Genomic DNA, 144,179 nt, shown 5'->3' with positions numbered 1-144,179 from the left:
TGAAGTTTCTTTCAAGGATTTGCGCCCATCGTTAGATTGGTCTCCAAACTTTGGTTGGATTGTGCCTACATCCCAGGTTCTTCCCTTTGTTCTTTTCATATGTTTTTCTTTTATTATGTTTCTCTCTCCCGACAAATGATATAATATGGTAAAACATAATCTTTAAAATTTCGTCCCCCAAGGTTTTGGGGGCAATTCTGCGAATTGCCCTTCTTTTGGGGTGGTCTTTAAATTTTGCCCCTCATATTTGTGGTATTTAAATTTTGCCCCTCATATTTGTGGTCTTTAAGTTTTGCCCTTCGCTTGGATACCTGAGGTTCTGGGTCCGAACCCCCGCTCAGGCATAAAATAAAAAAATAATTTCGCAAGGTAGGGCTGGGGGAAGTGTATGCCGGATCTGGCATAAAGTCCTTAAGGAAAAACTAAAGTTATGCCGGATCCGGCATAAAGTCCTTAAGGAAAAACTAAAGTTATGCCGGAGGGGGCATAACTTTTCCTCAAGGCATAGTTTAGTTATGCCTTATGGGGCAAAACTTTTCCTTAAGGAACTATGCCTTATGGGCAAACTTTTAACTAAGGCATAACCAAAAGTATGCCCCATGAGGCAGAACTTTTAGTTATGTCTTATGGGGCACACTTTTAGTTAAGGCATAACTAAAAGTATGCCCCATAAGGCGGAACTTTTCCTTAAGGCATAACTAAAAGTTTACCTTGAAAAGTAAAAAAAATAAAATATATGCCTCAAGGCAAAGTCTGCCCCCTCCGGCATAACTTTAGTTTTTCCTTAAGGATTGTATGCCGGATCCGGCATACACTCCCCCCAGCCCTGCCTTGCGAAATTATTTTTTATTTTATGCTTAAGCCGGGGTTCGAACCCAGAACCTCAGGTATCCAAGCGAAGGGCAAAACTTAAAGACCACAAATATGAGGGACAAAATTTAAAGACCACCCCAAAAGAAGGGCAATCCGTGCAAAAAAATGAGGTTTTGGTCTAGTGGTAAGAGCGTGGTGCATGATGTAGGTTAGGCTCATGTCATGGGTTCGAACTCTGCCACATGCAAAAGTCTCGTATTTTAGTGGAGACGGATGGAGAGATGACGCATTTAAAAAATAATTTTTAAATCTTCTAAATATTTTAAAACGTTTTTCGAAGCCGGTCCCTCGGGGATTTCTCGGCTATTTAAAAAATAATTAGTAAACTTTCAGTAGGATATAATTTTCCTTTATGGATAGCATTGCAGATTGAGATTTCAATTCCAGTGGTTTAGTTAATTACTATGAGGAAAAGCCCCAAAAGAATGAAACCAAAAAGAGAAGATGCTGGTCGCTGTATTGCAATTTTTGATAATGCATCTTTTTCCTCGAGGAGTTCTCCTCTGAATAGCGTCAATGCATCTTAACCATCAGGCCTATTGTTGGAAATAATGCTATTTCTATTGTATTCTGGTGTAGCTCCGTTTTTATGATGCTTCTTTCTGCCTATAATTGTTTCATGAAAATTGCAGGATGGTGATAGTGTCCGTCGATGTGCTCAACTAATTCAACCTGTCAACCAAGGTAACTATAATATGAAACTAACTCCTTCCGTTGGCTGTTCACAAAACTTTTTAGTCTAAGACATAAAAACAACTTTTAAATATATCATGTGGTTGCTCTGATAGAACGTAATTGAGATGCTCTGAGGGAGTATCAATTGCTGTGCATAGTTAAAGACAGTTGTTCTAGTGCCTTATTTTTTGGTGGAATCAAAGGGGGAATGAAATGGCAAAAAAAAAAGCCTTTATGAACTTCTTTAGCTTCCCAGAGGTGTAAAATGATGAGCGCAAAACTGGTGTATAAAAATTAATGCTCTAGGTTGAACCCCGTGAGTATTAGAATATTTCTATTTTATTTATCAATGTGTAATCACTATTTGAGAAAACGATAATTAAAGGTGATTTTGAAAATTATTAGTTTGAATAAAGAAATAGCCTATATTTCTCGGACTCATCAAAACTCCTGCTAGATGCATGTTGAATCCTTGAAAAATAGTGCAGTTTTGGTGGATCCGACACGAGTGCAGCAACATTTTTGGAGAGCGGGCAACATAGGAAATAACCAACACATTTAGGCCAAACGATTAATAATTCAGAGAGACAAATTAGTTGAGTCAAGAATCCATTATCGCGTTGATTCCTTTCACCAACCCCATGTGGTTTTGGCCTTGCAAGTGGTGCTCCAGAATTTACATCGTAATCTTCAACTAATTCTCATGCGTATAGCTGTTTTATTCGTTAAACAAGATTTATTTCTATAAAAGAATATCCCGCATCATAGTTTTTGATATGCTTGTGATGATCATCTCAGTCCTTGGTCGGTTTCCAGTTTTGGAAATACATTCTATGGGTGAAGGGAGAAAGGACAGCCAAGCAACAGCTGGATCTTCAACAAGTCCCTCTTTCTCTCCTCATTCATCTGCAAACTTGTCACCAGCCTCTGATGAAAAGGGGGATTTTAAAACTTCCGAGTTAGCAGAACACCGGATCGTTGATCCTCAAAAAGAGGCTACGAACACATCGAAGAAAGTCAGACGGTCATATATTAGCTCTTGTTCTCATACAGGAGACGAGTCAGCAGAGAAATCCAGTTTGTTAGATAAAGGTTCTAATAGTTCCTGTATCGGAGTTGATTCGGAGAAAACCACTGGGCCAACTGAAAAAGTAAACTATTCGAGTTGTCCTTTGAAGAAGTTCAGAACGAGTGATGGGGTTCAGTTACATTCAATGGGTTCTGACTCGACGGAGGCAGCGATTTTGGATTTGGAGGAACTCGCGAACAAAATTAAATGGTTGAAAGGACTGCTCGAGTTCGGAGGACCCGTGTCTAATGCTGCTGCAAGGCCTTCATGGAAGTTCGTGGAACGTCATACATCTTCTGTAAATAAATGATGGTATGGTTTCGAAATGTCTTCCGTGGCTCTCGAGAAATGAAGTTTGAAGCTTCTATGCTTCTTGCGAGTACAAAAATCTGTGCTGATTTGAAACTCAAAACGCATCCAAATAAACGGGTTTCAAGCCAAGCTGCATAGCTCAACTCGATTTTCTGGCTTCATTTGGAGATGATTTAGAGATGCATTGAAGCGCGCTTATTATCTGCTTGATGAGTCGATGATATGTACTGACGAGCAATTTGTGCAGTCGTAAAATGTATACAAGTTCGATCGAATCACAGGTTATTGTGACCATGCTTGCTGCTGTGGCCAACTGTTTTTTTTTGGCGACATTGTCTTCACTACTGTTTAGTTCCATGAAAGAAGAATTGTATAGAGATGTCAAAAGTGGAGATGATAATACTATAGATCTCTCTTTGATTTGTCAAGGCCTGTGGTTGAGAGCTGTTTTTCTTTTTTACAAATTTTTACTTGGTCTGTAAGACTCATTTGGGTAATTCCACTTTTGTAACTTTGACTTTGCCTGAAATGTCTGCTAGTTGTCTTGGGATGTACTCCTTTTGTCCAATAATAGGTGACACTTTAATAAAAAACACGCATATTAAGAAATTAATATTGTTATGTGAAGTTTATCAAATTACTTCTATATAATAGAAATAAATTACTTTTCCTCTCGATTAGAGCATGCACAAGTAGTTTGGGAGTTTAAACAATACCAAGTTAATATGTGCTTTTTTAATCACGATTTAGATGTTATTTTAACTTGTCTTTTTGTTTAAGGGTAAAATTAGAAAAAATTAGTTAATTTATGTCTTGATTTTTTAAGGTGGCATTTATTATGAGATTCTCTCTTTTTTTCTCTCTTCCATTTCTCTCCTTACCTCCACCAATTAAGATGATCCTCACTTATTATAAGACGGAGGAAAAATAGGATGGAGGAAAAAGAAACTTGTTTAATAAATGACTTCTTTAATTTTTGGATTTTTTAGATTATGGTCTAAAGATTTGTTTTTGGAGCAGGTTAAAATTTTTATGATAAAACATAGACTATGGTCTAAAATTAGCAAGTAATTGTAAATGTCAGCCGATAGTCTAATATCCTTCATATAGAGTGAGCGTCCGTGATCATTAAATAAGTGTTGTACCATAACTCAACCATCGCAGTCAAATGGGAAAATCTGAACATTTAATTTGCATGTTGATGGTGTAATTTTCATCCCTATCAACATCAAAACTTTATTGCTGGCATTTTGATGTTGATTTGTCAACATCACAATGTTTGTGGATCAAAATTTTGTTTTAGAAGTGCTTACAGAATTGTACATTCAGTGTTTTTGTTAACTAATTTATTTTTATTTTTTGTTCTCTGTGTTAAATCCAATAGGGCAATTTGCAGAATTGGCCTTCGCTGGAGGGGTCTTTAATTTTTGTCCCTTAAAATGGCAGTCTTTAACTTTTATCTTCTCGAAGCACTTCACAAGGAAATTTGCCTTTTCGCAATAATGAGTAAAATTTGAAAATTTTACTTGCGATTTTTTTTAATCGGGTTGGAGTTCGACAACCCATGCGATTAAAGGGTATTAGACAAAAACTTAAAAATCACCAATTTGAAGGGAAACAATTAAAGACCACCCCAAATGAAGGGCAATCCACACCAAAAAAAAAAAAAAGAATTCAATACTCCCTCCGTCTCAATTTAAGTGTTTTATTTTATTTTTTGGTGTGTCTCAAAATGAATGCACCTTTCTATATTTAATAAGTTGACAATTCAAACATTCTACATGACAAGTTTGAAATCATAAGATTCAAATGACATTTTAGTACATTACACACATTTTTAATTTAGGATCAAGATTCAAAAGTCTTATTCTATTTCTTAAATTTTGTGTCAAATCGTTAAAGACTTGATAGAGTATTATCATTAAAGGAATGTGGAAGTAATGAGAATTATATTGACAAAAATGAATAATTATGAGCATAGAAAATGTAATTTCATGGAACTCGTGAAAAATTAATAGTTTAATTTTTTATTTTTATTTTTATAATTGACTCATTTTTATTACTATCTCTAGGTGTTTCTATTCCAGTTACTCACCACTTTATTAGAAATGAAGATAAGGACAAGAAAATAGAACTATGTTTCACTTGGCTAAAAATGAAGTAGTTATGAGCTTTGCTTCACCACATCAATTGAACTTCTAGAACTTTGCTCCTAGATTTATCTGAGTCGAAAGTTAGCACATATCACATTGATAATTGCGAACTCAATTTAAATTTGGAGTTATCTCAACATATTTTTTTACTAGTATAATATAATATGTAATCTGACGTTAGTGGATTTTGTCATCACAGTCCTCCAATTTTAGATGACATACTTGTTTACACGTTTCAAAAAAATTGATATATTATGAGTTATGATATGTTTGAGATGACTATGGTATATTTAAAGCCGCAAGTATATATATATATATATATATATATACTGAATAGAAAATAGCAATGGTGAAGTTGGACAGTCGGTGACCTTTTTAGTGGTTTAAAGAAAAAATTGTACGCACTTCATGCCCACAAAGGAGGTGAATTACATTCATTGTGACATGTCAGCAGCTTGTGTCTGATTGACACATTTTTAACTTCAAGTGTTCAATAAGAAATAAGGTGTAGTTTAGGTGTCTAAATGGAAAAATGAGACAAGTTTAAGGGGCTGTATATGTGTTCAGCCTCTAAAAAATTTCTACTATCTTTTTTTAGTTTCGATTCAAGCATGTAAGTTGAAACAGGAGTAACTTACTTGACGTGTAATATTTTCGCATAGTGAGATCTTTATGCGTCGGTAAAGAAAACATGTTTTTACGAAATGATTGCCATCTCATCAATCTGAGTCATGAGTAGGGGTGTACATGGACCGGAATGGTTTGAATTTTTTAAATACCAGATCAAACCATTTGTGTCGGGTTTTTAAATCTATAAACCAAACCAAACCAATAAAAGTCAGGTTTTTCAATATCGGTTTTTCTCGGATTTTTTGAATTTTTTCATGTTTCTCAGGTTTTTCATTGTATTTAATGAAAAACACCATACAACATCTGCTTGATAATTTGCAAACTTCTCCCTCAAAACTACTTTCTTTAGATACAGAATATTCATATCAGAACAAATCATCCAGGTCATTTGGATTAATATAATATCATGCTATATAATAAACTTGAAGCAAAAAACTTGACCAGTAGCCTTGCTCAACATTTGACCAAAACACCTTCTCAAAGTGCAGAATAATCTTGTTCTCAATATCTACACCTAGTTCATTGATGGCAGCCTCCTTCCATTCAGATAATCTGGGTTCAAATTTGATCTGATTCGATTTTAAAACACCAAGAGGAACAACAATAACTGGAGCCTTGCAGGGTTGCTGATTTGAGAGGAAAGAGAAGAGGGAAAAAAAAATGTAAAATGAGAAAGGAAAGAGGGGTATCTGATTTTAGGAGAAAATGTATTGTAGTGAGTAGTTTCTTTTTGTTACATTACATATGTTTTCATTTTCATTTAGTTTCTTATTGAAGTTTCTGTTATTATTCTTTGTATGGGCTTCAAAATGACCATTTCACAAATTAAGTTCAAATCAATGTAAAAATATAAAAATTATGAAAAAATTTAAGAAAATATTAATAAATTACATTCTATAATATTTTTATGTATAAAATAATTTAAAAGTACTATACATATAATCGGGTCGGTTTGACTTTTTTTAGTTAAAATCAAACCAATCCTATAATGATCGGGTTTTTTTTCCAACACCAAACCAAATCAAACCAAACCACTAATCAATTTTTTTTTTTTCTATTTGGTTCGATTTGTTGGTTTGGTGCGATTTATTGATTTGGTTTGTACAGCCGGAGTCATGAGTATTTAACAAATTCATACTTAACCATTTTTTAGAAAGCGGGGATGAAACGAGTACCAATCTTTTCACCATCTGATTGATTGGATCCAATGGTTCTTAAAGCTATTTACTCAAACACAAATATTTTTAAAACACTTCTAACAAAAAGACAAATCAATTTTGAGAAAAATTATTATCACTTTCACTAATCGTCACTTTCATACAGCGCACTCAAAGGTGGACTGATATAAACGTAATGTTTTCTTCTACTTCTATCGCCTAGTGTCACTTTCTTTGTTACGTAAAGGAACTTTTCCTCTCTAAATTGAATAAAAAACAAAAAGAGAGCAGGAATATCAAACAAATAGAAATTTTCTTCTTAAAGAAAATTAAACCGAGTCTGGTGTTTATTAATGAAAGCATAAAAGAATATTGAAGGAGGGATTAAACCAAAATCTCCACAAAAGAATATAAGTAATTACAAATTAAAAAAGAGAACGGACACACTCAAATTTTTTATATCTGTGTAGATCATGGTGAAAATTAAAGGTTAAACTTGTTAAGACTCCTTGCCCAATTTATTTAATAATGACGATTCAAATTTCGAAGTCAACAGGCTTAATTTTGATCGTGAATTCGGACATAAAATCTTTTAAGTTTTCTGAAATAAAATTTACATATTTGAAAATTATGTAAAAGTACTATAAGTCAAAATTATTGAGAATTTAAAATATTTAAAAGATATATGAAAACATTACGGTAAAAAAAAGACTTGTTTGAATCTCGAAATCTGAAATATGCCATATAATAAATTGAGACAGAGTGAGTATAAATTTTTAATTTCACCTCTTCGTAATAATTTACTCATCTTCCTGAAACTCTGGATAATGTGTGTCATCAATTGAAAATGTTTTTCGTGCTTCTCAAATTCAATATGTAGATATTCAAAGGGATCATATGATCTAGCTGTCTAATTTCCCTTTTGAACATTATTGTTGTAAAATACATTGGAGAGTGATTAAGCTTAAGTTTACAATAAACAATCATCGAGTAATGTGGTAAGAAGAATATGAGTTTTTCATACTTAATTAGAAATTTCGAATTCGAATCTAAAAATAAAAAAGAATTATCAGATCAATTCTTTTAAATGAGTCTTATACAACGTAAATTTAAATAAATAGTAAATCTTAAACACATGATTATAAAAAAATATATATAAATATTGTGGGCAGGAACAGTCAATGAACTTTGGGTGCCAAAAGACTCCACGTATCCACATTAGTGCCTACAAAAAAAGGATATCCATTCCCTTTACCCTTTTTCAATTAATAGCCAATCATTACAAGGCAAGTCACATACTATTATATAGTTGGAATTACATAGCATGAATTTATTCAACGGAAAAGGATTAAAATTATCTTCGAACTATTCGAAATAGAACACATATAGCATCCGGTTGGTTTTGATAACAAAAGTGATCTTGCGGTCTAAGGATCACAAATACCCTTATTTTTAACGGCTTGCCATGAGATCTGACTAGGCATTTGACGTGTAAAAAAATAATTCATTAACCCACTGACACATAAATGTAACCCGTGTAATCCGCTCGATCCAATGTCTAATTAAAGGGGTAAAATGATTTACTCCTCATTTCACACTTGACACTTGAAAAATTACGAAAAGGGGAAATTTCTTCAGCTAGGTTCGATTGGGTTAGGATTTTGAAGATTCTTGAAGTTTAGTTACGAAATTCTGTCTTAGGTAAAAACTAGAAAGCTAATGGGAGCGTCCAACTATAGTCTCTTGGTTGGTATAAGTTGTGGAAGGTACTAAGTTAGGTGCCAAAATTTTATTTCCAACATCTAAATAGGGTCAGTTTTTGAGTGATTTGGTTTTTGAAAATTTGATTGTTGGTTTTAGTTATTTAATATGTTCTGGCAACTGCAAACAATGGCATGTCTATATTTATTTTATTGATATGTTTGTGGCCACAAAAATAGTGAATGTGTATACGGTAAAAACCGGGTCAATGTATGGCTGGTGAGATCGGGGGCCGAGGGCAAGTCCAAGTAAGCACGAGTATGTTCGGTCTTTTCTTCAGATCGGGAGATGGCATCGAATGCGGCCGACCCAAGATAAGAGAAGTGTGTCCGTTAATCCGGTGTCTCCGAACCAAACCCATCGTGACCGTTAGTCCGGTTTCTCCGAATCAAACTCATATGGCCATTAGTTCGGATTACTCCATGTCCGAACTGAACGTGGCCGTTGGTCCGATTAACCGGGTTGCGGTGCCAAAGCCACGCTGACTCGTCATTTTGTATTAACCAACAAACGTACGGGTGTCGACCGCATTTGCCTACCTTATCCTTTTAGGTTTCTTTATCCTAAAGGGCTTTAGTATTGTATTCGACGCCATGAGGAACCTATAAATAAGTGACATTTTCCTACTTTTAGGGTTGGCTTTTTTTAGATACTGTAACATTGTAATAAAAAATATATTGAAGCGCTCTCTCTCTCTCTCGATTTTAGTCCGAATCTGCAATACTCTTTGGCTTTGTTCATCCATTCAATACAATACATTGCCATACATACATATACATATATATATATATATATATATATACATACATATATATATATATATATATATATATATATATATATATATATATATATATATATATATATATATATATATATATAATCACCAATATCAACATACTTATTCAAGGCATTAGCATATATATATATTATAACTAACAAATCCATACGTATTTCATATCTACCAAAAAAATAGATTAAAATTCATCCACATATCCTATACCTCACTTACAAATTCAATTGTTATCAAAATTCGGGGTAAAAAGAATGTATACGTTTATTTTGGCTTGAAGTTGGTATTAAGTTATAATTATGAAATTTAGTGAAGCATTAATATTCAAATTTTGTCCAGCTTTGATGCCCCCATTTTTCTCGTTGTTTTACCTAGTTTCTGCGACTTACTTTGGATCTTGGACATTTTTACACCATTCTACAACATTGGGATCAGTCCAAGCTATCACATTTAGAGCATTGAGTCCACAATGACATTTTCTCGCATATCGAATTTCAAGTGAATTGGTAGAACCTTCCGACATTTCTTCAAAATTCAGCAGGGAAAAAAAACTTTTTTAAGAAGTGGTAAACAAGAAATCTGAAATTAGGGTAAGTGGGAGAAAAAATACCGATTTAAAAGGGAGCGGTTTTTAGCCACGTTGGACTGTCTAGGTGGACAATTGTATCAGCATTCTTTACCCAGTCAGGTTGCCTACTTAAATGTTGTGGCTAGCCGTTAAAAGTGAGGGTATTTGTGTGGTCCTTGTGTTAGACGGAAAGGCCTCTTTTAGTACCAAAACCAAACGCAGGGTATATTTGCTCTATTTCGAATAGTTCGAGGGTAATTCTGTCCTTTTCCATTTATTCAATTATAGATGTCCATTTAGTATTCTTACATGATCATGGTGATGTTTTTAGGCTAATATATTGATAACCCCTTAAATTTGTCGGAGATTTTAGGGATAAGGCACCATTACCCCCCTGAACTATACCCGACTTTGCTACGACACACCTTTACCTTTCTCTTCCTTTCCCTATTACCCCCCTAAACTTATTTAAAACGGAATAATTACCCCCTAAATGCCGATGTGGCAAAGAGAGTGTTTCATATTTAAAAAAAGGAAAACTTAATTTTTTTTTCTTAAAAATCTACATTTTCTTAAAAATTTGAAAATAAATCTAGTCTTCCACATTTAGTTTTAAAAAAACGGGTTTTCCACATGTTAATAAAATAATTAATTTTTTTCAAAATTTTATAAAAATTCAGTTTTTTTCACATTTTGGCAAGAAAAACACTTTTCCGGATTTTATTTGAAAAATAAAAGTGTCCTAAGAAAATGAAATCATGAAAATCAAGATTTTTAAAGACATTTTAAAAAAATAATCAAGTTTTCCATATTTTTAACAAATCCATTTTTCCATATTTAAAAAAAAAATCATTTTTCAGTTTTTTTTCTTTTTCAAAAACGGGTTTTAATTTTTCAAAAAATCATTTTCCAAATTTTCAATTTTTTTTTAAATCCTTTTTTTAAAAGAAAATTCAGTTTTTTAATCCATGTTTTTAGTTTTTTTTTTTTTTTTAAATGGGTTTAAAAAAAATCAAATTTTCAAATTAAAAAAAAGACGTTTTAAAACTCATTTTTTTTAATGCAAATTCGCTTTTTATTTTTATTTTTAAAAAAATTGACACGTAAGTTTAAAAAAGAAGAAAAAACAAATAAATACACATGTATGGCGAAAGGTGTATGTCATAGAGTGGCATCGGCGTGAAATAAGTAATTAAGAATAGGGTAACGGTGCCTTATCCCTAGATTTTATTTAGACATTCGAACTATAACATGTTCCGATTGAGTATTAGATTTTAATTAAATTTCTTAGGACAGATGCAATTATTGATAAAGAAAAAAAAAGAGTTTAACTGAATTTTTAAGAAAAAATTAAAAATTAGTCAATGAACCAAAAGATATCTTAATAAATTTTAATCCGTGAATGATAGAATTAATTTTAAAATGGCTGCAAAAGAGAAAATGAGAAAAAAGAGGAAAGAGGAGAGAGAACCGAAGAAGAAGAAGAAGAAAACGGAAAAGAAATAAGGAGTAGAGTGAGGAGCATAAAGTGGTGAGTCCCTATTTTATTTTCAATTAAATACTCTCTCACACATCATATCATATTTATGCCTCTAAGCAATGATCACCTGTCCCCTGATATTCAAAGCTGTATATTGCACACTAGGGGTGTTAATGGTTTTGTAAAAACCGAATTAACCGATCGAATCAAATCGTACCGAACTGATTATTAGGATTTTTTAATAAAACCGACAGTTTTTATATAAATTTCTAACCGTACCGAAAAATTGGGTTGGTTTTTTATTTCATAAAAATAAACTGAAAAAATACCAAACCGTACCAAATACATTATGTGTAAAATATATTTTATATATTAAGTTTAAAATTAATAAAACATTAAATTTTTCGTCTTGTGCCTTAGGTGATGAAAATGACTACAAGTTGACAACAAGTAATTAACACTAAAGTCCCAACTCCATAACTTGTTTGTTACCCCTATTGAAACTAATTAGTTCTAGCAACTCGAGCTGTAACCACTAAGTTACAACGTATTCTAACGATCTTGAGGAACAAGCTACAAGGTAATAGATATCTTTCCTCTCGTATGATTTAAATTCTTTTATTGGATATCAAATCTTATTAGACTTAGTTCTTATGTCTCATCTTAATTGATTACTTCCAGCTCGTGTGATATAATTTTTTGTCTTTATTTAATATTATCTTACACTACTATAAAATAGTGGGATGGATCTCTATTCTTATTGTGATTCATATTTTCTTGATTCTTTACTTTTTAAACAATAAAATGTCTAGAGAATTTTTGCCAAAGTCTTATGCAGGTATGCATGGTATCGTGTACAACTTCTACTTGTGACTTTTATATGACATTTTCTTTATAAAATACCGAATAATTAACTGAACCGTACCGATACCGAAGAAAAACCGAGATGATGGGACGGTTTTGAAAAGTCTAATTTTGGTTATACAAAATAAAATAACCGAAAAATTGATATTGTATAAATCTTATAAAATAACCGCCCGAACCGTACCATTGACACCCCCACTGCACACAACCAAACAAATTTATAGGAATATTGAGAAGATTTGTTTGGTAATGACAATTTTACACTTTGTATTAGGGGTCCACGACTTCAAATTTATGTTCTTCTCTTGCAGTTTATTCTAAGACTTAATTATAGATTGTTCATAAAATTCAAAGTAAGCAGGAAGTGTTGTGTAATCGAAGAACCATTTGGTGGTAGACGTAAAACTTCTTTGCAGTCCCTCATGAAGATGTCAACTTCAGCAATGATTAACAAAGAAAGTGGTACTTTACTCATTATTTAATTATTCGTTATTTATGATTTTTGAAAATTTGTTTCTACAAATGTTAAGTTAGATGTTACCCATGAAAATGACACTTGAAACCAACATTACTAATCCATGCAAGATATAGTCCATTCTTTAACAATATCCAAACCAGCATTAAGGGGTTGTTTGGTACGAAGACAAGTAATGCTGGGATTATTTTTTATCAAGTGTTTAGTTCATTGTATTAAAAATTAGAGTATAATGTATAATCTAAGTTTGTGTTTGGTTTAAAACTGTACAAAATCTTCTTTACAATTATATCCTTAAATATTTGTGGGATTTTCTATTTCATGTAATTGGGAAAAGGGTTTGAGGGGTAGATTAGTCATTTTAGGGGTCTTATCCAGGTATAGTTAAACCTGATATAAGTAATCCCTTGATTTCCTCGATATTAGATAAGCCTCCATATGATGTATAAGTAATACATATATTAGGTATGATTTCATTGAATTAACCAAACATTGTTTTGGATGGACTAAATTTTAATATAAGGACTATTTTGATTAGTACAGCCTACCAAACTACCCTTAATTGTCATAAATCACATCAACTATCACCTTACAATAGTAGCAACACTTGCAACCACAAAAATAACAATCAGTTCTATGATGTCAACACAACAAATCATGTTGATATATATATATATATATATATATATATATATAAAGTTCCATCCATGTGATATGATTCCATTTTTCTAACAAATAAAACAAACTTTCAATCTCCCTATAAAAGACCTTCTTCTTCAACAAAAAACAGTGTAAAAAGTCAAACAAAAATGGAAACTCTACCTCTAAAAAAGTGCAGTGTCCACAAATTATCAGCCATAATACACAGAACTCACACTTTTCTCCACATATTACAGACTCATAATCTTACAGACTCACTCAATTCAATGCATCTCTCATTTTTACCTTATTAATCCTCTCTTTGCGATAAAGATCAAATATGCCACTGAACTTTGCGAGAAGGATCGAATATACTCATGAACTTTGCAAAATGATCAAATATCCCCTATATAGCTTTTATTTTAATAAAAAAAAAAATTAAAATCTATTTTTTTACTTCCGTCAGCAGAAAATGATATATCTTATCCGTTTGTATATCGACAAGGATATAAATAAGCCGCTTTTTTAAGAAATGGTATATTTGCTCTAAATATTCGGACATTTTTCCAATTAGTTACTTAAAACCCCAATAAGTTACGTTGCCTAAAATTCAGAATCCATAAACTCAAAATCCTAGTTTCGTTTCCATATATTAAAGTTACGACCATGTGATATGATTCCATTTATCTAACAAATAAAACAAACTTATATATTTTAAGCTCCTTATAAAAACCTTCTTCTTCTTCTTCATTTACACCATCTTCTTCAACAGAAAATCATACAAAAAATGGAAACTCTACCTCTACAAAAGTGCAAAATCCACAAATTATCAGCCACAATAAACAGAACTCATACTTTTATTCATTCAATAGCAATACTCTTCATGCTATATTACAGACTCATAATCAATCTCACCACAATTCAAATCTCATTTTTACCTTATTGGTCCCTAATTTTCGCTTCCGAGTTAATTCTCTCCTTCCTCTTTCTCCTAAACTCAGCACATATATGGAAACCGATTTCTCGCTCCATTTCCCCGGAACGATAAACTTTGCGAGAGAGATTAAATATACCTCTGAACTTTGCCAGAAGGATCAAATATATCCATGAACTTTGCTCAAATGATCAAATATACCTCTATGTAGCTTTTATTCTAATAAAAAGTACAAAAATTAATTTAAAATCGATTTTTTCACTTCTGTCGGCTAAAAATGATAGGTCTTAGCCATTTGTGTAATGACAAGAGTATAAATGAGCCACTTTTATAACGGAGGGCATATTTACTCCAGAATTCATAAACTCAAAATTTAGCTCCGTATCTTACTATTATAGTGATGTTTTGTTTTACTTTACTACTATTATAGAAGCCAGAGTCAGAGGAGCTTCCCGTCCAGAGGCTAATTCTAGCATTCACTTAGTAGGAGTTTGGCCATAGAAATTAAAAAAAAAAAAAATCACTTTTTTTTTGGAATTTTGGAGTTGGAGTTGTGTTTGACCATAATTTTTGAAATTGTATTTTTTGTTAAAATGTAGTAATTATTTTGGTTGTGAAAAAAAATAAAAATAATTTTTTCTTGTTTTTGGTATTCCGGAATACAACTTCAAATTGTATTTGAAATTTTTATGGCCAAACGCTGATTTCGAAAAAAGTAAAAAAAAAAAAAATCAAAATAAAGTAAATAATTCATGTGGCCAATCGGGTTCTTAAATTATGTTTAATATTTGCCTAAAAAGTGTTGTATGGGATTTAGGCCTCATTTGTTTTCATTAAGATTAAGACGTCTTAATCTAAATGCGAACATATAAATGATTAAGGCTACAGATTATGTATAATTTATCTATCTTTAAACATAACAATATAAATTTGTAATAATTATACTATTAACTTAATCTAGTACTAACAATAAAAATATTAGAAAAATCTAATTGAAACAAAACAAAATCTTAATTTGTTCCCAAACTGCTCCGCCGTTTCCATCTTCTTCAAAGTCCCCTCTAGCTTTCAATGTCGCAATTCAAAGAGATTTTCTATTTTACAAATCAGGCCCTTCTCGTCTTAATACAAAGAAAATTATGAATCTTTTGTCACATCAAAAAGGTATTTTACTATGTAAAAAGCAAGTCGGTCGAACTCGAAGCAAAAACCAACAATTTTCTTTATGGAGATTTTACAGTCCTTGGTCTTTGGTTATTTTCAATTATAATCAATTCATCGACTCCATTATGCTATTATCCACGTTTGGGTGGTTGTAATTGAATATTAATGGATGGTTCATCCACTGATTCTTCCCTTTTTGAGTCTGGAAGGGATGAATGGTTCAAGCTCTTATGAAAAGGATTATTGGGGAGGAATAGAAAATCTGCACTGCTGTTTACATAACAATCAAGAGTAATCAGGAGAAGAGTTGAAGAAAGAGTTTTGAAAGAAACAGAGAGGCGTGGTCTTTTGCAGAAAAAAAGAACCATTGTGGAAAAGAGAAAAAAAGTTACCTTGTTTTAAGTCTGAACATTTTTCAGACTTTGTCCCAGATCTAAATTATTCAGACCCATTCAGATGTATTAAGACGTTTTAAAAGTAAAAAAGACAAATGCACTTAGGGGTCGTTTGGTAGAAGGGATAAGTTATCCCATATAGATGGGATTAGGTGAGATTAGATGGGATTACTAATCCCACCTTTTATCCCATATAGATGGGATTGGGTGGAATAACAAAGGAGTTATCCCACTAACCAAACATGAGATAATTTGTCTCATGACTAATAATCCAATCCCATCCTATTCCTCCTACCAAAAGATCCCTTAATGGGCTAAAATCTGAATGATTCAGATTCAGACCCCCATTAAGTGCAAACAAATGAGGCGTTCGTAAACCTTGGACTCTTTTGCTGAATTGACTGAAACACCAATGTCTTAATTGCCCAACAAAGGCCATGATGTCAGGGACGCATGTGGATAACCCAGAGTACCATTAAAGTGACACTTTAACCACTGACCTTACATGTGGATGTTAAGGACTCACAACATGAAGTATATGACTCACAGTGAATTTTTTGTTCGAGTTACTATTTAGAGGTAATATAAAATTGTTGAGACTAAATATAATACTAAATTAAATTTGAGAGTTCAATAACGCATAACTGTGATTCATAATATCCATATTTAGATACAGGATTATATTTGAGTTGAAAGTAGATTTGTTTCATATTAATTTTACTTATAGAGCTGCTAAAAAAAATAAAAGTGGGTACCGTTTACTTTGTTGTAGTCAGTTATCTAACAATGTATAACAATCAAATATATTTGTTGTCATTAATTTAAACACCAAATAATTATGTGGAACGAAATGATCACAATCGATAATCTCCAAAAGCAATTCTAACTCAAAGATCAGCCCACCATAATTAAAAATAAAATAGAAGAAAATTTAAAAAATCAATGCATGATATTTAAAAAAATTTAAAAAGCAATGCATGATATTAAAAGCAAATTTAAAAAATAATCAATGCATGATATTAAAATAATATCTGAATAAATTCAAAACAAAGATTAGGCCTTAAAGCAAACCTCAGCCTTAAGGTCTAACTTTTGCCCAAATAGACCTAATTTTGGGCAAATGTTAGGCCTCAAGGTAGAGTTTTCACGAAAGTCTTGCCTTGCGATTTTTTTTTTACTGAGCGGGGGTTCGAATCCAGAACCCGGGATATTTTCGATCATTTTTTTAAGCGAAAGGCAAAAATTAAAGACCAACAATTTGAGGGGCAAAAATTAAAGACCAGTGCGTTTGAAGGGAAATCCGAACAAAACAATGTAAGATAATATAAAATTGGGCCGTGCTTACAAGACGGCTAACCCCACTAATATATACACACACACACACACACATTTTCCCTCTGTTTCAATTTATGTGAACTTATTACTATTTGGGGAGTCTACGAGCTGGCTCTTTGACAACTTTTTCCTTATATTTGAATCATAAAGTATCATGACTTTTAGTATTTTTATGTAGTTTCTAAATATATAAATTTTATTTTTACAAACTTGAAAAATCTATATCAAAATTCATGGTCAAAGTTATAAAGTTTGACCCTCGTACTCCAAAAAGATTCACATTCGAAACGGAGGGAGTATTAAAGTTCCATACATGTGATATGATATAGTGATGTGTACAAATGCATATGCGGCCCCTTAAACTTGTCCTATTTTTTCATTTAGATACTTAAAGTAAATCTTGTTCCTTATGAACCACTGAACTCAAGTCTGAGTGCACCAATTAAACACGAGCTGCTGACACGGCAACTTGCATGTAACTCACTTCAAAGGAGAGCGTGAAGGACCAAGATTGTGTAATTTTTTTCTTTTCCTTCTTCGTCTTCTCTTCCCTTGACAGCCATTTTCATCACAATAACCATCAAATCTTAGTGTTCTGCAGGTGGAATTTGACCACCATAACCTGTAGATGTGTTTCTAATCCTTTTTAATGGAGGTAGAGGGGGACAATCCCTAAAGAGTTCTGGTTAGTGAAGTTATATATGTTAGTATATAGGTCACCCAACGAAGATGGAGTACTTTGTATAGAGCCATGGCAGATCTTCAAATTACATTCCCCATCTACATAAATAAACAAGTATTGGTGTCTTCTTAAATAGATTCTTTGCTTTCAGAAACCATATGGATTGATTTAGAGAAATTCAAAAACTTCCAACTATAAGTAATAAAATGTGCACTGGGTTAAAACATTTTATTTTTATTTCTTTATATACAGGTCTGATACAACTTACACATTAAGGTAAGAGATATGCCCACTATCCTAATGTAAAGGTATCATGAATCTTTTTTAATTTCTCTATCTGAAATCACATTAATATACCAACCAACCAAACAATGCAAAAACAAAATAATCAACAAATTAAAAATGGTTGTATGGCGAGGAGATGAACAAAGGTTGGTTTAGTTTCAATGGTGAAAGGATACGGGGAAGATGAAAATGACGGGAAAACAACTTTTTAAATCAGATTCTTAATTATACGAATTACCACGTGTCATTGTCTCATTGCTGTTATTGTTATGTCAGCCGAGTGTGACACACACGTGTTTTAGTTTTTTACTACCTCAATAACATGTGTCTAATTGGTACATTTTTAACGGAGTTTAGGTCCTCCATAAGCATAAGATATAGTTTAAATGTCTAAATGGAAAAATATGACAAGTTTAAGGGTCACACATGTATTTGGCCTATATATTGAAGTTCCATACATGTGATATGATTTCATTTTTCTAACAAATAAAATAAACTCTCAATCTCCCCATAAAAGACCTTCAGAAAAAAAAACAAAAAAACAAAAAAAAAGAGCAAAACCAAAACAAAAATGGAAACTCTCCTCTACAAAAGTGCAGAGTCCACAAAATTTCAGCCACAATAAACAGAACTCAATACTTTTATTCACTCTAGCAATACTCTTCATGCTATATTGCAGACTCATAATCAATCTCAACGTAATTCAAATCTCATATTTACCTTATTAGTTCCTAATTTTCACTTCCGACTTAATTCTCTCCTTTCTCTTTCTCCTAAACTCAGCACATATATGGAGACCGATTTCTTGTTCAGTTTTTTCGGAAAGTTTGCCGCCGGACAATGAACTTTGCGAGAAGGATCAAATATACTTCTGAATTTTGCGAGAAGGATCAAATGCACTCCTGAACTTTGGGAGAAGGATTGAATATACCCTTCAACTTTGCAAGAATGATCAAATAAACTCATATGGGGCTTTTATTTTAATAAAATAATATAATTTAAAACCGATTTTTTCACTTCCGTCAGTCAAAATGATATATGTGAGTCATTTGTATAACAACAGGAGTACAAATAAGTCAACTTTTTTTTTTAGTAAGAAGCGGAGTTAAGATTTTGAGTTTATGAATGCTAAATTCTAGAGGACTTAACTTATTGGAAAAAAGTTTAAATATACCCAGAATTATACGATTTAGAGCAAATATCCCATCCCAATAAGTTACTTTTTTTTTTCTCTAAAACTGAAATTAATAAACTCAAAATCTTAATTTCTTACTATTGTAGAGAGAGTAAAAGTTCCATTCATGTGATATGATTCCATTTTTCTAACAAACAAAATAAACTTTTAAATTTTAATCCCCCTATAAAAAGACCTTCTTCATCTTCATTTTCACCACCTTCTTCAACAAAAATGGAAACTCTACCTCTACAAAAGTGCACAGAGCACAAATTTTCAGCCACAATAAACAGAACTCACACTTTTATTCACTCAATAGCAATACTCTTCATGCTATATTACAGACTCATAATCAACCTCACCACAATTCACATCTCATTTTTACCTTACTGGTCCCTAATTTTCACTTCCGAGTTAATTCTGTCCTTCCTCTGGTTACTTGACTCAGCAAATATATGGAGACCGGTTTCTCGTTCCGTCTTCCCGGAAAACTTACCGCCGGACGATGAACTTCCGGCGATCGACGTGTTTATTTGTACGGCTGATCCTAAAAAGGAACCAGCGTTAGGTGTTGTTAACACTGTTTTATCGGCCATGGCTATTGATTATCCACCGGAAAAGGTGACTTGTTAATTATCTCTTCAACCCGTCCCAATTCATATGACACCATTTGATTTGACATGGAGTTTAAGAAAGGAGCAATTTACAGGATTGTCCTTCGGTGGGGGTGGTCTATAATTTTTGCCCCTCAAAATGGTGGTTTTTAACTTTTGCCCATCGCTGAAATTCTGCCTGAAGGCAGAAGTTACACGTGGACAAAATTTGTAAATTTCTGGCATATGTAAATTCTGCCTTACAATTTTTTTTTATTGAGTTGGGGTTTGAACCTACAATCTCGGGCATTAGGTGAAGGGCAAAATTCAAAAATTAAAGACCACTCCAAATGAAGGTCAATGCACGCAAAGATAAGTTAAGAAAGAAAGGAAGAGTTTTGAAATGTATAGTTTAAAATAAGTCTTATATAAATGTGTGGCTGTAATTATTTCTAAATATATAAATATAACATTTTTTTTTTGGAATAGATTAAAAAGGAAATGATGCCACATAAATTGCAAACAGAGGGAGTACTATTCTTAACCACATCTGAACTTCTGTGTGTATGGCATAATAGAAAACCATTATTTTCCTATTGAAAATGTTTAGCGGCTATTTTCACAAATATTTTATTTGAATTGTAGGGATAGTGTTTAATTTTCACACGGTAAAATTAGGAAGTTTCTAACCTTTTTTTAATGGGAACATGTTTCTCCCCATTCGTTTTTTCAGTAAGGTGATTCAAAGAGGAATGAAGTGAAAAAATCACGTAACAATAAATTTTCAACTGATTTGCGGTGGAAAAAGTCTCTTATTTCTATTAGTGTGTGACACGTTTTGCTTTTCGAGATTCAAACTGAATGAACTTCTATCAATATTTTAAGATGTATTTTTTTACTAAATTGATATGAGAAAAGTTGCAACTTATATTCTCTCCTTCCTCTTTCTCCTAAACTCGGATATATAAATTTTAATCTTAAAATATTGAGTTAATTTAATCCAATTTAGTTTCAAAAAGTTAGTTTAAAAAATATTGAGTTAATTTAATCCAATTTAGTTTCAAAAAGTTAATATAAAATATTGACTATTGAAAAGCAAAAAATTTCACATAAGTTGAGATGAAGAGAGTAATTCAAGCGTATTTTTGACCATTAACTTTATAAAGTATGCACATGAAATACAAATCGATTTTTCTTCTTCTTAAATTGTTGAGGTGCGTTTCAATACCGATAGTCGTATGAAACTCGCGAAAAAGTAATACCAGTGGTTCTGACTTTACTTTTCTCGTTTTCTTTGACTGTTAAGTTTGTCTCAGTAGTAAGTGATACTAATATTTAACAAGTTTGGATTTAATTTAGTTTTCAAATATATAAATTTTAATCTTAATAGGTGACGGTGTATCTATCCGATGACGGCAGTTCGGTTTTAACGTTGTGTGCGATACATGAAGCGTGGAAATTTGGGGAACTGTGGATCCCATTTTGTAAGGAATTTGGTGTGAAGAGGATTTGCCCTGACGTATTTTTTCAAGCAATTGATGAAATTAATGGCAGCAAAGAGTACTTGCAGGAAATAGAAAAAGTTCAGGTCAGTGGCGCAATGAAAAAAAATTACTCCCTCTGTTTCAATTTATACGTGAATTCATTATCGATTTGAAAATAATTTATCTTTATGATGTTTTATAGCAATGCTAGTGGCGCTTGCCCGTGCTAAGCACGTGCCCAATGTTCTAACAGTAAAACAAAATTATTATGGATCATATACTTTCTTAATTTTTAATTTATGCACATTTATTTCTAAAAAAAAATAAATTAACTTAAACTATTTTTGTTGCCTATAATGAGAAACTTTTATATCCGAACAAGTTATAAAGTATTAAACATTACACGTTTCAAAAGTTATATGAATGTTATTGATTTGATTCCTCTTCATTATATTTTTCTCTGTTTTCTCAAGTGCATGCTTGGATGACACTGATGTTTTAAATTTTAAAGGCTTATATTAAATTGACTTAAACAGACATTCTAACCACAATTAAGAACTTATCTTAAGAAATTACTCTTCAGGATAATCTTAACTTCCAAAAATTTAGCCACATATTAATATCATTATTTTCAATGGTAATTTTTGACATCTAGTATAAAATTTCTTAATGAAATGAGATCTTGTACGTTAATAATAATTATACATTTTTTTGCTTGTTAATCGGAAAAAAAAATATCATCTCCCGAATTTCTTTTGGCAACTTACCTCTGTAAATTAAAATCAAAATATAGTATTTGTTATTTGAGGGTTTCTGACTAATTTTATAAGCTTAATTTATGGAAAAATCCCTCTGGTTTATGAGCAAAAGAAACAAAAGGATGGTTTCAAATATCAATAAAGAATTCATTTTATAAACCGTTTTATAATCGGGTAAATCATCTGCCCATTCAACCAAAGTGTGATGATGCTCCTTACATGTTACATGCTTGCACGATATAAGTATATGGCCGCCTAAGTATATTAATCAGAAGGTTAGTAAAAAAGAGGCAGAGAATGTGATAAAGCCATTGCAATATATAAAAAGGGATGCAATATGATTTTATTTACGAAACTATACAGAGGGATCTGAAGTAATAAAAGGGACAACCAAGGGCAAAATCTAACCTGCAAAAATAGGAGTGTACGTGGGAGCCACTGCAATAATAGACATCACAAAATTATAAAAAGTAGAAATCAGCAGAGAAAATAAGATCTCTTGGCCTTTTACAATTTGAATAGAAGAAAATGTCTTTTTTAGTTCTCTTATGTGTTTTTTTTTTCAAATCTCTTGTGTGAAAAAAATGAAGATCTTTTGTAAAAAGATCATAAAACTAAAAAAGATTTATAATGGGCCAAAAATCCATTTCTCCCCAGCTGAGCTGCCTGGTTATTCCCACTTATATATTAGTAGTAGATAGTAAATAGTCAGGGGCTGACCCATGTGTTAAGTTTTGTTTTGGTGCTCGGGCACCAATTAACGGTGGCGGATATTGTACGTAGACATATAGAAAATATTGAAGTTTTGATATAAAATAATAAATAGTATCGACGAGGCAATAAAAGATCTTGGTGTTCTAGTTAAAGGGGTGTAAGCTTTAGGTTAAGCCATGGAGTTGATTGAATCCTGGGTCCGTCACTGATGTATAGCCACACAAAATATATATGACTCTACACCATAAGCTTAAAAGTTTTCTTTTGTTTCTTAAACTCCGTGTTCAGTCAAATAGGTTCACATAAATTGATACGGAAGGAGGATAAAAATATTCAAAATTTAATATATTAGTTTGTCCCAATTTATGTGGTACAATTTTTTGTTTGTATAAAAAAGAATGCACCTTTCAATATTTAGAAATAATTTAACTTATGAGATGATTTACATTCATACAAATTTTTAAGGCTTATTTTGTACCACAAATTTCAAATGTTTTCATTTATTTCTTAAACTCCGTGTGTAGACAATTAGTCACATAAATTGGTGGAGAATGTATATATAGTAACTTTACCTTAATACATAATGTAAATATATTATATATAATCAGGATAATTTTCGGATCAAAAGTATCTGACTACTCTTCAATCCTTGTTGTATATGCTTTATTTTCAAGATCATAAATTCACATTTAATAGAACGTTTTCAGAATGACCTATAGTATAAAAGATTTTTACACTATCTTAAACTAAAAAATTATTAACATTATCAGGGCACAAACAAGTCTCTCTTTAATAATATTGATTGTTACTCAAGAATAAATAGTAACTTTGAAATAACATGTTAAATTATACCGATAATACAAAAATTCATTACATGACAATGCATATAACTTAAATCTTTTGAAATATATGCATTGACAATATAAATATTTTAATGAAGTTTAACATATATATTCGTCGGGTTGCCTTTACATGTTATATCAAAACATCTAGCTTATGTTCAAAATTATAAATTTTACTCTTTATGAAGGTTACATGAAGATAAAAAAATTGTGACTTGATAATATAAATTTATTTATATATTAACGTATAAAAATACTACTCATTTTTGTGATATGAGTGTATTGACACTTGTTTTAGCAGGTTACTATTTTATTTACAAATTACTAATTTTTTATATGACTTCTCAAAAAAAAAAAATGAGTTGACAAACCAGAGGTGGAGCCAGAATTTGAAACTTGTGGATTCGAAGTTCTAATTCTTTAAAGTTACTGGATTCTACCTTAATAATTTGTACATAGTTGATAAATTTTTTTAATACAAATACATGAAACGTAACTAAAGCTACTGAGTTTGACCAAACCCACGCCCGAAGGACTAGATTCCTATTTTATAATTAATTTAATTATATTATCTCTTCAACTTTTAAAAAATATATTCTTCACCACATCTTAACTTTCGTGTGTATGGAAAACACTGTATCTGCAGAAAGTGTAAAAAAAGAGCAGCCCGGTGCACTAAGCTCCCGCTATGCGTGGGGTTCGGAGAAGGGTCGGACCACAAGAGTCTATTGTACGCAGCCTTACCTTGCATTTTGCGTACAATACCTCCGCATTTTGCGTACAATAGACCCCGTCTTTTTTACACTTTCGGCCCTTTTCCATACACCGCGAAAGTTAAGATGTGGTGAAGAATATATTTTTTAAAAGTTGAAGAGATAATATAATTAAATTAATTATAAAATAGGAATCTAGTCCTTCGGTCGTGGGGTTCGATCGAACTCAGTAGCTTTAGTGTATGTACTAAAATATCTGACACTAATCTAATAAAGTAGTACTAGTACTTTTAACTTTACTTTTTTCATTTTTTATAGTTAGTTTGTCTCAGTGCTAAGTGATAATATTAATTAAATAAGTACAGATTTAATTTGCTTTATTATTATTATTATTATTATTATTATTATTGTTATTATTGTTATTATTATCATCACACATTATCATTATCATCATATCCTTTAGAGAATCTTTTAGAAATAATAAGTTTGTGCAGAAAGCAAGCAGTAAAAAACTTTAACATTGTAGATGTAGAGTTTTGTCAGTTATTGATTAAACAAGTAGGGATTTTATTTGGTTTGTCATTATTTTTCAGAGAATCTTTTAGAAATGATAAGTTTGTGCCGAAAGTAATGCAGTAAAAAACTTAATTTAACCTTGTAGAGTTTACTAAAGTTGGAGCTTTATAATGCACTTCGTAACATTTGTTTCTCCGTTTTTAAAAAAATGATATTATTTCTTTATTAGTCCGCTAAAAAATTCACTAGCTCTTTATTTGCTTTGGTTAGTACATTACTTTTAGTGTTGATTTCTCTTTATTATGGAAACCCAATGTTTTTTACACGACGTTTAAATACATAGGTAGAAAATCATAAATTTTCAATAAATATTAAATTTGAACTCATTATTTTTTAAAGTATAACGAATTGATACTAAAATTCCTAAAGGTCGAATTCATTTGATAGTTAGCATCTGTGTACGCAGAAAGAGTACGAGAAGTTCAAGGAGCAGTTGAAGAAAGCTCAAGAAAATGGAGGGACAGAGGAAAGACACTTTGGTCCAAATATTGAGGTACATTTTCACCTTAGTAATTAAAATTAAAGTGAATATAAATGTATGTATAGAATATATATCTCGTGCATTCATTAATTTGATATAAATATCGGCTACGAATAAATTTTTATGCTTATCCTTGGCAACAGTTCATATTTACAGAGCAAAAACACCTCCAAATGGAGGATAGTTGCCTCACTAAAGCTCTCAATGGAAGTACATTTTCTTTATATCACATGCTATATTAGCTTGTCATAATCAAATAATAATAAAAAGTTGATATACATACTCGTGACTCATGATCAAGTGATTTAAAAAAAAAAAAAAAAAAACATATGTGGTGTTTTATTTGGTCACGTGCAGCGTATCTGAACAAAAAGTTTCCTTAAATTCTTACGGATGACTGATTAGAATCAAATCACAAGATTGCATATATAATTACAGACAAACAAAACATCAGTCTCATCAAACTATTTAAGGTTTGTTTGGATTGTGAACAAGCTAAATAATGAAATTATAACACGGGGATTAAATAATGACATAATTATTTATTAGATTATATTTTAGTGATAGATGTTTGGTTCATCAGAAATTTCACGTTTTTTTTTTTTTTCATTGTCTTAAATTTTTATTAACATTATTGCCTATATGTTCTTGTCTTGCAGATAATAGGGCAGAGAGGCAAAAATAATGGCAAAGCTAAAATACCATCTCTTGTTTATGTTTCAAGGGAGAAAAATCCTTCTCATCCTCACCATTTCAAAGCCGGAGCTCTCAATGTTCTTGTACAACTCTGTTTACATTTTTCATGAATAGCTACTACCTCGTTTCAATTTATGTATCTTACTTTACTTTTTAATTGGTTAAAAAAATTACTTCTTACACTATAGTATATCTTTTATTATAAGATTCCTAGCCCGCTTTACCCTTTATAACGCTCTCTTACATGAATTACATGACATGCATATTTAAGATTACAAGTTTTAAAAGCCTTCTTTAAATTTATATTCTTAAACTTCGTATCCGGCCAACGACCATGCATAAAATGAAATGGAGAGAGTATTTTATTTTTTTTGGTTTATGAAGACCTCTGTTATGTTGCTACTAGCAAATGCCACTACTTTTGGTTTTGGATTTCCCAAATCATTCCCTATAGAATCACGAGTTGGAGCAGTCACTCATGCTTGTGTCAGTGTAGGTCATGCCTACATTACACCCGCTTGGGTGTGGGCTTTGGCCCTTCCCCCAACCCCATGTGAGGGCTAGATGTTTCGTGCATCATTCTTTCCACAAGAGATTTTGACCATTTCTTTTTCATGATCCTTTGATAAAGACTCTTTATTATAAACAGGAGGCAAAACTAATAAACATTTCTCCAGTATTAACTTGTTTTATTTTTCTTATTTATTTTTATTAATTTTTTGGAAATGTGACTCTGTAATTAATGGTTCTTTTTTGTGCAGCTTAGAGTATCTGGGATAATAAGTAACTCCCCTTACATATTAATGTTGGATTGTGATATGCACTCCAATGATCCTTCTTCAGCTAGACAAGCAATGTGCTTTCACCTTGATCCCAAAATCTCTCCCTCACTTGCTTTTGTTCAGTTTCCTCAAAGATTTCACAACATTAGCAAGAAAGATATTTATGATTCTGCCTTAAGAGCTGTTTTTGTGGTAAGTAATTCATATCTCTACATTATTTATGCACGGATGGTGTAAAAAAATATTCACATAATCAGGTAATAAACCTACAAAAGATAAAAGTTCAATGAGTTAAGGTTATATATATAGTTAGTATAACAAATTTTCTGCTAGAAACACGCATCTTTTTCACAAAATATTGACAGAATTTGCAGAAAATATGCTCGTCAGAAACATTTCCGACGGATATCCATTAGAAATCTCAAATTCCCGACAACGTTTTGACGGGAACATCCGTGGAAACTCTGTAAATGTCTAGTAAATATATATGAAACACTTGATGTATAACTAAGATTTTGATTTGTTACTATGTATATATATTAGCTCAAGTGGCCAGGGATGGATGGGCTCATAGGACCTATATTGTCTGGTTCATGCCTTTATATGAAGAGGAAGGCTCTGTATGGGAATGCTACACACAATGGTATTCCTCAAATTACAAAAATGTTCCCTAATAAATTGTTGGGCATTAATTTGTCCCTTGAAAAAGTTCTCCTATAAACTCTGTAGTAATCACAATTCTTTAACTTGTTTAATCAGACATGGATCTTAGTGAGATGAAGAAGTGTTTTGGTCCCTCAAATGAGTTCCTAAATACTCTTAAAAGCACTAATCATAAGGAATTTGCTGACAATAAGATTCAAGAAGCAAAAATTTTAGCCTCTTGCACCTATGAACAGGATTCACAATGGGGAGAGCAGGCAAGTCCATCATCAATTCTATCAACTCTATCCTTTCCAATTTATGTGGCATAATTTGATTGGATACGAAACACAAAAAATAAAGAAAGGCTTTTGAAGTTTATGATTGTAAACATGTATATGCTACTTCCTTTTTTCCAATTTATGTTCTGCACTTTCTATCTAGTTTGTTCTATTCTATCCTAAAAAGAATGATTTTGTTTAGTCTGTCATATTCTCAATATTTAGAAATACTTTTTTTTATAATTGTGGTTCCGGGCCAGCCTGCACGCATTTCATAATTATAAGGTTATCTACTACCTCCCATCAAAGACAAGTACTGGGTAAAATCTGTCCACCAAGGCTTTGACAGATAAGAAGACACCACCTAGTATTTTCGCCTCGCTGGATTTGAACATGAGAACCCATAGTTCTCAACCCACTTCCTTAACCATTAAGTCACACACTCACACCCTTGGGTGCATATTTAGAAACAATTTAACTTTAAACTTCTCATTTCATCCTTGATGAGATGATCTACCCACATATATATATCTATGGCTTGTTTTAGACCACAAATTTCAAAAGTCTTTTCTTAAATTCCATGTTCAGTGCAAAGTGCATCACATAAAATGGGACAGAGGGAGTATGGGACCTTATGCTATACAAGCATGTCATTGGGGATAAAAAAAAAGGTGTCATTTTCGAAAAGGACTAAAAAAGATAGTGCCACTTAAAATGGAACGGAGGGAGTAATTAACTTCTCTTATTCTATCATATTTGTGCTAACTTTGATCGATTGGCTTCATTATACATGTAGATAGGATTCATGTACCATTCAGTGGTGGAAGACTACCTCACAAGTTTCATTTTGCATTGCAAAGGCTGGAAATCTGTCTTTTACAACCCCACAAGGCCAGCATTTTTAGGCAGTGCAACAACAAATTTGAATGACACATTAGTTCAAGGCACAAGATGGAGTTCTGGTCTAACTGAAGTTTTGTTCTCAAGATTTTGTCCACTCATCTATGGCTTGAAATCAAGAATGCCTCTTCTTGAATGCATGTGTTATTCTTACCTTGCTGCTCAGCCTCTCTATTGCTTCCCAGTTTGGTTTTTGGCTATCATTCCTCAGCTTTGTCTCCTGAATGGCATTCCCATTTACCCTAAGGTAAGAAAAAATATGATCATTATCAAGATTTAACTTATTATATACGCTGATAGCGCAAAAATATTTAAACGATCGGTTTATTTTAATGTGTCGTAGCAGGTAACCACCTCTTTATTTTCTGAGTTCTGAATCCCCCACTTTTTACAGATGGGTGCCAATGGTTATCTTCTAATATGTATGATCTAATAGTGTCTAAGTTTCGTTGGACTGTTAGCATATAGAAGTTAAATTCAAATCTTAATAGATTTAACTTATATACACCAAGAGTCTATGTTGTTCAGACTCTTAAATATGCCACCGGATCCTCCAAAAGTAGTGTATTTATGGACGATCCAACACGATTCTGGTAACAATTTTGGAGAGTTCGAGCAACATAGTTGACAATATAATTTTTTTGCACTATCACTATATTTCAATATGTTGTGACAGGTAACCTGCCTTATTTTCTTGGTTACTAATCCCACTTCCGTTGAACGACTACCTGCAATTACCGTTTAGGTTACTTGATAGTGATAAATTTTCATTTTAGTGTATAGAAGTTAAACTCTTAACTTTTGATTACCCAAAGACAATTAATTCTTAGAAGATAGACTTCATAGAAACTACTATTATTTTCACAGGTCTCAAGTCCATGGTTCATTGTATATTCTTTTCTTTTCGTGTCAACACTTTCCAAATACTTATGGGATGTTGTCCACTCTGGAGGAACAATGAGAGCATGGTGGAATGAATGGAGGGTATGGATGATAAAGTCAATAACAGCTTATTTCTATGGAACTTTGGATGCAATCTTGAAGTTAATTGGCTTTAGAAAAGCAAGTTTTTTGCCGACAAATAAGGTTGTTGATGATGAAAGATTGAAGAGATACCAAATGGGAATTTATGATTTTCAAGCATCTAAAATGCTAATAGTCCCTTTGGTTACATTAGTCATATTGAATATGATTTCCTTCATTTGGGGAACTGGAAAAGTGATTTTTGAAGGGAGATTTCGAGATTTTTTTGGTCAAGTGTTCCTCTCATTTTTCATCTTGATGGTGAATTATCCTATAATTGAAGGGATGATATTGAGGAAAGACAAAGGAAGCATTCCACTCTTTGTGACTTTTTTGTCTATTTTGCTGTCTTTTCCTCTCTTGTTCCTTGGTTCTATTTTTCTAATGTAAGATGATATATTTAGCTTAAGATAGACAATATATTTATTGATCTCTATTTTTCACTTCAGGCTTATCTCATTTAAGTAGTACTGCATGCTCATTTTAACTGTATGTATATACTATAAGATCACTTCAGGAGCACATACAAGGCGAGAAAAAAGGTTCATATAGCTCATGCTGGATTAATCATATTCTGAGTCTAAACATTAATGAATCTATTTGAAGTGGCCCATTCGAATTAGAGAAGCCCATGTATGAACAATGTCGCATTCACGATCTCTTTTCACCACGATATAATATGTATTAGTGTGTCATTTCTAACTCTTTTGGTGATAGACATTTATGTATACATAAACTGTAGGGTCCGCCTCTGGCTCCACCAATTATCAAATGGATTGTAATAGAATTCCGAATTTGAACCCATAATGTTCGAACCTTGGATTCGCCTCTGACTCCATCAATAACATTTTACAACATAAAGACACCACACATAACAACTGCAAGTGTATATTATTTGTGATAACAAAATAAACTACACCAAAACATCACTAGAATGTTTAGAGGAGCTAGATCATCAACATCAATCTTTCAAGAAGTAACTTCAAGATTGCTAGTGCTCTTCAATATTGCGCAAAATCTTTAGTTTCATTCAAATGCACAATACACTTTATATTCAATGTGGCCTTAAACATGTATCGTAATATCTATGTGACCATAAAAATTTCTCATCAAGGATAAATGACAAGTGTACGTATGACGTTGATTGTTTCCAAATTCAAAAGTGTGTCAATATTTTTAGAACTTATTAATAATAAAGTAGTGTCACATAAATTAAAACAGAGAAAGTAATCATTAATGTAAACCTACCCTACTCTCTCTAGTCCTAGTTGTCTCCCATAGAGCCTTCACAATATCTGATACGATCAGAAAATGGATTATTCCTTCCGTTTCATTTTATGTGATGTTATGTAATTGGCATGAAGTTTCAGGAGATAACCAAAAAAAAAAAAAAAAAAATTAAATTCTTACCTAACCTATAAGGGATAAAGTGTATTGTGTCTGTACACTCTTTAGTTTCATTTGAATAATCCTTCATAGAGTTGGCTATAGCTCCTTATTAATTGTGGCAGAGCTCAACGGTTTGGTTCACCTATAAGAATAGATATGGGAAGAAATATAGCTTAATTAATTAGATGTCATTAAATCTTGACCTAAATTAATTAAACCTTCTTATATTAATATACAAAGACAGGATACCATTAAAAAATATCTTACATTTTTTTTTTTTTTTGCTTTGCAAGATGCCATCAACAGCAAATTTAACAGAGATGCAATGGTCAAGTGGTCTTTGTGATTGTTTTGATGATCCCATCAACTGTATGTTTTTTTGTGTGTGTTTCATCATTGCAAATTTCATTTTTCTTAAATAAATTAAAACATCTTTCTTTTTAATTTGCTAAATATTCTTGATTCTTTGAAGGTGTGGCTACTTGTTTTTTCCCTTGCCTCACCATGGGGGAGAATGCTGAGATTATATCAAAAGGAGAAACATGTAAGTTTGCTCTTCTTTCCTTGTCATTTTTTTGGGTTAGTGACGCTTATGACTTAAGTGGTGGGGTGGTAAGTCGTATTTGGCAGGGAGCACTTTACTGTCAAAGTGAGATTTTTCGATAGGTGAAATACATAAACAAGCCCTCAAACTTGGCCTCAGTTGACAAGTATGCCCTCCTATTTTGGGTGTGCACAAGTAGGCACTTCAAGTTGTATAAAGTTGAACAGGTAAACACAAATACTGACGTGACACATAAATTTTGACGGTGTCTAGATGATCATTTTGTAAGTTATCAACTGACAAAGTGGAGACAAGTTGACGTGCCTACTTGTGCACATACGAAGTTGGAGGACACACTTGCCATCTGAGGCCAAGTTTGAGGGTCTGTTTATGTATTATGCCGTTTCGATACGAGTCCGAATTAGTCGAATTCCAAAGAAATATAGGACATCGGGTGGGAAGAAAGAGGTGTAGGCCATGGAAACTTAACATACTAGGAATACACTGCATTGATCTCATTGTAGGACCATGTTCAAGATTTTCATGTTGTTTTACTCCCTCTGTTCTAATTTATGTGAAATACATTTCTTTTTAATATATCTAAAAATTGTCATCGTTTTCGGAATCTTGTTAATCTATTTATTTTTAGAAATAACGTCCATTGGGCACTTTTCGTCACCATATTGGGAAAACAGCGGTTATCCTAAAGTTTCAAAGTTTGCAGTGAAACTCTAGGATATTGAATTTTTACTTGTGAATTTTGTAACTCAATAAGACAATAGCTGTTTTTCTATTACATGGGTGGAAGTGCTCTCGGTCATAGTCTAGCGACCTATTTTTAGTAGGAGTCTTTAGTATTTTGATTAGAGTATGGGTCACAAGGGCGTAGAGCGTACCGCCCTGGTAAACAATCTGGAGTCTGTTTATGGTCGCGATAGTTATCATAATCAACAAGATTGAAATTTTGAGAAAAAAAACTTCGAATTGGAAGACGATCCTCCCAATCATTCTATTTGTGAATTTTACCCCTTTATTTTCTCTCATTTAATTTTTCATTTGCAGCTTGTATAGCAGCGACCACAATTTACTTCTTGCTGTGTTCAATAGGGTGCCAAGCTGGTTATGGATTTCTTTACAGATCAAAACTGAGAAAATTATTAGGTTTGCCAAAGGAAGCATGCAAAGATAACATAGTGCATAGTTGTTGCTGTTTTTGTGCAATTTGCCAAGAGCATAGAGAACTTAAACTGCATGGAGCTGATCCCACCATTGGTAATGATTTAACTTTTCACGTAGTGAAGAGCAGAGTTTAATTTATATGCGTTTACACTGTCATATTGCTCAAATTCTTTAAGATTGTTGTTATATTCGTGCGGAATTCTTTAAAGTATAACTATTTTTGGAAGATCCGGTACACACCCCATAGTAGCATTTGTAAAGGGTTCGAGCACCATAGTTTATAACTAAACTTTCATAAAGTGAAGATCAGAGTTTAAGTTATATATGTGTCGACAATTGTATTGTTCGAACTCTTTGAAAATGTTATCGTACTCGTGTCAAATCTTTCAAAACACAGTATTTTTGAAGGATCTGATACACACCCGACAACATTTTAAAGAGTCTGAGCAACATAGATCAAAAGTATTGATTTTCTTGTTAGATTTTAAAATTGAATTGTTCAAGTGATTTTTTTCTACTCACAAGACATCAACTCTATTTTAGCGAAATGCCAAATACATTTTCAAATTTTCAATACTGTTTTTCAATTCAATTTAAATCAAAAAAATTTAATCATAATTATGTCCAGACTCCTAGGAACTTGTTTGATTGTTTGGTAATCGTACAAGGTTGGAAAGCAAATGTAGACAATTGGAGAAGCCAAGCGGTAATCGTGCCTCCCTTCTTTGAACCACGAATGATGCGTTAGGCCGACTGTTACAGATGGCAGCGGGCCGGGCCAGGTTCAGGCTTTATTGGACCGACTCTATTGTGTGTCCGTAATGCATTGTATGTCCCATAATAGGTCCCATTCTTCTACTTTTTTTCGAAAGTGTATGACTATTCATAGCTATTACCTTGACACCAGAATGTCGCCAGCAATCTCCAGTAGTTAGAAGCTCTCTAGGACTTCCTATATCTATTAGTTGGTAGTTGAGTTTATGTTAGTACGCACTCTTTGTACTCTATAAATTGATGTATTAGTGTATGTAAATCGATCCATGAAGAATACAAGCCTTTCTATTCTCTAAAGTGCAGCTTAATATGGTATCAGACACCGGCTCTGATTCTTCCGCTACTTTATCCTTTCCTCTAACGTTGCGATCTCCAACAACCTCAGCCGTAATGCTTGATTTATTGTTGTGGCGAAACATGATAATTAAGGGTGTCACACCCCTTTTTCGCGCCCGAAGGACACGAGTTTTATTATTAAAGGGTTTTTCCAATTGAAGTGACGGTTTTGAAAAGGGATTATTTATTTACAGAGTCGCCACTTGAATTGAGTTTTGGTGTTCCAAGTCAGCTTATGAATTCCTAATCAAAAGGAAATGACTCTTTTATTATTGGTTCGCGAAAACAAAAGTCCGGGTAAGGAATTCTGTTGACCGGAGAGAAGGTGTTAGGCATTTCCCGAGTCCCGTGGTTCTAGCACGGTCGCTTTTATTGACAAATATTCAGCTTAATCATATTTTTGGATAACATCCGTATGAGCCTTGAAATACTTATGGCCCGCCCTTTTAATCGCTTTTAAATTTGTTTTATTTTATTAATGTATGGTGTACTGGTAGCAGCGCTTTTCAGCCTTACCACGAATTTTAGATTTGTATATCACGCCTTTTGAGGCATTTATGGACGTTCCCACTTCCCGCGCCTAAATAAGCATCTAGCGTACTTTTAAAGTCTATCCATCCCAATTAATACGGCTTCGAATATGGTAAGTAAATTTTATTTAAAACAATTCATCGGTAGCAGCGCTTTCCGAATTATCGTCAATTATCACTTAAATTAATTAATTAACTTCTAAATTCTTTTGATTCGGGTTGTAGCCCAACAAACTCTCTTTCGAGTATCTCTATTGACAACGGGTTTTGAAGCCATTCGCAACCCATCTCGCTCCCTTACAAATGTTTTTACCGCTCTTTTCTTTTATACTTGACAACGAGATTTGAAATAATTCGCATCTCGTCTCGCTCATCTCGCCACTTAATTAACTAAAGAGGCCTTAAACATTTATCTAGGCCTAAGTGTTATGCGGTCCAAATTATTTTAGACTTACCCCGCAGCATTGGCAATTAGCACTTTAAGATATATCCGATCAATAAGCGTCCATCGATTACAATATGAAATACAAAAACAGAACACTAAAGAGGAAAAGATCATAATACTATGCTTGTCAATTATGCTTCAAGACTTCCACGTCAATTTACAAATTAGCTTCCAAGCCTTTAAACTCTAAACCACTATTTTACCATTGTAATACTTACTTAATTCTAGAGAAGCTTAAACTATACATGTTGGCTCATTAACACATTTGACCAGCCTAGATTGATAAACAAAAAGAAGAATAAAAAACGTCATTAAGACATTAGTAGTATAAATCTAAAAGCTTACCTAATTGAAACTTTTCCCACAACAGTGATGCTCAAGCTAGCCTCACTGGAAACCTCGACGAACTAGAACACTTGAACCCAGCTCAGAAACGTCCTTTTAACACCATTGAAAAGACATTGTCTTGGCTCTTTTCAGTGGGTGTTTACATGGTGAAGAATCTAGAATATGGTGTTGTTTTGGCTGTTGTAAATGATTTTGAAGCTCTTTTTTTTTTTGTTAATGATTGAGGGAGTAAAGTTGATGTTAATGGAAATAGAGCTCCTAGGTTCGTACTGGGGAGAAAGCGGGTGGATTTCACATGATTTATCTGGTGATGTTAGGTGTAGTGGATGATTGTGTTGCATGGAAAAGTGCTAAGAGTGAATCACAGTAGGCGTTTGGACATGCGATTTCATCTCATAAAATGAAGCGTTTGGACATGCGATTTCATCTTTGATTTCATCTCATGAGATGAAATTCCAAATCATCCAAAAATGCATGATTTGGATTTGAAATCATGATTTCAAAAAATATAAATATAAAATTTGACCCACACGTTTATATTTTGTAAAAAAAAAAGACCCATGGAATCCGGTAGATATATTTACCAATCATGTTTACCAATCATTTGTATTAAATATTAATCTTCAAGTTGGTAAAATATATTTACCAATCATGTTTACCATGTGGGAGGATTATATTAAAAAGTAGTTACATTGCTATTCATGTTAAATTTTCCTTTTTATTGAACTAAAGTTTGATCAATTGATGTTGTATTTTTTAGAAAGGCCTTCTAGTAGCGTATTTATTTTATTATGAACTATGATTTACTCATTTGGTAAGATTGTATAAGAATTGGAAAAATTTGATGGTTTTCACAACTTGTGGGATTTTTATGTTTATAAAAAAAAAGCAACTTAAGAAATCAAATTGATTTCAAAAAATATTTCATCTCATTAGATGAAATCATGTCCAAAAAAAAGACCTCCATAATTTTTAGGGATCATTTGTATTAAATATTAATGTGGGTAAGATATATTTACCATCATGTTTACCATGTTGGCTTATAAAAGAGTAGTTACATTGCTATTCATTTAAATGTTTTTTTATTTAACTAAAAGTTTAAAGTCATTTTGTTTTTTAAAATAAGCCTTCAAAAAATAATTAGACCCATTTAACTTAGTTTATCTAAATATTTGATGGTTATAACTTGTGGGAATGTTTATAAAAAAAGCCAAAAAAAATAAGTTGGACTACCCCAACTTATTTTTCATTATATCATGTCCAAAAGTAAGTATAAGCCAATCCAAACGGGCTCTAAGTCCCTAGCCTAGATTTAGGTCATAGTCTTTATATATATTGTGCATAGGTACATGAAAAAGGCTTTGGATAATGGGCCTTGAAAAGTAGGTGCAGATGGGTTTTCTCTTCTTTCTTTTTTTAAATGGAAAAAGGCATTTTTGTTTTTTTATTGTTTTGTTGTTATTTTAAGAAAAAATACATAAAAGGGTGCATGTAATATGTGTGTGTAGATGCGGTATTAAAATTGAGTGGTGAAATGACATATAATTAACAAGTGAGAATATAAAATATACTACTACTAAATTAAAATAGCAAGATTAAAATATGTACTTACTCTATATTTATTTATTAAAACTTTTAACTTGGAAATTAAACTAAAAATAGATAACATATTTTCGGACATTTTCTTTCTTTTTGTACTAATTAAAAAAAAAAAAAAACTAAACATATATCCTAAAATGTGACTCTATTTTTGTGATTTTCGAATATTCAAATAAGACCTACTAAACAAAATAAAACCAAATAAAATGTCCAGACTATATTTAAAGGAAAATTTAGATACTAGAAGGTGAAACACCTCGGGGAGGGTCAAAAATCACGTGTCTACAAAGGGTAAAGTTTGTCAAATACCCCTCCTAATTAATATTTCTTAAGGGACGTGTGAAACAAAAAAACGACAAATAATATTAGATGGAGGGAGTAGCACTTAGTAGACAATTTCTAGTGCTTGCCTTCAATTCAGAGAGCCTGTTTGATTTAGCTAATTGAAGAGCATCAAGCGTTAAAGTCAATTTTACAATAAATAATTCCATGATTGAGTAGAAGTATCAAGTTGAAAATGACTATTTTTTTCACCAAAATTTGAAAGGTTTTAAAGTTGTTTCCTCTAAAACTAAGTTGATTATTGGAAACTTTTAATTCTAAATCAGAAAAGGGCCAGATCTGCCCTTTAACTATACAAAATTGCACGGATACGCCCGTTGTTTAAACGTTGGCTCACACATGCCCCTACCATTACAATCTGGGCTACTCATGCCCTTACACTAACATAACCCATTTTAAACCCAGATTCCCACTTATTTTAACCCAAACCCACTAACCCGCCCCAAAAAACCCGAATAAAATAATAGAACCCCATCCTTATTTCCCCTTTCTTCTTCACCACTTAACTTCTTCAATGGAGATTTTTCGATTTCCGAATTAGGGTTGTAAATTCCCCTTTGATTGAGTGATATTTTAAGTTGTTTAGTTCTATTGTTTGATTTTCCTCTATTTTTGCTAATGAAATGTCGAAAAATTCGAACTCTTCAAATAACCATGGTAGGGTTTGTGGATGTGGAGTTGCTGCACTCCATCTGACTTCGTGGACTCCAAATAATTCTGGGAGATGCTTTTTCAGGTGTCATAAGCCCAATGTAAGTTATCTCTTCTCCTTTTCATTGTGTAATTTCTTTTGCCGCAGATTTGTAATCAAATCTTTTTGTGTTTAATTTTTATGTTTGGCTACAGGCATTATGGTGTGGATATTGGCTCTGGGAAGATCAAAAAGTTTCAACAAGAGCTATCCAAGTGATCAACAAATTGAAATGTGAAAAGAATGCTCTCATTAGTGAAAACAATATTTTGAGGAGGGAAATAATGCTCTTATTAATGAAAATAAGCTTTTGAAGGATAAAGTTAACTCTCTTCAACTTGAAGCTTTGAAGGAAATTGTAGATGAACTTGAGGCCAACTCTTCAACAATTCATAATGAGGATTTTAAGGAAATTGTAGATGAACTTGAGGTCAATTCTTCAACTATTCATAATGAGGATTTTAAGGAAATTGTAGATGAATTGAGGTGAACTCTTCTACTATTGGTAATGAGACTTTTAAGGAAGTAGTGAATGAGCTTGAGGCTTCCTCTTCTATTGATAATGAAAATTTTAAAGAAGTAGTGGATGTGGTTGATGCTTCTTCTATTGATGGAAGAGTTGGGAATTTGTGGGGAAAAGTTTATCTTGTGTTATTAGGTTGCTTTTGTTGGTTTGTGTTTAGTTACATGTTGCGAGGGAAGATTTGAAAAAATGATGTAATGTAAGGCAATGGCTGGAACATTTGGTTTGTGGATTTTGTAGTTATGTTATTTAGATGCAATGTAATGTAATGGTTTAGTTGCAAATGTTTTGATGTTTGAAATGCAATGAAAGTTAGTTTGGTCCTTAATGTTTTTGTGCCTTCATGTTCTACTTCCTTAATGTTTTTGTGCCATATTGTTAGTTGTATAACTGAATCAGTGGCTTACAAAAACTGTTGATGCCCAAAAAACAGAGAAATGCAATCCAAGAAACTACAGTTGAGGCATTTTACAGGATCATATATGCCCCTACACAATGCGTATCTCAACATATCTGCCCTTAACTACGTGAAATTTCACAACGGCAGCAGCCTAAACATGAAAATCCATACACCTACTAAATCAAAGCACCAGAGTTTATACACATTCACATCAGATTTCATAATCAGAGCACATTCACATTAAAACACTTCCAAAGACAAATTTTGTACACATACTAAACAAAGATTGCATTCAAAGGATGACAACAATAGTTTTGTACAAAAGGTGATGCTTAACAAAACACTTCCACCTGAAATTCATATTCACATTCACATGTAAACAATCGACATGACAAATGTGACAGAGAATTCACCAAAACCAAGTGTTCTCCACATCCATCATCCACAAAAACTAAGTTAAACTAAGCTAAAATAAGTCATCCATCAACCATCATTACATATTTGTCCAAAAAATGTACCCAATACCAACAGTTTGGTACACAACATCCATCACAAAAAGTAGCAACACATCTTGTTAGACAACAGAATCTAGTACAACAACTCCTTTCTTGTCGATGTCAATCACAAAGCAGCCTTTCTTTCCCTTTGATCCAATCTTCATCCTCTTTCTTCTTGCTTGAGTTTCAAGCTGGTTGGGTGTAAGTGCTAGATTGCCTCTCCAAGTTGTTTTAGTTGGTGAATAAAGCAAGTTTATGGCCATTGACACCCCATCTGCACCTTCAGTAAACTGAATTCTTCTTGTACCAGTTGGTGGCCTCACTTGCAGCTTTCTTGCCTTCAATCTGGTCTGTGACTCAGAGATAATTTTGGGCCTCAATTCTGGATCTTCCTCACGGATAATATCTGAACCATAGGTTTGCGATTGTTGTGTTGTGGCTTGAGAAGAGTCAACTTTTGCTGTGATTCTTGTGTCATAGCTTCAATTGCAAAGATCAAAGTTGAAGTATTCTTCCAACTAGTCATTATTTGCAACAGTTGAAGATGATGCATTCTTCGAGCCACCCTTTTGCTTTCTTTTACTTGAACTCTCTCCACTATCCTTTTGTTGTTATCAAAGGATAAATAGGTAAGAATTTGTCAAGAATAAATTCTGAATAGAGAAATTAAAAGACTGTTTTACCTTGAAACAACCTCCAAAGATTGTGCTTCTCTCCATCACATTTGCTACATGTCATAACAAGACCTCTCCTTGAGAGACTCCACTCCCCCTTCCTCTTTCTTGCTTCATCAGCTTCTCTATTTCTTTTGACTTTAGGCACCGTACGTACTTGGCAATGTCAGGTGGATCCATGGCTTGAGCTTTCGTAATTTTCCAGAATTTTATGCCTCTAACAGTTTGGAACTTGTGATTGTAAGTCAAGGAATATGTTTCCATGTTGTAGAACCAATGTATTTCATCCTTAGTTTCACCCTTCAAAACCAATAAATAACACTAATTAGTTAAGTTGAAAATTAATACAACATAGTTGACAACTTGAAATACACTAATTTGATACCTTGTTATACAAGATAACCTTGATAGCATGGGGGCCAGGGATTTTCTGATAGTGGCCAAACTTAGCATGTGCATTTTTTTTGTGGAAGATCAACAATATGCCTATCTTCACCTTCAGATGTTTCATAGTCAAAGTCATCATTAAACTCAACCTTGCAATAATGAGCAATTGCCCTGTAGTCATTATACAACATTAAAGCTTCTGGACTAAAGTCACCATTCCATTTCCTATTAAAATACAGTCAAATAATAGATTAAGGTAAACAGAAAATTAGAAAAATATGAAGTTTTAACTGAACAGTAAGGAATTCACCTGATTTCATCTTCATTTGTAACCAACAAATTCATAATCTCTATCCTAATTTCCTCAAGCATCTTGATGATTGGCATGCTTCTAGCTTGAAGAATCCTTGCATTAAATGACTCGGTGAAATTATTGTCAACCATCATATTTTTACACTGAGTGTCCAAATATGCTCTACACCAAGCTTGAGGAGGAAAGTGTAAGAGATCCTTGGCAGCAACATGATCATCCTCCTTAGATAATTCACCCAACTTTTTTAGTTGGTGTTTGAACTCTTCTTCATAAGTGCTCCAAGCAGACCACCACAACAGCTTCTTCATCTGTCCACTTCTCCATTTTTTCTGCCAATTGGCCTCAATATGTCTCACACAAAACCTATGGTGAGACTTAGGAAATGTATTCTTCACAGCATCAATCAATCCCTATGAGAAAATAGGAACAAATAGTGAATAAGTTAATACTAAAAAGAAAATTAAAAACTGCAATTGTTACCTTTGTGTATCTGAGATGAAAGTCACCCCTAGTCCATCTTTTAGTTCCAAAGAATGCTTCAAACACTCAAAAAAACCAAGTCCAAGTCCTGGCTGTTTCTTGTCTACCACAATCCAAGCAAGTGGATAAAATTGGTCCTTGGAGTCTTGAGCATGGGCCAGAAGGCAAACCTCGCGCCGTCGTCATCGCTCGCTCGGTTTTGGCTTCGGTCAATTGATTATTCTTATTGGACCAAAATTTCTTCAAATTTAATTAATTAGTTAATTCCAAATCATGACCCGGATCCACGCGCGCCTGACCCGTTTCTTTCCCAAATTTTATTTAAAATTTTCCGCTCAGTTTTTTCCATGGCTTTTTCTGAAAGGTTGCAGTGCCTCAAATGGCTATAAGTATTTTTTTATCCTCAGATTTTTTTTCTAACAAAATTTCTGAACTTCTAAAATTCTCCTTCTTCTGCACAACAAAATTCCAATGTGATTTACTACCTTCGAGTGGTTCGCTGTTCACCGGCGTTTTAGGTACCGATACTCCGGTGAGTAAAATTGTTCTATCCTGGGAGGATATATTTCACAACCTCGGGTACTTGAGGAGAATAATTTCCTTAAGGACACACTGTGCATTCAGTGGGCTCGATTTCATTCCTATACTGTTTTCTGATTTTCTAGTTTCCGCTTAGTTTTTTTTTCTATGTTGCAAAAAAAAAAAAAAAGAGTTTCCGTTTCAGGAAATTTTTTCCAAGTTACTCTTTCAAAGTATTTCTGCAATACAGATTTATAACATGACTTGAATGTCGGTTGGAGGGAGAACAAGAATTGGCCTGATTTCAAAAAGAACACATATAAGTGTTGGCAAAAAAAAAAAAAAGAGTAGGATATAGAAAATTTAAAGGAAGAAAAATAGGGTAAGCACCTTCCTTCTTTGTCCTTAGTATCCTTTGTTCTCCTCTACATGAGTGGCCTCAAAATGGCCTTGATCAATTTTAGAGCTCTCTGATCACCATTTTCATAAGGTCGTTGTATAACTTGTTCCACCTAAATTAGGGACAAACAGGAAAATGGAACTAGGTCAGTCATGTTACACAAACTTTTTAACACAAACAGAAAAAGGGCCACAGTTGGCACTTGAACACTTTTTAGTTCCATCAACATATATATATAAGTAACAAACAAAATAAGTAGAATCAATTCACCTAAACATACCATGCCCAGTTGCACCATGGCTCGACGTGCAAGAAACATAATAGGCTGTAAAGGTCCTCCAAATTGTTCTGCAGCATTTAGTAATTGTTACATCAATACATCCTTATGTAGCTTTTATTTTACATCAATATACTCCTGAACTTGATAACACAAATGATCAAATATATCCTTATGTAGCTTTTATTTTAATAAGAACCAGTTAAAAAAAAAATTGATAACACACTAACGTGTAACTTTTTTTATACTTTATTATAAAATATTGGTATTACAACAACAACAACAAAAAAACAAAACAAAAAAATTAAATCGATTTTTTCACTTCTGTCAACTGAAAATGGTATATATCTGAGCCATTTGTGTAACGATAGGGTTATAAATAAGCTACTTTGGATGGTATATTTGCTCTAAATCGTATAATTCAAGGGTATATTTGGACCTTTTTCCAATTAGTTATTAAAGACTCAATAAGTTACGTTCTCTAGATTTTACAAAATTCATAAACTCAAAATCTTAATTCCACTTCTTACTATCATAGAGATGTCGGATATATATATATATATATATATATATATATATATATATATATATATATATATATATATATATATATTAAAGTTCCATCCATGTGATATGATTCCATTTTCTCTAACGAATAAAACAAACTTAATCTCCCTATAAAGGACCTCCTTCAACAAACAAACACAAAAGAGCAAAACGAACAAAAATGGAAATTCGTCCTCTGCAAAAGTGCACAGTGCACAAATTATTATCAGCCATAATACACAGAACTCACACTTATATTCACTCAATAGCAATACTCTTCATGCTATATTACAGACTCATAATCAATCTCAACACAATCCCTTCTTGGTTCCTAATTTTCGCTTCCGAGTTAATTCTTTCTTTACTCTTTCTCCTAAACTCAGCATATATATGGAGACCGATTTCTCGTTCCGTTTTTCTGGAAAATTTGCCACCAGACGATGAACTTTGCGAGAAGGATCAAATATACCCATGAACTTTGAGAAATGTTCAAATATACCCCTATGCAGCTTTTATTTTAATAAAAAATAGTAAAAAGCTTTGCGAGAAGGATCAAAACTTTGCGAAATGATTAAATATATCCCTATCTAGCTTTTATCTTAATGAAAAAATAAAACAATATATTTAAAATTGATTATTTCACTTCCGTTAGCCGAAAATGATATATATAAGTCATTTCTGTAACGGCATGAGTATAAATGAGCCACTTTTTTTAACGAAAGGTATATTTGCTTCAGAATTTATAAACTCAAAATTTTTGCTCCATCTCTTACTAGAGACGTGTGTGTGTGTATATATATATATTAAATTTCCATCCATGTGGATATGATTCCATTTTACTAACAAATATAACAAACTTTTAAAATTTAATCTCTCTATAAAAGACCTCCTCTTTCTTCTTCTTTTTCATTTTCACCACCTTCTTCAACAAAAATGGAAACTCTTTGCGAGAAGGATCAAATATACCATAAACTTTGCGAACTGATCAAATATACCCCTATGTTGTTTTTATATTAATAAAAAATAGTAAAAATAAATAAATTTAAAATTGATTTTTTCACTTCCATCAAGCCAAAATGGTATATCTGAGCCATTTGTGTAACGATAGGGATATAAATGCGCCACTTTTTTAACGGAGGGTATATTTGCTCCTGAATCCACCAATTCAAAATGTTAGCTCCGTCTCTTTATATATACTATATTAAAGTTCCATACATGTGATATGATCCATTTTCCTAACAAATAAAACAAACTTATAAATTTTAATCTCCCTATAAAAGACCTTCTTCTTCTTCTTCATTTTCACCATCTTCTTCAACAAAATGGAAACCCTACCTCTACAAAGGTACAAAGTCCACAAATTATCAGCCATAATAAATAGAACTCACACTTTTATTCACTCAATAGCAATACTCTTCATGCTATATTACAGACTTATAATCAATCTCACCACAATTCACACCTCATTTTTACCTTATTGGTTCCTAATTTTCGCTTCTGAGTTAATTCTCTCCTTCCTCTGGCTATTTAACTCAGCACATATATGGAGACCGATTTCTCGTTCCGTTTTCCCCGAAAACTTACCGATGGACGATGAACTTCCGGCGATCGACGTTTTTATTTGTACGGCGGATCCAAAAAAGGTGCAGTATTTTAATTTTGCTGATTCTTGTATCCTCTAATTAATTAGAAGTAGATTTGTTTAATCCTGAGAAACATTTCACATTACTGAAATAGTTTGTTAGAACAGTAACCAAAGATGACTCAAGTATATCTACTAAAGATATTATCGTAGTAGTATTATTTAATTTTTCAGTGCTATTATTTGCTAATAAATAATACTTTTGTTTTCCCAACAAAAGGAACCGGCGTTAGGAGTTGTGAACACTGTTTTATCGGCGATGGCAATTGATTATCCGCCGGAAAAGGTAACGGTTTATTATCTCTTCAAGTTTTGAAAAATATATTTTTAAACATATTGTAACTTTTGTGTGTATGGCAAACACTGTATCTGCAGAAAGCCAGAACATGTTTTCATTTTTCCCAGAAATTTCTTTCATTTTATTTGAAAAACATGTTTGGTCATGAAAATTCCACGTACAATTTGAAGTTGTGTTTGAAATTTGAAAATACCTAAAAATTATTTTCACTTTCAGTACATACAAATAACCAATTAGTTTTTGCAAAACTTATAACAAACCCAATTCCATCTTCAACTTCAACTTCAAAAATTTCAAATAAAGTGAAAAAATATTTGGTTTCTATGGCCAAATGCCTATTTTAATATCTGACACTAATCCAATAAAGTAGTACTCACCCTATCCTAATTTATGTGACATTTTTCGCTTCTCGAGATTCATATTGCATATGAGCTTTGACCAGTATTTTTTTTCCCACCAAATTGATATGAAAAATCACTATTTTCCATTTGAAAAATGTTCATAGGCTATTTTCACAAATATTTTACTTGAATTAGTGAGAAGAAAAACTCTAGTATTTCCACATGGGAAAAATAGAAAATTTCCCAGCATTTCAAATGGGAACTTAATCTCCATCTTCATTGAGCTGATTCGATAAAAATGAGGTGAAAAAATCATGTTTAAATAATAAATTACTGATTCGCGGTAAAAAAGCCTCTATTTCTAGTAGTGATTTAGAATAAAAAATTTAATCTAATTGACTTTCGTAAAGCGAAAACTATCACTTAATCTCATTTTTTCTTTCTTTTTGCAATTAGTTTGTCTCAGTATTAAGTGATCCTAATATTCAACAAGTATGAATCTAATTTAATTTTTAAATATATAAATTTTAATCTTAACAGGTGACGGTGTATCTATCCGATGATGGCTGTTCGGTTACGACATTATGTGCGATACGTGAAGCGTGGAGATTTGGGCAAGTGTGGATCCCATTTTGTAACGAATTTGGTGTGAAGAGTATTTGCCCTGAGTCATTTTTTCGAACAGTTGATGATCATGAAATTAATAGGGGCAAAGAGTACTTGGAAGAAAGAGAAAATATTCAGGTATTAGTATAATCCATCATTATATTTGCTGAATTAAAATGAGCCTAGTAGAATATTTGGTCAAGTTCTTAGTAAGCTAAATTAGGTACTATTAGTTTAATCCACCATTATTTTGCTGAATTAAAATGAACTTAATTAGTAGAATATTTGGTCAAGTTCTTATTAAGCTAAAATTAATTATTCTTTCTACAGTAAGCTAAAATTAGTTGTTCTCTCTATGTCTCAATTTATGTGGCGCTAGGATTGCGAGAGTTTATTTTTTTATTTTTTTATTTTGACCGCAAATTCAGACATAGAATTTTTGAGCAGGTTTTTTAAATAAAATTTACGTATTTAGAAACTACATATAAGAACTATTATAAGTTACAATAATTAACAATTTAAAATATTTAAAAGGTATATGAAAAGAATTCTGTCAAAGCAAACCTCGTTTGATTCTCGAAATCCTAAAGGTTCCACGTAAATTGGGACGGAGGAAGTATTCTCTTTTTTCAAAAATTTTTATCTTAGAGTGATGAGGCGTTTGATCGAGAGCTTTTTGGAAAAAAAAAATAAGTACCTTTGAGTTGTACTATAAGCTTCAAAAGTTGAAAAATTATTTCACCAAAAACAATTTTGGAACATCGGTCAAGTACATGTATCATGTATGCTTTAATATTAAGTACCTTCGAGTTGTACTGACGTCGGTAATGTTTTTGACCCATTATTTTCCAACCTACTCTTGAGGTCGGTTTTGAGGTCGATTTTTGCCCAAAACCGACCTCATGAGGTCGGAATAGCCATTTTTTGAGGTGGGGAAATCCTATTTTTTTAGTAGTGAATGTTGATAAAGTGTTTTTCAAATGGATTGGTCAAACACAAACTGCTATCCTTAAAAAAAAACTACTCCTATAAAAGTATTTTTCAAAATAAGTAAATCTTGGAAGCTTAACCAAATATGTTATAAGTTCTATGCACTTAACAATATTTTGGAAGTTCTACCATAGCTATAACTTCCAATCAGGTCTAACATTATGATAATCAAGTAAAAATAGATAACTTGTTATAATAACATGTTAACTACACCATAGTGTGCAAGAAATTCATTACACGCCAATTTATATATAACTTGAAGTTTTTACAATATTTATACTGACAGTACATATATTCTAACGGAGTTTAACTTTTATACTCCGTCATACCTTTACGTATTATATGAAGTGATATGTCTGATTTTCACAATTATAAATTTTAATTTTAATTTTAATTTATGGAAAGTTACACAAAGATATATATTTTAGTAATTTGATAATGCAGTTTTTTAACCGTATTAACGTATAAAAGTTAAGCTCATTTTATTTACAGATTACCAATTTTTTGAATAACTTCTCCAAAAATTATTTCACACTGGTAGTAGTGTAAAAAAGTTGAACACCTTTTCTACATGAGCCTCGGTATACAGCCATTTAATTATCTTTTCAAATCTGCCATTATACTAGATTCCTATTTTTAATTTATATTATCTCTTCAACTTTTGAAAAACATATTACTTCATCACCACATCTTAACTTTTGTGTGTATGGCAAACATTGCATCTGCAGAAAATGTATTATAATCTAATAAAGTAGTACTACTAGTACTTTTAGCTTTACTTTTTTCGTTTTTTTTATAGGTAGTTTGTCAAATTTTATGGTGGGTGAGGCATAAATATGACTTGGCATGTGAGGGTGATTATTTTTCTTTTTAAAAAGTGTATGGGTCCCACTTCTATTTACCCTCTCATTCTTGGTGCTATTTCTTTCTCCAAAAGCTGCAACTCCATTTCTTTAATTCAAATAATTCTTCTATCATTCTAATAATTCTTCTATCGTCTGGTCTTTTAGATCAATTTTTTTCTTACTTTTTTCAACAATTCTTTTTGTATTTTTTTCAACCAACTCTTTTTGTGTTCATTTATATATTTATCTTCTTCATTTGATACTTGGTACGTGTAGATAGGTTTGATGGTTTTGGGTTTTGTATTTCTTAAATTTATCAATTCTATAAAAAAAAAATTAAATCAATAAGATTCTCGACTTTTTTTTTTCAAAATTTTCGGGTTCTTCTTGGTCGAATGTGTTTATAACGAAATTAATTTGCTTTTTGTGAAGTACAATGTAAATGCCACACAATTTCATACAATCATACCCAATTCAGTTCATTGTAATCTTACGCACAAAAATATCAATCACAACTTCATAAAAGGCGAAAAAGTCATATCATACATGAGAGCCTCAACTTTTACAAGATGAGCTCTTTCTAACTTTATAAACCGTATATACTTGAAATTTCTTGATTAAAAGAGATGGATAGCTGTCAGGACAACGAAAACATCAGGAGCGTAATGGATTCATTGAAGTTAATATATATGGACATTGAGATAAAATTGCGAGAACAGACACGGTGTTAAATTGTTAAGAAACAAAAACTATGACAAAGTTAAAAAATATTTACAAAGTAGATTTTAATAAATTTTTTATATAAAAATAATATTTAAAATAAATATATATAATGTCGAGTTGATTTGGTCTTGATTTGACTTTTTTTAGTTAAAACCAAATCAAATCAATTATGATCGAATTTTTCCTTCAGTATCAACCCCTTAGATAATTATGTTTTTCAAATTTAACTCAAGTTAACGGTTTGGTGTGATTTATCATTTTTATGTATATACCTCTACTTGGTACTATGGTAATTCTATGCACATTGTTGGTGGAATGATTAGAAAGTTATTCTAATAGATGTTTATTATTGCACAGATATAACTTAAAAGTAAAATGCAAGATTTTTATATTTTTCAATATCTTCTTCACAGCGAAGGACTTTAATTAATCAATCACGGAAATGCTAATTTCAAAACATTACTATGAGCCTGTTTGGATGGGCTTAAAAAAAGCAGCTTATAAGCTGAAAACAACTTATAAGCCCAAAAAAAATAAGTTGGGGGTAGCCCAACTTTTTTTTTTTTTTGGCTTATAAACTGTTTTCAGCTTATAAGCTGCTTTGGATAAGCTAAGCTAAACGGGCCCAATTAATTTTTTGGGCTTATTTTAAGCATAAAATGGCTTTAAGCTGGCCAGCCAAATACTCAAAAAAGCTGAAAACAGCTTATAGGCAACTTATAAGCCAATCCAAACGGACTCTAACTCTTTTCACTGTGTCTTGTTGTGTTTTTTGTAATTAGTGCAATCAGATGGCTTGGGTGAACAAATTACATAAAAGATAAAAAAGTATTTTTGTCAAGCACTGATCAAGCTTAGTGGCGGTCTATGTTACTCGGACTCTTCACTTTCGGTGTCGCACCCATGTCTACACGACATAGGTGTGGGTGTGGGTGTGGGATCGGGATCCGTACCCGATCTGGTCAACCGATTTGGATACTTTGACCAAAATCGACGTAGAAATTCTAGATAGATTCAATGATTTCTTTAATCAAAACTAAAGATAAGGTGAAATTGAAGAAAATGGAATGCCTTGTATATAAAAATTTCTATGTCACTCTGTTTTCTTTTTATCTCCTTTGGGGATTCTCTTCTTGATCAATATTTTTTTCCTCAAGTTTTCCACATAATATTCCATAATTTAGGTTTTATAACTTTATTTTTAGATATTTGAATTTTTTTAGCCGAATCCCCACACCCGTAGCCATAACTGGATCTGTATCCCCGAATCTTAAAATCTAGATCATGAAGGATCCGACATATAGATCCGCACCCATATCGGACACCCGCACCCGAGTAACTTAGGTGGCGGTTGGTCTAACTAATGTGTGGGAGTGGGGTTTTTTTTGGAGGGGGAGGGGGGGGGGCGGGGATTTAGGGTATCCAAGGGTGAAGGAAAGAAACAAGGAGTGGACCCTCACACTTAATTAGTAGTGAAGAGAGGGAGAAGTTAAAATAAAGTAGGACCCATATTGTATACTTGTCAACTAATAAAGACCCTCACACAAATATGATATGGCATATCTCACTCATCATAAAGTTTTTCGTTTGTCTCAGTGCTAAGTGATAATATTAAACAAGTTTGGATTTAATTTGGTTTATTATTATCTTTTAAAGAATCTTTTAGGGATAATAAGTTTGTGCAGAAAGCAAGCAGTAAAAAACTTTAACATTGTAGAGTTTTGTCAGTTATTGATTAAACTAATAGGGATTTAATTTGGTTTGTTATTATTTTTTAGAGAATCTTTTTGCAAAACAATAAGTTTGTGCAGAAAGTAATGCAGTGAAAAACTTAATTTAACCTTGTAGAGTTTACTAAAGTTGGAGCTTTATAATACACTTCATAACATTTCTTCTTTCCGTTTAAAAAAGAATGACACTTTTTGTTTATTAGTCCGTTCAAGAATAATTGCCCTAGCTCTTTATCTAATTTGGTGTTACATTACTTTTAGCGCTGACTTCTCTTTATTATCAAACTGAATATCTTTTTACACGTACGACGTTTACACACATAGGTGAAAAATTATAAATTTTCAAAAGTATTAAAGTTGAACCCATTATTTTTTAAAGTATAACAAATCGATATTAAAAATCTTAAAGGTCAATTCATTTGATAGTTAGCATCTCTGTACGCAGAAAGAGTACGAGGAGTTCAAGGAGCGGTTGAAGAAAGCTCAAGAAAATGGAGGGACAGAGGACAGACACTTTGGTTCAAATATTGAGGTACATTTTCACCTTAGTAATTAAAAGTTAAAGTGAGAAAAAATATTGTAATAAATGTGTGAATATATATGTCATGCATCTATTAATTTGATATAAATATCGGGTACAAATAAATTTTCACGCTTAGCCACGGCAACAATTCATAATTATAGAGCAAAAGAACCTCTAAATGGAGGATAGTTGCCTCATTACAGTTCTCAGTAGAGGTACATTAATTCTATATTTATCACACGCTATATTTATAGCAAACTATATTAGATTGTCATAATCAAATAATAATAAAAAGTTGATATACATAGTTACATACTCGTGACTTATGATCAAGTGATAAAAATAAAAAAATAAAAAAAAATAAAAAAAACATATGTGGTGTTTTATTTGGTCACGTAAAAAATTTCCTTAAATTCTTATGCATGAGTGATTAGAATCAAATCACAAGATTGCATATATAATTACAGAAAAACAAAACATCAGTCTCATCAAACTAAATTATAATACGTGGATTAAATAATTTCAGAATTATTTATTGAAGTATATATAGTGATAGATGTTTGGTTCATCAGACCAAAAATGGAGGATACTGGGGTATATTTATACTAGATAAATTTGAATAAATTTTTAATTTTAATTTTAATTTTAATTTTAATCTTGAAATTCTTAAACGACTTTGGAAGAAGAGTTTCGGAGAAGGATTGTTTAAACTTGTTGAAGCAATTTCACGTTTTTTTTTTTTTCTCTTCTCTTAATTTTTTTATTAATATCATTGCCTATATTTTCTTGTTTTGCAGATAATAAGCCAGACACATTGTGGAGCCAAAAATAATGGCAAAGCTAAAATACCATCTCTTGTTTATGTTTCAAGGGAGAAAAATCCTTCTCATCCTCACCATTTCAAAGCTGGAGCTCTCAATGTTCTTGTATAACTCTCTTTCACCTTCTTTCCATAAGTAGCTGCTCCCTCCGTTTCAATTTACGTATCTTAGATTACTTTTAAATTTGTTTAAAATAATAATAAGTACTGTTTATACTATAGTATAATTTTTATTGTAAGATTCCCTGCCCTCTTTACCCTTTATAACGCTCTCTTACAGGAATTACATGACATGTATATTTAAAATTACAAGTTTCAAAAGCCTTCTTTAAATTTACATTCTTAAATTCGTATCCAGCTAAACGAACACGCATGAAATGAAATGGAGAGAGTATGTTTTTTCTTCTTCTTTTTTTTTTTTCTTTTTTTTTTTCTGAAGATCTTTGTTATGTTGTTGCTAGCAAATGCCACTAATTTTGGTTTTAGATTCTCCAAATTATTCCTTATAGAATCATGGGTTCCAACCAACACCCACTAATGCTTTTGTCAGGGTAGGTTGCCATTTTACCCTTTTAGGTGTGGCCCTTCTCCGGCGACCTTGTGTAAATGCGAGATGCTTCATGCACTGCAGTACTGCCCTTTTATCTTTCATATCATTCCCGCAAGAGATTCAGACCAATTGTTTTTCCTGATCTTGCGATTAAAAACTTTTCATAAAGAAAATTGGGAGGCAGAACCAATAAAGATTACTCCAGTATTAACTTGTTTCATTTTTCTTAGTTCTTTTTTTATATTTTCTTAAAAATGTGACAAAGAGTAATTAATGTTTTTTTTTTTTTTTTTTTTTTTTTTTGTGCAGCTTAGAGTATCTGGGATAATAAGCAACTCCCCTTACATATTAATGTTGGATTGTGATATGCACTCCAATGATCCTTCTTCAGCTAGACAAGCAATGTGCTTTCACCTTGATCCCAAAATCTCTCCCTCACTTGCATTTGTTCAATTTCCTCAAAGATTTCACAACATTAGCAAGAATGATATTTATGATTCTGCCTTGAGAGCTGTTTTTGTGGTAAGTTGTTCATATCTATATGATTTAATAAGTTCTATGCACTGACGGAGTAAAAATATTTATAAAATCAGGTTACTTACATAAACTAATGAGAGGTAAATTTCTTGATAGACATTAATGGATTATCTAGTAAAAACAGTAAGTAACTTGCTATTACAAGTTATGTTGTTCCGACTCTTTAGAATGTTGTCGTAATCATACTAGATCCTCCAAATATGCACAGTTTTTGGAGGATCCGACACATTTGATAGCCTTAACATAAAATATTTGTCTAAACTGCCCTTTATCTCTCCTTAAAGGTCTCACTTAAGTAACACACTATTAATTGGAATAATTAAGGGTGCTTTTCTGAAACGTCAAATATTTTTTAAACATAGGCAAACAACTAATTATATTTGTGGACCAGAGACAGAGGGAGTATAAAAGAACAAGTTTTGTCGAAAGGATATGAAATTTAATTACATAGTCTTGTTATGCAACTGTTCTATGTTTCAGTAGTCAACCTCTTTTGAGTATAAGAAAAAGCTCAATGGATCGATTATTATGTTTTGAGCACATTCTTTTACTAGAAACAAACGTAATTTTACAGAATCCGTCGAAAATGTGCTTTACGGAAACTATTTTCGACGAATTTCTATTGAAAATCCCAAATTTATGACGATATTTTGATGGGAAAATCCGTGAAAAATCTGCAGATTTCTAATAGGGTGTGTGTATACACTTGATGTATAACCAAAAAAATGATTTGTTACTATATATATATTAGGTCAAGTGGCCAGGGATGGATGGGCTTATAGGACCTATGTTGTCTGGTACATGCTTTTATATGAAGAGGAAGGCTGTATATGGGAATGCTACGCACAAAGGTATTGCTCAAATTATAAAAATGTTCCCTAATAAATTTTTGGGCATTTAATTTGTCCCTTGAAAAAAAAAATCTCCTATAAACTCTGTAGTAATTACAATTCTTTAACTTTTTAATCAGCTATGGATCTTAGTGAGATGAAGAAGTGTTTTGGTTCCTCAAATGAGTTCCTAAATACTCTTACAAGCACTAAGCATAAGGAATTTGCTGACAATAAGATCCAAGAAGCAAAAATTTTAGCCTCTTGCACCTATGAACAGGATTCACAATGGGGAGAACAGGCAAGTCAATAATTACAACTCTATTAACTCCCTCCATTTTAATTGAAGTGACGTAATTTATTGGGCAGGCATATAAGGAAGGAAGAAATACTTTTCGAATTCGTTCTTAGATATGCTACTCCTTTTGTCCCAATTTACATTATGCATTTTCTTTTTTAGTTTGTCCCAAAAATAGAGATAGCTTTTCATATTTAAAAAAAAAAAAAAAACTTTAAACTTCACATTTTACATTTTGAAGATGATTTATAGCAAGTCAAGTACCTATGGCTTGTTTTAGAACAAAAGTTTCAAAAGTTTTTTAAAAAAGGCAGAATAGCTTGGGACCCCTCTGAACTTGTCGATTTTTATTCGGTGTACACCTAAACTATGCGTTGGCTTAATTACCCCCTTGAACTTGGTAATATAATAGTCTCGACCCCCTTAGACGCTGACAACCCCTTGATGTATGACACACGCGCTACCACATGGATTTTTTTGTCCATGTGGCATTTTTTAAGGATAAAATATATATTTTTCACCTTTTTAAGTTCACCAATTATTTAGATCATCTTTTTCGGGCCGAATCTGTAAAAAAAAGAACTTGAAACAACAATATGTTGACCATACTTTTTTTTATTTGGCTAAAGATAATGATATTCTAATCAAGTTATTTTTATATATTTGGCCAGGAAAAGAAAAAATACACAATTAAAGCAAATAATCATTGTATCTAAAAAGAAATAAATAAAATATCAACCAAATATTTTAAGAATTTGACCCCAAAAAAATAATGCAGAGTTGAAATAAATAGTAATTGCATGAAAAGAAAAATACACAATTTTTTTTTTGTAGAAAATGCACAATTTTTTTTTGTAGAAAATGCACCGTCTAAACTTCATTACTTTTGCTAAACCTTCTTTTTATTTGGCTAAAATAACTAGAGTTTCAACTAAGTTATTTAGATTTGGATCCAAAAAAAGAAAAAAATACATAGTTGAAATAAATAATCATTATATCTAAAAAGAAAAAAATACAATTGAGATAAAATATGTAATGATTATTAAGAAAAACCAAAAAGAAACACAATTGGAAAAAATAAATCATTATATTGATTATATGACGATTAATAGTTGAAAAATACTCTACTTCGAAGATGATTTTTCGATTTTTGACCCATCCACGCGCCTAAAAGAAAGTGTGTTCACGCTCTTTGCCACATCAGCGTCTAGGGGGGTCGAGACTATCATATTACCAAGTTCAGGGGGGTAATTAAGCTAACGCATAGTTTAGGTGTACACCGAATAAAAATCGACAAGTTCACGGGGGTCCCAAGCTATTCTGCCTTTAAAAAAAAATAAAAGTCTTATTTAATTTTCCACCTCTAGCATAACTTAATTAATCAAATCTTCATTCTATCATATTTGTTCTAACTTTGATTGGCTTCATTATATAGATTGGATTCATGTACCATTCAGTGGTCGAAGACTACTTCACAGGTTTCATCTTGCATTGCAAAGGCTGGAAATCTGTCTTTTACAACCCCACTAGTCCAGCATTTTTAGGCAGTGCAACAACAAATTTGAATGACACATTAGTTCAAGGCACAAGATGGAATTCTGGTGTAATTGAAGTTTTATTCTCAAGATTTTGTCCACTCATCTATGGCTTGAAATCAAGAATGCCTCTTCTTGAATGCATGTGTTATGCTTACCTTGCTGCTCAGCCTCTCTATTGCTTTCCAGCTTGGATTTTGGCTATCATTCCTCAGCTTTGTCTCCTGAATGGCATTCCCATTTACCCTAAGGTAAGATAAATTATTAACCTTATTATGTTGTTCGGACTCTTCAAGAATGTTGATAGGTACGTCTTGGATCCTCCAAAAATAATGTATCATTGGAGGATCCGACACGGGTATGGCAATAATTTTTGAGAGTCCGAACAACATATAAGAATTACGGGATACAACTTATATATGCTGACAAAGGCAAAGTATTTTTAATTGATTGGTGTATGATCTTATCGCGTCGTAGCAGGTAACCAGATGCTTTATTTTCCACAAGTTTGTAATTCCACTTTCTGTGAATGGTTACCTGTAGTAAACTAGTAATATTTGATAAAAACTTACATGCATCCGGTTTTATACAAAAACAATAGATACATGACACGTGTTTGCACATAATACTTCTACCACTTAATCATGGTTAATTAGTATAACATTCTCACCTCATTAAGTCGTTTAACCATGGTAAGTTGATATGGTTTTAAGTAAACCCCAGGTTGGGTAAGTAAGTATGTTGGATTTAAGGTACAAACGCTGAATGTATATATTTCTTACACTATCATCGAATTTACCCTGTAATAACATGTTAGTTACCATTTTCATTAGAGTTCCAATTAATGCTTATAATCAAGAAATTTGCCCGCATATAATCAAGAAATTTGCATGCACTTGCCTAATAAGCGACTTGATTCCGTGAAACTTTTTATCTTTCATTCCATAAAACCTGAACTTATTACCGTTATCTTTTATGTGACCTGAAAGTGAAAGATTTTGTTTACTATCAGTACATATAACTTAAACACAAATTCAACTAGACTTTGATAGAAACCATATTATTTTTCACAGGTCTCAAGTCCATGGTTCATTGTATATTCTTTTCTTTTCTTGTCAACACTTTCCAAACACTTATGGGATGTTATCCACACTGGAGGAACAATGAGAACATGGTGGAATGAATGGAGGGTATGGATGATGAAGTCAATAACAGCTTATTTCTATGGAACTTTGGATGCAATCTTGAAGTTAATTGGCTTTAGAAAAGCAAGTTTTTTGCCAACAAATAAAGTTGTTGATGATGAAAGATTGAAGAGATACCAAATGGGAATTTATGATTTTCAAGCATCTAAAATGGTAATAGTCCCTTTGGTTACATTAGTCATATTGAATATGATTTCCTTCATTTGGGGAATTGGAAAAGTGATTTTTGAAGGGAGATTTATTGATTTTTTTGGTCAAGTGCTCCTCTCATTTTTCATCTTGATGGTGAATTATCCTATAATCGAAGGGATGATATTGAGGAAAGACGAAGGAAGCATTCCACTCTTTGTGACCTTTTCGTCTATTTTGCTTTCTTTTTCTCTCTTGTTCATTGGTTCTATTTTTCTAATGTAAGATGATATATTTAGCTTAAGATAGACAATATATTTATTGATCTCTATTTCCACTTCAATTTTATCTCATTTAAGTAGTACTTCTCATTTAACTATATGTATATACTATAAGATCACATCAGGAGCATATACAAGGCGAGAAAAAAGGCTCATGTAGCTTATGCTGGATTAATCGTATTCTGAGCTGAAACATTAATGAACCTATTTGAAGTGACCCATTTGTATTAGAGAAGCCCATGAATGAACAATGTCGGGTTCATGATCTCTTTTCACCTCGATACAATATATATTAGCGCGCCATTTCTCTATTTTAGTGATAGAAATTTATGAATACATAATCTGTAGGGATCCGCCTCTGGCTCCATCATTCTCAAATGGATTGTAATAGAATTCCGAATTTGAACCCATAATGTTCGAACCTTGGATCCGCCTTTGACTCTGCCAATAACATTTTACAGTATGAAGGCACCATACATAACAGCTGCAAGTGTATATTATTGTGATAACAAAATAAACTACACCAAAACATCACTAGAATGTTTGGAGGAGCTAGATCATCAACATCAATCTTTCAAGAATTAACTTCAAGATTCCTAGTGCTCTTCAATATTGTGCAAAATCTTTAGTTTCATTCAAATGCACAATACACTTTATATTCAATATTGTGGCCTTAAACGTGCATCGTAATATCTGTGTGGCCATAAAAATTTCTCAGCAAGGATAAATGACAAGTGTACATATAACGTTAATAGTTTTCAAATTCAAAAAAATGTCAATATTTTTTTAACTGATTAACAATAAAATAGTGTCACATAAATTAAAATTGATAAAGTAATCATTAATGTAAACCTACCCCTACTCTCTCTAGTCCTAGTTGTCCCCCATCCTTTACTTCCTAGAGCCATCACAATATCTAATACGATCAGAAAATGGATTATTCCTTCCGTCTCATTTTATGTGATGTTATGCAATTCTTACCTAATCTATAAGGGATAAAGTGTATTGTGTCTGTACAATCTTTAGTTTCATTTGAATAATCCTTCATAGAGTTGGCTATAGCTCCTTATTAATAGTGGTAGAGCTGAACGATTTGGTTCACCTATACGAATAGATATGGGAAGAAATGTAGCTTAATTAATTGGATGTCATTAAATTTTGACCTAAATTAAACCTTCTTTATCTTAATATAAAAATAAGAGATACCATCAAATTAAAAAGTTTCTTACATTCTTTTTTTGGCTTTGCAAGATGCCATCAACAGCAGATTTAACAGAGATGCAATGGTCAAGTGGTCTTTGTGATTGCTTTGATGATCCCATGAACTGTATGTTTTTTGTGTGTGTGTGTTTCATCATTGCAAATTTCATTTTTCTTAAATAAATTAAAACATCTTCATTTCCTTTTTCTTTTTTTTTAATTTGCTAAATATTCTTGATTATTTGAAGGTGTGGCTACTTGTTTTTTCGCTTGCCTCACCATGAGGGAGAATGCTGAGATTATATCAAAAGGAGAAACATGTAAGTTTACTCTTCTTTCCTTGTCATTTTTTTTTTTTTTTTTGGGTTAGTGACGCTTAAGACTTAAGTGGCGGGGTGGTAAGTGTCCTTTTATTTTTAACTTAAGGTTTCATGTCTGAGTCTTGAGAATGGAGTCATCTTTGGCAGGACTTTACTGCGAAAGTGAGATTTTTTGATACGAGTCCAAATAAGTCAAATTCCAAAGCAATATCGGACAACGGGTGGGAAAAAAAGAGGTGTAGGCCATGAAAACTTAACATACAAACTAAGTGCTTACACTAGCGCTCTCTCTCTCTCTCTCTCTCTCTCTCTCTCTCTCTCTCTATCTATCTATCTCTCTCTCTCTCTCTCTCTCTCTCTTTCTCTCTCTCTCTCTCTATATATATATACTGCATCGATCTTGTTATAGGACCATGGTTAATATAATTTTCATGTTGTTCTGCTCCTTCTCAGTCCTAATTAAGTGAAATAGTACATTCCCTTTTAATAGGGAAACTTACATAAATGACTACATTTTGGGGTTATTTTTTAAGCATAGCTACACTTTAGCTAATTACATTTCGTAGCTACGATGAGCGCGCTACGAGGATTGTATTCGCGCGCTACAGTAGATTGTATTCAAAATTCGGATTGTATTTAAAAAATTCTGCTGTGTCAGATTTTGGTATATTCAAGTTAAATTTCGTTGTATTCAAGTCAAATTTCGATGTACTCAAGATAGATGTATTTAACTAAGTTGTATTCAAGTCAAATGTATTTGACTCAGCCGTATTCATTTGTAGCTATTTTCACACTGTATTCACTTTATTGTATTTAAAATTGGTTGTATATAAAAAAATATCCTTCAAAATACAAGAAACAAAAATACACCTCAAACACATTTTTGCACTAAAAATTAACGAATACACTCAAATACTGAATACAAGAAATAAAATACACCCCAAACACTGGATCGTATGCTAAAAAATTAATGCATACACTCATAAAAGAAACACTTCTTCCTTCCCCTAAAACCCTGCAATTTTCTACTGGTCGGATTTCCCTAAACCCACAGCCACTTGAAGGGCAATTACCATTCCCCTTCTTCTCAGATGGCAGTGGACAAGAACAAGCTTGATGAAGAATCTTTAAGTCTACGCTTCTACAAAATTGTTCTAAGTTGGGACTACCTTCGTCTCATCAAAGAATCCGATGTAATTTCACTATCGTCTCATCAAAGAATCCGATGTAATTTTACCCCCTCTTTGTATATATGTGGGTCTTAATACCTTACATTATATGTATTTAGCGGACGAACAAGAAGCCGTCGCCGTCAGTGAGGGAGAAGAGAGAGAAGCCGTCCCCGGAGGACGCTCGCCGGAGAAGATGACCGGAGCTCGTTCGCCGGAGCTCCGGCGGCTGAGAGCAGAAGGAGCAGAAGCAGTAAGATTAAAAAAAATTATAAATAATAATAATAATAAGAGAGTATTCTACTTTAAATATATATATATATATATATAGCTATTAATTGTATTTATCATACTACTCTTAGCTATAAGATGTAATTAATCTAAACTATAGCTACTAAATATAAATATGTACCATAGTTAGTTATGCCATGTAGATTTTAATATGTCTAACAAAATGTCATGCATCTTCCTCGTAATCTTGTTAATATCTTTATTTTGAAAAATAACGTTCGCTTGCCACTTTTCGGCACCTTCTTGGAAAAAACAGTCATTATCCTGAAGTTCCAAATTTCACTAGTGAAACTCTATATTGAAGATTTACTTGTGAAATATGTAATTCAAGGATAATGGCTGTTTTTCAATGACGTGGGTGAAAGTAGTCTCGGTCATAGTTTAGGTACCTATTTTCAGTAAGGGCCTTTAGTTTCTTGATTAGAATATGGGTCGCGAGGGAGCAGTGTGTACTGCCCAGACAAATAATCATGAGACTGTTTATTTATAATTGTGACTGCTATATAGTCAACAAGATTGAAATGTTTAAAAAAAAAATAAAAAAAAAAAAAAAATTCAAATTGTGAAGACCATCCTCCCGATCAGTCTATTTGTGAATTTTAGCCCTTTATTTTCTCTCGTTTATTTTTTCATTTGCAGCTTGTATAGCAGCGACCACAATTTACTTCTTGCTGTGCTCAATAGGGTGCCAAGCTGGTTATGGATTTCTTTACAAATCAAAACTGAGAAAATTATCAGGTTTGCCAAAGGAAGCATGCAAAGATAATGTAGTGCATAGTTGTTGCAGTTTTTGTGCAATTTCCCAAGAGCATAGAGAACTTAAACTGCATGGAGCTGATCCCACCATTGGTAAGTAATTAATATTAGAGTTTTAAGTAATTAATATTAGAGTTTAAGTTATATACGCCCGCTGATGTTATATTGTTTGCACTCTTCAAAAAAGTTATTGCACATGTATCGTATCCTTCAAAAATATATACTAATCGTGTAACAAAAACTCATTTTTCCAAGTTTTAATTAGATCTATGTCCAAACACCTACTAACTTGATTGATTGTTTGGTGGATTGTACAAGGTTGGAAAGCAAATGTAGAGAATTGGAGAAGTCAAGCGGTAATTGTGCCTCCCTTCTTTGAACCACAAATGATGCGTTAGGCCCATGTAGATATTGAAGCGGGCCGGGCCGGTTTAGCCTTATTGGACCGATTCTATTGTCTGCCTGTAATGCATTGTAAGTCCCATAATAAGTCTCATTCTTTTACTCTTTTCCGAAAGTCGATGACTAGTCATAGCTATTACCTTGACACCAGAATATCTCCAGCAACTCCCAATAGTTAGAAGCTCTCTAGGACGACTCTCTATTATCTATTAGTTGGTATTTGAGTTTATGTTGAATCGTACCCTCTCTTTGTACTCTATATATTGATGTATTAGTGTGTGTAAATCGATCGATGAAGAATACAAGTCTTTCTATTCTCTAAAGTGCAGCTTAATATGGTATCAGACATCGATTCTGATCCTTCCGCTGCCTCATCTCTTCCCTCTAATGTTGCGATCTCCAACAACCCCTGTCGTAATGCTTGATTTCTTATTGTGGTGAAATATGATAATTAAGAGTAAAGTTAGTCTAATACCCCTCCTAATTGATATTTCTTAAGGAGACGTGTGAAACAATTGGTAACAAATTAAAGGTTGCAGGTTCAGAACTTATAAACTAAAAATCCTGCGCCCGCCTCTGCTGGAACACAATAATTATTAATTTGCTCACTTACATTGCAAAGAAATAGCTCAAAACTTACATTGCAAAGCTTTTAACCCAAAAACGCTTTTATACAAAAAAAAGACTATACACTTATATACGAAAGACAAGTATATTATGTATATAGGTGTTTGAAGGTGTATACATATTTATACGCTTATATACATAAACACCCATATACAATATTATAACCCATATACCTATATACACCCATATAAAATATTATAACCCATATACCCATATACACTCATATACAATATTATACACTATTATACAAAAACTAATTTCGTCTTCTTCCTTGAAGGCAAGCACCAAATCCATCCAAAATGCCTCAAAAGCTACACGACATCACCCTAAATTTCAGATTTAGGTTCCTCAATACGTACCCGATCTTTTGCAACAATACCCACTTAAAATGGAGCTTATTTATGGAAAACCCATTTCAAACTTTGAAGTTTCGAGCTTCAACAAGGGCCGCTTATGGAGTTTCTGCTTCTTGTTCATGTTAAATCAATGGATAATCACATCTTTAGCTTCAAACAACAGATTCTATTCAAAAAATTCAACCTCCTCGAATCAAATTAAAGACAACTTCGAACTCTATAAATGTCAAAATTGAGCTTTGTCATGTACTTGGCTTGTATTTAAAAAAATGAATTACTCCAAGTATTGTTGCTAATATTTGTGTATTTCATAAGAAATTAATTATTGAAATTAAATTGTATCTCTAATTATAAACCTTGATGTTGTGAATTATAATTATTGTCTGATGCCCACATTATATTGAAAGAATAGTGATCGAGTTAACAGTCAAATGCAGTAAGAGAGAAATGCAGACTAGCTCTTCAATGCTCTGCACTGGCTCGTCCATTTTAATGTTGGAATTTGAATTTATGTTAATTAGTATCAATATCTTAAAAAGATAGTAATTTGTGTGGTGGAGGAAGAGATAGGAAGAATAAGGGAGTGGGTGGAGAGAGAGGGGGAGGGAGTGGGTCATTTTTTATAAAATTTTGAAAAAATGGGTAAATTTTTATAGCATTGTAGCCCTAATTAACATAGGGTGTAATTATTTCTTGTTACATAGTTAAATTTTCTTGAAAAGTATAAACTATATTCCTTTTATATATTAGGCCTTTAAGTTTAGTTGAGAAGACAAATCTTCCTAAAGTAAGATCCAAGGAGATCATAAGAATCTTATCCAAAATATTACTGATCATCCAAAAAGAATATTACACACCTTACAATGTTCATGCAACTTCACTGTTATGCTGATCAACAAAATCTATCTCCAAGAAAAAGTTTTCAACATCGGTATACAGTTTTAGCAGTGAAAAGTTGCATCAACTATCTCTCTTCGAATATAAGAATACTAGATTTAGTAGAATAACTATCGAATTTCTTTGACATCTTTGAAGAGACTTCCATGCAAAGGAAGTTTTTTCTAGATACCCAATATAAAACAGTAGTAAAATATAAGTTACAGTTTAAATTATATACATCGTAAAATCTTAAGAGTCACAATTTCTTACCATAAGCTCTATATAAATAGACATTGACATGTCCCAAAACAATGTAAGTGTAGTGTGCCTCCAAATTTGAAATCTCAAACATAAGTACTTGAGAAGAAAAAAAAGGCTATATGGAGGGTAGTTCTTCTTCTTCTTCTAAGGGAAAAAAGGCCATGCAAGAGATAGAAAATGGCAACAAAGGGAAGGATGAAATCAAATATCGAGGCGTCCGGAGGCGTACATGGGGCAAATTCGCAGCGGAGATACGTGACCCCACGAGGCAAGGCGCTCGCCAGTGGCTCGGGACGTTTGACACAGCTGAGGACGCGGCGAGGGCCTATGACAAGGCAGCATTTAACCTAAGGGGATGAGTATTATTCTAAGCTCAATGATCCTCCTTATTGTAACTATCGGAATTCATCAACTGGTCAAGGAAATGAAGATATTGAGTTCGAGTGTTTTGATATTCCTGTGCTAGAGGAGTTTCTTGGAGCAGAAGAGCCAAAGATGACAAGAAAGGGAGGTTAAACTTTGTACTTTTTAAGTTTTTAGTTACCTTCCCATTTCCCCTCATCTTTTTTTCTTCTTATTTTGTTCCTTATATAATCATTCGGTATTCAGAACTTATTCAGTGTAATATTGGTCTAAGACGAAATTAAAAGGAATAATATGATCAGTTGAGGATTCATATATTCAAACCTCAATTTGTTTGGGATTGAGATTTAATTATTTTTGTTGTATTCCTTATGTATCCAGAACCCACTGACCCCAGTTAATCTAAATTCGCTCGCTGTAGAACCTATGAAAGAGGGAACTGCTCCTTACTAGAAATTTCAATCTTTAATGACAGGGCTTAAATCTGAGCATTTAATTAAAGGTGGAGAGATCCCAATCATCCCACCATATACCCGTAGATGCATATGGTATCATCTTTCTTGTTTTATTCATTACCTTGTGGGTTCTTCAATCGCCAGGTTTTTATTTATTTATTTATTTATGAAAAAGACCTTTTTTGTGTGTCAACCATATAAATTAAGAGTTTGACTTGGACCTATTGGATGCGAATACTACATTTTCATTTTGAAAATGTTTGTACAAATTGAACTATTCCGAGTATTTTTCTTTCTGGAATGAAGGAATGGTCAAATATTAGACTTAATTGAATATTTATGATGCAATATTAGGGGAAAATAAAAAATAAAATAAAAAGGAAAAAGAAACTAACACAAAATAATGAGTATGATCCAGGTCATACATAACAAATTTAAAATATCTAATTGGATGTGACTATATAATCCTTTAATTGTGGATCGAATGTATGTTAATTTGTGGAAGATTACAATAAAATCAATACTATGTCTTGAGTGTGATTGCTGGTGAGATTTTTTTTTCTTTTTCTGCAATATGAAAGAAGTTTGAGGAGATGATCCATAAAATATCCCACAAACAATCTTTACGAGAAGAAAAAGCTAAACAATCTTAAAATTTATTAAGATTGTCCTTCTTTAGAATTATTTTGGATAAATAATATGTGAATTATTCTCATCCAAGTATTTATGTACATCGTCAGTTTTAATTTCTTGTATGAAACGACTTGTGACCTCATCGATATATTAGAAATGATACTTTGAAATAGTTGCAAGGCTAAACAAATTCCTTCCGCTCCATAAACAGAGGAATGTGTTGGTCGTAAGAGATGCGAATCTGCATGTCCAACAAATATCTTGAGTGTTCGAATCTATTTGTGGCATGAAACAGCTCATTGTATGAGTTTAACTTATTGATACGTCCAAGAAAACTTTCTACTTGAATCCAGTGAACTTTTTTTACCGACAATCCTGTGTCGAAAATTAGAATATTTTGAGCATGGGTTTTCATATATGGTCTAAGATCTTATCTTTACTATGAATTATTTTTCTCACCCATCTTTTCTTATAAAAGAGGAACTCTATATTATTATTCCGTTTAAGTTACATACACCGCTTGTGGAAAGAGTTTTTATACCGTCATGTCAGCTAAGGATATCTACAGGTAAGTCAAAATGTTAAGATTTGTAGTCTTGAAGATAAGACAGGTTGTCTGCTACAACATGTTAAGACAATCTGTAAAGATGATATGATGGCTTAGAAATTTCTTACGCTAATGATACATATAATTTTAATGTGAGGGCCCTAGGCCAAACGCAAGTTGTGGGAAAAACAAACAAACAATTTTCTCTATATGTTGTCTAAAGACAGTATGCATTTTGACAAAACCACGTTAACTCTTATGTCCTTTATTTTTATCAATTATGTGCGATTGTATACTCTTTATCGCAATTTTTCCAACAAAAATAATGCTCATTGCGTATTACTACTGCTACCACTGCAAATTATGGAAAATCTCCATTGAGTGAAAGAAGATATAAGCATATGTATTGATGGAAGAAATTCTAGGGGACGAGGAAAGAATGAAGGTTAATTAATTAAGGTGAAGGTCAAGCAGATGCCATTTCAATGGTATTTGACTAAAATGTAAAAAGGAAAGTTCTAGTTAAAGTAATTAAGACACTTTTCTCTTTTTAACAATAATGCAGCAATATGCTAAAATTATTCAGATAACGATAATATTCGAATAAATTATCTTGTTGTCATTCTGAATCTTTTTTTTTTAAAGATCGGGTGCATAATATATATTAGACGTATTATTCTAATTTTTGTTTACGGTATCTAAGTACACATAGTACATCGTATATTAGAAGTTCGACGTGACTTAAATCCAAAATCTTTACTGCATATTTATCAACGTTGGTAAATTCCCTTAAAGAATAATTACAAGGTGTAATTTTTACGTTTATGAGAAGTAAAAGTATTCATCTACCTTAGTCCTCAATTAGTAATTGTTCTCACTCAGAAATATTATTCACTTGCAAAAAATAAAAAATAAAAATAAGCGACCCGTAAATTCAGTCATTAAACATTAAGAAGTTATCGCTAATCATATATAGTGATGGATTATTAAAAAAAATATTGGATACGGCCGTACAGGCTATTTACAACAGATTAGCAATGAATCTCTGTGCTCATTTCTGTTTTTTTTTACCGTGATTGTTACAAGAAAAACTAACTAGAAAAAGCAATAGGCTTAATCCTGGTAAAGAAGAATATCAAAAGATAATTAAGGTGGACTTAGAATGAAATCAGTAATATTGGATTCCATTTTTAGAGAAAACGACATAAATGGTCCCTTAACTATGAGGGTTGGTTCAAAATAGTCCCTTAACTAAGCACTTAACAGTTTTGATTCTTTAAGTTTGTCACAAGTTAACAAAAATGGTCCCTTAACTATGAGGGTGGGTTAGACATAGTCCCTTAAGTATGCACTTAACAGTTTGGTATTTTAAGTTGGCCAAAAGTTAACACTTTCAGTCTCCGGCAAAATATTCATCAAACTTTATTTGTTAAATTTGACTGGAACTATGGAAAAAAAAAAGAGGAAATGAGCGAGAACTCATATTTAGAGGCAGTGGCGGAGCCACAGCCCGGCAAGGGTGTTTAACCGAACACCCTTCACCGAAAAATTATACCGTGTAGGCATGTCAATTATTACGTATTATAGACATATATTACATATTGAACACTCTTAATATATAGATTATATGAATTCGAATGCCCTTGATAAAATCCGCTACTGTTTAGAGGTACACACAGCTAAAAGATAGAACAAAACCGATGGACGTCCATCGGTTATAGTGCAAAACTGAGGAAAAACTAACAGACTTGATAATGTCAGAAAATAGTATCTAGGCACAAAAAAAAACCGACGGACTCTGTCAGTTAAAACCAGGGGGTCCATCGGCTAGGTTAAATACACAAGACTCCATTTTAAAAAAGTCAATTAGGATAAAGGGGGGAGAATATTTATTGTTCAAAGTTGGGGAGTGAGGGGGTTTATTTTAAAGCAAAGTTGGGGGTGAAAATCATTTAATAATATCCACACGTTTGAAACTTTTTTATGGATTTAGATTTTAATGTTCCAAAGTCATTTTTATTTTTAAAATTTTGTGATCAATTAAATACCATCATATAAATTAAATTGTTAAAGTACTATTTATAACTGGAAGGTTGTCGATTGCGAAACGATTATATATAGGTTATGAACTTTTCGGTGATATACAAATAACCATATAACCTCCTGATTGTTTATGTATACTTCCCGAGAGATCTCTATGTACTCGCATATTTATTTGACGTTAGAGAAGTTAAATAGAATTGTGATAGTACTTTATGTGGATTGATGATGGATCGGATTGCACGTTCCGCAACACATGCATTACATATGGATCGGGTTATACGTTCCGCAACACATGCATGATATATGGATCGGGTTGCACGTTCCGCAACACATGCATTATACATGGATCGGGTTGCACGTTCCGCAACACATGCATTGAAAATGGATCGGGTTGTGCGCCGCAACACGTGTATTGAGGACTTGGATCGGGTTGCACGTTCCACAACACAAGGTCAAATAACGTTAAAATAATAAGCTAATCAAGCCATAGCATTGTATATGGATGTAGCTGAGATTTTAAGAGTATGAGGGTAGATATATATATCTATACTTGTATATTAAGACTGCTTCGGTAAGGCAAAGGTGTCAGGTTACATTCTTACTCTTTCCTCTTATGACATATGTTTATTGCATTATGTTCCATGCCTTACATACTCATACATTATTCGTACTGACGTCCCTTTATTTGGAGGCGCTGTGTTTCATGCCACGCAGGGTTAGACAGGCGAGGTAAGGACCATCCGCAGTAGATTACCTCCAGAGCACAATTTTGGATTGGTGAGCTCCATTTCTTCCTGGAGCGTTGTCGAGTCAAGGTTGTATATGTACTTTTGTATTATGGATACATCGGGGGCCCTATCCCGACTTATATACTTTGGTCATGTTCTTAAAAGAATTGCAGACAATTCATGTGTACAGTTTAGTCACGCCTTGACAATAGTTTTGTCAGCCCCGTAGGCCTTTGCATATGTGTATATTATGGGTCGTTGTTCCCAGAGTTACATGTTAGCCTAGATGGCCCAATATTCACTTACAAATGACATCATGTTTACAAAGTTGGCCTCGTTGGCCTTGTTGGACATAGAGGATGCTAGTTACATTCGGTCGCGATCACCCCAGCTGTACCAAGTGCCATCATACCTCACCAAAGTTGGGGTGTGATAGGGGGTGTGACCTGATTACCTTCTGCGCGACTATAATAAAAAAATTCGACTCTGCCCAAATATTTATGAGTTCTTCAAGATTAAAATTATCATTTTGATCATACAAGATTGACACGTGAAAAATATACAAAACTTAAGCATAGACAGCAAGAAGATATCTTGCTTTGTGACTTCCAAAAGACTTTCCAAAAATTCAGGTGGAACAATTGTAACTATACAAAAACAATTTTATCCACCCTTGGGCATTGATTTCTCCTTTTTCCTCATTTTTTCACTAATTTAACATCCAATTAAATATATATAATTGGAAATTTGCAATATATTAAAACCAATTATCTGAAGAGCATCTTGAGTTCTTCAAGTCTAGCAGACCTCACTTCTTCATCAGTCAAAGCTCCAGCTATCATCCTTTGCTTTCTTGCTTGGACTTGTTGCATTCTTTCTTCCACTGTGTCCTATATATACCCCATTGACAATAAAGACAAATCAATAATATGTATATAAACTAAAAAACAAAATTAAACAAAACTGTTAAACACAAAGTTGTAAAGAGATTTTGAGATATACTCTTGTTTTATGGAAATAGACAAGTGATGCACAATGAATAAGTGCTGCTTTAATACTATGTCACGTCTCACATCTTTGATATATATATATATATTTTTTTAATAATAATAATGGTGGTGTCCGAATAAGCACTTGGACTATTTAACAAAGTACTTATCAACGGTGGCAGAATCAAGAATTCATACAAGAAATTCAAAATATACTAAAATGTTACACCTAAAATTTAAACTTGTAGTGTAAAATGATTTTTGAACTCCTTTTGTAAGTGAGCATGAACCTTCTTTTATTTCAGGAGGATCCAACAGCTCATGTATAACTACGAGGAACTATTGTTACCATATTTACGTAGCATAATTTTCCAACAAAAGGATTCAATTTAATCCCTTGCCACAACCTATTTGTAACTATAATTGCAGTTTACAGTAAACTTAGGATTCTGTTAAATCTATCAAGTGTTTAATCAAGAAAATTACCTAAAAGTGACAGTTCTTTAATGAGGAATCTTTTACCTTAACAATGAACCTTCTAACACGAACTGTTTTCTTTTGACCAATACGATGAATTCTCATTATTGCTTGCTCCTCAACTGCAGGATTCCACCATGGATCCTGCAATAATTTAATGTGAGAACATTAACATTAGTATGAAAACAAAAGTGAAAATAAACAATAACCAAAACAAAAAAGTACATAGAATTACCATGAGAAAGACATTAGAAGCTGCTGTTAAGTTCAAGCCCACACCTCCAGCCTTTAGTGACATTAACAAAATCTGAAGACATTCAAATTTTTTTTTTTTAAAATAATGCTTAAAAAAAGTTGAGCAAAAGATTCAAGAATCAGCCTAGTGTATTGGTATTTATGTTGCTCAAACTCTTGCAAAAATGTCATCGAATGTCAATCAGATCCACCAAAATAGTGCATGGAGGATCCATCACTTGGTGCGACAACATTTTGGAGTCTGAGCAACGTAATTATGGTACCAATGTGGCTCAACTCTCTAAAAATATTGTCACAACCGTGTCGGATCCTCAAAAGTGTACTACTTTTGGAGGATCAGAACGCACCCGGCAACATTTTTTTGAAAAGTCCGAGCAACCTAGATGATGGGTAATACTTACTGTTTTCTCATTAGTCTCACTGAACTCTTTCAAGACCCTTTCTCTATATTTCTGCACCAACTTTCCATCAAACCTCAAGTATCCAATTTTCTTTCTCTTAAGTGGAATCTCCAAAAGATCAAGAAATGAGGTCCATTGGCTAAAAACAATGCTTTTTTCACCAGTTTTTCTTATAGACTCCAAGCATTCCATCAACTTTGAGACCTTTGAAGACTCTTGCCAGTTCTTGTCAACATCAATTCGAAACCGATTAGCAGAAGGACATGTGACTAACTCATATTTCTTCAGCATTTGCCTACAAATTGGACAAAGTCCACTTGCTGGAGTTCTCCAACTTGAAAGAAGGCATTCTCTGCACATTCTGTGGGCACATGGTGTTAGCACAGGGTCATCTGCTGACTCAAGGCATATGGGACATTCCGTATTTTCGCCATTACGAATTCCCTCAACAACTTCTTCTACATATGCTGGTGTAGGTGCTTTCTGTGTTGATGAATCAGGATTTGTTTCCAAAAACCTTCTTGCAAGCTTGTCTAAGTCTGCAAATTCTTGTGTATCACTTCGGCTGCGCATTTACAAGCAAATATATATAGTGTGTTAGATATCAGAAGAAACTAACAAGCTATGTTTTAAGATTCTATGTTGCTCGGACTAGGACTTTTCAAAAATATAGCCAAGTGTGTGCCGGATCCTCCAAAAGCTATGCAGTTTTAAAGGATCTGACATAGTTGCAACAGCATTTTTTTTAAGGGTCTGAGCAACATAGATTAGATTATAGCAAGTTTATTGGATTGAGACTCATTTTAACCTCATCACAAGGAAAGGATGGTTGCAACACTGCCTCAATCTTAGTAGCAATTCAAGAATGTTAGCATAGTTGTGAAGAACTTTTCCTTGTGCCACAAACTGATCAAATTGAACCTGGTTTATTCACCAAAAACAAAATTTCCATAAGCAACAACGATCATTTCATGTAAAATGTGCAAGACACAATCAAAGCAACTAAATGGTAAATTTCAAGATTTTTATTCTTACTTTAGATCTTTTGAAGAGCGCGTCATAGAAGTCGCGTTCAGCTTCTGATTGTATACACTGAATGACTTGAATATCGGTTGGAGGGAGAACAAGAATCGGCCTGATTTCATAAGAATACATATAAGTGTTGGGAAAAAACTATATTTGCATCAATTGAAAGCAGAGTAGGATAAAGAAGATTTGTAAAAAAAAAAAAAAAAAAAGAATTAGCACCTTCCTTCTTTGTCCTTGGTATCCTTTGTTCTCCTCAACATCAGTGGCCTCAAAATGGCCTTGATCAATTTTAGAGCTCTCTGATCACCATTTTCATAAGGTCGTTGTATTAACTTGTTCCACCTAAATTAGGAGCAAACAGGAAGATGGAACTAGCTCAGTCGAGTTACGCGAACTTTTTAACAGAAATAGAAAAAGGGCCATAGTAGTTGGCATTTGAAAACTTCATAACTCCATCAACATACATATACAAAATGAATAGATAGAATCAATTCATCTAAACTTACCATGCCCAGTTGCACCATGGCTCAACGTGCAAGAAACATAAAAGGCTGTAGAGGTCCTCCAAATTGTTCTGCATCATTTAGTAATTGTTACATCAATACAAATCGAAAAACATCAGGCATTTCTTTCTTTGGTAATTCGAATGAGACAACAATTAGCAGTAATCTTGCAATTTTTGTGGAATATACCTGAAGAGGGGTACCAGTAAGACACCACCTACAATGTGCTGATAAAGTAAAGGCAGCCTGTGCGCCAAGAGTCTTCCAGGATTTGATGGTGTGTGCCTCATCCAAAACCACCCGGTACCAATCAACATTATGAAATATGCTATTCTCCTTATCCTGAGTAACAAAAAAGCTGTTATTAATATAACAGTAATAGCGAAGCGGATGATGTCAAGTGAATTCTGTATGCCAATACTTGAAAATAGCATCTGTTACAACTTACAGCCTTATAAGTTGCACTCAAGACACCATACGTTGTCAGCACTACATCTTGTTCTGCTATCACTCTAGGATCATTACTTCTGTCCCCGCCATAATGAACGAAAACTGAAATGCTACCAGGTTTTGAATGTGCCTCAAGTTCATCCTAGCATTCAAAAGAAAAACAGAGTTTGTGTTATTGGAGCTGCAGCAGTATTTCAAGATCTGATAATAAGGTACCTATATGTTCACAGAGATTTCATACAAAACATGGCAAAAATAATTTAGGGACATTTCAATGCTTGTTTTATGAGTCTTACCTTCCACTGGCCTAGTAACGCCATAGGACAGACAATTAGAGTGCCACCTTTTGCCTTTCTTGATACTTCTGTATCAGTATAAGTGATTCTTTTTGTTATACATTCAGTTTCGTCTGCGTCTTCTGAGACAAAATCCTGATCATCAGGGCTACCCTTGCCCAGTTTTGCGAGTACTAGAGCAATTGTCATCACTGTCTTTCCAAGACCCATCGCATCTGCCAATATCTGCAGAGATCAAATTGATTCAGACAAATAAAGAATAGCAGCAATTAAACTTAACACACACTAAGTAAAAGACCGATCATGTCAAATATAAGACAATTGACAGAAGGATGCGCAAGAAGGGAAGCTCACCCCTCCGCGTGCTGCTTTTGATGCAGTTGGGAAGTCGGTAGTTGCTTCCCCCGAGAAAATGTTGACATAAATTTTCCTCCTGTTGGAGAAGCTTGGTTAGTGAGATATGTTTAAGAATCTAACAATAAAAAAATTATCTAAAGCACAGGTCAATTTTTTTTTTCTATTTGCAATGTCTTTTTTTTTTTTTTTGGTTAACTGGATATCTATATATATAAACATTAATTGTTGAGTTAATACAAAGTTGGGAGGCATTTACGTTCCCATCCAAAACCGAATACTGAGCCATTGCATTATTACTATTACAAACCAAAGTCTGTCTATCATATGTGGTTCCAGGATGTCTGGCCAAGAAGAAACTTTTTGGAAGACTGAACATCCTAGTAGTTCCTCCGGTGTTTGTATTTGCAATGTCTTATTCAGTGAGGAAAGTGCTTACTCTTCGCATATCCGATATGCTGCCCAACATGGATGAAGAGTTTTCGATGCTTCCTCCACATCAGCTCCTTTCTCTGATTCTGTCATCCAGTAAAGAGCTTCTTTCTGGTAAGGCCTTAGGCTGCACATAAGTGTATCTGGAGCCTCCATCTCCTAAACAGCGTAAAAGGTATAAATCGGTGAGTAGCAAGATGAATATTAGTAAAAGACATAATTTAAATAAATAACATGTGCTTTCTCTAACAGCCTAGTTTGTAAATGATATTGTCAAACACTTCAACAGAGTGCTCGGCTCATGAAAAAAGAATTAAGCCCTCATATGAAGGGCTTGTTGAGAATATAATTTTCCTTTTTTTGGTAAATGTGTTGAGATTATAAAAGTAAATAACAATGTGTTCTCTAACAGCTTAAGCTTTTAGATGGTCACACACTTTAACATGGTATCACAGCAGGCAGAGATCCTAGATTTGAATCTCACTGCCACCCATTATTTTTAAAAAAAAATTACACGTGAGAGGGCGTAATTGAAAGACATAATTTGAACAAATAAAATTTACTCTTTGTAATAGCTTAAGCTTTTACATCCAATAAATATGTTTCAGCTTCATCTTTTCAGTTTCAACAAAAAATAAACATGTACATGGATCATACCTTCAAGTCATACATGTCTACAGAACCAACAAGTTTGTTAAAAGATGCTTCGGAGATATCTATCTCTTGCTCATCCTTGTTTGGCTCCGAATACTGCTGGCAGCCTCTTCTTCGCTTTGCTATTGATAACACTGAAGCAGCTTCATTTGAATCGGACTGTTAACAATAAGCAGAACATCAGTGACAATCTTCTTTTTTTCTGCTTTAGTAAGTATAAAAAGGTTTTGAGCAAAGGGTAAATGTGCATACCAATCAAGGTGCAAAATCACTGGAAGCAATAATGAAATCAAATTGGCCTTTGTTTGTGCAATTGTTGCAAAAAGTTAAGTCATGCATGGGCAGAGCTAAGGTACCGCAAGGGGTTAATCCAAGCCCCCTTTGTCAAAAAATTACACTACATATACAAGATCAAAGTATGTTTTATGTATATATTGTGGATGTTGAATCCCCTTGGCTTCTTTGTATGTCTACTTCTTTATGCCATTGTTTGGATGGTTATTTCATTGTGAAAAGAGTTGAATAAGAAATTAAAGTTAAAAGTGTTGAGGTGATTTTCCTTAACAAAAAAAAGAAGTGTTGAGGTGCTCTTTTCACCCAAATCCTGCCATTCACAAAACTTTCACAAATCATTCAGATTAAACCACAACCATCCAAAGACATCTTTAACTTCCATAAACTTGTTTTTCAAACAAATAGTGCTTTCCAAAAGTTGTCCAAATGACTTAACTCTGGCAACCTTTTGGAACAATACAATCAACATACAATTTGTACTGATTAAAAAAAGTAACCAGCATATAATTTTTTATTCTTGCATCTAAATATCGAGAACTTGGCAACTTAAACAAAATAACAATTTCAAGATGACACAAATTAAAATCAACGTACATCTAAATTGAGATGGCGTTTACGAGAATCAAGCTCATCCGGAGTGAATTCAGCCTGCATAATATAAGTAAAAGAGAATGAAGATATCAGCAGTGAGAAACTAGAGGGAGCTTTGAATATTTTACACACACAAAGATATGTGAAAAACCGCTAAAATTTCAATAAACTGTCTAACATACATTCTTAAAAGATTCAAGATCTTCACATGAACCAATACATGATATAACGATGGAAAACCAATTCCCTACTAGCAATAATGGATAGAGTACTTGTGCAACTACTTCAACCGAACCCAACGTTTTACATACAGAATATATTATATATATACTTATGTGAAAAACCATTAAAACTTCAATAAACTAACATACATTCTGAAAGGGATTGACTTTGAGTAGCTTGAACAGAGTAAGTAGTGGATATGTTGTTGTATCAATTTGTGAGGGAGAATCCAGCCTCCATGATGATTTTTCACCGCTCGTAAACACTGACTGGTGAATGTAGAAACTGTTAAGGAGACAAAAAAAAAAGGAGCATGTTAGCAACTGCAGGCTATTCTTTAAAGGATTGCATTTCAAATGATTATTACCTTATTGTCAGAAGCATAAAACAGCAGAGAACATAGTATGTATTTACCTTACATACAACATGAGCTCCTGCATTAGGCACAGATTTACAGGCGCAGCAACGCATCGGCCAAGAACCTTTACCTTTGAAGAATTTACAAGTGGAATGAGGCATTTTGCCCATTCCATTGGAAGACGCCCAATCTGTGAAGTTGAAAAAAAATATGAGTATGATTTGTATCATTATGATCTAAAAAATATATGATTTGTATCGTTATGATCTTAAAAAATGAAGATTTTCACAAGAACCAATACATGACAAAATGAGGAAGAACCAATTCCCTACTAGCAAAGACGGAGACAATATTTGTGCAACGAGTTCAACCGAACCCAATAGTTACACACAGAATACATATACATATGTGAAAAACCAGTAAAATTTAATAATTGTTATATCAAAAATACAACAAGCCTAATAAGAATCATAGGATCTTAGTTATATATTCTGACTAACAGTGTAAAAAGAATTTGCGCTATTCATGAAAATATATCTCTACAACTAGAAAAGTATACAAACATTCACCTATAAACCAAGAATCTTCAACAAATTGAATAACAAGACTTAATACTAAAACAAGAATCCTAATGATTGAATTCAAGTTTACCTCCGCAGATGGCTTGGTCGAGAACCCAATATACAATCTCAACACCAAAAATCAAGATTTCCACATGAATAAATTCCCAATAAAGTATACTTAAAGAGATTTAATCCCAAATAGAGGGGACTTAAGCAAATAACAAAAGAATAACAAGACATAATATACTAAAACTAGGGTCCTAATGATTGAATTCAAGTTTACGTTCCCCCATTCGTTTGGTCAAGAACCTAAAAATAAATGACGCTTTACACATGTTATACATAAACATATGTGAAAAACCATTAAAATTTCAATAAATGTCATATAGGAACCCTTAACTTCAATAATACAACGACCTCAATACTAAGAATCAAAAGATTTATGTTATATACACTAATAGTATAAAAAAGAATTACTACACTATTCATGAAAATTCATCTCTACCTACTAGAAAAACGTACAAACATTCACCATAAAAGCAAGAAACTTCAACACATTAAATAACAATACTTAATACTACTAAAACTAAGGTCCTAACAATTGAATTCAAGTTTTACCTCTCCCGATCGTTTAGTCGAGAACCTAACAATGGATGAAGCGGCAGCATGAGCAGCTCTTGATCCACCCCAATGTGAACTACTTTTACTACTCCCAAGCTGAGGAAAATTAAAATGAACAATCTCATTATTCTCCAATTTTCTCCCTTTTGTAGTTGAAAGCCCAGTAACAACAGTTCTTCCAACTAACAACCAATCAGACTCTTCAGGAAAATCACCATCCTCCATCACTACAGTACTAAGACTATTTTTCGCAATTCCGGTCTTTTCTTTACTTCCTAAAATACCCCTATTAGTACAACTCTTCAATGGCTTTACTGATAATGGTTTAACATTAAGTACATGTTCTTCTTCTTTGAACTTTAATATTTCAAGTTTCTTTTCTTCTTTTTTCGGGTTTTCAGTATCGATTTGTGGATTGTTTTCAGGCAACTCTGACCATTCATAGAATTCTTTCATCAAATCACGTCCCCATTTCGATATACGACCATCAAGAACATCCTTTTGTACCTTGTTTTCACCTGTTTCCTTGATAAACACATCAGGTTCTTCTTTAACTTTTAGCCCATTAACCATTTCACTGCCCGAAACCGATTTAACAACTGACCCTTTTGCTCCATATCCATCAAAAACCTTCATTTCTTCATCATTTTTTCCTTTTTCACAAATAGCCACATCAGGTTCATCTTTAACTTTTAACCCATTAACCACTTCACTACCCAAACCCCATTTATCAACTGACCCTTTTGCTCCATAACCATCAAAAACCTTCATTTCTTCATCACTTTTTCCTTTTTCACAAATACCCACATCAGGTTCATCTTTAACTTTTAACCCATTAACCATTTCACAACCCAAATCCAATTTACCAACTAACCCTTTTGCTCCATAACCATCAAAATCCTTCCTTTCCTCCATAACCACATCAGGTTTTTCTTTAACTTTTAACCCATTAACCATTTCACTGTCCAAATCCCATTTATCAACTAACCCTTTTGCTCCATAACCATCAAAATCCTTCCTTTCCTCCATAACCACATCAGGTTTTTCTTTAACTTTTAACCCATTAATCATTTCACTGTCCAAATCCCATTTATCAACTAACCGTTTTGCTCCATAACCATCAAAATCCTTCTTTTCCTCCATAACCACATCAGGTTTTTCTTTAACTTTTAACCCATTAACCATTTCACTGTCCAAATCCCATTTATCAACTAACCCTTTTGCTCCATAACCATCAAAATCCTTCTTTTCCTCCATAACCACATCAGGTTCCTCTTTAACTTTTAGCCCACTAACCATTTCACAGCCATTTTCTTGATTTAACGGACCAGATATACGTACCCCAGTACTCGTAACAGTTTTATTAACTGTCGATAACTGCGAAAAATCGAGCAAACAATTAATAGCTGCTTCAAGATTGTTGTTTTTTTGTAAAAGTGCTTCAAGAATGTCCTTTTCTGCAATTTCATAACCAATTACTGAACGTATCATCTTGATTTTGCTCTCATTTTCTTCAACTATCGCTTCCATTTCCATTACTTTTTTTGTAAATAATGAAGAACTTAAGCTATAATAAGTAAAATAAAAAGAGAAGATTTTTTTGTTATAAACCACTGAGAGAATGAGTTAGTGAAGTAATGAAGATGAAAGTTTATAGGTTTTTGTAGGTATTGAAATTTTTTGGCGCTAATAGAATATATAATAGTAGAAAATTTTGGCGCTAATAGAAAATGAAGAATTAAAGCTAGAAAAAAGGAACAAAGATTTTGTTTTTTTTTTGTGTTTTTTTTTAATAAAAGGATGAGAGATTGAATTAGAGCTCATTTGGATTGCCTTATAAGTTGATCAAACCAGTTTATAAGCCTTTTTTTAAACTTATTTGAGTGTTTGATAAAATAAAAAATAGCTTAAATTAAATTAAAAGGTACTTAAAATAAGCCTAAATCAAGAAATTACTCAACTCCAACTTTTTTTTTTTGCTTACAAGCCATTTTGGTTTGACTAATAACTTTATTCTTTTATTTCTTGTATTTTCTGCTAATTTCAATACCATTCTTACTTCTAAAACCTCTTTAGATCCCGTTTGGATTGGCTTATAAGTTGCCTATATAAAATTTATGTTTTTTTTTGAGTGTTTGGCCAGAAATTAAAAAGCGATTTTGTCTTAAAATAAGCCCAAAATTAATTGGGCCCATTTGACTTAAATTTATCTAAAGAAATTATAAGTAAAACGTTTTTATATAAGCCAAAAAAATAAGTTAATTACCCCAACTTATTTTTTTTTGGCTTATAAGTTATTTCCAGCTTATAAGCTGTTTTTTTTAAGCTCATCCAAAGAGGCTCTTAAGCACTTTTATCTAAACACTTAACTTTTTATTTATAAAATAATTTTCAGTAATTAAAAAGAATTTTAAGTACTTATGCTTAAAAGTCATTTTTTTCCGTTAATCCAAACGGGCTCTTAGTGGAGTAATAGAGTTGAATTATTATTTTTTTTTAGAATGATTATTGATAGGGTTTATTATTGAGAAATTTTGGCGCTAATTAGAATTTACCTTACTGTTAAATTTTCGCGGGTCGTTGTTTTAAAGGCTTTTGGCGCGAAAGAGGAGGTAAAAGGCAGTGGACAGTGGTAAAAAAGGTATTGAGCTTTTTAATTGTGAAACGATGTCGTTTTGCCTTATTTAATATTATTAATGAAAAGGTGTACAAATTGTCTATGACTCATAAGGGATCTATTTGGCAGGGTATATAAGAATAATATTAAATAAGGTGTATAATTAATAATGCATGGATTAGTTATGTTGAGATTATTTCTTATTCACTATTTGGTTTGTTGTATTAAAAAAAAGCACGAATCACATGATTTCTAAAAAAAATATTTGTTTACAAAAATATCCTTCACATTTTTTTTTAGCTTTGAGGGACTTCAAAAGCAATTTTGTATTTAACCATGCTTATGCATGTATTAAAAGTCTTGGTATTGCTAATATTATGGTTTGCAATGTGTTAATTATACACAGGATAATATTAAATAGGGTGTATAACTAATAAGAGTACCAAATTAAATTAGTAATACACAAAGCTAATTCATATATTATTTTCTGTAATATCTCCTACCAAACAATCTCTTATATACAAGTGAAAATTGTACTCCACAGTACACGCGTGGAAATCTGATTTTATGAACCTCAATTTGATTAATTTTTTTTTTTGGTAAACAATCTCAATTTGATTGGATACGAATATATGTTACGACTTAGATAACACATCCCCTAATATAAATAAGTAAAATATCCAAATAATTTTAATGTTTGCGATTTATTTTATATTTGCTCCACTTTTACCTATAGGTCCATGAAAGTCCTATCATTATCATTTATCTTAAATATGCTCTTTCCAATTACCAGGAAAAAAAAATATGCTCTTTCCTACAGGAATTGATCAAAATTTAGTTGATAAAATGGAAGCCTCGTTGGGATATGTTTGGAGCTCTTTTAATCGTTTAGAGATATATATCTAAACAATTTCAAGTATTTAGGTAATACTACTGAAACTTTGTGAACAGATTAGTTAATAAAAAGGTAATACTACTAAAATTTGAATCTTCTTCCTTAAATTCACCTTCTTGTGACGAACTTCAATGTTAAATATATTAGTAGGCAAAAATTATAATTAATAGAAATGGAGGGCAGGCCAGAGAGCCAAGCCTATAGAGTTCCACACATTATGTCGAACATATGTCTTGATAGCCATACAGCAGAGACAGTGGCATATTTAGTCAATCAATCCAAACTAATTTTGGTCGGAATTTTTCTTTATTGTACCAAACCAGATAAAACAAAATCATTAATCGATCTTTAAGCAATTTGATTCGATACATTAGTTTGGTGTGATTTGTTGATTTTCTTTTATCATTTCTAAATGATATAAGCTGAACAAATGAATATTATGGAGGGTCCGACACATGAAATATTCCACATTAACAGGATCCCGAAAGAACCGCCGACTTATCCCAATCCCCCTGTAACCTATAAACCACGACAAATACTCTCGCCGTTCCAATTTAGTGTCTTGCTCTCTTTTTTAGTTTGCCAATCCCCCTGTAACCTATTTATATTTAATACTCTCGAATTTAAATATCCTATATGTTAAGTTTTATAAACACAAAACTCAGAGAACATTTTAATACATTAAATTCAAAACCACAAAATATATCTAACATTTTAACACATTAAATAAGCACACAAAATTTTCAAAGTTCCTTTATGAAACTTCCTAAAACAAAATATTAACTTAGAAATGGAGGGTCGGCCAGGCGAGCCAACCCTATGGAATTCCAGAAATTATGTCGGCCATATGTCTTGATAGCCATACAGCACTCACCACGCAGGTGAGAGTGGCATATTTAGCCAACCGACCCTTTTTAATCTTTCATTGAGTTACACCCTTTCATTTTATATTCAGCTATTTCTCTTACACTTTGCTATCTATCGATGTGGGAGTATTGGTTTTCCTTTTCCTCCCATGACATTTTATCAAACTATATATTAGTTTGTCTTTTATTTTTATTTTTATTTATCTGGTGTTTGGTATCCGCATTGAAACCTGACTATTTCGAGTTCGCATCACGTAAGACCCATTCAAAGGAAGCGCTTCCTACTAAGAATTTTTTCATACCTAGACTTGAACCCGAGACCTCTGATTAAAAGAGGAACAGGTCCATTCGCTGCACCACGTCTTTTGGTGGTATAAAGAAGTCACTAATTAAAGTGAGAATGTACATTAATAAATAGTTATTTACTCTCTCTGTTTCATAATAAGTGTCCATTTAGTCATTTTATTCTGGTTCATAATATGTATTCGTTTATTTAATCAAGACGAAATTAATTTCATTTCTTCATATTTGTTCTTATTAAGTGATAAGATATCAATTTGCCAAGTTAATAGTGATATGCAAATTTAATTAAAAGTAATTTATTCAAAATATCTATTTTTTACTGGAAGTTAGTATTTTATTAAGGAATGTGCTAAAGGCTAAGTGGACACTTACTTTGTACCGCATGGAGTATCATTTAGTAGATAAGAATGTATGTGAAGACATGTATCATGTGTTCGTTGAGTTGATATAAACAAAGTGCTACTAAATTTTTACTTGCTAATTAAACAGGGAGAAATAAATTTTTGGCCCTTTACATTTTTTTTTTAAAGTTTTATGACCTTTTTACAAGAGATCTTCATTTTTTACACATAAGAGATCTGAAAAAGATTTTTTTTTTCTATTCAAATTGTAAGAACCCAAGAGATCCTATTTCCTCAATTAAATGTTATTCATATCAATTTATATTACGTAGTTTAATAGACACGGATTTTTAAGAAGGAAACAATATTCTTGAAAGTTATGGTTTAGGAAACAATATTCTTGAAAGTTATGGTTGTCATCTATCTATATAAAGAAGTTCAGAGGTTTCTTGGATATACACCGAAAATACATCTTTTGATCTTCTACTTCAAAGTTAACCTTTTCTTTTGTTTTCTAGGCAATAGTTTGTGCAAACTCCAAACTTCCAGCCACTAGTGTAAGTGACATTGAGGAGCGAACCGGCTAAACGATTTGCACCATAGTCGATCCGAAATCTCTTTCAAGGGCAGTAGCTTAATTATTTGATAAGTTGGTTTCTTGTTTTACTGTTTCTAGATCTATTTTTACTAACATGTGTGATTATAATAATATATGTCCTTAATTAACCAAAATCGAAATTTTAAGTTAAATTTATTTTCAAATTTAGAACAATGTCAACTTTTTAACATGTGAGAGCCATCTAAGGCACCATCTGATCAGGATGTCTTTTTAAAATAGATGTTGGCTTATTGATAGGGTAAAGCTAGATTTGCAAATAGAAAATTATATATGGCATGTTCCCACGTTGTAACACTTGTTATCTTTCTTCATGGTGAAGCAAATATTGAACATGCATGCCCTCTCCATTTTCTTCCGATTATTTCTTAATTGTATATTGATCCGATTATTTCTTAATTGTATATTAATCAACTATCTAATGCTCAAGTTCCATGTTTTCCTCTTTTTGAAGAGCAACTATTTTACTCATATTATTTGCAAAAAAAAAAAAAAAAGGAAAAAAAAGACGTTTTCTCATTAATTTTAAGGTATATATTGATTTGTCTTATCAGTCTTTGAAAGTTCTCAAAAGTATATTTTTCTTCATCTTTTTCCGTAGTTTAGTGTTTTCGTGAGCTGCAAGGAAAGTTCTAACCAATTACCAGTCTTATCTTTGTCAAATATTTTGTTCTGCCTCCACACTAAAAGTAACAGAAAGAAGAAAATTAAGAAGATCACAAGAAAACAAATGAAAGTCTACCAAATTCAGTCAAGTCTTTCTTTAATTATGTTGTTTGTTCGAATACCTTTTGGCTGCTACAATAAAAAATATGCTATTATAGAAAACATATATAACATAACGTGAAAAGTAGATTTAAAAAAAAAATGGCTGAAATATTGTTATAAATAATGACTCTATAAAGAGATTTGACTGTATACCATAATGACAGCAGCAACATATTTCTAATTTAAATCAAACGGATTTAACCTTTAAATTTTTACCGTTAAATCTATTGTACTTTCAAAATTCTGACTTAGAATTTAATATTTATCAAAATTTAGTAAGTTTAGGTTGGACTGAACTTATTGAACAAGTCTCCATTAGATAGGTGGCTTTTAAGTTCTTAGTCTCTGCATTTATTTGAAAGAGTCCTTTTTGGAATATAGGAAGTATAATACAAATTTTCTAAAGTTTCGGGGTCCATATAGCACCCATTTAAAGACTTTGCTCAGAAGAAAATAAGCTAATTGTGATATAAAAAGTCTTTATGATGAATGGGAGTTTAGTTTTTTCTTCATCAAAGGTGATAGAGATAATTATTTTAAGTTAAAGAGTAGTATTATTTTGAAAAACCAACTAGAAAACAAAGCTAGAGAATTGACCAGTAACTCTATTGACATGTCAAAGCCAAATACATCTCTTCTTCTTCTAATATAATTAATTGGTATTCAAAAACTCATAATAGAAGTTTGAACATCAATTGACTGATATTTAAGAGAAAATTATATTTGAAATTAAGTTAATATAGAGTTTTCGAAAGTTGTATTCTATGTGGTTGGATATGAGAACACGGTTAAAGTTTTACAAGCAAAAGCTTTAAAAAAACTCTAAAAAATATTTTCTAAATTTCAAATTTCATATTTTAAGTTGAAGTTGAAATAATCTACCAGTTTAATACTCTTTAGGAGTAAATGAATATTTATTTGACATAATCTTTAAAATTATTTTATTTAAACAAGTTATATGAACGGACAAAGCTTAGTTACTTACAAGTCATTTTTTAATCAATCCAAAACTCAGAAAGAATTTCAGGAAGTAATTCCTCCGGATAAAAAAAAGTGTCCACTTAACCTTTTCTTTTTGAGTAAAAAAAAGTGTTCACTTATTAAATCAAGAAACAATTAACCTTGCTTTTCCATTTTGCCCCTATTAAGTGTGTGTGATCAAATCCCAATGCCTATTTAATTAGGGATAGTTTAGTCAATTTATATATTTTTTTCTTAGAGTGAGTAGTTTCTTAAGGAGTATGCAAATGACTAAATGAACATTTTTTTTTTTATCCGGAGGGAGTAAAAGGTTGGTTCAATGCCTTAAGATTAGTACATCTAACCACTTGACCCAGTTCGACTTTCATACCATAATTACTCCAATAAATAACTAAAGAAGATATATAGATCACAAATAGAAAAATACAAACAATATTTGAAATTCATTAGCTCAACCAATCAAAATTCATGATGTAGGACTCATTTAAAAAGAAAAACATTTATTTTTATTTTCAAAGCTCAAACTCGAGTTTGACATATTAAATTAGGAGTGACAGAGCTCATCTTTCTCCAATAAGAAAAGCAAAAAACTTCTTTTTTCCTTTTTCCAATAAGAGCAAAGTATTTATTCTAAAAAAGGAGCTGACAAATCGCTCACTTGCTGTTGTTAACTACTCGCTCAACCAATCCGCCACGTCACCAAATCATACATCACTTGACCAAATGCAATTGGTCCTTAAACGTGTACCTTCAACAATAGAGCGAGTACAAGCTTTTCTTGTACTCGCGAGCGTTTGCTCAAATAAAACTTCAAATACTCATAGCGCGGCATTGGAGGGAAAATACAAAAATTAAACCAAGCAGCCAAAATTTTGAAAAAGAAAATAAAAAATAAATTAATTTTATCTCTTTCCTGAACTGTACTTTTAGGGGTTGTTTGGTACACATGGCAAGAATAAATTGCAGGGGAAGATCGATGCATTAAGTTCCAAAGAATGCGCATTCGGGAGAGGACTGGATTACAAAGATTTATTATACGCAGTCTTATCCTACATTTTTGCAAGAGATTGTTTTCACGATTCGAATTTGTGACCTTCTAATCACATGACAATAACTTTATCAATTACGCCAAAGCTCCACTTCAACAAGAATAAATAGTCCAAATAAAAAATTAGTTCTGCGTTATCTCTTGTTTGGTTATTAATCACTGGATAAGTTATACTAGAATTAGAAATAGTACCGAGATTTTGTTATCCCTGTCAGATAGTGAAGCAATAGTACCAAAATTAGTCATATCTGAATAAAACAATAAAAATAACAGAAATATTTGTGAGATCCCAAAAACCCTTTTTTTTGCTAAATAAGTGGAGCTTATTTTTGTAAGCAAACAACTTTTCTTTAAAAATTAGATAATGCATGTTATTTCTAATCAAACAATCAATAAAAACAAATATGACTAATTGTAACATAACTTGACTTCAAACCAAACGAGCCCTTATATATTACCTATAAATGGAGTAAATAAATCAAACTGCAGTCCTGTGTTTCTCTCTCTATCTTCAAATCTCTTGTTATTTTCTAGAGAGAGAAAGCTTTCAAAGTTACAGTAATGGCTTTATTATCCTTCTTAGGGAGACTTCTATTTGTATCAGTCTTTGTTCTCTCTGCTTATCAAGAGTAAGACAACTCATCAGTAACTTAATTCAGATCTACTCTGTTTTTATTTTTATTTTTTTTAATTATGCAATTTCAATGGTTATACAAGTTTGTGTAGTAGTATTTGAGTTGCAATGAGTTTGTCAATAGTTGTGGTTTGGTTTGTTGTATGGTTTATAGTGCGCTTTAAACAAAGCTAGTTTTGGATCTAGCTGTATTTGTCAAGGGCGTCTCAATAAAATTATTGGCCTAAATTTTCTATGACCGATAAATGTTCTACTTTTTCTGTGTTTTGTATGCAGTTTCAATGTTTATACAAGTTTGTGTAGTAGTATTTGAGTGCAATGAGTTTGTCATAGTTGTGTTTTTGTTTGTTGTACGGTTTATAGTGCACTTTTAACAGAGCTAGTTTTGGATCTAGCTGTATTTGTCAAGGGCGTCTCAATAAAATTATTGGCCTAAATTTTCTATGACCGATAAATGTTCTACTTTTTCTGTGTTTTGTATGCAGTTTCAATGTTTATACAAGTTTGTGTAGTAGTATTTGAGTGCAATGAGTTTGTCATAGTTGTGTTTTTGTTTGTTGTACGGTTTATAGTGCACTTTTAACAGAGCTAGTTTTGGATCTAGCTGTATTTGTCAAGGGCGTCTCAATAAAATTATTGGCCTAAATTTTCTATGACCGATAAATGTTCTACTTTTTCTGTGTTTTGTATGCAGTTTCAATGTTTATACAAGTTTGTGTAGTAGTATTTGAGTGCAATGAGTTTGTCATAGTTGTGTTTTTGTTTGTTGTACGGTTTATAGTGCACTTTTAACAGAGCTAGTTTTGGATCTAGCTGTATTTGTCAAGGGCGTCTCAATAAAATTATTGGCCTAATTTTCTATGACGATAAATGTTCTACTTTTTCTGTGTTTTGTATGCAGTTTCAATGTTTATACAAGTTTGTGTAGTAGTATTTGAGTGCAATGAGTTTGTCATAGTTGTGTTTTTGTTTGTTGTACGGTTTATAGTGCACTTTTAACAGAGCTAGTTTTGGATCTAGCTGTATTTGTCAAGGGCGTCTCAATAAAATTATTAGCCTAAATTTTATATGACCTACAAATTTTCTACTTTTTTTTCAGTGTTTTTTATGCAATTTCAATGGTTATACAAATTTGTGAAGTATTATTAAGTTCAATTGAGCTTCTTATTGCTAAGTTTTGGTTTGCTGTATGGTTTATTATTATGCACTTTAAACAAATCTAGTTTTGGATCTAGCTGCATTTGTCAAGGGCGTCTCAATAAAATTAACACTTGTAGCGCGGCATTGGAGAGAAATGAGGAAAATTTAACCAAGCAGCCGAAATTTAAAAAGAGGAAAATAAAAAAGACATTAATTTTATTTCTTTTCTGTACTGTTATATATGACCTATAAATAAAGTAAATCAATCTGCTTAATGCAGTAAAAGTCTCCCTGTTTCTCTCTCTATCTTTGAATATCTCTTTGTATTCTTAGGGAGACTTCTATTTGTATCTAAGGGTGGCTCAATGAAATTAGTGGCCTAACTTATTCCAGATCTATTCTGTTTTTAACTCTCTGTTTCTGTGTTTTCTGATGCAGTTTAAGTGTTATTAAGTTGCATTGAGTTTTTCATGGTTAAGTTTCTGTTTGCTGTGTGTTTTGTTTGAAACTAGTATTTGAGGAGTTGGATCTAGTGGAATTTGGATGAACTAATTGTTTGGATGTTACATGTGTTACTACTACAGTTTTCTAGAACAATTAGTTGTTTAGTTGTATGAGGAGTCTAGTAGTTGATTTAGTAAGATATTCAGTTTCTTAGTTTTAGTAAGAGTCTTAATGCTTTAGTTGCAGGACAAGTTATTACTTTGTTTATCTGCCTGTATAAAGGCTTATGATTAATAAAAGGGAAAATTTCAGAAATATACAAGTTGGTGACTTACATTGCAAAAAAATAGCCCAAAACTTATATTACAAAAGTAGCCCAAAATATTCAAACATATACAAACACTTATACCAACATATACCAACACATACAAACATATACAAAGGCAGAGAGGGAGAGAGAAAGAGCGAGAGAGAGAGAGAGAGAAAAGTTTGGGTCATTTTTTGTAAGAATTAAAAAAATGGGTCAATTTTGGTAGCATTGTTGCCCCAATTAACATACAGTGTGATTTTCTCAGTTGAAATGTATGTGATCAAAGGAAGCTAGGGTTTTATGGTTCGAACTAGTATCTAAGGAATTGGATCTGGTACGATTGGATGAGCTAGTAGACTAGTGTTAGAATTGAAGTTCTAGAATATGATCATGTGGCTTTTGATAAGCTAACAGATCAATTCTACTCTGTTTTTAATTATCTGTTTATGTTTTTTTCTTGCAGTTTTCAATGTTTATGCAACTTTGTGTAGTATTGTTAAGTTGTATTGAGTTCATTATCGCCATGTTTTGGTTTGCTGTGTGGTTTAAAGCATTAGGGGAAGCTAGACTTCTCCTTGGTTTGAACTAGTTTCTGCGTAGTTAGATTGGATCTAATGGGATTTGGATGAACTAGTTGACTAGAGTTGGAACTTAAGTTTTAGAATTTACTATATGGCTTTCGATCAGCTAATTATTGAATTGCATAGAGTTCTCATCATTAAGTTTTGGTTTGCTGTTTGTTGTGTGCTTTGAACGATTTATAGTATCTGAAGAGTTGGATCTAGTGGGATTTAGATGAAATGGTAAACTGGATTTGGAACTGAAGTTTTAGAATTTGATTATATAATTTTAATAAGCTATTTTTAAAATTCAAGTAGTTAATGCTAATTCATTACTTTGATACTAAAGTTAAGACTGTTTGGTTGAATGAGTGCGTTTCTTTGTCTCCCTCTATGTATCAATCTACTTGAATATCTAGATTTACTTATATACTGCTTATAGATAATACAGTTTCCATGAAACCACCTCATTGATCATGACTTCTGTTAGTTTGCGAGAGTTGCAAAAAAGCTATTGCTTTGGAGGCTGAATTTTTCTTGAGATTTGTATATCCCGAAGGAAATTAGCTTAGAGGAGAAAATAGTCACACAAATGTTGTATAGATATTTATACTTGATGACAATAATCAGGCTCAATCATGCTACCCCTTCAACACGAATTCACGTAAATGCTTTTGGAAAGATATTAATTGATAGATTTGAATACCTTTCCAAATAGCAAAGCGGGCTGACATATGTAATTCAAATTTGCTTAAAATTGCTTATTTCTTTTTATTTCATACTTCTGTTTTAAGACATTGGAGAATATCGAAAGGTGATGTATAAGATATCACAAAAATTAACATCTTGAGTTCTTTAAATCTTAATTGCATAGATGCCTTATGTTTTATCGCTGTTTATAGGTTCAGTGAATTTGGGGTTGATGGTGGGTCAGCAGCAAAAGCACTAAAACCTAAGTTCGATGTTTTGTCAAAGCATGTCGCCACACATACTGGACTTCAAGTACCACATGTAGAGGTAGTTACTTGGCTTTTGCTTATTTGAATTTGGCTGTAGTAATTATCCCATTTGATCTATCTAACTTAAGATGTCATTTACAGATGAAACATCTAGTGTTTGGGGCCTTAATCATGAAGGGTCTTGGAAGCCTTCTCTTTGTCTTTGGTAGCTCTCTTGGAGCTATCATCCTGGTGTGTATTTTATTATTTGCTCAAATAAATTTTTGAAATTGCTTTAAAACTTATGTTGCTCGGACTCTCCAAAAATGCAATATTTTTGGAGGATCAGAAGTGCATCCAGTGGCATTTTTGAAGAGTCCGAGCAACATAGTTTAAAACAAGTGAATTGTTTGAACTTGCTTGTTTCATCTTGCTGACTGTATTTTCGTCTTGCTTTTCCTCAATGAAGGTTCTGTATCAGGCCATTGCTACTCCCGTTTTGTATGACTTCTACAACTACGATGTCGACAAGAAAGAGTTTGCTCAACTTATTGTCAAGTTTACTCAGGTAACCCAATGGATGCCTTGTTATATTTTTATGGGATAACCGCATTTTTGACCCCTCCGTTAATGATAAATTCTAATTTTAATCCTTGCAATATCTGATTGAGAACATTTAATCTTCAGTTAATTGAAAAATGTGTTTTGAATCGAAATTTTGCAAGTTTTTATTTAGTTGTGTATATTCTTTTTTGACAGAGCTTGGCACTCCTCGGCGCATTGCTCTTTTTCATTGGCATGAAGAACTCGATGCCCAAGAGATCTCCCCCGAAGAAGAAAGCCCACAAGACAAAAACAGTTTAAGGGATGAGATATTGAGAGATCGGTTCAATTTTGTTGCGATTAATTCGCAGCACGCCATAGTCCTTGAAGAGTTTCTTGTAAGCTTTGTATTTTGCAGTTCTATTTTGGTTAAGTTTCCCAACTTTTGTAGCTCGTTTTTGTTTTCTTGTTTTTTTTTTTTGTTTTTTGTTTTTTTTTTTTTGTGGCTGGAAATTTCACTCTTTAAATTATTTTAGACATCAATAGTACCAAAAAAAGGAGAGGAATATGAAGTTGATAACTCTTACATTCACTACTGACTTAGCTATTGCTCTTTACTGGATTTAATTTAATTGATAGTTTTGTTGATTTTACGTTCATGCTTTCTAATGGCGCTCTAATAAATTTGCTGCAATTGCTTTATTTTGGAATATATATGAATTTTTTGTACCAAAGTGGTATCATCCTAAGGTTGCAGTCAGTCCAGTCAATGCGGGCAAATGCATTTGGGTGGTGAGTGTGTGATGTCTAGTTTCATGACCATTTCATATAAAACATTAATGTATTAGGGAAGGTATACTTTTAATTATTTAATTATATTATGTCTCAACACATCTCTGATATTAAAGCCATCCTCATATAGTTCATAGATAATGTGCCCTTGAGACAAGGTGATCAAACATACTTGCGATAGTGTGATGTCTAGTTTCATGACCATTTCATATAAAAGATTAATCTATTAGAAGAAAATATATATTTTTAATTACTTAATTATATACGTCTCAACACGCTTGGGGTATTGAAGTTAACCTTGTATGATTCAGAGAGAGTGTGTAGTTGAGACAAGGTGATTAAATGGATTTGGGGTAATGAGTGTGATGTCTATGTTCACAATCATCTTGTATAAAAGATTAAGTAGTTAGAGATACGTTTTTAAGTAGATTATATTTCCACCTCAGATACAATAATCATAATTTTAAAAAAATTTAAACTTTTAGCATCAATTTTTTATTTTTTGTGTGTAGTTATCTTGTATGTGATACTTATTGACCCAACTAATTTAAATTTGCATCGCGTAAGATTCATTGAAAGATCGAGATTTTTCTTCATTTCCGATGCTTGAATACGAGACCTCTCGTTAAGAGTTGAGGGATTTCGATATCCATTAAAGGGGAAAACATCCTTTACCAGAGATACTTTCATTTTCAATTTTCGAGCCCGAAACCTCTGATTAAACGTGGAATAATCGTATCCATCCTAGCACACCCTTAGAGTGATAGCATCAAGTCTTTCAAGTAAATATGATGTCATCCATTGTTATTTTCTCATCTTCACCTTATCTTAAATTCTCCGTGTTTCACATTATTCTTCTGGTAATTCATCATCATCTAGCCAAGGAACAATAGCAAAGATAGTTGCTCATATTATATTTAGCTTTTGGGACTTCATGTTTTTTATAGAATCGGCATGTATGATCTTTTTTAATTACTGGCAACAGTATCATCTACTTTTTTTTAGTGCACACGTATAAAGTCAACAAAGCGAATTTCAAGCTTTTGTAATTCGTGTTGCAGTTAGTGTTGTTCTGAAATTCTAAAAAATGTTTAGAGAATACGTGCTTTCATAATGTCCATGGATTTAAAGTGTATGATAAAGAAATCCCACTCCATTGATACTGAGTAATACTCATATCTCGATGTTCGTAAATAGAGCCGTCAAAATAAGCTGACCCAATATATATATATATATATATATCACATGGACTATCAATTCAATTCGGTCCAATTCGTCATTTAATTAGTCATTGAGTTATTAAAAATAGGTGAATAATTCAATTTTCTTTGTTTTGTATCAGAAAAGGCACTTATTTTTTGCTATTTATGCAAAAGATCACTCAAGCCGATAAGTGATATATCCAATCACTTTTTAAATGACGTGATACTTGATCTTTTAAGCAAACAAATAGAAAACATTAAACCCAACTCCATTTTACCCCCCCAAAAAAAAAAAAAAAATCCTATCCGACCGAATTTTGATTACATTTACCTAAATGTACATTTATTCGTCAAGTATGCTAAATATTTCGAACATGATAATTGTGAAAACGTCTTGAGTGAAACTTTGTATGCAGAAACACTTATATAAACCAACATGGGTTGTGGGGGAATTAGGCCTGTGCACAAATCGGTTCAACTCGAATTTTCGAACTGATTCGAAGCAATTCGGATAATACAATTCGAATTTGGTGTACGAATTCAATTATAAATCATTATGGTTTTCCGGTTTGGATACGGTTGGGTATATATACGAATCGAACCGACTGAGAAACCGAATTGTGTATACACTAATAAATCACTACTGTAATACACTTTATACTATAAGGCTGTTCGGATCACTCATCACCCGACCTGTTCAAGTCACACTATCCAAATTCCACATACTCATCGGTGATACTTCTGGTGCTCAAAATCTCTTTTCTTTCAAGCTTCTGTTGAAAGAGACAAGAAGAATCAAAATTTGCTGTGCAGCCAACACCAATAGCAGAACACTGGTGTTCTCTGATTACTTATACAATAACCGGTTTATGGTATTTTCTTGGTAAATGTCTTGGTTATAACGCTGCAAATTCAGGATTTCAGTACTTTTGGTTATGTTTGCTTTAAAACTGAAATGAATATAGTTCCTTGTTTAAATTTTGAAATGAACAAACCATATTCGTGTAATCGAACCCAAATAATTAAAAAACGAATCGAGTTGGACCTAGAATGGATCGAGTTTGGATGATAATTTTAGAAAATCGAAATTTCAAACTATTGGGCTAAAACGGCCCAAAAATACTCTTAACATGATGTGATATTGTCCGCTTTGGGCTAAGCCCGCACGGTTTTCCCCAAAAGGCCTCACATCATTAAGAGTATCCAACTCCTTATAAGTAGCTCCTTTTTCTTTTCAGCTACCAATGTGGTACTTTGTTCGCACACCCAACAATTTCCCCCTCGAACTAAGTTCCACATGGCTCAATATCATACCACGGGTCAGAGATTCAACATGTCTGTGTGCCACCCACATCGTCAGAGTATTTACGGTCACCGAATCCCAAAGGCCGAATGCGTCTTTGCTATGGGTAAAGGTCGTAAACCGGCCCGTAGATGGGCAAAGGCACTAAGCCGGGCCCCACGCCACACTCCGCCATCTTCATACTCGTCCCGCCAAACCATTGGCTCTGATATCAGTTGTTGGGCAAAACGGCCCAAAGATACTCTTAACATGATGTGATATTGTCCGCTTTGGGCCAAGCCCGCACGGTTTTCTCCAAAAGGTTTCACATCATTAAGAGTATCCAACTCCTTATAAGTAGCTCCTTTTTCTTTTCAGCTACCAATGTGGTACTTTGTTCGTAGACCCAACACAAACTGATAATGGCCAAACTAGGCCTAGGTGGAATGGTTTCGAGTCCTTCCACCCTTAACTAGAAGTCTCGGGTTCGACCCCCTTGGAATGAAAAAAATCATCTTGGGAACGATACCCCCAGAAATGGGCCCTGCAATGCGTGATCCAAATTTAATATTTGGGCCACAATGCAGGGGGCAATTTGCACGATTGCCCCTATTTGGGGGTGGTCTTTAATTTTGCCTGTCCAACTGTTGGTCTTTAATTTTTGCCCTTCGCTAAAAATCCATGGGTTCCGGGTTCGAACCCCTGCTCAGCCAAAAATTAAAAAAAAATTCGCAAGGCAGAGTTTGGATTCGCAAGGCAAAATTTGTCTGCAAACTCTGCCTTAAGGTAGCATACTCTACCTTATAAGGCAAACTCTATCTTAAGGTAAAGTTTTGCCTGAACGCAGAGTTTGCCTTTAAGCATAAGGCAAACTCTACCTTAAGGTAGAGTTTGAATCCAAAACTCTGTCTTGTGAATTTTTTTTAATTTTTTTTTTTTAACTGAGCGGGAGTTCGAACCCGTGACCCATGAATCTTTAGGCGAAGGGAAAAAAATTAAAGACCAACAATTTGAGGGGCAAAAATTAAAGACCAGTGCCTGTGAAGGGCAATCTGGGCAAAAAAATAAAAAGCAGGCACCGAAAACCTGGTGGAAAACAAAAAAAAATGCTTATATATAATCGTGCATTAATTGCATGGAGTTAGAAGTTTATTAAGCAATCTATAGCATTGATCACACATGTAGCGTTGCATCTCTCATGCAGTAAATTGGCAAAAGAAAGTCTAAAACTCTAAATGCATGTCGTTTAGGCAGTTGTTTTGCTGCTTAATTACATTTGAATTTTGTTTAGGTAGTTCCTGTCAATTTAAGACGTTATTAATTCAATATATTTTTTATTTAATCATTATGTACTACTATTATTTATTTGAATCATGTTATTTTAAGTTGTCAGTATCACAAATTATATGGTTATGGGATTTTTGTATCATCCAAATACTATTCACTAACCCGATTTGTTTACTTTAATTTCATAAGTACTGTACCTATTTGTTCTTGGGTATATTAATCGCGCATCTAATGCTAATACGCTAAATTATGCAAAAGAATTTTAGGAGGCTAGAATAACTTAGACAACTACACATTTTTTTTTTTTTTTGCAATTTTTACAACAACAACAACATTATACCCAATGTAATCCCATAAAGTGGGGTCTGGAGAAGATAGAGTGTATGCAGACCTTATACCATGGTAGGTAGAGAGGATGTTTCAGATAGACCCTTGGTTCAGAGAAAAGCAAATCAAAGCAGTCCGGAAAAAGAATGATAAAAGTAAAAAAGCCATGACAAAAATACATTGACGGAGCCACGATAATAAGGGTACGATCGGTAGAACTCAATAATTTTGATTCAAGCTTTATATTTGTGTTAAAAAAATTCATTTAACATATAATAATAATCTATTCAAAACCTAATCGCTAAAGTAACTGTTGTTCAAAAACTATGAACTAAAATTTCTAGTTTTGCCTCTGATAAAAGCTTGCGTACAAATGATGAAAGACAACTTCCTATATAAAGGAGTCACTACTGTATACACTTATTATCATCTATGAAACAAATCTAGCATATCTCCTACACCACTAGATGTTTTTATTTCTTTCATTTTTTTTTTTTGCTTTCAAAATAATGTTTATATATCATCTATAGTACAATCTTACACTCCCATTCAAATATAATTGTCTCCATCCCTTAAATCTTCACTCAAAGTTATTGTTTATCTTTGCAAAAAAGAAGAAACATATTCTATATATCATCTACAGTACAATCTTACACTCCCTTTTTATTCCTTTTCTCATTAAGTATTCAAATATAATTGTGTCCATCCTTTGAATCTTCACTCAAAGTTATTGTTTGTCTTTGCAAAAAAGAAGAAATATATTCTATCCTTATGTTGGAGAAGTATCAAATTTTCACCACAAGAATTGTTTGATCAAGAACAAGATCCCATTCAATAAGAAATTGGAGGAATCGAACCCCATTCTTAATTCCACATTAATTGTCTATATTTACTGGTAAATTGTGGATCCTATTGATTAGTACTTTGTCAAAAAGGCCAATTTTGCAAAGAGGTGTATGGCTATGGAGAGATTCAAGCCTCACCTTCTTATGATTTTAACTCAAATTTGCTATACTTTTCTGTATTTCATAACTCAAGCTTCCTTCAATCATGGGATGAATCCTCATGTCTTCGTAACTTATCGACACATTGTGGGAGGTTTAGTTATGTTACCATTTGCCTATTTTCTCGAAAGGTACGTACGTATAACACTTGGCATAAGTTAAGGATTTTAGTTATATACGTTGAAAGTGTAAAAATATTCTTACACAACAAGTGCATTTTAATACATGCAGATTCTTTTTTTTTTTTTTGGTAAATGGGAAAATACTTCATTTCTTCGATATGCTAAAAACTTCATCTACTTGATTGCATCTTCCCATAGTAGCAAGTCCTCTTCATATGTTTCTGACCTTTTGCTCGAAAATTTGCATATTTATTTGCCTCCCTCCAGATATTTATCATAGGCACCTCGTTAGCTTCCGACAAGTAAATTTGCAATCTACAATAGCTCTAAGAGGGTGAAACTGTATGTCCTTATTGATCTTTGATGAACTTGACAATAGGTAGACAGTCTGTTTTCACTTCTAATTCTTCATATCTCATCTAGGCAGTAAATTCTTTATGTGTTTATGTTATATGCACTAACTATATATAGATTTTTTTTCCCACTTTCAATGCAATTAACTGGCTATAGGTTTTAAATTTCCATTTTATCCTTAATGACATGCTTTTATTAGTACAAATTAATAGCGTATTTAAGACCATAAGTTCTGAAAGACTTTCTCTCTTTTTTTTTTTTTTTTTTTTGAATGGTTTTGTTTCTTTTCTGCAGGCAAAAAAGGCCAAAATTAACTATGGCTTTGTTATTGGAGTTCTTTGTCCTTTCTCTAATGGGGTAATTAAGCTCAGCCAAACATCATTATCCTATTGAAATATATTTTGAGGAAAAATTATACTAACTTTTTGTCCTTAATTCATTTCAGAGTGAGTTTAACATTAAACATGTACTTTGTGAGCTTGAATTTCACTTCTCCAACTTTCGTAGCTTCTATGGTCAACACTATTGCTGCCCTCACCTTTGTATTGGCAGTAATACTCAGGTAATTTATTAATTAATTAAATCTTAACAACTTCATGAATACAATACATAAATAACAGTGAATAAATTTATAATATTAGTATTGCAATTTACATAATATTTAAAGGGTTAATAGCACTTTTGGTTCCTTAGCTACTGTAAATTCTGATTTTAGTCCTTGTGATATTTAACTAAGCAAATTTAACCTTCAATTAATTAAAATATCCACTTTTGATCCTTTTTATTGTGAAAATTCACTAAGTTATCATAATTAGTAACTATTCCACCTCTTAATTATTCATGTGTTATGTTGAGCTTGTACTTTTACTTCATATTTGATGGTAATATACTTCTAAAAATATTATAAATATAACATGTTTCCTACATAGATGGACCAAAATCACACATTTTAATTGCTTGATGGTTATATATATATATATATATATTGTCATACTGTATATCACAAGGACCAAAGTTAGAATTTACCAATAGTTGAGGGATCAAAAGTGTTATATATACTTAATATACTTAATTAGAAGGTTTTACTTTATATACCCTGGCGGTGTAATTTTTATTGCACTATTAGTGAATTTTAACATATGATACGATATTAGTTACCTTTTTATCAGATTAACAATTAATGTTTATCAAGAGATTTACCTGTAATTACCTAATAAGTGACTTGATTATGTAATCTTTTTATTTTTTTTGGCCATTACTACATAGCACTACTAAAAAAAAAGTGAATTTTCCATGAAATCCATTGGAAATTGGCTCATCGGAAAATGTTTTTGACAGACTTTCCATCAGAAATCCCTTAACGACTAGCCAATTTCTGAAGGGGAGATCGTAAAAATTTGCATTTTTTTGTAGCGAGGACTTAAACTCTAAAAAAACCCTAATTTAAAAAGTTGTCTATTATTTTAGGTTGGAAGTTGTTAATGTTCGAGACCCTAGAGGAATAGCAAAGATTATAGGAACATTGGTTTCTTTGGCTGGGGTTATGACCATGACATTGTACAAAGGAGCTGTTTTGAAGAACTTATGGCATCCTCTCATTTATCTTCATCAAGGAAACAATGTTGTGAAGGAGAATTGGGTGAAAGGCTCAATTTTGACTGTTGCTAGTTGCATTACATGGTCCATATGGTACATCATGCAGGTCCTTTTACCAAAATCTTGTTTATTTTTGAACTAGTGGTGTGTGTGTGCATATATATTGTTGTATGATGATACAGGGACCGCCCGACGCTCCATTTTGCATGTGTTTGATCGTACGGAGACGCTCGGGTGTTTGCTACTCCCTCCGTCCCGATTTATGTGATATTTTTTACTTTTCTAGAGTCAATTTGTTAAAAACTTTGAAGATAAATAAGATTAAAATTTATATATTTGAAAACTCATGAAAAATATTATAAGTTGCAAGTTCTCATATGAATTTGGTGAAAAAATACATCTTAAAATATTGGTCAAAGTTCATTCAGTTTGAATCCGATTTATGTTTGGAAGAGTTCGTTTGGCCAGGTTAGGCCATTGGGTGCCTATCACGACCGTCCAGTTGTGCGTACATACTCATTAGTAAGGCAATTTTAGAATTTGAAGTTTATGAGTTTCTACAACGATCTCAAGTTAATATACAAATATTAATAATTGGGTTGACAATTAAATATTTATAGATACTTAATGAATTATTTAATATATATACAAAATCTGGGCTACCGGGATCCAAAGGGACCCATATATTGTACTCTAGCTCCGCCTCTGCTCATTACTATTTCAAAGTGGAGCTCTTGTCTATTTCTACACTAGTTTTGCGCTTTAAACTATTGTATGATGGTATGGGGCCGCCCGACGGCCTATTTTACATGTGTTTGACGGTACGGAGATGCTCGTGTCTCCACCATAAGTTTTTATGTTTCTTGATTACATTGGGGTTAAGGGTTCACTTGACGAGGTTAGGCCATCGGGTGCTGACCTTCAGATTTGGGTCGTGACAAGTTCGTTACAGCTTCAAAGTAGAATTCTTTTCTCTACTTAGCTTACCCGGAAATTTTACAGGCTTACACATTGAAAAGATATCCAGCACAATTGTCACTGACTACATGGATGAGTTTTGTTGGAGCAGCCCAATCAGCTTTCTACACAGTCATAGTACAACATAATAGAGCAGCTTGGACTATTGGTTTTAACATTGATTTTTGGTCTACAATATATGGAGTAAGAATGGTTCAATTACCTCTGTAGTTAGTTTGCTCGGACTCTTCAATAATGCTGCCGGGTGCATGTCAGGTCCTCCAAAAATAGTACATTTTTAGAGGATCCGACACAAATACGACAACATTTTTGGAGAGTCCGCACATTATAGCTCTCTGAAATTTATTTGGCTGTGACAAGCTCTAACAATTTATGTCTTTCTTTTTTAATTTAAAACAGGGTATAGTGATCTCTGGTTTAGTGGTCTTTATTTCATTGTGGTGCACAGAACAAAAGGGACCGGTTTTCGTGACTATGTTCAACCCACTATCAACAATATTAGTGGCAATTTTAGCATACTTTGTTTTTGGGGAAAGGCTATATATGGGCAGGTAATAAACTCTTTCTTTGCTCTCTCTTTTCTTCTTGTGAGTGCGAAAAAGCAGTGTCGGATCTAAGATTTAAATTAACGTACTATATCCATGGCTTTTCGCCGTATATAATTTTAAATTTTTTCCCTTTTAGTATTTTTTGTTTTGTGTAAATTAGTTAGAAATGAACTTAAATGAAGCGACACTATGAGTGAGGATCCCTACCGCCGACCTCAATTTGCTTGTGAATGATGAATAATTGTAGTTTTATTGGGGAACCTTCATGCGCTAAAGGCCTATTCTCTCTGTTCCGCTTTGCTTGACGCTATCTCCTAATTAATTTGTTTAACAATTTTGTATTTCTTGAATGTGAAGCTTTTATAACCACGCGAATGTGAAGCTTTTATAACATGTTTAGCAATACAAGTTTCAAAAGCCTCATATCCACACAAATGTTATGACATATTTATAAAGACCACAAATTTCAAAAAATCTTGTTTTCTTTCTTAAATTCCCTGACAAGTCAAACAACATCAACAACAACAACAACAAAATAGGCCTCAGTCCCAAACAAGTTGGGGTCGGTTATATGAATCCTCACTGCTTCGTTTAAGCTCAGCTCATGTCACTATCATGACGAGTCAAACTATGCCAAATGAATTGTAACGGAGGAAGTAAAAATGAATGTACTCATTTTTATGTTCTAAATAATTAACCACTTGTTCTTTTTCAATTTTCAGCATCATAGGAGCACTAATAGTCATTGTTGGTCTTTACTTGCTCTTATGGGGAAAAGAAGATCCAAAATCAGAGACAAAGGATGAAGAAAAATGTTGCACAACCAAAATAGAACATCAAGAAGACCATATGATGCAGAAATTCCCATGAGAAAGAACTTCCACTAGCTAATTCCAAGGATACTAAAAACCCAAAACAACAACAATAGAGACAACTATATTTGAGGAGAAATTTCTGGTAAGGAGCGTGGCCCTTTAATGGACCGTACGTGGCTCGAATTTGAATTAATCGGACCGGTAGTTTTCGAATATTAGATAGTTAAATTAAAAACAATGAGATTCATATGTTACCTCAACATAAATCCATTTGATTCTTCTTGTTTTATAAACTTATAAAATATAATAAATTGCTTGGTGGTTGAGGGTATGACAAGAAAATTTTGTTTTCCTTTCCATTGCAAATGTATTTTAGTTGTATGAGTAAAAGAAAACATAGGAGATCCGTAAATAAAATGAAGAAAATCCTTATAAGATCATTTTCTTCTATATATCGAAATGGTACCAGGCGTATTAATTCAAATAATAGAAGAATTTAGCAGAAGTATGTAAAATTGTTCCTTCAGCTCATTCTTTCTCTATATCCACAACTATCTTCCCATAATTTCTAAACAAATCCAAAAAATACTTTACATCTATACCAACAAAAACTACCAACTCAAAAAAAATAAAAAAATTCCAAAAAACAAACAGTTTTCCCCCTACTATAGCTCTAAGTCAACTGGTAAAACTGCATTTCTTGATCCTCTTCCATGTCCAAATGAAAAAAATGATCTTTTAACATTAGGCACTTGCCTCTGTTGCTGCATAATCTCCTCGTATATTCGTCGATCCGAAGCCGAATCCATTGAGAAAGATCTCCTAATAGGTTGATCAATTGTGAAATGTTCATCCTTGTTCCTTATGTCAATGCATTCATGGCTCAATTTGTTGACTTTCTTTCTTGTAACTTTTGGTTCAATTTTTGTAGTAGAAGGGCTACTTGATAAATATCCTGTTGATAATTCCCCTGAGTTTAATCTCTCTTGAACTCTAATTATATCTATCACAATATAATCTTCATCTCTAAAATTGTCACTTCTTTGAGGAGTGATGATTTGATCCAAAGGGAACTTTGTTGTAATGTGTAATGAGATGCTAGTTCTGCAAAGTGGACAATTTGTATTATTTTGAAGCCAAATGTCAATACAATCAATGTGAAAAAAATGGCCACAATTTGGAATGACTCTAAGATTCTCATCTTCTTGAAATTCATTCAAACAAACAACACATTCACATGTATTACTACTTGCAGTGTTGGTCCCTTGAGTCTTTTTGTAACGAAAAACGGGGATTGAATGAATAACAGATTCGTCCAGTCCCCGTTTTTCAGGTGTTGGTGAGCGAACCGTTAAAGGGTCTTCGACACGTTCCCTTCGCGAGAACGAAAATGGTCTCAAAAGATCAATTCTTTGCCAATCCAAGCAGCATTTGATGACAAAAATGTAGTAGGTGACTAGCAAGAAACCAGTGGCTAGTATGCCTATAATGGCTATGGCAATGATTGGAAAATCAAAATGGGAAGAAGAGTGCAAATTACGTGGCGCATCCATATTGGTTAAACAACTCGGGAAGATCTGTTAGTCAATCAGATTAGATAACGCTAGTGCAATTGGCAGTTTAATGTATGCTATGCATTGTACTAGGCCGAATAATGTTTGGATCTTGAAGGACCAAAGTCCTATGAGAAACGGGAAAAAATGTGAAGAAGATTTGGCTGGGTATTTAATGAAAGAAATTAGAAGAACTATCAGAGGAAACATATGAAATGAATTAATGAACTTATTTAATATATAGGAGTATGAGTTTTAGGTTGTGTATTTTTTAAGGTGTGAAGAAGAGGGAAGTGTGAACATAGAGGTACATAGTTGTTGACTTCTGTCTTGTCCTCCAATAAGAAATACTATTATAGTTTCAAAGGAATTTTGATTAGTATAGGATTTAAGTACACTAATACTGTGTAGCTTTTGATTGTTATCAGTGAATTTTAATCTGTAATGGCAGTGCGTAAATATTACTTACCTAGATGATAGAAGGTTAATTTCACATAGGTTGAATTTTATTCACTATAACAATAAAGTCACAAAATATTTTTGTCACATTAAAATAATTAAACTTTACCCTTTGTTTTAAATCACATCAAAGTAGTTGAATTTTACCTACCTAACCAGAAAATCACCTTGATTAGTAACACTGGGTAAAATAATATATTTTTTGTTGTAAAAGATGATTAGCTCTCAAATTTCAAATATCAATATATCATGACTTGTAATGCTCTTAGTGGTTGTCTTTTTCTTTCTTTTTTGGTTTACCTAAAATTTCATTCATTGATTGTAATGTCAAAATTTATTTGGTGACCAGAAAAAACTATGAGTGCACATTTAAGTTATAACATGTTTATCACTTCAACATATTATATATACTATAATGACCAACCAATTATATTTACAAAACATAACTGACAAATCATAGACAATTTATTTTAAAAAAAATTATTTTTAAATTATTTTTTATTTTTTAAATCATTTTTTAATTTTTTTTTTTATTTTAAAAAAAAAAAAAATAATTTTTTTTTTTTTTTTTTTTTTTTAATATTTTTTTTTTTTTGCTAAAAACTATAGGGTTATTCTTATTTCTTTGAAATATTATAAATGTGTATATTTCCATAAAATCCTATAAATTGGTGTAATAGCACTTTCCTAAATGATGCATTTTTTTTAAAGTTTTTAGATTTGGAAAGTGATTACTTCTAACAACATCCAATTTTAATAGTTCAGTTTTCAAAATTTTGTATATGAAAATTATATTAAAAATTTGTCACATTTCATAAACTTTCATCATAATTTTTTAAGCCATTGAGCAAAAAAAAAAAAAAAATTAATATTTAAAAAAATATATATAAATTTTTTTTTTTTTTAAAATAAAAATATTTTTTTAAAAAAAATATTTTTTTTATAAAAAATATATATATTTTTCGAAAAATATATATTAAAATCCGTTGCTAGAATATATCGTTATGTTTTGTAAATAAGGAAAGTTATCAATCTATATATACGTAGTTTTCCCCTTCAACATATTCTATAGTGACCAACCAATTAGGTCCAATGCTGACAAATCATAGACAATTTTCTTAATTTACAAAATCATTGTGCCAAATTAATTCAAGTCTATAGACTATAGGGTTATTCTTATTTCTTTGAATATTATATCCATACCTATAATTGGAATAGCACTTTCCTAAATTATGCATTTTTTTTTTTTGGAAAGTGATTACTTCTAGCCTTTTAATAGTTCAGTTTTTGATAGTCTAATCATCATTAAATCAGCAAGAAGAAAACAAAAGTTTTTCTATACATCAATCTATCTCTGCAGTTCCCTTCATCCACGAGTACGAATTGCATTAATGCATTTAATAAATACTCCATCCGTTTTAATTTATGTAACCTAAAGAAGTATATTTGATATATATATATATATATAAGTATATTCTTAGTATATTTTAGGTATATGTAGTATAACTTAAGCATATAACTTAATATATATATATATATATATATATATATATATATATATATATATATATATATGTTTATTCAAGTAATAAAATATATAAACTTTATTTATAAACTTATATAACATATGTAAATATACCTGCAATATACTAATAAATACTATAATATATATATATACTATACAAAAAATAAAAATAAAAAGAGGTTTTGGACACTTTCGAACTGGACCGTCCGTTTCCATTTTAAAAACGCAAACCGAATCCCGGCCATTTTTAAACCGGAAACCGGGCCGGTTTATCAAAAAGATTATCGGTCCGGTCCGGTTCAAACCGGTTGACGGGCTTACTTGTGGTCCTAAATAAATCACATATATTTTGTATGGTTATAAATCATTGCATAAAGATAAAGTGTTTTCAAATATAGAAAGAAATCATTCTTTTTGGCACAGATTAATAAAGAAATAGATTCACATAAATTGAAACAGAGAGAGTATATGACATTTTATTTTTACATACACATTTATCATTAATAATTATTTTCAACTTCATAAACACATCCTCAAACATGGATCTGGGGTTTATCTAAGTATATATAGATGAATTCGCATTAAAATACATGTGTGGTTGTCCTGGACCTTATCCTAAATTTGGAATATTACAGAAGTAGCCAATAAAGTTGTACGCGTTTGGGACCTAACCCAAATTCCACCACCACAAAACAGGTCAATGAGAAGCCAGACATCAGACTCAGAAAGTCAATTTTTAATTTTATTTTTAATAGAGATGGTATCTGAATTAGTTTACGTGTGCTTTGGTTATTTTATCAATATTTGGATAAGGAATTAGATAACTCTGGCCATCAATATTGAAACAACTATAATTATTATGACTCAATCGCAAATAAATTAGAGTTGGGTATGTCTCCTAACATCTTAGATATTAGATAACTCTATTCACTATTACTTATAGCATGCTTGACCAAGGTTTTAGGAAGCTAAAAGTGAATATTTTTGCATATTTTAAAGAGTTTAGGTGTTTGGTCAAGCTTTTAAAAAATTAAAAATATTTTTTAGTACAAATAGAATCTGTTTTTCTGAAGCTGAAAAAAATATTTTTTCTCGAACGCACTTTTTAAAAACTTGGCCGCACAATTATTGCTCTAATACTAATAAAAGTATATTTAAAGAATAGAACAAACAGACTATTCTTAGATGATAAAAAATCGCCAAACATTTTTATTATCTATTGTGTAATATAATTCTAGTCTCTTGTTATCTTCACACATTTTATTAATCGTTATCACTATTACTTTTTTTTATTTTCCTATTGAATTTTTCACTAAAAAGTATTTAATGACTATTTCTCATTGAATGTCGATAAAAAAAATCTCTGTTTCTAATTGTGTATGCCATGCCACCCTTTAGGGCCTAAAGTCAAACCTACAATAGGAAGGAAGAATCCGAAATAGTCTTTAGAGGACCGACACACCCATTGAATGCCCTTTTTGAATTGTTGTCACACAGTTCAAGGGGGCTTGTAATGGCTGTGAGACTTATCAATGTGGGCTGTGGTTGGACGGTTGGTGGGGTTTCTCTATTTTTAATAAAGAATCTCGGGTTCGAGCCAAATGAATTTTTTTTTTGTTGGGAGAGCTGTCCTCAAAATAAATCTCGCATCGAAGATTTGAATTTAGTCGAGCTTCAATACGAATACTGAACAGATGTGAAACCAAAAAAAAAAAAAAAAGGGAGAGCTATGAGACTTCTAAACTTTTCAATATTTTATAACACCAGATCTATAATCCACATGATTCGAACGGTAAAAAGCCAAAAGTAATAACGACCTTTCTCTAAATAATAAAAATTGATTTTGTTGGCATTTTTCTGACAAAAGAAAGAAACATAAGTACTATTTATTTAATTAGGCGGAGAACTTTTGACAATTAGATACTATAGTTTGTTGAGCTTAGATTTTTTTTTTTTTTTTTAAAATTGAGCTTAGATTTGAAGACGAATCTGTTACCACATCTTTGTGACTTCTTGTGCTAAATTGATCAATAAAACAATAGGAGTACTAATTTTCTTTTAGTCCTGCATTCACATTTGGTGATAAATAATTAAATATAATAAAATCTTAAATTATAGTCGTTTTATCCCATTTTACATGAAATATTTCGGCATATAATTACAACGATTACAAATTTTAGATATCGAATGCTTAAAGCTAAAAAAGAAAGAAAAAAGATGACTAACTCACTCCTATAGTAAAGCTTCATTTAGATTAACAACGAGAAAAAGGCTTTTGAGTTTGACAAATTAAGTTATGATCCATTGTTTAGTTCAAAATTGATCAGCTAAATTTTAATCCAAACAAATATTGGATAGTATGCTAATTGCTGGATATGACGACACAAATCATATGTCATAAAGTGCGAATCAATAATTGTAAAAGTGAACTACCTCAATCTTCCAATGTGAAAATAGATAGGAAGACCACGGCAAAAAGGGTAAATTCTGAACTAGATCGAATGACTATTTGGTTGATACTGATTACCAACTAAGAGAGCACTTTGATACGTTTTTTATTTTTATATATCTAGATTGTACTGGCTCGATTAATTCAAATTCACTTTGCACGACATTGAAAAAGAGAAGCCAAAGGATACAAAAGAATCAAAGATAATAGATCTTAGTCGTGTGGTTTTTGATAACATTCTTGTATACCCACCGAAAATATAACTGATATGTACAATGTTGCATGACTTAAAGCCATTTTCCACCACCATTACACAACACTTTCCCCATCAATAACGTTCCCTCAAGGTATCTGCTTATTCTTTTTAAGAAGTGATTGCAGAAACATAGAATTGTGCGATATATGAGATGGAAGATTCTGAGGGAAGTACTTCATAAACGAGTACCCTGGAGAGACTGACCAGCTATGATTATATCTCCAAAAATTATGGGTCACCTGGGGTTGCTGCTGCAGTTTTTGTGGCCATAATTATACCAATATTCCTCTCCATGTTACTTATGGGGAAGAAGAAGGCAAAACAGAGAGGTGTTCCGGTTGAAGTTGGCGGTGAGGCAGGTCTTGCAATGCGCAATGCTAAATCAGCTAAATTAGTTGAAGTTCATTGGGAAGGTGCTACAACTGTAGCAACTCTATTTGAGCAGTCTTGTAAAAAACATTCATCTGATCTTTGTCTAGGAATTAGAAAACTAGTTAGCAGGGACTTTAATTTGTTACTGCAAGTGATGGAAGGAAGTTTGAGAAACTTCACTTGGGGGAGTATCAGTGGGAGTTTTATGGACAAGTATTCGATCGCGCTTGCAACTTTGCCTCTGGTCTTGTTAATTTGGGTCATGATGTGGACACTCGTGCATGCTGCTATCTTCGCAGAAACTCGTGCGGAGTGGCTCATTGCCTTTCAGGGATGCTTCTGGCAAAATATTATTGTTGTTACCATTTATGCTTCTTTGGGCGATGATGCACTTATACATTCGCTCAATGAGACTCAGGCATCTACATTGATATGTGATGCCAAGCAACTGAAAAAATTGGTTTCTGCTATTTCGAGCCTGAAAACTGTCAAGAATGTCATATATTTTGAGGATGACGAGAAATATGAGATGGCAACAGATTTCACAAGTATTGACAGCCGGAGGATGTCATCTTTCTCAGAAGTTGAAAAGCTAGGTAGAAATAGTCTTATTCAGCCAAGAATGCCTATTAAAGGAGATATTGCTGTGATCATGTATTCAAGTGGCAGTACAGGCTTTCCTGAGGGTGTTATGATAACTCAGGGCAGCATTGTAGCCACTGCAGCTGCTGTTATGACTGTGATTCCAAAACTTGGGAGCAGTGATGTCTATTTGGTGTACCTTCCTTTAGCTCATGTTTTTAAGTTGGCTGCTGAAACTGTAATACTGACTGGAGGTGCTTGTATTGGTTATGGCTCAGCCTTCACATTGAAAGAAACTTCTAACAAAATCACGAAGGGGACCAAGGGAGATGCTACAAGTTTAAAACCTACTTTTATGGTAGTAGTTCCAGCTATTCTGGATTGTGTTCGGGATGGTGTTATGAAGAAGGTTGAGGAGAAGACAGGTTTTGCCAAGAAACTTTTCCACATCTCCTGCTATGGAAGGTAGCTAGTTTGGAGCTTGGGGTCTAGACAAACAATTGTGGGATATCATTATATTTACAAAGGTGAGGGCTGTGCTTGGAGGAGATATCCGTGTCATGCTTTGCGGTGGTGCTCCTCTGTCAGGAGATTCTCAAAGATTTATCAACATTTGTATGGGAGCTCCTATTGGTCAAGGGTATGGCTTGACAGAGACGTTTGCTGGAGCTGCTTTCTCCGAGTGGGATGATCCTTTTGTTGGGCGTGCTGGTCCACCTCTTCCTTGTTGCTACATAAAGCTTATTACTTGGGAAGAAGGAGGTTACAAAATAGGTGATAAGCCTCTGCCTCGGGGAGAAATAGTTGTTGGTGACAAACCTAATGAGGTTTGTAAGGTTGATGAGGGAGGCATCCGCTGGTTCTACACTGGTGACATTGGGAGGTTTCATCTCGATAGATGCATTGAGATTATTGATAGATGTACACACGTGATTTTTGACCCTCTTTTAGGTTGTACACCGTTTTAGAGTTAAATATTTCTTTTTAGGTTTAATCTTGATATTTTGACTTTTATATTATTTTTAGTAGGTTTTATCATTTAGTTCAGCAGGATCCTCCTGGAAAATGGGATTTAATCATCAGGACCTCCTGAAAAATGGGATTTAGTTTATCAGGACTCTCCTAAAAAATGGGATTTAGTTCATCAGGACCGTCTACGAAAAATGGGATGTAGTCATCAGGACCCTCCAGGAAAATGGAATTTAATTTATCAGGACCCTCTTGGAAAATGGAATTTACTTTATCAGGACCTGGAAAATGGGATTTACCTTATCAGGATCCTCCTGGAAAATGAGATTTACCTTATCAGGGCCCTCCTGGAAAATGGGATTTAGCTGTCAGGACACTCCTGAAAAATGAGATTTAGGACATCAGGACCCTCTTGGATAATGAGATTTACTTTACTTTTGTTAACACTCACAAACTTTTCCTTGTGCGAACTGGGGCAGAAAATTTTTGTTCGTTTTGTTTGTCTTTGATAATTTACATGTCCCGCCTGGAGCATGGGAGAAAGTTCGAAAAGTCAGGACCCGCTTGAAGAATGAGATGATCAGGAACTCGCTTGGAGAATAGGGCCGCCTTTCGATTTCAAGTTCAGGAACCCACCTGAATAATAGAGACTTCTTTCAATTCCAAGTTTAGGAGCCCACTTGAAGAATAGGCTGTACTTTCAGTTAGAAGTAGCAGGAGCCCGCCTGAAGAATTGGGTCAACTTTCAATTGCCTTTCAATTTCATGATCAGGACCCCGCCTGAAGCATGGGGTTTACTTTCAAGTTCAATTTGAGATCGAAGTATTTATCTCACACTTGGGAAGATATGATGATTCAAGTCAAGATTCAAGAGAAGCTACATAGATAGGATCTTGTACTTGTATTTTCTTTTTAACTTTTGTTTTTCATTTGATGTAATAACAGGACTGCGAACCGAAGCCTCGACAGTACCTTGCTTGACGCTCCAACTCAGTATGTTTGATCACCCTTATTAATCCTTGAACTACACGTGACCTGATTCCCTTATAACCTGGATATGTAGGATGCCCAAAATCAGGGCTTGGTTTCATCCTTCTCTTCCTTTCTTCTCCTTTTAGGATAATGATCGGGTCAAATTAGGCTTTTATCTACTTGTTTGTCTGAAAACTCTTCGTGTTCTCAGTCAAACAGGAGTAGGATGTAGACACATGATTTTTGACCCTTCCCGAATTGTTTAACACGATTTTAGCATTACATATTTCATTTCGGTTTAATCTTACTATTCTGACTTTTATCTCATTCTAGTTATTTTTAATTGTGAAAATCGAAAACTACAAAAATAGAGTCATATTTAAGATGAAGAGAAAATTTCATTAAAAAAAAAGATATTATCTTTTACTTTTTTTAATTTTGTTTAAATAAATAAGTTAGTATTTTCTTAGTCTAAAATTAGGTGGTTAATATCCATATTAGTGTATTTTTATTTCTCTTTAAATGAAATTCAAGAGAAAAAGGTGAACCAACCACAATTGGCCACTTGCCAAAGATTCTTCCCTATCCCATTCCCTAATAAACTCGTGGGGTCCACCTGAATTTCCACACCAATTTTCACATAACTGAGACACGTATAGTAAACATATTTACATTGGATCCCTTTTTCCTTTGGCTAAAGTCATAGATGGACCCCTGAACTTGTCCTGATTTTTCATTTAGACCCCCCAACTGAGGGTCGTACCATATGAACCCTTCAAGACCATTGTTAATGTGCCACTTCAACACAAAATTAATATACAACCCAACATTAAAAGTGCGTGCATTCACACGCCAAAACAACCAGTAAAATGGAGACATGTGGATTTTAATTAAAAAAATAAAAATTACAATAAATAAATAAATTTGGTCTCTTTCTTCACCAAATAGCCTCCCACCCCCACCCCGCCCTTCCTTCTTCTATTTCACCGTTCACTTTCCCGTCGAGCGAACTTTCTTCAATTCTTAGCAACCATTAAACAATCACGATGCTCACCCCTTTCCCTCCTTTCTCCGCTAACACTGAACTCTCGAAATTTCCAAAGAGACGCCTTGTCATGTTGATGCTTCTCCGGCGTTTTTCCGGTGAAAGCATTAAATAAAAAGAAAATCACATGTTTGGAGTTGTCCCTTTCAGATCTTCTAACAAGTCCATTTCGTTGATTTCTCAGTTCTAATCCATTGTTGTTCTTCTTATATTCTGTTTTTAAGGCAAAAGAGAGACAAGAGCCAGTCGTGGGCGTGCTCTCCTCGTTGCGGAATGATGATGATCTGGGCAGATGGTGGTGGCAATGGCGGTCTCGCTATAGTTTCTCGTCGGATTCTTGCTCGTCTACATTTAAATGAAAATTATTGTATCATATGTTTAATGAAGATATAAATAAAAAAAACTAAAGGAATAGAAGACTGGGGAGGGCGACGGTGGTCGTTTTACAATGGCAAGGATGGTGAAGTGGTGATGGGTGGGCCAACTGTGAAGATGACTTTACCTTTTTAGTTAATTTTTATTTTCTTTTTTGATTATTTATTTATAGTCACATATTTCTAAGCTAAAATAAAAAATAAAAAATTATATTTTGAAATTGTTTCACGCACTCAGAGCAAGTGTGTTTCACACACTGTGCCATGTCAGCAAATTATGTCCAAGTGGCACAGTAAAGTGGTCTTGAAGGGTTCATATGGTACGACCCTCAGTTGGGGGGTCTAAATGAAAAATCAGGACAAGTTCAGGGGTCCATCTATGACTTTGGCCTTTTCCTTTCCATATCTACATATACATATCATACCATACATATGATCACATAAACATGGCTGAGATATTTTTTTTTGGCGTAACACATCGATAGACCCTTGAACTTGTCCAAGAATTCCACTTGGACACCCCAATTAAGCCCTGTACCACCTAAACCCAGAAGACATTTACTGTGTCATTTAGACACGTATTGCTGACTTGTCCATGTGCGTGCTCCACCCACCCTTTAAGAGCATGAAATTCATATATAACACTATTGATGTGGGGCCCTGATAACATGTTTCAATAATAAAACAAAGAAAAAATTTAGTATTTTTTATTTTCATCTTTTCCCCGTGCCATTACTATCAATATGCCGACCAGACCCACTAGTTCACAACCATTGTCTCCGCCACCTCCACCGTAGCTATTGCTGCCACCACCATAGCCATTGTTCTCATTACCACCTTACTGAACTCCATCACCATAGAAGATCCTTCTATACCTCTACCATTTTGATAACCACCGCAAATAATTTCATACACCACCCATAAATCACACGATTTTTCCCCCTTTAAATTCATGAGAAAATTGTTCCCATTTATCGAGGATGTATGAAAATTAATCAACAAGCAATTCATAACCCAGGACAATCGAAGGTAAAGCAGGGAAGAAAATCTTTAGTTTACATCATAAACTGAAAAGAGAGAAAAGGATCCTTGGCGTCCTCATGAAATTAAATAATTTTCTATGTTCAAAATTCATTATATTTATCAGATGGTTCAATTCTTGAAAACTCCCCAAAATTGTAATGGAAATTTCAGAATATCTTCTTCTTGATAATAACTTGGTTGTTGTTTCTGTTCATGAGATCCTTGTTGTCCCCAAAATGCAAAAATCTTGATGTCTGGTGATGATGGATGTGGGATGGAGGCACTGGTGTCTACCGACAGTGACGGAGCAGATGCACGAAGATAGTGGAGGGTAGGGGAATGCAGAGATAAAGTTTTCTTTTTCCTTTTTTGTGCAAAAGTTTTTATATTGTTTTGGATTATTAGGATTAAATGCCACATGTATTTTTTTAATTGGCTACTTTGCCACGTCACCGCGAGTACAATACACGCATGTATCTTTGTTGATTGTTTGAGAGAGGAGTGTCTAAATGGCACAGTAAAAGCTGTCTTTGAGGCTTCATATGATACAAGTCTCGGTTGGAGGGTCTAAATGGAATTCCTGGACAAGTTCGAGGGTCTGTCGATGACTTAAGCCTTTTTTTTTTCTCTTGCCTCCCAATTCCCAACATACACACATACACATACCTACTATAAATAGAAAGGTCCCTAAACCCGAGGATTGGCAGACCTAATACCCTAGATACAAAAAAAAGGTTGGGGGGGGGGGGTGGGAGGGTGTGACAATAGAAAGAAAGATATTGTTAAGCTTCAACACGGGGAGTATATCTCACTTGGAAAGGTTGAGGCAGCACTTTTATCAAGCAATGATGTAGAAAGTATCATGGTCTACGGCACCCTTCCATAATTATTGTGTGGCTTTAGTCGTCCCTTCACGCCGTGCTTGAGAAGTGGGCCCAAGAAAATGGCATCTAGCACAAAGATTTTTCTCTCGAACCGCGTGACAAAGTAGAATCGGTCAACGAGGTCAAGCAATTACTTTCGAAGGTAGAAAAAAGGTCGCACGATTGGACACGTTTGAGCTTCTGCCAAGATCAAGTTAATACCGAGTCTTGGACTCCCGTCCGATGGGTTACGCAGCAACGAAATTGAAGTGGGAACCACTGAAGGCTCGATATAATAATGAGTTAGAGAAGTTGTATCAGTGAATCATTCTTAATTCCCTGCCGAGTTACGCTCTATTTAGCAGATTTGAGTTCCTGTTTGTCAGTTAAACATTCCAAGATGAGCACAAGATTTCCCCGTTGAAGTGCAATTACACGCCTCTTTTTGCCGTTGCGTTAATGTTAAAGCAGTTGTATGCATCTTTCCATATGGTTGTCCTTTTAAGGAATAATGTATAACAGATATTGTACTCCCGTTAAAGGAAAAAGTCACCTGCTTCAGTTTTAAAAAAAAAAAAAGATATGTACAATGTAATATTTTGCCGAGGGTTCAATGCAATGCTGAAATTATTGTTTATACTTATAAGGGGTCAATTCAAGTTAATAATATGTTAATCATGTGTTTGTGATACATTACTTGGATCTTTATTGTAAGAAACTTTATTTACTAATATGAAGATTTGAATAGTTTAATTCAAGTTCTAAAATATTTCTACTATTAAAAAAAGACAATTTTTCTTTTCTTCTTCTTTATAAAGATTTTAAACTTTTTTCTACAAACTTCAGTATTTCTAATTAAACAAAAATAAAATCATAGATCTACTATTTAAAAATTTTGGGGGCCTCCCAAAATTTTGAGTCCTAAAACAAAGACTTTATTAGCCCCCATGAACGATTATTGTGTGAGAGTGATAAGGGAGAGTGATACGTTATTTATAGAAAAGGTTGGGGGATATGATAAAAGAAAAAATTCACCTGATATTTTTATTTTCTACTATGATATATTTTAGTCTTTTTGTTATGAACTATGTTACAAGATATTTGGATGTATTATTAAGTGTAAATTATACCACTTGCACATTAAGTGATAAAATACAACTTGCTCTTGCAAGATGTATCTTAGTTATGGCAAGTTATATCTTAGTTGTACTTTTTAGTTGTAGATTAGTTGTATCTTAGTTGTAGCAAATTGTAAATCAATTTGCACAAGTTGTATGTTGAAGATTGAGGGGCAAAACTCTTCTATAAATAGAGACCTTTTCCCTCTCATTTGGGGCACCATCAACAAGTGATACAAAGTTATTTAGTTTGCTTCTCTTGTTTATTTCCAATTATATAGTTTTATAACACGTTATCAGTACGAGACTTTACCGCATCAAGAAATTTTTTGAAAGCTAAGGTATTATTTTTATTCTATCTATTTTATGGCTAACCTTACAAAACTTGAGTTTGTTGCCCTTGATATTTCGAGCAAGAATTATCTATCATGGGTGCTAGATGTTAAAATCCATCTGGATGCTATAGGTCTTGGAGACACCATTAAAGAAAAAAATAAAGCATCCAACCAAGAAAATGCCAAGGCTATGATATTCTTGCGTCATCACCTTGATGAGGACCTAAAGATTGAATATCTTACTATTAAGGATCTGCTCATTTTATGGAAAAACTTGAAAGAAAGGTATGACCACCTGAAGATGGTCTTCCTCCCAAAAGCATGACATGAATGGATCAATCTAAGGCTACAAGATTTCAAATCAGTTATGAAGTATAACTCTGAGATGTTCAGAATTACTTCTATATTGACACTATGTGGAGGAACGATTAGTGATTCTGATAAGCTAGAAAAGACGTTCTCCACTTTTCAAGCCTCGAATGTGCTCCTGCAGCAGCAATATCGAGAGAAAGGTTTCACAAAGTATTGTGATTTGATTGCTCATCTTCTTGTGGCTGAACAAAATAATGATTTGCTGATGAAAAATCACGAGAATCGACCTACTGGCGCTGCACCATTTCCTGAAGTGAATGAAGTGTATGCCCACTACTCTAGGCGTGGAAAAGGTCATGGCCCCGGTCGTGGTCATGGTCATGGTCATGGCCGTAGTCGTGATAATGGTCAAGGAAGAAATAATTTCCCTAGCGTTAATCATTCTTTGAAGAAAAATTACTACCAAAAGGGGAAAAAGAAGGATGAGGGGCATGGAGTGCCAGAAGCTTTTGACTTAGAAAATAAATGCCATCGTTGTGGTGGAAGTGGACACTAGTAACGTACATGTTGGACGCCAAAGCACTTGGTTGAGCTTTATCAAGCATCAATGAAAAGGAAAGAGAAAAATCCTGAAGCTAATTTTATCTCGAAAGATCAAGTTGATATTACTCACTTGGATGTTGCCGATTTTTTCGAGCACCCTGAAGGAAAAATAGATCACTTGATTGGTGATCGATCTATTGTTAAGAATGATTGATTTGCTTAATTTTTTGGTTTTTGCTAATTAGTAGTAGTAAGCAAACAAAGATCATGTAATCGTAGTACTAGTCTATTTCCATTTTCATGCTTATTTCCGTTTTTATCATAGTTGTAATAGATCATGTAATCGAAATACTAGTCTATTCCCATTTTTATATGTTAAACATTTTGGTTTTTAAATGATAGTAGTAATATTTACTATTAGTTTTATTTATGTATGTCATTTGAAGATATGGATATCTCTCAAAATGAGTTTGAATTAAAATTCAATTGTGAAGGCATTTGTTTGATTGATTCTGCTATAACGCACACGATATTCAAAGACAAGAAATATTTTTCTCATTTACTCATGGGCAAGATAAATGTTACTACGATTTCTGGTAGTACTAGTTTGATTGAAGGCTCTGGAAGAGCCATCGTAAATTTGCCTAAGGGAACAAAACTCATTATAAACGATGCCATGTTCTCTCCTAAGTCTCAAAGGAATTTATTGAGTTTTAAAGATATCCGCCAAAATGGATATCATATTAAGACAATGGATGAGATGAATCTTGAATATCTTGGTATCACCAAGAATGTCTCGGGCCAGAAATATGTTGTAGAAAAGTTCCCCCGCTTTATCTTAAAACATATTGGACAAAAATTAGTGCAATTGAGGTATATTCTATTGTAAACCAGAAGTTTACTAATTCCAATACTTTCGTAATTTGGCATGATCGACTAGGACATCCCGGATCTATAATGATGAGGCGAATTATAGAAAATTCAAATGGGCATCCATTAAAGAACCTGAAGATTCTTTCAAATAATGAATTTTCTTGTACTGCTTGTTATCAAGGCAAGTTGATTATTAGGCCATCACAAACAAAAGTTGGGATTGAGTCCCTAGCATTTTTGGAACGTATACATGGGGATATTTGTGGACCTATTCACCCACCTAGTGGGTCGTTTAGATATTTTAGATGGTCTCATGTGTGCCTACTGTCATCTCGCAACCTGGCGTTTGCAAAATTATTGACACAAATAATTCGATTACGGGCACAGTTTTCTAATAATCAGATCAAGTCTATTCACCTTGACAATGCTGCTGAGTTTTCATCCCAAGCATTTAATGATTATTGTTATCAATTTGGATAAAAGTTGAACATCCTGTAGCTCATGTTCACACTCAAAATGGTCTTGCAGAATCATTAATTAAATATCTGCAGTTGATAGTAAGACCATTTCTTATGAAAACAAGGTTGCCCACTTCTGTTTGGGGTCATGCAATTTTTCATGCAACAACACTTGTTCATCTCAGACCGACAAATTATCATAAATTCTCACCGTTGAGATTAGTTTTAAATCAAGAACCTAATATATCCCATCTAAGAGTTTTTGGATGCGCTGTATATGTGCCTGTAGCACCACCACATCGTACTAAGATGGGTCCCTAAAGAAGGTTATGAATATATGTTGGGTTTGAATCAATCTCCATTATTCGCTACCTTGAACCATTGACGGGAGATTTGTTCACTACTCGATTTGCAGATTGTCGATTTGATGAGACACTTTTCCCAAAATTAGGGGGAGAACATAGTGAAATCAGAAGAGAAATTTTGTGGAATAATCCACCATTGTCTTATCTTGATCCATATGCTTCTATTTGTGAGCAAGAGGTTCAAAAGATTATTCACTTGCAGAAAATAGCAAATCAAATGCCAGATGCATTTACAGATTTGAAAAGAATACCAAACCACATGTCCCTGCAGATAATGTCCCAATTCGGATTAATGTCCCTGTAGGATTATCTACTAGTGTCGTAGCTAATGAGTCCAAAGCACGCCTGAAGCGTGGTAGACCATTGGGTTCTAAAGATCGAAATCCTAGAAAATGAAAAACCAATGGACAAGATGACACTATGAAAGATCTCATAAAGGAATTCAAGATTTAAGTAATCATATGATCCTTGAAGAGATCAATGAGCCTGAGACTCAAGAAAATGAGGAACTATCAATAAATCCAATTGACGATGGAAACAATTTGAATCGATCAGAAATAGTGGTGGATTATGTCTTTGAATATGATGTTGCAATAAGAATTATGCAAGATAGTGAGGATCTTGAACCTCAATCTATTGGAGAATGTCGACAAAGAGCGATTGGACAAAGTGGCAAAAGCAATTAAATCAGAGTTGAATTCACTTGCCAAATGCGAAGTTTTTGGACCTGTAGTCCAAACACCTAAGGGTATTAAACCTGTTGGTTATAAATCGATTTTTGTGCGTAAAAGAAATGAGAAAAATGAAATACAAAGATACAAGGCACGCCTTGTTGTACAAGGTTTTTCACAAAGACCTAGTGTCGATTATGAAGAGACATACTCACCGGTTATGGATGCGATAACATTACGTTATCTTATTAGTTTCGCTGTCTATGAGAAAGTTGAGATGCATTTGATGGATGTGGTTACAGCGTATCTTTATGGGTCACTTGATAGTGAGATATATATATATATATATATATATATATATATATATATATATATATATATATATATATATATATATATATATATATATATATATATATATATGAAAATCCCCGAAGGATTTAAGATGCCCGAAGCATGTAGTTCAAAGTCTCGGGAAATATACTCAATCAGATGCAAAAATCATTGTATGGTTTGAAGCAATTAGGACGCATGTGGTATAACCGCCTTAGTGAGTATTTATCGAAGGAAGATTATATAAATGATGCCATTTGCCCATGTGTTTTTATAAAAAAACAACATCGGGGTTCGTTGTACTTGCTGTTTATGTTGACGACATAAACCTTATTGGAACTCCAGCAGAGCTTCAGAAGGCAATTGATTATTTAAAGAAAGAATTTGAGATGAAAGATTATGGAAAGACAAAATTATGTCTTGGTTTGCAAATTGAACATTTGACAAACGGTATCTTTGTCCATCAATCTACCTATACAGAAAAGGTGTTGAAATGATTCTATATGAATGAAGCACATCCATTAAGTACTCCGATGGTTGTTCGATCACTTGATGTGAATAAGGATCCGTTCCGACCTCAAGAAAAGAATGAAGAGATTCTTGGTCCTGAAGTACCATATCTTAGTTCGATTGGTGCATTAATGTATCTTGCTAATACTACAAGGCCTGACATCGCATTTTCAGTCAATCTGTTAGCAAGATATAGCTCTGCCCCAATCAGGAGACACTGGAATGGAATCAAACACATACTGCGGTATCTAAAAGGGACTACTGATATGGGCTTGTTTTATTCCAACAATGCAGTCCCAATTTTATTGGTTATGCCGATGCAGGGTATTTATCTGACCCACAAAAAGCTCGTTCTCAAACAGGCTATGTGTTCACATGTGGGGGCAAGCGCCATATCTTCGCGATCTACAAAACAATCTATTGTGGCTACTTCATCAAATCATGCCGAAATAATAGCTATTCATGAAGCAAGCCGAGAATGTGTGTAGCTGAGATCAATGATACATCTCATTCGAGAAAAACGTGACAAAGTACCCACGATCTTATATGAAGATAATGCAGCGTGCATAGCCCAATTAAGGGGAGGATTCATAAAAGGAGATAGAACGAAGCATATTTCACCAAAGTTATTCTTCACATGATCTCCAGAAGAATGGTGATATCAACGTACAACAGATTCGGTCAAGTGATAATTTAGCGGATTTGTTCACTAAGGCATTGCCAACCTCAATATTTAAGACGTTGATATACAAAATTGGAATGCGTCATCTTCGAGACATTACTTGATGTTTCCATTAGGGGGAGTGAAATACGTGTTGTACTCTTTTTTCCTTAACCAAGGTTTTATCCGATTGGGTTTTCCTGGTAAGGTTTTTAACGAGACAGCTAGCAATGTGTATTACTAGATATGTGTACTTTTTTTCCTTCAATAGAATTTTTCCCACAGGTTTTTTTTAGTAAGGTTTTAGCGAGGCACATTATCTATTAATAAAACATCCAAGGGGGAGTGTTATGAACTATGTTACAAGATATTTGGATGTATTATTAAGTGTAAATTATACCACTTGCACATTAAGTGATAAAATACAACTTGCAATTGCAAGATGTATCTTAGTTGTAGCAAGTTATATCTTAGTTGTACTTTTTAGTTGTATCTTAGTTGTAGCAAATTGTAAATCAATTTGCACAAGTTGTGTGTTGAAGATTGAGGGGCAAAACTCTTCTATAAATAGAGACCTCTGCCCTCTCATTTGGGACACCATCAACAAGTGATAATACAATATCTCCTTTCTCTCTACAAAGTTATTTTAGTTTGTTTCTCTTGTTTATTTCCAATTATATAGTTTTATAATACTTTATATAATACTTTTCTAATACTAACTTTTTTTAATAGGACTGACACAACCCTTTGCCTGTTGAGTGTTGACTGATAAGCCTCTGAGGTTGGAAAAATAAGAATTTTGGTCTTGAATTGTCACACAAGTCAAAGAAGGTTTGCAATTGTTTTGAAGCTTCTAAACTTTTCAATGTTTTATAACATTATTAGATCTATAATCCACATGATTCGAACAGTATAAAGCCAAAAGTAACGACCTTTTTGTTGGCATTTTTCTGAAAAAAGTAATGAGAAAGAAAAAAATATTACTATTTTAATTAGGCGGAGAACATAGTTTATTGAACTTAGATTTGAAGACTACTCTATTCCCACATCTTTGTGACTTCTTATTTTAAAGTTATCAATCTGAACAATAATTTTCTTTTAGTTTCACGTATCGTGATAAATATAATGAAATCTTAAACTATACTCTTTTATCCCATTTTAAGTGCCAATATTTCGTCATATAATTACAATGATGATTGTAAATTTTAGATGTCGAACGCTTAAAGCTAAAAAAGGAAAAGAAAAAAAAAAAGATGTCTAGCTCACTCCTATATTAGCCTTTTCGTTTTTGAATAAACTCGAAAACAAATTGTGTATGAAAAGTTTCATGTTGAAATTAAAAAAAAAAAAAAAAAAAAATAAGTCTGATATAAACTTTCTGTAATTAGAATCTATCACCAGTTGGACATTTTTGGTACAATTAATTAGTAAATAATCCTCCTTATAAATCTCTTGCAATTTATGGACCTTTTAGATCACAGTCTAAAGATCCCTTTTTGAGCCGACAAAGTATCTTATGAGAAAACTTAGATCATGGTCTAAAATTTTGTAAGTTATTATAAACGTTAGACGACAGTCTAATATATATATGTAATGTTGAGAAACATATGAGAAAACATTAGATCTTAGTCTAACGTTGTCCAGAAAGATAATTACTTAAGGATTATATTTGCACAATTTTTGAAAATAGGGACAAAATCTTCATAAGGGACTAAAAAGGGATGTGTAAATCAGCCTCCTCTAATGAAGTAATTACACGGTCGGACCTTCAAATGAACTGGCCTTTAATTTTTATCCTTCAAATGGTCAAGTCTTTAATTTTACCCTTTAAAATCGTATTTATGGCTAGCGGAAAAAAACTAAAGACTAACCCATTTGAAGCGCAAAAATTAGAGACCAGCACAAAATAGGGCCAAAAGTGCAAATGACCCTTCTCTAATTGCCGAGTTTTATGTCGGGCCCATAAAAGGAGTCCACATGTTGAACAGATCTCTGTACAGCCTTTTAAACAGAAAAGCCCACACAAAAGCCCATAGGAATTGCTATCAAGCAAACATGGGCAATTCACAGAATTGCCCTTCTTTTGGGGTGGTCTTTAAATTTTGCCCCTCATATTTGAAATCTTTAAATTTTGCCCTTCGAACCCACACAGTCAAAATTTAAAAAAAAAATCGCAAAGCAGAGTTTAAATTTCGCTATGCTCCCACCGGCATACACTTGTGAAGGAATTATTAAAGTTATGTCGACCCTAAGATACTTATGCCTTATGGGCGGACTTGGCGTAAGTATCTTATCTCGCATAACTTTGATAATTCCTTCACAAGTTTATCTTGAGATCCTACAGATAAAAGTTTGCCCATTAAAAGTATGCCCCCACCGCATAACTTTGTGAAGGAATTACGAAAAGATTATACGGGACCCGAAAGATACTTACGCCTTATAAATGGCAGACTTAGCATAAGTATGCAAGCCGGTCCCAGATAACTTTGATAATTTATTCACAAGGCTTTACGCCGGTCCCAAGATAAAAAGTTTGCCCATTAAAGTATGCCCCAATTTACATAAACTTGTGAAGAATTATCAGTTATCTTAGAGATAGGCATACTTACGCGTCTTGCTTATAAGGGTGAGTATGCCGGTTAAACATAAATTTTTGTACCCCTTAACAAGTATCTGTCGGTCCGCATACACGCGACCCAAACCTTGCCTTTTTTTTTTTAATTTATGCTTGAGCGGTTCGAACTCGGGGCTCAATGATTTTACGTACGAAAGCTCAAAGTTACACGCGAAGGGCAAAATTAAAAATAAACAATATGAAGGGCATAATTTAAAGGCACAAATATGAGAAAAAATTTAAAGACCACCCCAAAAGAAGGGCAATCCGCGCAAAAAAAAGAGCAAACATTGTTGAAACTTCAAACTACAAACAAATTGGGACTTCAAAACCTTTTTTTTTTTTTTGCGGATTATCCTTCATTTGGGGTGGTCTTTAATTTTTGGCCGTCAAATTTGGTCTTTAAGCTTTTTTTCTCGCCTAACTCCCGATGTTGTGGTTCGAACACATTCGCTAAAAAAAAAAAAACAAAATTTAGCGAAATTTGGGCCATGTACGAGAAGTGCATTTTATAGAGACAAATTTAAAGACCACCCCCAGCGAAGGGCAATCTTTTCAAAACTACATTGCATTGTATCTTGAAGACTATTTGTAAATTCCATAGGACCATATCGATCCATCGGGGCACACGACCTTAATAAAGGTGTCAAATAAAGACAGCACACAAAGTGCAATACTAAAGTAGTAAAAGCATTGACAGCTGAACTCTGGGATTGAACATCTGTCACAATTTTACTTTTGTATATTACTTAATCTAGTATCCTTATAAGATATCAATTTGGTCATTGTGGTCGGACTCTATTATGAATTTCTGACCACATTCTCCTTAGGCGGGTTGAGTTAGATATATGTTCATTGACGGTTATTTTGGACTATCGTCCAAGTCAGCTCAACTAAGGCTTGGGCTAATTTGGGCTGCATATGAAACCCAAATTAACCCAACACTAATATTGAGTTTGATTTATTTGAAATAGTTGGGTCATTTGCACTTTTGTCCTGCTTTGTGCTGGTCTTACTTAACCCCTCAAGACAAAATAGCTTTTTCGCGGGGAATGAGTTTATAGTTTTGGATCATAATATTTCACAAGTTATGCTGGGTCCTTAAAGAACTTATGTACCTTTAGACATAAGTTCGATTTTGAAGGACAAAAATTAAAGACCAACCCATTTGAACGACAAACCGTGCAATTTCTTCGAAATAGTTCATGATCATAAATAACTTTTTTATTAGTTTGATTTGATAATTAAACAAATAATAATAGAACAAAGAAACAAATGAAAAAAAGTTCATTAGTTTTTTTATTTCAAACATAAAAAAAGGTTTTGAATTAGATAAGTTAGGTTATGATTCATTGTTCAGCTCAAAATTGGTCCGCTAAATTTTAACCAAAACAAATATTGGACAGTTTGCTACTGACGGATATGACGACACAAATCATATGTCATAAAGCTCTAAGCAAGTATTTAATTGTAAAATAAGCACTTATTCCTCAATATCGCCCATAAAAAATTAGTTATAGGAAACCATTTTGATTGACACTGATTACCAACAGAGGGAACACTTTGGTACTTTTTATTTTTTATTCTTATAACCATCTGATATACGGAACATACTGGTCCGGCTAATTCAAATTTGTGCATATAGGTCGCAATTAAGGGGAAGACGTTCCTTATCAATTATTTTTTTATTCCCAGTATTCGAACATAAGATTGCTAGTAATGAGTGAAAGTATCCTTGCAGTACATGCTATCATAGTTAATTACCCAGATAATATAAAAAAATATTACTATCAATATTATATAATGTGATTCATAAAAGAATCCATCAGTTAACTCCTAATTAAGCAAATTATGCCAATACACTGGAACAAGCTTAGCTAAATATGTACATACTTCCAATTCAATGTAAAGAGGTGGAATATAACATATTAGATTCCTTGTGGTGCAAAACTTTTTATTGATGAATGCATCATAGTTTATAAATTAATGTAAATTAATTCACCCTACTCCACTATGTACCCGTGTTGTCTCATAGCATGCATTATATTCACGTAAGCTAGGACTTCTAAAGTTTAACAAGGGAAAAAAGTCAAATTGTTATTCCTATTTTATGTTGAAAATACATTAAAAAATGGAATTATAAGCTTGTTGTTTGCTAATTGCTGGATATGATGACGAAACAAATCATATGTCATAAAGCTCTAGGCAATAATTGTAAAAGGAGCACTTCTTAATCTTCTCAATTAGAAGATGTCCTTGTAAGAAAGAAACAGGTACTATGTGCTTAATTAGTTGTACTTTCCACGTGCAAAGTGATATTAGTGTATATATAACTTAAATTCTAAACGAAAATATAAGGACAAAGTTTCTGTAAGTGTCATCAAATAACTGCTAGCTAATTAGTCAAATCATGCTAGTACACTGAATTAAACAAGCTTAACTACATGTACATCCTTCCAATTCAATGTAAAGAGATAGAATAAAACATATTGGATTCCTTGAATAGTGCAAAACTTTTTGATGATGAATGCATTATCTATAGTTTATTAATTCACCCTACTCCACGTATAAGCATTTCATAGCTCATATCAAAACGAATCTAATCTTAATATTTAATTATTAATAGTTAATTTTGTACTATTTTATCTTATTCATCTTATTCCTTTCAGAAATCCTTTCAAATGTTTAATATATTCATATTTGAGTTCATTATTTTTATGTCTATGTATGAATATATACCTACAAACACTTCAAATTGTTTTTGCTTTTTGTAGGGGCTAAAAGGCTAATGTTTTTTTCCCTCTCACTATACGTATGAGACGAGTGATAGTGCATAAGCATATGACCTCACCATTCATACAATGTACAATTAACCTGATCAATTTGCATCAAATTGTGATTAACTGAACAATGTCAAATCCAATTCTTTTGAGTTTTAAATTACTACTTTTATTTCATTTTATCTGAACCTGTTTGATTGAATGCAATGGTTAAGAAAAAAAAATTTTAGGAACTTGTAGTATCATGACATTTTTGTGGCTATGAATGAAATAACGTCACTAAGAATAAAATGAGAAGTTTAAGGTTCAATTATTTCTAAATAATAGATTTGCATGTATCATTCTGTTTGAGACAGACTATAAAACAAAGAATGTCACCCAAAAATAATAATAGAGAGGTCGAATAGTTAATGTCGAGTCGATTCTATCTAAAATAAAAGAGTTTTACTTAAACACAATATCGATTGTGTAATTTCTTTTATTCTATTAAGGTTACCTTCAGACATAATAAAAAAGAAAGAATGTCACACAAAAAAGGCAGAGAGATTGAATATCCAATTGTGTAATTTCTTTTATCCTATTAAGTTTACCTTAAAGATTTCTACTCATTAATGATCCTTTGCATATTCGTTCATTATTATATATGTCTAAGTATGAATATATACCTACAACAATTAAAATTACTTTTTGGTTTTTGTAGGGGGTAAAAAGCTAAATGTTTTTTTTCTTTAACTATACGTAAGAGCTGAGTGCATAAGCATATGACCTCACCATGAATACAATGTACAAATAACCTGAATTTGGATCAAATTCTTGTTAACTGAACAATGTCAAAACCAATTCTTTTGAATTTTAAATTACTCCATACGTTTCATTTTACCCCAACATATTTAAATGGGTGTGAAGTTTAAGAAAAAATATTTTTGAAACTAATTATGGTATTATGACATTTCTGTGACTATAAAATCATGTCAATAAGGTCAACAAAGAAGTTTAAGATTAAATGTTTATATATATAAAAATGTGTGTCAGTCGATTCAGAACAGACTAAACCGATGATTCAATAATCTTATTGTTTCAATTCGAACTTCTTAGTTATCTTGACTAGATGAGTCCAAGAAAGGGAATAATTAAGTCATAATTCATTGGTTGAATATATCACTTACCATTATTTTTGTATATATGATGAACTTATCATAAATTCATTGATTTACGATGCTTCTGTTATTGCTTGCTTTTATTAGATCGAGGGTTGGTCAAGGATCGGAGTTGTTGACTAATTATTTGACTGTTGACATGTCTCTTTTGTATGTGTTGTCTGGACGGAGAATGACTTAATGATTATTTGTTTGCCTGACTCAAAAGTTAAAATTTTAGTAGATAAGAATCGTGTAAAAACTTATTTTGAGGAATGACCTAGATTAGATTATTTCTCAATAACAATATATAACTAAAAGCATATATAGAGTGTCACACAAAAATTCTCATCACTACCATAATAGTAGCATGTATAAGAATCGAAATGGGAGTCGGCCGTCCGTGGCATCGGGTAACCATACATGAACGAGGAATCGATAATATAGAAAGATCAAGTAGTTAATAAAAGTGAGTTGATTATGTAAAAAAATGCTATAGCATTAGTGGATATTAGGTAAAATCAAAACAAAAAATAAAAATAAAAAATACAGAAACATGAAATAGAGGCATGCAAATTAAAGCACATGAACAATTAAAAGCAGGGTCGAGTCTCTATAGCCATCATTTGACCAATTCGATACACTGCATCATAATTAACTTTTTGGTCCTCATAGAAGGTTCTTTTTCTGTCTAAACTAATTAATTTGGTCCCTCAAGATATTCCATTTAACTCATTCTCAACCATTCTTTATTATGCCAAACAATAAACTCCTTTTTGGTGAAATCCTTTATAAACTAGCCACCTTGAACCATATTCTGCATGAAAAAAAAAACAAAAACATGGACGAAGTGAAATACAGAGGTGTTCGTAAGAGGCAATGGGGGAAATATGCTGCTGAAATTCGCGATACTTCGAAACAAGGAGGGGTTCGTGTTTGGCTAGGCACATTTGGCACTGCTGAAGAAGCAGCTCGAGCTTATGATAAGGCGGCTTATAACATGAGGGGAAATTTGGCAATTCTTAATTTTCCTCATGAGTATAATTTGCCTAGTAGCTCTTCTCATTTTCACAATAATTCATCGACAGGATCATCGTCTTCGAGTAATGTGCATGCAATTCACGATCAGCATGGAAGAGGGCAAGTTCTTGAACTTGAGTATCTGGACGATAGGATTCTTGAAGAACTTCTTGATTGTGATCAACAACCAAATAAGAGGAAATGAAGATCGTTAACATCACTTGTATCAATATAAAGCTAAGTATTTTACGTAATTTCTAAACAAAACCTCAGTCTAACCAAGAACCGGAGTTGGAAAATTAGCTGAAGGAGAGGGACTTAAAATCTTACCTCGTAATAGTCCATATAATTGTAAAGAGTTGGACGGGCCAACATTTTACAATTAATGGTGGTGCATGTCATAGTATGCAACTATAATAAGACTTTGAAATTGAATGCTACATAAGCATAACTAAGGACTCTTTATATATGGCATACTTGATGTATGTAATGTATATTCATACTTATATACTTGACAGTACCAATAGCGTGTGGTAATTACTTATGAATTTATGTTATATGTCCTGACAATGTGAATATTTTTTTTATACTATTAATGAATTTAAGTTGTGGTAGCACGTTGTTCAGTTACCATTTTTACGAGACTATTAATCCGTATACTAATGTTTATCAATATAAATGATATTTGCTTTGCCAAAACAATCTTGTAGCATCCGGTTATATGAGCCAGATGTAATTGTCCTGATACATGTGACTGCACCTATGTTTCGATTGACAATATATATACCCTTCTTTTCGTTTTGTGACTCACCTGGTATATAGTTAAATGGAATTTGTAACAACGTAAATACGTAACTCAATCCTTCGTTTTGAATATTTATGTCTCATTTCATGTTTTAAGTTCTTGGATAAGTTGATGGAGTATTATTTTTGGTAACTTGTTTGTATGGCTTTGGTCGGGACCCGAGTAGTTCGGGCCAATTTCGGCACAATTGGAAATAAGTGAAAATTTGAAAAATCTAGGCTTGTTCGCTTATGGGTTATTCGCACAAATGCCCTATTTCGAGGTAGTCTTCAAGTTTTGCTCCTCAAATTTGTGGTATTTAATTTTTGCCCTTAAGACTTTTCTGGTCAGTTATAAATTAAATTTTGTCACTGAATATATATATATATATATATATATATTTGGGGTCGCAGGAGTTATGTGGACAAGACACAATTGAAAATAATCCGAAAAAAGGAAGAAATTTAAATTTTACTCGGCATATACTTAGCGATTAGCTTCAGAGTAGTTATCATCACATCCACACAAGTTATGTGTGCCTTAACTTTCATATATATACTGATATATGAATGAAAAATACTACACAACTTATGCCGCATAACTTAATTCCTACATAACTTGAGCCGAACGACGCAAACTTCAGTTTCCAACGATAAAATTTTATAGAACTTATGTCGTTTGAAGCATATTTGAATATTTTCATTAAATAAACAGAAGGGACAAAAAGTTAAAGACCACATATATGTGAGGCAAAAATTAAAGACCAGTTCGTATAAAGAGAAATCCATGCAAAAGAAGACTTATAGCCTGTTTGGCCAAGCTTCTAAAAACAACTTATTTGAAATTTAGCTAAAAACAGTTTGTGTTTGGCCAATTAATTTAAAAAGTACTTTTGAACAGCGATTATTTTTTGGCCAAACTTTTAAAAAATGCTTCTATGTGTATTTTTCTCTAAAGTAATTTTCTAAAAAGTGCTTTTGGGCAAAAGTTTTTTTTTTTTAGCTTCTGAAAAACTGTTTCTGCTACTTCCTAAAAGCACTTATTTTCTCCCAAAATCTTAGCCAAACACCTCACTTTTTTTTTTTTTTTTAAATAAGCATTTATTGAAAAAATAAATACTTTTGACCAATAATGAGGGACAAAATTATCTTTTGTGTGTGATGCACGGGCTATAACACTACGCAAATTTGTGTGTCTTAGCTTGTGCACAAAATTTTTATTAGTCCAACCCTTTCACGGTTGGGTGGATCCGTGACCCGTTTATTTATTGACTCAACCTATTTTGACCAGCCCAATTAAATTGAAAAAAAAATTGGGCTGATATGTAGCTCAAAATTGACCCATGAGGAACTCCGTCAAAATATTTTGAAAAAGATAATTTTTTTGTTTAATATATTATATATAACAATTATTAATCTTTTTATTAGGTATTAGAAAATTATAAAAGAACAAATAAAGAAATTAAAACTCAGTAAGAGTTGATCGGGTTAGGTTCAGACTCGCTCTTTAGCCCATTTCAGTTGCCAACCCATTTTATTAACTCGATCTATTTCGATCCGCCTTAATTCAGTCCAAGCCGTCCGTTTGATCCCCTACCCGAGATATGACACAAGAGTCCTGGTACGTAATGGGCGCGCGATGCAAGCTCCATGACAGAGTGCGAACAGTATACAAGTTCCACATCTATGTCTCCCATAATTTCCACAATGGTTATGCTATTCAATTTCGCTTAATAAATCGACAACCTTTTAAACTTGTCAGTAAATTTCATTATACATTCAACTAAAAGTTTCTACATGTTTTCTCAAACACCTATTACGTAGATAAGTTAACCATTTAAAATATGCCATCCTTTTTAATTATACACATTAGCCTCAATAAGCCGTAAATTCTCGGATTTGTTCCAATTGAGGCTGATATGTATAATTAAAGGAGGTGATAGATATCATATGGTTAACTTAACTACCTATTAGATGCTTGAGATCACGCACAATTTTTTTTAAAAGTTGAACCGAAAGTGTCTAATCAAAAGACTTTATATGTGCTCAAGTGCTCAAATGAATAAGCCGTAATTTGAGTGTCTAAGTGAAACTTATTCACAAATTTAAGCGGCCATCAATATTAAGCCATTCTTTTTTCTCCCTCATCTTTTTCCTCTTTTGCGGCGTTATTCTCATGTAAGATATGTGATATACAAGAAGTTACTCGTTAATAGGCTCAATTCACAACGCAATCGTGCTAAATTAAGTCTCCTATTACTCATGACAAAATATGATCTATCAATGTGTTATTCGTGTTGTACATTAGGCTGATCTTGTTATACATTAATCTTGTTGTATGTCGGCACCAAGTGGCAACATTCACCTGTCGTTTCTTAATCCACCATTTGCAATGATATTGTTAGTCCATATATACATAACAAAATAATTTTAACTTTAAAAATACTCAATTTTTCGTGATATAATTTGATTGAGCATTTAAGAAGTAAATGAAGACTTTTGAATTTTGTGCTTTAGTTTTGGTCCAAAACATATATTTGTATTGATTTTTTTATCAAATATGTACAAATTATTAATTTAGAACCCAGTAACTTTAAAATATTAGAACCGCGAACTCAGAAAATATATATATATATATATATATATATTGGCAACATTCAAAAAGTTTCTAAATCCACCATTTGCAATGATATTGTTGCTCGACTAAATTTTGCTATAAAATTTCACTAAAATCACGTTGTTCACGATTATTCCTTTCTCTTGGTGATTTATGTACAAACTTTTTAACATAAAAAATAAGTTTTGGAACCAAACTAACTCTTTAAAAAAAAAAAAGAATCAAACCTTAATTTGACAAAGCACCAGCAATGAAAGGACCAAACTGAATAACTTTTTGAGTTTGGTCCTTTCATTTGCATTTTGGGAGTGCGTGAAAGAGGGGTACTTTTTTTTTTTCTTCCTTTTTTTAAGCTATCAAAATCACGTTTTTTTCTCACTTTGGGCAAAGATTAGTCATGTTTTAAAACCCCGAAATATCAATATTTTATATAGAATTTAATATATTTTTTTTGCATACAATAACATCAGCTCATTACATCAAGTATACCTAAACGTTTGGATCGTCGTTTTAGGGGTTGTAGAGTGCTCCGAAATAAGTTTTGTTTGCTTGAAAACTTGACATCTTTGTTCTTTGGAAATCAAACTCAAAATTAAGCTTTTTTCAGTACTTTGACCTAAGATTAGTCACGTTTCAAAACACCGGAATATAAATATTTTATATAGAACTTCATATTTTTTTTAGCGTAAAATAATGTCGGCTCATTATATCAAGTATACATATATGTTTGGATCGTCGTTTTAGGGGTTGTAAAGTGCCTCGAAGTAAGTTTGGAAACTTGTTATCTTTAAGTTTTTTTTTCGTACTTTGACCGAAGATTAGTCACATTTCAAAACGTCGGAATATAAATATTTTGTATAGAACTTAATATTTTTTTTAGTGTACATTAATATCAGCTCATTACATCAAGTATACATATGCCTTTCACTCACGTAAATAAAAAATAAGGACGGGAGCATAGGTAGAAAACTAGTTGTAAATTGTCGAAACTTTAAATGGTCATAACTTTGCGCTCGGATGTCCGATTTACGCGATTTTTTTTTTGATCCGGGTATTTTTCTCTCTCTCTCTCTCTCAAACTCACCTTGGTTTGGCTGAGCCGATTTTTCTTATCCCATTCAATTTGAATTTTGCCCCAAATTTGTGCAAAAATTTCATTCTTCTTTAGTAAAAATCTATTTCGAGATGCTAATCCCATGGTAATGATATTTTGAATGTCAATTTCGAGGTTCCAAATTCAATTTATGAAAACGAGTTAGATAGCATTAGTGAACATTATAAAAAATAAAAAGTGTCTACTTTGTTGCTTTCACCAATTTGGCTTGGTGGTTTAGCCTCTCTTTTTTACTTACTTTTTTTTTTTTTTTTTTTTTTATGCCAACAACATGGGATCAAACCTTGGTGGGAGCATTGAATGAGATATATTATACCTTGATTGAACCTCTCGTATTGAATGAATTATTTTTGAATATAATATTTTTATTTCAAAACACTTAAATCAAATCCCTATAAAATATGACACTTAGATCTAAAGATGACAAGTTTCCAACCAAACAAAACTTACTTCGGGGCACTCGACAACCCTTAAAACGACGATCCAAATGTTTAGGTATACTTGATGTAATGAGCCGACGTTATTGTACGCAAAAAAGTATATTAAGTTCTATATAAAATATTGATATTTCGGGATTTTGAAACATGACTAATCTTTACCCAAAGTATGGAAAAAAGGTGATATTGATAGCTTAAACAAAGGGGAAAAAAAAGTACCCTTTCTTTCACCCACAGACGTAACGTGAAAGGACCAAACTCAAAAAGTTACAGTTTGGTCCTTTCACGCACGGATGCACAAAGCCACCGTGCGTGAAGCCTAGTTTAGTTTTTTTTTTTTTTTTTTTTTTTTAAAGGGTTAGTTTGGTTCCAAAAGTTATTTTTTGGGTTAAAAAAGTTGCAGGTCCTTCTCTGGGTGATTTATATACGTACAAAATGGCATATGACCTTCACCTTAATATATCTACTTTATTCTTGCCTAGTCCTCTAGACTATCTACTATTACTAAACAGAGATTTTTCTTAATTGGCAATAGCAACAGTAGTACATAATACTCCTATTAATTTGTTGTTGTTGGGAAAAACTGCAATAAAAGACGTACAAATAATTAATCATGGTAGATAAAAAGAAAGATGGACATAAATTTAAAAGAGGAATTGGTCAATGACTCAACATGCATACGTATTCACTTTTACTTGTCCATTATAATAAAAATAAATTTTCATTTTTACTTGTCCATCTTATCATATCAAGATAAAAACAATTTGTTTTCCTGTTTTACCTTAACATTAATTCTTATTCCCTAAATCAGATCATTTCTCAAGTCCCTTAATTCATTAATCTTAAGGGAAATTGTGGACTAGTAAAATTGAACAAAGGGAATATGTTGTTTAAGATCATTTTACGCTAATTAATGTTTATCAAGAGATTCACTATAATTACCTAATAAATGACATGATTATATTGTAAATATTTTTACACCATTAGTACATAAAACTTAAACTCATTAATTACCTAATAGTTTCGCCGTAGCTGATGAAGAATGAAGGCCCTTGATGCTTGCTTGTTTCAGGTAGTTTAACAATGTCATGTGACATTTGCTTTGCCAAACCAATCTTATAGCATTCTAATTTTTTTTGTGTTATCTAGTACTTTTATAAACTAAAATATGATGTAATTGCAACAACTATCACTGACGTTAAACCAAATATTCTCAATAGGAAGGACTTCTCTTTAATTGATCATGTGCAACATGAATTGAATGGCACGTGAATTTGAATTAATTGAACCAGTGTGTTTAAATACTAGAATGGTAAACCAAAACAAAAGTAAAGTATCTTTTCAAATGACATTGTTATCCATATAATTGGCATTTCCATCACAATTTAGTATATATCTTTTGGGGAGCCTCTTCATGCATGCATCTTGACATTCTCATTGTGATAAGGGTCAGAGATAACATTTCGCTGACGGGTTCGATAGAATTCAATGATTTTAGCATAACCCTGTATTTATGTTACAAAAGTTCACTTAATATATATTTTTAAATTCAAAAACTCGAAATCATAAACTCACCATTGTGATGCCTTGTTTTATCTCATATTCTTAGTGAGTTCCATGCTTCTTCTCGGTGGTTGCCAAGCAACTCCTAAAAACATCCTGGTTAATTAAACAAGTAATAGTGAGTAACTTTTTATAGAGGATAGGACTTGAGCAAATTAAATATGAGCTTATTTATAAAAAAGTAATAAGGAGTGTACCAAAAAAAAAAAAAAAAAAAAAACCGAATGAGAAAAAAAAAAGAAAAAGAAAAAAAGAATGCTTGATAATAACTTGATCGAGTTGAATTTGAATTATTGGTTTTGTGTTGATTTGATTATATCCGTCATTGTGTGATATGTGATAGGTGATACGTGATATTTGTATAAGGGAGAAATGGAGTAATGTGTTGTACATCATGCTGATTTTGTTGCACGTTCAGATGACATTTCTTGATCCACAAGCTGCAATAATGATGCTGCCACTCGACTAAATTTATCTATGAAAAGTCATTAGAATCACGTTGGTCACAGTAACTCCTTTCTCTTCATCTTGGTCATCTTGGGCTATGGGTTGAATCATCCGGTTTCCCAATTAGCATAGTTAGAGTGTAGTTACGAAATGTAATTACAGTTTGTGTATTTTACAAAATGCATGTAGTTACAGTTGTGCATACAGTAGCTATAGTTTAGAGCTGTATCAGCGCATAATTACGGGATTAGCTGTATCAGCACATACTGCCGCACTGGATTAGCTGAAATCGCGAGTATTAGTCATCAGTGCATTCTTATCAACACATACAGTCACGCACATGTATTGTGTGTTTGCTATAAAACCCAAAATGTAGTTACATTTCTTAATTTTTTGAAACTATAGCTAAGTCTAAGTATGAAAAAGTTATTATAAAGCAGGTCATTTGCATGATTGCCCTTCAAATGCACTGGTTTTTAATTTTTGCCCATCAAATTGTTGGTCTTTAATTTTTGCCCTTCGCCTGATATCCCGAGGTTCTAGGTTTGAACCTCGGCTTAATTAAAAAAAAAAAAAAGAATTTCGCAAGACAGAAGTTTGTAGCAAAATTAGGCCTATTTAGGCAGAGGTTTGCCTTAAGGCAAACTTATACCCAAAATTAGGCCTTAAGGCCTAACTTTTCGAGCAACCTCTTCCCGAATAGGCCTAACTTTGCCCGAATAAGCCTAATTTTGCTACAAATTTCTGCCTTGCAATTTTTTTTTAATATTTGACTGAGCGGGAGTTTGAACCCGGAACCCATGAATTTTAGGCGAATGGTTAAAGATTTCAAATTTGAGAGACAAAAATTAAAGACTAGTGTCTTTGAAGGACGTTCCGCACAAAAAAAAAAATGTTATAAAGCTTGTTACGATGACTCCTTTATTTATTGGTAAAATTAACAAAATGACTACCTTCTGGTAGTTTTCTATCATTTATAGCTACCTTTTAAAATTACCATTTGTAGCTATGTTTTTCCAAATTAAGGTATTTTTTCGGATGTATTTGCTGCTTATAAATACATAGTAACACAGTAAAAAATAAAATATATCCCTTGATTTAAGGCCATAATAGTGGGATCAATTAATTAACTATTAATTGGTATTTTTTACCATACCCTTCCACAAAATCAGATTTTAGATTACCTTTCTATAACCATTTTCTATTCCTCCATCGAATCTTCAACATTCAAACATAAAAAATCAAAAATTCAAAATTTGAAAACATTCAACAGCCAATATATTTGAAGTTTTTAATATTGATTTCGTTCTTGATTTACCCATATATTTGATAGCATAACCAATGTATTTGAAGTTTCCAATCAAACCCCATGTATTTTATATTAAATCTCATGTATTTGTGTGAGTAACATTTTGCATCACCCATGTATTTTAGCGGTAATGTATTTGAAGTTTTCAATATTGATTTCATTTTGATTTACCCATGTATTTAATAGCATAACCAATGTATTTGAAGTTACCAATCAAACCCCATGTATTTATATTAAATCCCATGTATTTGTGTGAGTAACAATTTGCATCACACATGTATTTGATGGATTAATTTGAACAAAATACACAAACATATATAGAAAACTTACAATGTATTTTCGTCATTCATGTATTTGAAACTAGATGAACTGATGGAATTAATTTGAACAAAGCACACAAAAATATAGAAAAACTTACATAAATACACCACTAACCACAACAATTGGTAGCTATATCATAGAACATACACAAATACATATATTTTTCATCTTCTCAAAACCCTAAAAACCCTAGACCACCAAAAAAAAATCCTAGCCACGGATCAAATGCAACTCGGTCCAAATTTATGAGCCTTGGTCCCACGACCAAAAGTCTTGGCATTTACGGCTCACTTGCCTGATGGGAGATAAGCCCACGGCCATAATGAATGATCATTCTAGTTGGAACATCATTCATATAAAAAAAAATGGAAAGGTTAATTGCCTTCTTATGTTTAATTTGTCCACAAAGCTTGAAATCATGGAAACCAAAAAAAATTTGAGAGAGGGGCAGCCACCATCCGTGGTGGTGGTGGTTGATAGAAGGAGAGAGATAATTTTTTAGGGATTTGAGAAATGAAAAATCTGAAATGGGTAGTGAGTGAGAATAGAGAAAGTCAAAAATTTATGAAAAAGGAGAGAGAATGGTAATGTATATTAAGTGATTAATATTGTTACCATTAAAAGGGGGATATGGGATTGGGGATACTAAATTTTAGGTGTATTTGTGCACCGAAAGTTACTGTGTAGCTATATTAGTTAAATTCAAAAAGTATTTAGTTATTATTAGTAATTAAAACAAAAGGTAGTTAATATCACTCATTATATACTAAAAGTAGCTATAACACGTAATTGTTCCATTTTATTTTATCTTGGGTTATGGGCTGCAACCTGACTCATCCGACAGGCCCATTGGGCTTTTAGTATAACGGCTGATATGTCTAATGATTCATCCTGGGCCATTGAGTTGTAGCCACAGTTTGAAAAGTAATAGAAAAATAAATATACTTTAATGCGGAAATAAATTTTGAACAAAAGTACTCATACATAAAATACGAAAAAACTTATAAAGGTTTGAACATCATGAATCGTTCCTTGGTTTGATCTTCTAAAGGTTCAAAATCAAGAAACAGTTCTTGAAGTTTAAAACTCTAGTAAGTTTTTGAACCCCATGAGTTATTCCTTGGAACTATACTTTAATATTTGAACAAAAATACTCATACATAAAATACAGAAAAAATTATAAAGGTTTGAACATCATGAATCGTTCCTTGGTTTTGATCTTCTAAAGCTTCAAAATCAAGAAACGGTTCATGAAGTTTAAAACTCCAGTAAGTTTTTGAACCCCATGAGTTATTCCTTGGGTTCCATTTGTCAATCCTTGAAGTTTAACAACGTTTTGTTGAGTTGTTCCATGTTTTAGTTAGGGCCTTTTAGCCAAAACTTTTTCCGTGTCAAAAAAAGTGGTTAAATATTAATAGCTTTTAAAATAATGACTAATATTTGATAGCAATTAGCAGGTGTTAATAGTGGTTATTTTACCCACTTCTCCCATATTTTGGTGTGTTATACTTTGGGTCCCTATAGTGTAACATGATTCAAGAGCAACAACAGTCTTGGCATGATCCAAAAGTTAATTCACAAAGTTAAAACGGGCTTTGTGCCCTTGAAAAGGCTACCAAATTGGCCATCTGCAAAACTCTTCACATTTTTATCCAAGAGTTAACACCGTTTGTGTAAAAACTTATCGGCATTCTGTATTTACAACACTTGGGTAAGTATATCAAATCATATTAAATTATAGACAAATCATAAATTAAGGTGAAAAATATATTAGTTAACTATAGTTTAGTAATTAAAGTGTGTGTGATATATCATGTATTTATTGAATCGTGCAAATATCGGATACAAGTTTTTGCACCTACCATTTGGTTGAGGTTCTATTTCTACACATAAATATTAATGTTAAGAACAATAATCAAAAGTAGGACAAGAAAAAAAGTACGTATCAGAATTGCAATTTTTCCATTATTTAAAATAAAAATAAAAATAGCAGAACATTTGATACCAAACGCTGTTGAGTTTACAACTGAGCAGCTGCAAAAATGGGAGTAAACGACACAAATGGTCCTTAACTATGATGGTAGGTTTAAAATAGTCCCTTAACTATGCACTTAACAGTTTCGTTCCTTTAAGTTTGACACAAGTTAACAAAAATGGTTCCTTAACTATGAGGGTAGGTTAAAAGTAGACCCTCAAGTATGAACTTAACAGTTTTGGTCCTTTAAGTTAGCCAAAAGTTAACACTTTTAGTCTCCGGCAAAATATTCATCGAACTCTGTTTGTTAGATTTGATGAGGACTATGAAAAAAATAGAAATTACCGAGAACTCACATTTAGAGGTACATATTACTAAAGAAAAGGTCAAATACCTCCGGACAAAACTGACAGACATACGCCGGTTATAGGGAAAAACTAAGGACAAAACCAATAGACTTGATAATTTCAGAAAATAGTATATCGGAACGCAAAAACCGACGGAATCTATCTGTTAAACCGAGGGAGACCATTGGCTAAGTAAAATACACCAGACATTAGAAATAACAGAGACCACAAAAATTGTCACTACTAAAAACAAGCGAAAAACCGATGGACAAAAATCGGAGGAGGTCCATTGGTTATTTTTAGGCACAAATGCGCGGAAACTATTTTTTTTTTTTTTTTAAAAAATCACTACAATGGAAGCATTTATTTTTATACCGGGCTTTTAATAAAAACGGAGTCTAGTGTATTTAACCTAGCTGATGGACCCCTTGGTCTTAACTGACAGAGTCTGTCGGTTTTTTTTGTGTCGATACACTATTTTCTGACATTATCAAGTCTGTTAGTTTTTCGTCAGTTTTGCACTATAATCGATGGACGTCCGTCGTTTTCGTCCCATCTTTTAGTAGTGTGTACCTCTAAATATGAGTTCTCGGTAATTTCCTTCTTTTTTTTTTTTTTTCATAGTTCCAGTCAAATCTAAAAAATAAAGTTCGATGAATATTTTGCTGGAGACTGAAAGTGTTAACTTTAGGCGAACTTAAGGGATTATGTTAAAGGACCAAAACTGTTAAGTGCATACTTAAGGGACTATGTTTAACCCACCCTCATAGTTAAGGGTCCATTTTTGTTAACTTGTGACAAACTTAAAGGATCAAAACTGTGAAGTGCATAGTTATGGGACTATTTTGAACCTACCTTCATCGTTAAGGGACTATTTATGTCGTTTTCTCTAAAGGTGGAATCCAATATTACTGATTTCATTCTAAGTCCACCTTAATTATCTTTTTATATTCTTCTTTCAGGATTAAACCTATTACTTTTTCCAGTTAGTCTTTCTTGTAACAATCACGGTGAAAAAAAAACAGAAATTATCACAGAAAATCATTGCTAATATGTCGTAAATAGCCTGTACGGCCGTATCTAACAATTTTTTTAATAATCCATCATTAAATATGATTAGCGATAAATTTTTAATGTTTAATGACTGAATTTACTGGTCGCTGTTTTTTTATTTTTTACTTTTTGCAAGTGAATAATATTTCTGAGTGAGAACAATTACTAATTGAGGACTAAGGTAAAGGAATACTTTGACTTCTCATACACGTAAAAATTACACCTTGTAATTATTCTTTAAGGGAATTTACATTTGATAAATATGCAGTAGAGATTTTGGATTTAAGTCACGTGGAACTTCTAATATACGATGTACTGTGTGTACTTAGATACCGTAAACATAATTAGAATAATATGTCCAATATATATTATACACCCGATCTTTAACAAAAAGATTTAGAATGACAGCAAGATAATTTATTCGAATATTATCTGTATCTGAATAGTTTTAGCAAATTGCTGCATTATTGTTCAAAAGAGAAAAGCGTCTTAATTACTTTAACTAGAACTTTCCTTTTTAGATTTTAGTCAAATACCATTGAAATGGCATCTGCTTGACCTTCACCTTAATTAATTAACCTTCATTTTTTCCTAGTCCCCTAGAATCTCTTCCATCAATACATAAGCTTATAGCTTCTTTCACTAAATAGAGATTTTCCATAATTTGCAGTGGTAGCAGTAGTAATACGCAATGAGCATTATTTTTGTTGTTATTTTTTGCGATAAAGAGTATACAATCGCACATAATTGATAAAAATAAAGGACATAAGAGTTAACGTGGTTTTGTCAACATGCATACTGTCTTTAGACAACATATAGAGAAAATTGTTTGTTTGTTTTTCCCACAACGCGCGTTTGGCCTAGGGCCCTCACATTAAAGTTATATGTATTATTAGTGTAAGAAATTTCTAAGCCATCATATCATCTTTACAGATTGTCTTTACGGTATAAAAACTGACGATGTACATAAATACTTGGATGAGAATAATTCACATATTATTTATCCAAAATAATTCTAAAGAAGGACAATCTTAATAAATTTTAAAATTGTTAGCTTTTTCTTCTCGTAAAGATTGTTCGTGGGATATTTTATGGATCATCTCCTCAAACTTCTTTCATGTTGCAGAGAAAAACATCTCACGCAAGACATAGTATTGATCTTATTGTAATCTTCCACAATTAAATGATTATCTAGTCACATGAAATGACATATTTTAAATTTGTTATGTATTACCTGGATCATACTCATTATTTTGTGTTAATTTCTTTTTCCTTTTTATTTTTCCCCCCTAATTTGATAATCTCCTTTTTATCTTATCATTTTTTTTTTTCTAGTGTAACTAGATCAATATTGCATCATAAATACTCAATTAGGTCTAATATTTGACAATTCCTTCATTCTAGAAAGAAAGATACTCGGAAATAGTTCAATTCCACCAACTTTTTCAAAATGAAAATGCAGTATTCGCATCCAATAGGTCAAAGTCAAACTCTCAATTTATATGGTTGACACTCAAAAAAGGTCTTTTTCATAAATAAATAAACAAATAAATAAAGTTGGCGATTGAAGAACCTATATGGTAATAAATAAAACAAGAAAGATGATACCATATGCATCTACGGGTATATGGTGGGATGTTTGGGATCTGTTAACCTTTAATTAAATGTTCAGATTTAAGCCATGTCAATAAAGATTGAAATTTTTAGTAAGGAGCAATTCCCACTTTCATAGGTTCTAGAGGGAGCAAATTTAAATTAGTTGGGCACAGTGAATTCTGGATATATAAGGAATACGACAAAATCAACTAAATCTCAATCGCAAACAAATTGAGGTTTGAATATATGAATCCTCAACTGATCATATTATTCCTTTTAAACTTCATCTTACGCCAATATTACACAAAATAAGTTCTAAATACTGAAGGATTATAAAAGGAACAAAATAAGAAGACAAAAAGATGAGGCGATATGGGAAGGTAACTTAAAACTTAAAATTACAAAGTTTAACCTCCCTTTCTTGTCATCTTTGGCTCTTCTGCTCCAAGAAGCCCCTCTAGCACACTATTATCAAGATACTCGAACTCAATAACTGCATTTCCTTGACCAGTTGATGAATTCCGATAGTCACAATAAGAAGGATCATTGAGCTTAGAATAATACTCATTAGGGAAATTCAAAGTAGCAAGACTTCCCCTTAGGTTAAATGCTGCCTTGTCATAGGCCCTCGCCGCGTCCTCAGCTGTGTCAAACGTCCCGAGCCACAGGCGAGCGCCTTGCCTCGTGGGGTCACGTATCTCCGCTGCGAATTTGCCCCATGGACGCCTCCGGACACCTCGATATTTGATGTCATCCTTCCCTTTGTTGCCATTTTCTATCTCTTGCGTGGCCTTTTTTCCCTTACAAGAAGAAGAAGAACTACCCTCCATATTGATTATATTTGGAGCCTTTTTTTCTTCTCAAGTACTTATGTTTGAGATTTCAAATTTTGGAGGCACACTACACTTACATTGTTTTAGGACATGTCAATGTCTATTTATATAGAGCTCAAGATAAGAGATTGTGACTCATCAGATTTTTTTTGTTGAATGAATCTTAATTTTATTTGTCTTACTCTATACAATTAATCACGTTTTTACACCATCAGGTGACATGCTACATGTTGTAGCAGGTAAAATTACAGATCATATATTCAGGAGTCTTATCTATTAATATACGTTAGCTAACAATAATCTGACAGTATAATTTTTTAATACTAATAATGTATATAACTTAATCTGTAACTTATATTTTACTGCTGTTTTATATTGGGTATCTAGAAAAAACTTCCTTTGCATGGAAGTCTCTTCAAAGATGTCAAAGAAATTCGTTAATTATTCTACTAAATCTAGTATGCTTATATTCAAAGAGAGCTAGTTGAAGCTACTTTTCACTGCTAAAACTTTATATCTATATACGTTGAAAACTTTTTCTTGGAGATAGATTTTGTTGATCAGCATATATAACAGCGAAGTTACATGAAGATTGTAAGGTGTGTAATATAATATAATTAGCCAAATTCATATATTGAACTGAATTAATTTCAAGCATTTGGATAAGATTCTTATGATCTCCTTGGATCTTACTTTAGGAAGATTTGTCTTCTCAGCTAAAACTTAAAGGCCTAATATATAAAGGGAATATAGTTTATACTGATCAAGAAAATTTAACTATGTAACAATTATTGTGTCTCGGCAGCGGCAGACGCAGGATTTTCAGTTTATAAATTACAACCCGCAACCTTTGTTACCTATCGGGTTCGGGATATATTATTTATACATATTACGTGGATTTCTTAATATAAATATAGAGTTTAAATCAAAACTATTGGGTTTCCCCGACCCTTAACATATATGATAGATTCACCTCTGCGTCTCAGTCTCAAGCAAATTGGGATCGGTTATGTGAATTCTCACTGACCATGTTACTCTATTTAGACTCATCTCAAGCTAATGTTAGAAAATGTAATTATATATGACTAATTTAAATCTACATGTAATATTTCTTAGACATGCAAAATTATCCACTTTTATTTCTCCTTTTAACATAATCCAAATGAATTAAAGATAAGTAGTAATCAGGACGGATCATGTCCAGCTAATTAAAATTGATGTTTTGCAAATTTTTTGTCCACACATTAATTGAAGTTGACAGAACAATGCAAAGATGTGGAGCCACTACTTTTTTTAGATACAAATCTTAGGCATTTTCTTGAGAGTGGAAAATTCAAATCTTGTAAGGAAAAAGAAAATTGAATTTGATTAGTTGTTGTCAGCAGAATATGGATGCCACAAGTTGTTAGATACTACCTTTTATTTTCCCTCCAAATATATTTTTAGGGAATATAAGCTGTTGTTATATACTTTTTGAACTTCAAGCTGAACATAGCCTTATACAAAGAGCTAGAAAACCCACGTTCACAGAAAATCTGTATTCATCGATATAGTCGCAATAGATTTTCAGATATTGATTCAATCAAATTTCATCACTTTCAGAAAATGTACCTTATTACGTTGAATGATCACAAGTTTCTTATCGAGGCAACAGACGTCCTCTCTTATCACTACTAAAAACACGGTATTTTCCGTCGGAAATCCGTTGGAATTTAGCTCATTGGTAATGTTTCTAGAGGATCTCTTACTGTTTCTATCGAAACATCCATAGAAAGTTTCCCATTTTAGTAGTGTTACTTCACATTTACATAGAGGCAAATATGGTGGCAGATTTTCTAGCTAACCATGAAAAAACGTAAGCTTCACATGAACTAGTTGGATCACACATTTGCTTTTTTGGAGCTAGCACTTCTTTATATTATTTATTTAAATTCCACAAAACCTATTGTGGGACTGAACCATCAAGATAAGTTCCTTTGTGTGCTAAATCTCCTTAAGTACCTATTTTTAATTTTAAGTTACTTTTCAGTTGAAATAAATAAATACTTTTGGTCTGTACAATAAATACTTTTGGTCTATACGATGATATTGACAAGAATGGGTCAAAGGATCTTTGCTGTAGACTGTTGGCACGTGATTTTTTCTGTTTAATTTGTCATCAAATTCCCTATGCTAACGTTGTGGCATACCTCATAAAGATAAAATTCCTTTTTTCTCTTTCTTCCACAAACATGGAGAATAAATATTGTGGATATAAAGTTATAAATAGTACTTTAACAGTTTAATTTATATGATGGTACTTAATTGATAGACTTTGGAACATTAAAATCTAAATCCACAAACAAGTTTCAAACATGTGGATATTATTAAATTAAAGAGCATAGAAACCAGCCCTTGCAACTTTTGAGAAATTGTCATAGCTTTGTGTAATAATGTCCAAATAAAATAACTTTAATGATGATAGGCTGTCATGACTATCTTTTTTACTTAGATTAAGAGTTGTGCATCTATGAAATAAGGCCATGTTTTATTTTCTCAAACCTACTAAGGGATTTTAAAGTTTTTTACCCGTGTATTCATAATAGTTTGTAGCCGTCATCAGTGTATACTATATATGCGAGTGCATACAAATTGCTTATATATAGATTATACGTTAATTATATAGTGCATACTGGCTAAAAACTGTCCTAAGAATAAAGATTACAGTTTTTTTGTTTGTTGTGGACTATGTTGGGCTAATGTATAGAAAATTCATCATACTTATAGAAACTGTATCATTATTGTATACAATATGTATCACTACTGTATATGTATAGAAAAATGTATCATACGTATAGAAATTGTATAATTATCGTATAGAATATGTATCCTAAAGTATATGTATAGAAAATATATCATTATTGTATAATTTGTGTATAATAAATGTATAATTAGAAAATGTATCATTGGTGTATAATTTCTATTTAGTTAATGTTTACTTACAAATTATACATGTTTTGGGATATTTCTTGAAGGCTCAATTAATGTATACTTACTAATTATAGACATATTATACATGTTTTGGAATATTTTTTGAAGGCTCAATATGAATTTTTTCATCGATCTTTAGTGGCGACTTTTCGATCTTTTGTGGTGACTTTTGTCATGTTCTTTTTGTAGCGAACCTTTTAGTGACGACTTCTAGATCTTTGTGGTGAGTAAAGTCGCCACAAAAAGTCTTTTTTTTTTCTTTTTTTTTGGCGTAGTGAATGGGCTGCTGGGCTAGCGCTTGGCAATACTCTAGGCCGAACGGCCAACTCGGGATATTAAACCCAAACGTGGGCCAAACAGTTTTTTGATGGCCACTATGTGTTCTTTTCCCCTTTTTTTTAGGGCAATTTGCACGATTGCCCTTTTTCTGGGGTGGTCTTCAATTAGTGCCCCTCAAATTGCTGGTCTTTAATTTTTGTCCCTCAAATTGCTGGAATTTAATTTTTGCCCTTCGCATAAAACTTCTGGGTTCCGAATTCAAACTCCCGCTCAGTCAAAAATTTTAAAAAAAAATCGCAAGTTAGAGTTTGACTGCAAACTCTACTTTATCAGGCAGAGTTTTGCCTTCAGGCTTAAGGTAGTGTTTTGCCTTCAGGCATAAGGCTTAAGGTAGAGGTTTACATCAAGGCAATTTTTTTTACTCAACTGGAATTTTGCAAAACTCTGCCTTAGGGCCTAACCTTTTCCTGAATAGGTCTAATTTTGTTACGAAACTCTGCTTTGCAATTTTTATTTTTATTTTACTGAGCCGAGATTCGAACACCAAACCTCGGG

At 32.7% G+C, this 144,179-nt stretch overlaps 11 protein-coding genes, 1 non-coding gene and 1 pseudogene across 17 annotated transcripts in view; 9 read left to right on the top strand and 4 right to left on the bottom strand.

The window, feature by feature from the left end:
* LOC132044655 (uncharacterized) overlaps positions 1–3,237 on the top strand; it is a 12,468-nt gene extending 9,231 nt beyond the window's left edge. For both annotated transcript variants that reach the window (XM_059435161.1, XM_059435160.1), the window contains exons 5-7: positions 1–76; positions 1,506–1,557; positions 2,347–3,237. The exon at positions 1–76 is cut by the window's left edge and continues 41 nt beyond it. In XM_059435161.1, the coding sequence (XP_059291144.1) occupies positions 1–76; positions 1,506–1,557; positions 2,347–2,927 (709 nt within the window). In that variant the 3' untranslated portion in view covers positions 2,928–3,237. The remainder of the gene's footprint in view (positions 77–1,505; positions 1,558–2,346) is intronic.
* Positions 3,238–19,649: 16,412 nt separating this feature from the next.
* On the top strand, positions 19,650–30,351 carry LOC132044680 (cellulose synthase-like protein G2). 3 transcript variants are annotated; one of them, XM_059435186.1, is made up of 9 exons: positions 19,650–20,039; positions 21,402–21,599; positions 25,505–25,591; positions 26,239–26,358; positions 27,037–27,249; positions 27,601–27,700; positions 27,817–27,977; positions 28,777–29,127; positions 29,748–30,351. In XM_059435186.1, the coding sequence occupies exons 1-9, from the start codon at positions 19,653–19,655 to the stop codon at positions 30,291–30,293; spliced, it is 2,163 nt and encodes a 720-aa protein (XP_059291169.1). In that variant the 5' UTR covers positions 19,650–19,652; the 3' UTR covers positions 30,294–30,351. The 3 variants fall into 3 exon arrangements, with proteins under 3 accessions (XP_059291169.1, XP_059291170.1, XP_059291171.1); XM_059435187.1 differs by having other exon boundaries at positions 27,817–27,981; positions 28,781–29,127; XM_059435188.1 differs by lacking the exons at positions 27,601–27,700; positions 27,817–27,977.
* Positions 30,352–44,307: 13,956 nt separating this feature from the next.
* LOC132044679 (cellulose synthase-like protein G2) lies at positions 44,308–57,029 on the top strand. Of its 2 annotated transcripts, none has more exons than XM_059435185.1 (10): positions 44,308–44,739; positions 44,959–45,024; positions 45,918–46,121; positions 50,717–50,819; positions 51,617–51,720; positions 52,474–52,686; positions 53,453–53,552; positions 53,672–53,832; positions 55,265–55,615; positions 56,438–57,029. In XM_059435185.1, the coding sequence occupies exons 1-10, from the start codon at positions 44,419–44,421 to the stop codon at positions 56,981–56,983; spliced, it is 2,169 nt and encodes a 722-aa protein (XP_059291168.1). In that variant the 5' UTR covers positions 44,308–44,418; the 3' UTR covers positions 56,984–57,029. The 2 variants fall into 2 exon arrangements, with proteins under 2 accessions (XP_059291168.1, XP_059291167.1); XM_059435184.1 differs by having other exon boundaries at positions 44,310–44,739; positions 50,717–50,803; positions 51,592–51,720.
* Positions 57,030–58,230: 1,201 nt separating this feature from the next.
* On the top strand, positions 58,231–61,542 carry LOC132044704 (cell number regulator 9-like). The gene is made up of 4 exons (XM_059435212.1): positions 58,231–58,306; positions 58,428–58,499; positions 60,599–60,808; positions 61,463–61,542. Exons 1-4 carry the CDS (start codon positions 58,231–58,233, stop codon positions 61,540–61,542), a joined length of 438 nt encoding a protein of 145 aa, XP_059291195.1.
* Positions 61,543–68,496: 6,954 nt separating this feature from the next.
* LOC132044656 (DNA repair protein RAD5B) lies at positions 68,497–78,124 on the bottom strand. The gene is made up of 18 exons (XM_059435162.1): positions 76,496–78,124; positions 75,371–75,504; positions 75,106–75,241; positions 74,738–74,791; positions 73,853–74,008; positions 73,203–73,354; positions 72,764–72,842; positions 72,410–72,634; positions 72,112–72,255; positions 71,853–72,005; positions 71,667–71,734; positions 71,380–71,502; positions 71,167–71,266; positions 70,940–71,052; positions 70,132–70,696; positions 69,711–69,782; positions 69,521–69,619; positions 68,497–68,899 (listed from the first exon to the last, which is right to left on the bottom strand). Exons 1-18 carry the CDS (start codon positions 78,032–78,034, stop codon positions 68,777–68,779), a joined length of 4,035 nt encoding a protein of 1,344 aa, XP_059291145.1. The 5' UTR covers positions 78,035–78,124; the 3' UTR covers positions 68,497–68,776.
* A 2,677-nt stretch (positions 78,125–80,801) lies between these two features.
* LOC132044715 (U11 spliceosomal RNA) lies at positions 80,802–80,926 on the bottom strand. Its single transcript, XR_009412244.1, has one exon. It is a non-coding gene; the product is annotated as a U11 spliceosomal RNA (small nuclear RNA).
* Positions 80,927–85,402: 4,476 nt separating this feature from the next.
* Positions 85,403–90,155, top strand: LOC132044659 (uncharacterized). The gene is made up of 5 exons (XM_059435167.1): positions 85,403–85,562; positions 88,924–89,038; positions 89,122–89,211; positions 89,429–89,527; positions 89,719–90,155. Exons 1-5 carry the CDS (start codon positions 85,495–85,497, stop codon positions 89,821–89,823), a joined length of 477 nt encoding a protein of 158 aa, XP_059291150.1. The 5' UTR covers positions 85,403–85,494; the 3' UTR covers positions 89,824–90,155.
* Positions 90,156–95,041: 4,886 nt separating this feature from the next.
* Positions 95,042–100,151, top strand: LOC132044657 (WAT1-related protein At4g08300-like). Of its 2 annotated transcripts, none has more exons than XM_059435165.1 (7): positions 95,042–95,344; positions 96,167–96,229; positions 96,318–96,434; positions 97,340–97,574; positions 98,471–98,629; positions 98,846–98,997; positions 99,717–100,151. In XM_059435165.1, exons 2-7 carry the CDS (start codon positions 96,189–96,191, stop codon positions 99,862–99,864), a joined length of 852 nt encoding a protein of 283 aa, XP_059291148.1. In that variant the 5' UTR covers positions 95,042–95,344; positions 96,167–96,188; the 3' UTR covers positions 99,865–100,151. The 2 variants fall into 2 exon arrangements, with proteins under 2 accessions (XP_059291148.1, XP_059291147.1); XM_059435164.1 differs by having other exon boundaries at positions 95,042–95,527.
* A 164-nt stretch (positions 100,152–100,315) lies between these two features.
* On the bottom strand, positions 100,316–101,643 carry LOC132044658 (RING-H2 finger protein ATL1-like). Its single transcript, XM_059435166.1, has one exon. The coding sequence runs from the start codon at positions 101,360–101,362 to the stop codon at positions 100,475–100,477; it is 888 nt and encodes a 295-aa protein (XP_059291149.1). The 5' UTR covers positions 101,363–101,643; the 3' UTR covers positions 100,316–100,474.
* Positions 101,644–106,102: 4,459 nt separating this feature from the next.
* On the top strand, positions 106,103–112,575 carry LOC132044661 (long chain acyl-CoA synthetase 8-like; annotated as a pseudogene).
* A 1,160-nt stretch (positions 112,576–113,735) lies between these two features.
* Positions 113,736–114,572, top strand: LOC132044703 (uncharacterized). The gene is made up of 2 exons (XM_059435211.1): positions 113,736–113,989; positions 114,098–114,572. Exons 1-2 carry the CDS (start codon positions 113,736–113,738, stop codon positions 114,570–114,572), a joined length of 729 nt encoding a protein of 242 aa, XP_059291194.1.
* A 10,741-nt stretch (positions 114,573–125,313) lies between these two features.
* Positions 125,314–126,527, top strand: LOC132044660 (ethylene-responsive transcription factor ERF096-like). Its single transcript, XM_059435168.1, has one exon. The coding sequence runs from the start codon at positions 125,715–125,717 to the stop codon at positions 126,183–126,185; it is 471 nt and encodes a 156-aa protein (XP_059291151.1). The 5' UTR covers positions 125,314–125,714; the 3' UTR covers positions 126,186–126,527.
* Positions 126,528–139,761: 13,234 nt separating this feature from the next.
* LOC132044678 (ethylene-responsive transcription factor ERF098-like) lies at positions 139,762–140,516 on the bottom strand. The gene has a single exon (XM_059435183.1). It carries the CDS (start codon positions 140,370–140,372, stop codon positions 139,950–139,952), a length of 423 nt encoding a protein of 140 aa, XP_059291166.1. The 5' UTR covers positions 140,373–140,516; the 3' UTR covers positions 139,762–139,949.
* Positions 140,517–144,179: the final 3,663 nt, after the last annotated feature.

Source organism: Lycium ferocissimum, unplaced genomic scaffold, assembly GCF_029784015.1.
Source record: "Lycium ferocissimum isolate CSIRO_LF1 unplaced genomic scaffold, AGI_CSIRO_Lferr_CH_V1 ctg51, whole genome shotgun sequence".
Taxonomy (NCBI): domain Eukaryota; kingdom Viridiplantae; phylum Streptophyta; class Magnoliopsida; order Solanales; family Solanaceae; genus Lycium; species Lycium ferocissimum.
The sequence above is the reverse complement of the archived record's forward strand: the minus strand, read 5'-3'. Positions and strand labels throughout refer to the sequence as shown.

Bases quoted from the DNA above. Each gene is read 5' to 3' on its own strand.
- LOC132044680 (XM_059435186.1), top strand. From the start codon at position 19,653: ATGGAAACTCTACCTCTACAAAAGTGCACAGAGCACAAATTTTCAGCC. The intron at 20,040-21,401 runs GTGACTTGTTAA...TAATCTTAATAG, and splicing joins TTGATTATCCACCGGAAAAG to GTGACGGTGTATCTATCCGA. The intron at 29,128-29,747 runs GTAAGAAAAAAT...TTATTTTCACAG, and splicing joins GCATTCCCATTTACCCTAAG to GTCTCAAGTCCATGGTTCAT.
- LOC132044679 (XM_059435184.1), top strand. From the start codon at position 44,419: ATGGAAACCCTACCTCTACAAAGGTACAAAGTCCACAAATTATCAGCC. The intron at 46,122-50,716 runs GTATTAGTATAA...CTCTGTACGCAG, and splicing joins AAGAAAGAGAAAATATTCAG to AAAGAGTACGAGGAGTTCAA. The intron at 51,721-52,473 runs GTATAACTCTCT...TTTTTTGTGCAG, and splicing joins CTGGAGCTCTCAATGTTCTT to CTTAGAGTATCTGGGATAAT.
- LOC132044704 (XM_059435212.1), top strand. From the start codon at position 58,231: ATGCCATCAACAGCAGATTTAACAGAGATGCAATGGTCAAGTGGTCTT. The intron at 58,500-60,598 runs GTAAGTTTACTC...TTTCATTTGCAG, and splicing joins TATATCAAAAGGAGAAACAT to CTTGTATAGCAGCGACCACA. The intron at 60,809-61,462 runs GTAAGTAATTAA...ATATGGTATCAG, and splicing joins TGGAGCTGATCCCACCATTG to ACATCGATTCTGATCCTTCC.
- LOC132044656 (XM_059435162.1), bottom strand. From the start codon at position 78,034: ATGGAAATGGAAGCGATAGTTGAAGAAAATGAGAGCAAAATCAAGATG. The intron at 74,009-74,737 runs GTACGTTGATTT...TATTGTTAACAG, and splicing joins AACGCCATCTCAATTTAGAT to TCCGATTCAAATGAAGCTGC. The intron at 72,006-72,111 runs GTAAGTTGTAAC...TTTGTTACTCAG, and splicing joins TGAGTGCAACTTATAAGGCT to GATAAGGAGAATAGCATATT.
- LOC132044659 (XM_059435167.1), top strand. From the start codon at position 85,495: ATGGCTTTATTATCCTTCTTAGGGAGACTTCTATTTGTATCAGTCTTT. The intron at 85,563-88,923 runs GTAAGACAACTC...CGCTGTTTATAG, and splicing joins GTTCTCTCTGCTTATCAAGA to GTTCAGTGAATTTGGGGTTG. The intron at 89,528-89,718 runs GTAACCCAATGG...CTTTTTTGACAG, and splicing joins TTATTGTCAAGTTTACTCAG to AGCTTGGCACTCCTCGGCGC.
- LOC132044657 (XM_059435164.1), top strand. From the start codon at position 95,349: ATGGCTATGGAGAGATTCAAGCCTCACCTTCTTATGATTTTAACTCAA. The intron at 98,630-98,845 runs GTAAGAATGGTT...AATTTAAAACAG, and splicing joins TTTGGTCTACAATATATGGA to GGTATAGTGATCTCTGGTTT. The intron at 98,998-99,716 runs GTAATAAACTCT...TTCAATTTTCAG, and splicing joins GAAAGGCTATATATGGGCAG to CATCATAGGAGCACTAATAG.
- LOC132044658 (XM_059435166.1), bottom strand. From the start codon at position 101,362: ATGGATGCGCCACGTAATTTGCACTCTTCTTCCCATTTTGATTTTCCA.
- LOC132044703 (XM_059435211.1), top strand. From the start codon at position 113,736: ATGGCTAACCTTACAAAACTTGAGTTTGTTGCCCTTGATATTTCGAGC. The intron at 113,990-114,097 runs GTATGACCACCT...TGAGATGTTCAG, and splicing joins TGGAAAAACTTGAAAGAAAG to AATTACTTCTATATTGACAC.
- LOC132044660 (XM_059435168.1), top strand. From the start codon at position 125,715: ATGCCAAACAATAAACTCCTTTTTGGTGAAATCCTTTATAAACTAGCC.
- LOC132044678 (XM_059435183.1), bottom strand. From the start codon at position 140,372: ATGGAGGGTAGTTCTTCTTCTTCTTGTAAGGGAAAAAAGGCCACGCAA.